General features: G+C 41.0%; 2 protein-coding genes and 1 long non-coding RNA gene across 4 annotated transcripts; 1 reads left to right on the top strand and 2 right to left on the bottom strand.

Annotated features, from left to right (window-relative positions):
* Positions 1-804: 804 nt before the first annotated feature.
* Positions 805-21,104, bottom strand: LOC105937230 (tubulin tyrosine ligase-like family, member 4). The gene is made up of 21 exons (XM_036130915.1): positions 20,832-21,104; positions 20,316-20,629; positions 18,643-19,591; positions 16,830-17,241; positions 15,906-16,008; positions 15,749-15,825; positions 15,318-15,381; positions 12,189-12,307; positions 11,999-12,109; positions 11,771-11,847; positions 11,500-11,694; positions 8,222-8,304; positions 8,012-8,140; positions 7,810-7,932; positions 6,515-6,613; positions 4,758-4,892; positions 4,545-4,682; positions 3,242-3,338; positions 2,821-3,031; positions 2,468-2,535; positions 805-920 (listed from the first exon to the last, which is right to left on the bottom strand). Exons 3-21 carry the CDS (start codon positions 19,159-19,161, stop codon positions 846-848), a joined length of 2,835 nt encoding a protein of 944 aa, XP_035986808.1. The 5' UTR covers positions 19,162-19,591; positions 20,316-20,629; positions 20,832-21,104; the 3' UTR covers positions 805-845.
* Positions 21,105-33,687: 12,583 nt separating this feature from the next.
* Positions 33,688-36,929, bottom strand: LOC110369514. The gene is made up of 3 exons (XR_002429138.2): positions 36,900-36,929; positions 34,655-34,821; positions 33,688-34,486 (listed from the first exon to the last, which is right to left on the bottom strand). It is a non-coding gene; the product is annotated as an uncharacterized LOC110369514 (long non-coding RNA).
* si:ch211-67e16.11 lies at positions 34,411-87,819 on the top strand. Of its 2 annotated transcripts, none has more exons than XM_036130918.1 (8): positions 34,411-34,492; positions 38,656-38,928; positions 61,958-62,182; positions 78,789-78,959; positions 80,467-80,598; positions 82,187-82,350; positions 84,497-84,769; positions 84,854-87,819. In XM_036130918.1, exons 1-8 carry the CDS (start codon positions 34,468-34,470, stop codon positions 85,028-85,030), a joined length of 1,440 nt encoding a protein of 479 aa, XP_035986811.1. In that variant the 5' UTR covers positions 34,411-34,467; the 3' UTR covers positions 85,031-87,819. The 2 variants fall into 2 exon arrangements, with proteins under 2 accessions (XP_035986811.1, XP_035986810.1); XM_036130917.1 differs by having other exon boundaries at positions 82,184-82,350.
* Positions 87,820-116,234: the final 28,415 nt, after the last annotated feature.

Genomic DNA, 116,234 nt, shown 5'->3' with positions numbered 1-116,234 from the left:
AATGATCTCAGGTTAACTAACATGGCTCTGTCAGGCTGCGTCATTTTAATTCTTTTCTTATTTGTTCAAGACCAAACTTGCTTCATGATAAATATTTACAGATTTTACCAAGAGAGAGTTTTTCCTGGCCTGCTGAGCACAGCAAATTACAGCTGCTCCTTTTCAAACCAGTGGACATGAATATTACCAGGAGGTCCTGTTAAACGGATTATTTTCATTGTTCCTTTACCTATCTGACAGCTACACTGATTTAAGTCCCACCTTAATTAGAATAGGTTATCATGAAAAAGTGTTCATTTATTCATTTTATAAGGGTTTCTTACACACAGAGGGATACATGTAGAGCATGCATCTGTGTTAAGTGGGAAAAAATGATGGTTTACAGGTAATGTAAGCCCAACAGAAACAAAGGTTGCTGCTAAAGAAGCCTTCTGTTTCAGCGAGTAATGTATCCAGGCACATTCCTGGAAAGGTTGAGTTTAAGGAAAAGAGATGTGAAAGCAACATGGATGACCACAGCCTTGAGATGCACCTAGGAGAGGTCTACCAGCTCGTTGTGTCCTCTGTGGGACACTAGAGGGCGCACAGTCAGCCTCGGTCAATGTAGGAAACTTGCTGCAAAAATGACCTCCCAGTAAAGCAAATGGGAAACTGTCACTAAGGGTCACAGAGGACAAATCAGTCAGGACAATAATTCTGCACCAAAAGAATAAATGTCCGTGTCATAATAACACTACTCATATTTCGACCAACCCAGTTTTTTATGCAAACAATATCTGCATTTTTTGGATTGCCGTTAACTTTCCGGAACAGAAAGGGAAGGACATTTACAACGTGGCACGAGTTTACCTGGATCCAGATGGACTCAATACACCGAGTCTCTGGACATCAGTCCTTGGCATGTAGCTACACTTGGACCACTGCAAAGAGTCAAAGACAGAGACAGGCATTCAACATTTTAGGTCTTTAGTTGTGTTTCTTCCTTCTGGGTCTCACCTTCTCAGTCTCTATTCTGATGCTTTAGCACCACTTGAAAGAAAGTGGTTTCAAAAAGTGTTTTAAGTCACATTTTATAGCAAAATGTTTTTTCTTTTCTAAGCCATGTTGAACTATTCAGCTGAACATGAAGCATTAATCAACAATAGGTGGTGACTCTGGTTTAGCCCCTATAGCCACTGTTGTTAAAACAATGACAAGAATGCTGTTCTGCACGGTGTTTCTGTGCATCTAAACAGAGCTGGGACATTATGAACACTGAAAATTAGCACCTGTGCATCTTGCTCCCTATACCTCTGATGTTGCCTCACTCAGTTGTGGAGTGCTGCAGGGTTCTATCTTGGGACCTATACTGTTTTCTTTGGATTTGCTGCCACTTGGGTCAATATTTAGTAGGCGTAACATTTCATTTCATCGTTTTGCAGATCTGCAAATTGATTTGCTTTCAAATTCAGGAAATTTGCAAATTCTGTTTGAATGTCTTATGGAAGTGAAGAACTGGATGGCACACAATTATCTAAAGCTAAATGACTAAAACTGAAACAGTTGTGTTTGGAAATCCATTTGATGTCACTGCCTTGGCCAAGTTGAGTAGCTAATTTGATAAGCAACTAAGGGCAGTTGTTATGTCTAGGTTTTTCCAGTTACATTATCTAAATCATGCTGCTCTAGAACGTCCCATTCATGTCTTAATTACATGTTGTTTGGACTACTGCAACTCTTTGTACTGTGGGCTCTATCAGGCCTCCATTCATCGCCTGCAGGTAGTTCAGAACGCTGCAGCTCATTTACTTACAGGCACGAAAAAGCAAGAGCTTATAACTCCTGGATTGGCTTCTGATCATTTTTCTAAGGGTCACCACAGTTGTTGTTGTACAGCCCTGTGATAGTTGGGTTAATCTATAAACTAAAGAACCAAAGCCTTCATTTCAGCTGCAGGGTGTGGACTGAGCGGCTTGGTGAAGGAACCCTGTGGAGCAGACGTCATCAGAACAAGGAGAACTGCTGGGGCAGCGGCTCTGCACTCGCTTCCAGTCAGCTATAGGATTCGTTACAAAACTTTGTTAGGGGTTTTTAAACGTTTGAATGATTTAGCTGCCCTCCATCTTTCCGGGCTTTTGTTGGTCCATGTTCCTGCTCGTTCAACAAGATCAGGAAGTCAACTGCCTTTGGTTGTGCCAAGATCACGGCTGAGAACTAGAGGGGACCAAATGCTGTGTACAGCACTTTGGACAGAGGCATCTGTATTAAACGTGCTATATAAATAAAGTTAACATTGACATGGACATCAGATAGAAGATCTGTGATTAAATGGCCCTCAAGCCATTTCATTTCTACTGACTATCAAACCTTTGTGATCAGTCTATTGGTGCCATGTTCCATTTCCATCTTCTTTATGAAAGCTGGTATATAGAAGCAGCCCAAATCAGATATGATGAGCTCTTAGGAGGACTGCCTCAGAGCTTCTCACCATGTGAGCAGGGTCCCTGGTTCCCACATGGATGCCCCTCTGACAGTAGACTCTCAGGACACTGATGCCTGTAATAAGACACAAACCTGCCACGTTAGGTCTCTCAGCAGCTTCAGGGACTTTAAGAGAATGACTTTTCCATTGAATCTATAAATACAATGCTCCCTGGGTGTGGGTTATTAGGATTTTACTTAAGAGTAGGTTGGAGGTTTTCACCTCTATCACAACAGATGCAACTAAAGGTAGCATCTAATTTTTCCTCACCATTTGGCACCAGGGTTTCTGCTAGATTACTAAAGATTTCTTGTAAACAAACAGAAGGCAGTAAGAACTCCTTGTGTGTGAGCACCCACATTTGCTGCGGTCATTGCAGTACTTCTGTTCCCACTGGTCCAGCAGCATGTTGAGGTATCTGGGACACTCAAAGAAGCGAAGGTAGCGCGAAGATGACGGCGATGGGAAAACACGCTCAAATTCTCCTCGGCGACTCAGTTCGTCCTCGCTCTCTGCCAGCACGCGGATGTCCTCTGGAGTCAAAATTTCCAACAGCGATGACAGGAAGTCCTTTACGGGGCAGGAGCAGAGAGACAGGTCAGTTTGCTCTAAGGTCATTCCTGGAAGCCTTTCAAGGATCTTCTTGAGAATAAAAAGGAGCCCGCTGTGCACTGAATTTCTTTGAAGCTGCTTTTGAGCAAAGCACCCAGTGAATGTAGATTATGGCATTTCACCAGACTCACCCTGCTGTGACACAGCTGGAAGCATGCGTGTGTTTACCTGGTCAGCATAGCGCTGTGTGACGTAGAAGGCTCGTTTTACTTTCTCGTCGGCAGAAAGTTCTGCTTTGCTCCGCTGCTTGTTCCCTCCATACAAACTACAAACAGAGGAAGCCATTTTAATCCAGGTTTACACAGAGTTACATGAATGGAAACAGTAAATCCCTTGGTTGACGTGGAAGGCAGAATCCCAGCGGTGGAAAACTTTCTCCTTTACGTGAATGCAAATCAGCCTGAGGTGACAGCAGTGCAGCTGGTCCTTTAAAATCTTGGGCTAATGTTTTGATAATGGTTTAAAGTTGATAGACAGGTCAGACCAGTCTAGCTTCTTCCATCTGAGGGTGGTCTACCTCACGGTGGTCTTTAGGGTGATCCCCTCTTTTGTTAGGTCTAGACTGGACTACAGCCACTCTGCTCTGGGACGGACAACTCTCCCCTCAGTGGTCTGCTGCTGGTCCAAAGCGCCGCTAAAAGACCATGTGAGCGTGTCCCATGTTGTCCTCCTCCCTGGCTACCTGTACCTTTTAGGATGCTTTTGATGATTTTACTTTTACTTTCTAAATACAGTGTTTCTGCTACATGTCATTGATCGAGGCGCACCACCATACCAAAATAAAAGCCGCCACACCTTCAGAATGAATAAAAACACATGTAAAGAATATATTTTAAATGAATTTAAATGTTAAAATTTACCTCTGAGTCCTGTCTGGCTCGCTGCAAGTGAATGAAGCTAAAGTGGCTAGTGAGTGCTACGCTGCTCTCGGTAGTGAAGGAAACCTAGAGCAGACAGTCCAGCGTTGCCAACATGGCGATTGCTATATCTGTGGACTTTTCTGACCACACTAGCAACAATTTCTCTACTTCAAAAAAGCAACTAGAATGAAATCTAGTGATGTTTCTCAGTGTTTTTGGTGATTTAACGACTTTCTAGCGTTATTGTCTCATGACAGCAGGTAGAGCAGCCAAGAATCCCTCAGCATTGTCTCCCAGGCAGAGGCAGCTGTCCCCGTCAGACCACCACCGTGGTTAAAAACAATCGTAGAGGAAACCCTGCTGAATGTTTAACGATCATCATTTATCAGAGCTGAACTCTGAGCGCAGATAACCTGCAGCTGTTTGATGTTCGTCTGGTGAGCTGAGGAGCCAGAGCGTTCCCTCTTGCTGCTCCACATCTTTGGACTGATCTTCCAGTCTCTGGAAGGATGGCCAATCAATACCTTGAAATGGTTTGAAATCTCTTTTAAAGACTGGTCCTTTTAACTCCAGTTAAGCCGGAGTATCGGCTGGTTGTCCTCATAGCTGACCTGCTGGTGGAGCTTGAGGCGCTGCTGCAGGAGGAGACCACTTCTTCTTTTGGAGGAATCCTGAAGCCGGCCAGGTTCAGGAGGTCTCTGATCATCTGCCCTTTAATGGAAACGTCCAGCGCTGAGTTGGAGTGGAGGCTGAACAGGAGAGGGCAGAGTTACAGGTGTGCTTTGACGGCCTTCTGATCAGAGGTGCATGCATTTGGGTCTCACCTGGGTGATATGTTGACCTCCAGGATCCAGGGCTTCAGGTTCTCGTCCAGCATGATGTCAAAGCCAAACAGCTCGTGGCAGCTGTGAGGCGTTTTGACGTGCATCTGCAGCAGGTTGTTCACGTAAGGCTCAGAGCTGAGAAACAAACACAGAAACATGGAAACTTTAGTGTTGCTTAGCTTTCAGAGCCAACAGAGTTTGGTCCCATTCAGTTTTCTCTGTGAACGTGTCTGACAGCTACAGACATTCACAGTCCTAACACATTTAGAAAACCAAGTTGGCAAAGACGTCAGCGATGTTATAACAGGGCTCTGTAACTACAGACCCATGGATGCATGGAGCATACCCAGAGCTGAAGCTGCACCTACACCTGACCAGCATCCTTTGTGCTTCTAGATTTCATTAAGGCAGTTCAGCAAATGTCCACAACCAAAACCAGATCACTGATGGCTACATCTAACAATCTCACACGTCCTACTGAGAAGAAGAGGCTGACAACCAGTCTGCCACACAGTGTGGATTTTGTTGGGTAGAATAAATGATGCCCACTCACACACGGCTTATTATGCAGGGAAACTAGTTTTTTCATAAACATTTTGTTTGTACATAACTGGAACAACACAAAATTATGTTATGAGCCCAATTATCCATGAATTACACCAAGAGAGTATGCATGCTAACGCTAAACAGGGACTTTACCAAACTGCTCCAGATCAAAACATCGTCAGCAGCCGTGAAATTTGAGTTTACGCCTCATTGGTGGATGAGTTGCTTTAGATCCGCTACTGAACCATTAAAGTTGATTTTTCTGCACTTTAGGACTAGTATATGGACTAGTAATCCCATACGACAGTCAGCATTACCTTATATGGCAGAACTAACACTTAAGATCCTTCTTTAAATCGTTTTTGAACAATGCAGTCAAACTAAATACAGCGCCGGCTTCATTCTGACAAAACTCATCTGGAGTTTTCTAAACTGAAAACACAAAGTTAAGGATGTGCTCTGTGTGTGGTGGCATTGGTTTTAGCTTGTGAGGGTAGTGCCCACCTGTTTTGTTGGTAAGAATGACTCAAAGTCTTCTTGAGGGGACTGCTGAGAGCACAAATGTGGGTCCTTTGGAAGTTCCTTTCTTCCAGCATCACTCTTTTTCCACCTCATTTTTTTTGTTGTGAAATTACAGCCAGCAGCGACACCGTTGTCTAAATTTATACCAGTCAAACTCAATCTGATGAAAAGCTGTTTGGGTAATGTTAACTTTCCTGTGTTAACTTTGCAGGTTCCAGTCCATCGGACCTAACAGCATCATCAACCCAGCATGCATTGCACAGGTGAAAAAAATGGCGACCTCAAATATAACAAAAAATATACAATTTGTGAATTAATTATGCATTTTTACGTATCACAAACAGCAATTTTTAAGTTAATAGGAAAATTACAACATATTTAAGCCAATATGTTCAACAAATCATGGATCCCTTAAAAGAAGTGAATCTGATCCCCATCTTGGTGCAGATTTAATGATGCAATTTGAAAACAAAACGTGCCGTTACTAGGTCAGCATGTTCTGACAGAAAAACCGCCTTAAAATAGCAACAGCTACTGGGAAAAGAGGCAAGTAGCACATAATCACTGATGCACCTCAATGGTGGAAGATTTACCTTTACAACATGAAGGCTATAGCATGCAAGGTGTTGCAGAGTAAACACCCTTAAGGCCTGCCAGCTGTACAGGTTGTCAGTAAGTGGAAAACTTACGCTATAATAGTTTTGATCACAATGTCTTTAATCTTCTCCCATATAAGGGTGGTGTTGATTCCTTTAGAGCCAAGGTAGTTCCACAAAGCCTTCAGAGCCCTGAAAAGACAAACAATGCAGCTTTGACTTTTACATTCCTAAAAGGGAGGAGAACCTGCTTTCTATTGGCTGAATGTCAACAGCAGGGCTACACCATATCAGCAAAACATGCAACTGCAATTACTAAATGATGTGCCAGTGATATCAGTCACAAATAGCCTGAATTTTCCAGACTTCTCCATCACAATGGACTCGACAACATCTCTGAGCTTTAGCATCGTGGCTACTTGCCTATCCTCCCTAAACCCCCACCCTGTCCCTACCCACACTCTTGTAAAGCGACCTTGGGTATTTTGAAAGGTGCTATATAAATTGAAGCTATTATTATTATTATTATTATTACTAAAACATTCACATGTGGACATCGAGGGCAGTGAAAATCTATCCAACAGCCTGAATATTTTATCTGCATGCGGAAACTGCAATATAGCCCTGTGACAGACGGGCGACCTGTCCAGGTGAACCCCGCCTCTCGCCAGGTGAACGCTGGAGATAGGCACCAGCACCCCCGCGACACATGAGGGATTAAGCGGCTCAGAAAACGGATGGATGGAAACTGCAATATAACATTCTACCAAATATTGCATTCAAGTGGTCCTCTGTCACCGTTAGGGCTGTGTTAAAAAACATTGATTTCCCAATTCTGAATCGATTCCCAAATTAAAAGCTAATGATCGAGTCATATAACCAAAGATTGATTGAACAAATAAAATAACTCACACTCCACTGTGGGAGTCATATTTTTAAAAAGCACCAGGTTAGGGTTCAAACAGCAGCTGTAGATATCTCTGGTGTCGTGTGTTGTCTAGCCAGGATCTGTCTGGGTTTGCTCCCCTCAACATTCAGTCCTTACAGCTGCCATTAACTACCATTACTTTATTGATTTGCTGTTCAATGTTAATATAATACTAGTATCAATATGTTGCATAACTACACTCATGTAATTCAGGTAACGGCTAAAAATGTGTTTTTAATGTCAGCAATCCAATTTGAGATTGGACTGGAAAGAATCAAGCCTAAATCTAGAGATTTGACCCAGTGCTAGTGACTGTGATGTTGCATAGTGCGGTACTGTGATGGTGACTACAATTCAACATATTCTGCAGCTCTAGTCAACAGTATACACACGTCCGTCTATGCAATGGATGTCTTGGTTCTCCACGCAGAAACCAAATCCCAAATCTCCCGCGGGTTACCATTTGTGTCCTTGGCAGGCTTTGTCGTCACTGTTTGTCTGGTACTCTGAGTTTTTCTTGTTTACGCTGTAGTTGGTCAGGTGCATGAACTTGTTGTTCAGAGTCTTCATGGAAGACGAATACCTGCAGGGAAACAGAACCTGTTCCTCAGTGGGCACCAGTTCCACTCCACATTACGTTAAAGGATGTCGCTTATTCTCACTTGCAGCTGGCAAATCGCACCAGTCCATCAGAAAACACGTAAATTCGGAGCGGGTCATAGGATGTCACGTAGACGTAGATCCGCAGGTCGAACTTGTTTCCCCCGATGAGGTAGGGCTTGTGAAGGTATCTGCAGACAAAGAAGCAGGAGAGAAATGTTTGTGTCCAGAAGCTAAAGCGTTCCTGGGCTGCTCGGCTCTGTGCTGCTTACTTCTGCACCAGCAGTGGCCTCTTACGGGGCAGCTGACTCCATTTGTGGATGACCTGGATCCCTATTCCTCTGGCTGATGCAGGCTGGGAGACAGAAGAACATTTTAAAAAGCAGAACTAGCTGCAAGAGAGACAGTCAGCACACTCCCAGCTTAGTGGATTTCTGACTACTGGCTAAACACCTCCAGAAAAGACAACAGCAGCCCAAAAAACTATTTGCATTGCTGGTCTGGCGTTCTGTTAACTGTGACATCATCCAGAGAAGACGGATCACCCGCTATTACCATCTAATGTAGAACAGATTACTGGATCAATGTGTGCTTCTGTGCTTTTTTGTCTCTCTTGTTGTGTCTCTGCTCTGTCTTCTGTAACCCCAGTCGGTCGAGGCAGATGACCGTTCATACTGAGCCCGGTTCTGCCGGAGGTTTTCCTTCCCGTTAATGGGGAATTTTTTTTCCCACTGTCGCTTCATGCTTGCTCAGTATGAGGGATTGCAGCAAAGCCATGTACAATGCAGACAACTCTCCCTGTGGCTCTACGGTTCCCCAGGAGTGAATGCTGCTTGTCGGGACTTTGAAGCAATCAACTGGTTCCCTTATATAGGACATTTTTGACCAATCTGTATAATATGATTGAATTTGACTTTGTAAAGTGCCTCGAGATGACATGTATCATGATTTGGCACTATATAAATAAAATTGAATGGAATGGCATTTAAAACAACTTATAAAGACAGATTGGGTGCACTGTGTGTCCTACAGCTTAACAACTGCATAACAGAACATTTTCCCCCAGAGGAAACAAGACATATGAGCTATTTCATCAAAAGAAGAACGACTGTCTAGAGATGTGGAACAGAAAGACAGAGTGGAAGCAGAGAAGCATGTTGTGCTAAATGGTTGGAAATTAACTTCAGTCAGGACACAACCATCTTGTCTGTCTGATGTAAAGATAAATCAGTACATGATTTTTAAGGCCGTCGCCAATACCAATTATTCTGACATCAGTCTAACCAATCCCCGATATGTGCTGCCGATTCTTGGGCCAATGTCGTTTGTTTCTTCTTACATTTACATGATAAAAATGACAACGATAACAAATGTTACACAAGTCTCAAAACCTGTGTTTAAGCCGGCTGATATTAAAATTCGGCTACAGACTGCAGTCTAAAAAGGTACAAAGAAAAAACAAACTCTTAAGGATGCACTTTGCTCCAATTTACAGAACATAGCACCTTAGCTACGTTTCCATGGACAAAAGTAATCGGAATAAACGGCCGATCATAATCTGATGATAGGAGCAAATGGAATGAAATTATATTCTGAATGAGAGGGGTGGTTTATGCCGATTGATAATCCCATCAATGTGCATATAAACACTTATCAGACTCAAATTATTCTGAATGTGGCAAACTGAGCCGAGTGCGCACGTGCACCCGATGTAAACAGCATGTTCTGATTTATTTCAGAGTTGGCGAGTGGCGAAAATAAAACAGGAATAATTGATTGTATTCCCATATTTAATCCAAATACATTTCTAATCCGATCATGTAGAAAAAGGAGTGAGAAAAGAGCTTATTTAGTTTGATGGGGAGACACTGCTGCAGTGTACGGACATTATTTTCAGTAAAGTTAGATGCTGTACGCGTGGTGATGGGTAATTATCTTTATGTGGATACATGATTCTACATGGGAACACACACACACACACAGCAGTGGCAGCTGGCCAGCTGGAGATCAGATACGGCTTTTCAGACACCGCTGTTCCCCCCACTGACACAGACAGATTTTAAAGGCCAGATACCGCTAAATTAGACACTTAAAACTACATTAAAAGTTAAAAACATATCCCAGTCTTACATTAGCAGTCGCTACATGCCAGGGAGGGAGCAGCGATGTATGCGCTTCACGTCAAGTCACACCACGGCTGCTGCATGCACTAATGGATCAGCACACGTATGCACAGATCGGCTGATACTGATACAGAAAAAAATAGAAAATATCAGCCGGCCGATGGATCGATTGACTTCTAGTCTGACGTGGTTAAACCGGCGCACCAAATTCATTGTGTGTGACAAGAATGTGGAAATCCTGGTGAAACCTGGAAAACAAGGATTTCTGACTCTGGATCTAAACACATTCATGGAAATCATCTGGATCTGGAACCAGATTCATTTCCAAGGACCTAAAGCTGGTACAGAGATGCTGGTGAACGTGCAAATGAAGATATATATAATATACCCAAGATGCATTTAAATTTTAATCTAATGATTCATATAATGTAGAAAATGCAATGGAGCAGCAAGTCACATGACAATCCCAATCTTTTTAATTTAATTACAACCATTAAAGTGTTTACTAGACAGCAGCTGATCCACAACGCTGCTGCCCTCACTAAGACTAAGAACGTAGAGAACATGGACCCGGTTCTGAAGTCCTTCCATGGCTCCCTGGATCTCAGAGAATAGACTTTAAAATCCTTCTGTTAGTCTATAAATCCCTGAATTAGCACCTAAATCCATCACAGACTTGTTATCAGGGCATCAACCCTCCAGACCACTCAGGTCTTCTGGCTCCAGCCTGCTCTGCAGAACCAGAACCAAACATGGAGAAGCAGCATTCAGTTCCTATGCTCCACTGATCTGGAACAAACTTCCAGAAAACTGTAAAAGTGCTGAAAGCTTGAGTTCATTTAAATCGAGATTAAAAACACATCTGTTCAGGATTTTAACTGTTCTAGTTAAACTGTTTTACTGAAACATCATTAGTTCAACTTTGTAGTCAAACTGTTTTAAAATCATTAATATTTGCTTTTAGTTTCCATTTTCCTATATTTTATTCCAAGTTTTTCTACTTGCCTTTATTCTGTTTTCCTGTGTTTTAATCATGTAAAGAACTTGTAGTGAAATGTGCTTTAGAAATCAACTTGCCTTGCCTACACTAGACAAGCTGGAAATAAAAGCCATTCAGGCCAGCAGGAACACAGTTTTACTGTCTGAGCTTGTTTTCTGTCCCCCAAACTCTAGATTATTACACTGAAAATCGTACAGAAGGTCTGTAAGTTTAAACAGTCATTAAAATATTTTAGAGGAATTAGGAACATTGAGACTGAATGGAATATAGTTGTATGCTGTCAACAGCTATAGAGTAAGGAAAGGGAACTTTGTTTTAATTAACCAGCAATATTTTTGAAAGCCAAATGTGCAATATGTCCAATTATCCCTACCCTGTGCAACGTTTAGAAGTATTTCACAAAACGTTAGAAAGATGCAGAACGTACAGGTTTGACAATCCACTTCTGCCTGGAGCTGCCGTCTTCCCAGGCCTTGCGGAGCGGCTTGATATCCTGAGGAAGGATGAATGTCCGTGGAAAAAAGTTGAACTCCTGCTTGCCGAAGCGAAGCTGCATCTTGGACAGATTCCTCCAAAGCCGGTCCTTCCTGCCGATTTGAAAGGTTCCTGGAAAATGGTTCAACTACAAGAAGACAACAGCTACATTAGGTTTTTGGGTCTGCTGGGACATCAGCTGGAGAGCTTCTGCTGAGACTCACCTTCTGGTGCTCTCCAATCGCCCGAAAGCCAGGAGACTTCATGTGGTGCCCCCAGCAGCCTAGCCAGTCAGAGCTTTCTGCATCAACAACACACGCGTCACTAGTAGACCCAAGTCTGCAGGTACATCTCAAAGCCTGGCTTAACTTTCCTAGTGCTAGAAACTGCTGGACCTGAAGTGATCCACTACACTGAGTACACCAGAGAAGAGCACCGAGTGTGAGACTCACTCTTGGTGACTTTGAAGTGAGACCTGGCGATGGTGTGCTTGACAATGTTGGGAGTAACGGAGCTCATCTTCCATTTGAGTAGCCGTCTTTGTTCAGCAGGCAGCAGCTCCACTGCAGGACACACAAGACAGGATGATGAGCTGGTGAAGAGCAGCTAGCCGGCTGAAACAACACAGGAGTCACTGCTGACCTTTCTCATTGGCTGTGCTGAAGTAGAGAGTGGGGGGGATGAGTGGAAACAAGCTGGGGACAAGGGCGGGTCGCTCTTCTCGATCGCCCTCTACCCCCAATATCATGGGCTCCTCGATGCTGAAGAGGAGGTGAGGAGTTTATCAGGTTAAGGGTTTACAGATTTGTTCTGGTTACTCCTCAGTATTCTCCAGAAAACACCGGACATTAGAAAGAGCCAGGATGGAAACTGCTCAATAAAAAGGATTGACCAGGAAAACAAAGAAGAAGAAGGACATTCTGATGGACATTCATGGCTTCACTACTCTGGCTTCACTACTCTGGCTTCACTACTCTGGCTTCACACTCACGTGAACCCAAGTCATCTCATTCTTGGTCTATACGCTCTGACCTTTTACAGCCGTAACAGTTTCCTCAGTCCCAGGACGCTTAGCCACAGGGTGGAGACTAGAGGGCCTCTATGGGATGTTTTTCACCATTCCTCTAGGAACACATTTGAGAGGTCCGACACAGATGATGGAAGAGAAGGCCCGGCCCACCGGCTGCACTCCCATTCACACGAGAGTCCTATCAGAGTGAGATGAGGAATCTGTGCAAAGCTACATCTACGTGGAGCTCGCTTTGTGTGCAGCACTGCTGGAAAGGGAACGGACCGTCACCAAACTGTTCCTACAGCACCAGGAACGTCACTTTGTCCAAATCAACCTGGCTTACTGTCTGTAGGCCGAGGTTCTGGATATTTACGCTGTGGAGGTGACTGGAACACCTGGATTCAAAGATCTGGATTGCTGACCCAGAACCCCTGAAAACATATCGTTAACAGACTGGAGTCTCCAGAGTTACTTTTAAACAATCTGCAACAGCGATCATGATCGCAGTTCTGTTTTCATCTCAAAGTACACCTGGGAATTGTTGCTTAAACTTTTGTGGAACATTATAGGACTCCTAGTTGGGAAAGAATAATAAACCAACCTGACGAGGAAACCGCTGAGCTTGCCTAAAATGTGACCAATTCCATTTATATGGTCTGTTTATTTGTAGATTTTCTGTCATGCAATGTAACTCCAACCAAATCTCTGATCACTAAACTAGGAGTTGACACTATTAAAAAAATATTTGAAAGTATATTAGACTGAACAGAACCTCCTTGCATTCAAAATATAAATCTCTAGAGTAGATCTATCAACAGGATCCCAGCAGCAGGGCTTGTAATTAGAAAAGCAAAGCAGAACCTGAGCGGATTACAGGTAACGCAGCACCAGGTGCCCTCAGTGACATTTAACTAACACTAGCTGGCATCAGGTCACCGATTCACTTTGTAACACAAGGTGCAATACATGGCTGGCAGGAAGGATTAGGTGTCAGACACCTTTCACACACCGAGGAACGGAGGACTAGCTGAAAGGCCATACTAATCCCACGCTTCAGATAGTCACTTAACGATGGCCAACACCAACTACAAAGGCTTATGAACACAGAGCAGCAGACTTTACCGTCATAAAAAGGTTAGGGCAACAGCTCCAACGTACTCACATGACCGTCATATAGGAGGCAGGAAAACGTCTTCCACCACTGACAGGCTCACTATGGAACCACACACAGATCTCTAGCCAGATGGACTATAGACAGGTGGAGCTTTTAGGTGGAGATGGGGAGAGTTCAGTTGGTGGTGGGGCGGGGTCAGTGCATGCAAAATAAGTTCAGAACAAAGCAGCTGGGGGTAAAAGGCAACAATAGTGCTCCTGATCTGGGCTGTTTTACAAGACAATCAGCTGTGAGTCTAACAGCACAACAATGTCCAGAGACAACACAGCAGAGCTTTCCACCACCATCCTCTGCTTTCACTCCCTTCCAACAATAAACGCACAGAGAATATATATATGTGTGAGAGAGAGAGAGACAGACAGAGACAGAGAGACAGAGAGAGAGACAGAGACAGACAGAGAGAGAGAGAGAGAGAGAGAGAGAGAGAGAGAGAGAGAGAGAGAAGCATGGAGGGGAGGAGCAATCAGAGGTTAGCTCACCTGCTGAATGACAGCAATGGACCTTATCGCATCGCCAAAAGCTTCTAATGAGAAGAATTTGGCTTTATCTTGGTAACAATAAATTTTAATTAGTCGTGATGTCTGAAACTGACAGGATTATTATTTTAGCCATTTTCTTTACTGTTGGTTTCTTCAGAGCATCGATAAGTTTCAATAAACTGAAAAATATACCATTACGGTATGCAGTATAGTGATAGAAATCACATTTGTTTATGTAACTTGTCCTGATGAAACATTTAGAACTTTGTTTTAATATCTGTTACATTACATTACATTTTAAAGGATAGTATTTTTATTTAGGGCACTAGAATTGACAAGATCACAGCCGCAAAATTCCCTAAAAAACCCTACAAGAAGCTAGTAATATTCTTTTATAATCACTTTATCATTATCACAATAGTTCCACAACACATGGTGATAAAATTTAAAGTCCATATCGCCCGTCCCTAGACAGCAAGATGTTGAATATTTAATCCTTTCTGAACATACTGCATCTGAAAAAAATCTTCCTACTTTTTAGATTTATTATCAAGGATCAGGTGCCTTTCAATGTGATTCCTTCCCTTTGAACTTTTTTGGATTGCTTTCTGAAATGTAACAATATCCTAAAGGGAACGGTGTGTGTGTGTGTGTGTGTACTTGTATGTCTATCGTGGTGTGGACACAAACGTGACAGACCAACGTTGTGTGGACAATTGGCATTTTAAAGACATTTTGCAAGGTCCACACAATGAAAATGTATTTTATGAAGCCAGGAGCTACTCCATCAGTACCGCGTCATACGAAGGGTTACCTGCACTGATCTTTGAACTACAAGATTATCTTTACATAATATAAATACACTTAATGCTTTTGTCATTTTTAAATCTGGGTAAATACAAGTATCAATAAAAAGGAAATTAAAAATATCATTTTAAATGCAGCTCATTGGAGTGTTTTGCTATTATTTTAAAACAGGCCTGAGGGCCCCACATGGGGTCATTGGGCCCCATGTTGGTGACCCCTGGTCTACACAGTGATGTACATACCAACGTGTGTGTGTGTGTGTGTGTGTGTGTGTGTGTGTGTGTGTGTGTGTGTGTTACCTAGAGAGGTTAGGGAGCGAAGCAGCAGAAGAAGATGCGATAATGGAATAACATTCAGAGTCATCTGAAAACAGAGATAACCAGTCAGAGACTCCTGAAGCGTTGTCTCCATACAATCCAACCAGAGTTCCAGGAGAGCACAGAAATCTGGATTTATTTTCTCTTTTCTGTCTGTACCTGTTGGAAATGCATTTGCTGGGATTTTCCCATTGGTGCAAACTAAAATAATGATTTAGATGACCAGGTGCTTGGATTCAATAACTAATAACTGGGAATCCATCGAGCAGCGGACGGTAGGAGCCTGCAGTGGTGGCTGTTACTCCATCCCATAGTGATTTTTGGATGCATGTTACTTTAATAACTTAGTCAACCTGACTAAAAGCTTTTAGGATCTGAGTGACTGAATAAAACGGCACTTTTAATCCGCTCACCGTCACCACTGCAGTCACCTTCCAGCTCATCAGGAAGCTCCTCCTCAACCCCATCCACCTGCATCACACACTCTGACCTGGAGAAACAAAGCAGGAGTGAAACAGTCCACATGAAATGATCCAAGGACAAGAAGACGAGCTAAAAGCATCAACTAACCTAGTCAGCTGCTCCTCTGTCACGGATGGAGATGAGGTGAGGGACTGGGCCGGTGTGAGGTGGATGGCTGAAATCTGGTTGGTCACTGAGCCCACCAAGGCTCCTGCAGGACACGGAGCCACATCAGTCATAGGGCAGAGTCAGGTAGGATTCATTACCAGGATGGCCACACATGACCAAAAACAATCCTTTTATGACTTTAACCTTTTAAAATCAGGTTTAAACTACTGTATTTTTCACACCATAAGGCGCAATAAATATTCTTCCTAAGTGTGTAATATCACCGCGCCCCTTCACGTACGCAGCTGTCTGTCCGTCTCCACCGGGAGGACTACACTTCCCAGCAGGCTCCCCCCGTCACTGAGAACAGAGAGGACCTGATGCTGTGCGTCCTTGTGACCGCCTGCTTGTAGCAGCTCAGTGCATCAAGCTCGGTGTCGCATAGAAAACAGGTCCATGTGAAGACTTCTTGCCTCTAAGAAGTCCTAAAAGTTAAGCTGTGCGCGTAGAACGTGGAGAATGTGGGGGTCTTTACATGAATTCATTTCTAGTTTTGACATTACAGTCAGGCAGTCTGGTAGACAGCTCAGGGGTCTGACCAGGTGGTGACACAGTGTACCGTAATGCTCTGAATATCAATGAGCCGAGCAGCTTGTTGCTTACTAAAGTCCGACTTTAGTAAGCACACGTTTTAACAGATTTGAGTGCACTGTACCACATAAAATAAAAACATTAAAAATAAAATGGGTCAGTAATCCCAATGGTAAGCATATATAAGGCACACCTTGAATTTTTGAGAAAATTTTAAGTGCGCCTTATAGTCCAAAGTGAGGTTAGGTGTTAATTGGGATCTGCAGATCCCACTGATTCTTCATGCTTGTGTCACATGCAAGAGGATTAGAAGATCAAACATAAACTGATCACCTTCTTTAGCGTGGAGCTGTGTGCGCTGCAGCTGCTGGCCGTCACCGTGCTCAGCCACCATGTGGACGCTGCATGAGGAAGCAGGTCCACTGCGGCTGGCCCGCCGGCTCCATGACCAACTCTGGGGCTTGCTGTTTGAGGCTGCTGCTAGAACAGCTGGAGGACCACCTTTAACCAGCAGCTGATTGGTTAAAGACGGCCGTGATGCTCGGCCGCTTTGCCACTGGCCGCATTTTGATGCCGTTTTGGCCGAATGGCTCCTCCGTGGCGCGTTCGTCTGCCTCTTTGTGCTCCGCGTTTCTAGTTTTGTCCCAGTGTGGCTGGAACTCCACAACTTTGTTCCCTGATGTTTGGAAAGCTTAAGGCAGGGCTGAGGCACTGGTGGGGAACAGAAACAGTCTGAAGCCTCAGGCTGAGGACATAAAACAGAAGAAGTGTCACCAGAAAATCAATTCACAAAAAAAGGTCACACAAAGGATTGATACCGCTTTGACTTTGTATTTCACTGAGATTTCAAGTGCTAGTCACCCTAGAAAGAATAGGATCTGTGGCTTTTTTTAATCTGAAAAATGTCGACCCAGCTAATCAGATCCAGCAGAATCAACTGCTTTCTAGTAACGCCTCATTACAGTCCAAGTGTGTCTGACTGCAGCTGTTCTGGTTCTAGACCCAGAGGTTCCTCAGAGAACCTCAGAGAACAAGCAGCATCACAGAGACCAAGGAACCCAGTGGACACGTCAGGAGGAAGCTGGGGTTGGGTTCTAAAAGAACAAACCAAGCTTTAATTTCACAGAGAAAGAACAACTATTAGTGATTCATGCCAGAAGTCTGCTTTAGAAAACATTGCCTAGGATCCATACTAAAGGTTTGCAAATGTCCAAAAGCCATAATCAGATGTTTTCCCTTCACAGATCCCAGCTGTAGCTGAGCGTTTGGTACCAGGTTCTGCCCTATGTTCTGCCCAGATTCTACTAGAAATGCTCAATGAAACCAACCTCATGAATGTTAATGTGTGTCACAATGAGCCAGGTGACTGCTGTCATTTCATGGTCACCAATGGCAACCTTGGAGAAAAGAGCAAACAGACTGTAGAAGATGTCCTAGAAAGGACATGCTGGCCCAAATGTTGGAACTTTCCTATTTAATTAAAAATTGCTGTTTGTGAAAAGTAAAAACTCATTACTTAAAAAATTTCAATATTCTCCGTCATATTTTTCACCCATGGAGGTCACCATTTTTTCACCAGCTCAATGCATGCTGGGTTGATGACGTGGTCAGGTCCTACTGGACTGGAACCCCTCAAGAAGACTTTGAGTCATTCTTACCAACAAAATTGCTAACAGGAGGGCGTTACCCTCACAAGCTAAAACCAATACGTGCCGACTATTTTTCTCCATTAGGGCGCCTAAACGGGCGTTACCGGAGCGAAGAGCGGAGCAAAGAGCGGAGCAAAGAGCGGAGCGATCAGATCCTGACACCACACACACAGAGTGCTACTTTGGCTTTACACGTATATGTGATCGTCTAATTCAAAGAATGCCAATAAAATCAAGCAAAGTTGCTGTTTCTGATGTGACAAAGAGTCGGAATGCTGTGCAGTGATTGGGTGATATTCACTGTTCTCACAAACGAGGTCAGAGCAGTCAGTGATTGTGACTTATTCCTGGATAATGAACCTGTCCAGTTCATGGCAGAAAGTCTGAGCAATGACCTGGAGAGAAACGTGTCTCAGAGGCAAAAAGCAAAGCACAGGGCCACCAGCGATATTTTTTACAACAAGCAGGAGGAAACGGGTCCCCGTATACGCGCTCACCATCAGCTGGGCGCTGCGCCGCCCTGCGGCGTGTCCTCTGACGAACAGCTCACAGCCTGATGGAGAGTCTGGGGGCGCGTCACCTGTTGAACGGGGAGCGCTCTGCAATGCTGACCCGCTTCCAGGCTGAGGACTGTGGGCTTGGGTGACCCCTCTCAGTGGGGCTTCCTTAAACGCACCGCTGCGGGCACTTTGCTTGGCTTTGGCTGGTGCCAGGTCCTGAGTTGGTCTCTGGGTTGCGTTCTGCTTTTCTAGCTGGCTTACCAACCGCTCTGTGGCAACATGGTGACTCCAGGACGTTGAACTGTGTCCACCCTCTTTCTCCCACACAGGAAAAGCAGATGAAGACACGGAGGAAACGACAGCAGACGCCAGAGGTGGGTCTCGCTTGTTGGCCTTGGGGAGCTCCGTGGGAGGGTTCTGGAAAGACACCTTAAAGGCAGCCGTGGGAGAATCACGTGCACTGGAACATCCCCTGACATTCCCTCCCCCCCAGGGCGATGACTGGTTGGTGGGCATGGTGCGGCGTTGCTGCAGAGGATAGAGAAAGACGGTGAAGACTCCCTGCTCAGAGTGCTTCTTCAGCAGGAAGGAATTAGAAACGTCAGCTCCAACTTGATGAAGAAGTTCTTGATGACCCCTGACCAACAGCGCTCATGGCTGCCCCCAAAAATGCCAAAGTGCAGATCTCCCCCCCTCCCCCGTGGAATCAGGACAGTGTGAGCTGATGATCCGAACCCTCTGGGGCCCACGCAGTCTGAATCAGGACAGATGTGCCATCACATGGGACGGTGACGATGGTGAGGTTGAAGCTGACGACAGAAGCACCAAGGCTCCTGGAAGGCTGTCAGGACCGGGGGACTGCAGACTGGGAGAGACCTGCTGGCTGCCGCTGGTTGCTGGGGGACTCCATGGAAGCAGAGAGGCACTTAACGGCACAGCTTCAGCCCTGAAACAGTCCAAAGTAAAGGAAAGTAGTTTGAAAGGGACCAGATGAAAGGCAGACAGGTGATGAGGGGAAGTGGTTACACAGCATGAAGAAAACAACAGACAATACAGGAAAGAGTTGATCTGGCAGGATCTGAGCCTCAGAGCACACGCTCTAACTGTCTAGCTGTGGAGGCAAAGTGTCCAGTCGTGTTTAGACTCCACGGGAACCCTGGTGACATCCTCCTTCACCTGGTCACCTGGTCAGGGAACGCTTTCTGCTCTCCGTCATTATTCATCATGCCAAACTGCGCCCGTCATCTATCATCTCTAACCATCCTTCCCCATAAAACTTTGGGACATCTCTCCGCGGCTCCAACGCCACGCCACGCCACGCCACGCCACGCCGCCTCCCCTCTCTCTTTTCTGATGCCCCCCCCATGTCCATCCGCTCCTCGTCCCCGCAGATCTCTCTCTTCCCACAGACTCGTGTCCAGGGAGGGAACACCTTCACGTGGGACCCCCCACCTCCAAACTAGCTGACAAACAACCGTTTAACGCGTGGAAATAACACTGCCACGCGTCAGAGAGGCTTTTATTGTCTTCTTGACTCGGGTCGGCGTCTCAACCACCGAGCACCGAGCCACGGTCCGTTACCGGAGCAGCCTCCGTACCTGCATGTGTTTACCGCTTCGCCGGGAGGTTAGCTTAGCAACAAGCTATCAGAGTCACGAGCTTCCACTCACCGCTCCTCATCTCCTGCCTTACTGACGTCATCTTCAGCGCTGCTCCGCTCCGCGCGTTTCCGTCACTTTCTCTGACAGCAGGAAGCTAGTTGGAGTTTACTAAACAAAAACAGCCGCGGAGCGAGAGCAGCACCGCGGTCGAAGATCGTCTATTCCGCGTAAACGCTCCTTCTTTTTCTGCTTCTTCTTCTTCTTCTTCTTCTTCTTCTTCTTCTTCTTCTTTTTTATGGCGGTTGGCAAGCAACTTTTAGATGTGCATTACCGCCATCTACTGGAATGGAGTGTGGATCGGGACGCTAACTTTAAACACCCCCCTCAAAGCAAAACAAAAACTTATATCTTTTCTATCAATTTTGTTTTCTTGAGATAATTAATTAAATAACTTATATCTTTAGAAGTAGAAATTTTTCCTAAAATATCTTGTAAATTTAACTGTATTTTATTTTCTTGTAACCGACTAACTAATTTCCTTCTCTCAACAGAATATTTTGTACAGAACAACAAAACATGTTTTACCGTCTCTTCTTGACCACAAAAATCACAACTTCCATTTCGATGTTTTCCTATTTTAAATAAATTACTGTTTAACCTTGTATGTCCAAAACGCAACCTAGATATAACTGTTTCCTCCTTTCTATTTCGTCCTGTTCTCCTCATTGCACCAACTTTTCTTTGAATACTGTACAGCCATCTACCAGTTCTATCTTCCTCCCACTGTCTCTGCCATCTTTCCTTAACCTTTTGTTTAATAATAGATTTGATTTCTTCTTTACTAACTGGAACTAATATATCAATAACACTATATTTTGAAGCTTGTTTTGCATATTTATCTGCCAACTCATTCCCTCTTATTCCTATATGTGACGGTATCCATGTAAATATAACTAATAAACCCATTTCTTGAATTCTATAAGTTATTAACAGAATTTCTAATAAAAGATCCGGTCTACTATAATAGCGTGATTATTTTTCAATGAATATAATGAAGAACTTGACTCAGAACAAACTATGCTTCTTAATGGACGGACTTCCTCAATCCATCCTAAAGCTAAAATGATTCCCATCATCTCTCCAGTATAAACTGATACTCCATCAGTAATTCTTTTACATTTTTTAACTCTGAATTCTGGAACAATGAAAGACACGCCATTACTGCTATTTGAGTTTTTAGATGCATCTGTAAAAACTTGGACATATCCATAGTACTTATTATCTAAATATGAATGAATCAAATATGGATCTGAAATGTTTTCTCCTTTCCTTTTCTCCAACAAAGTCAAATCAACAACATTATTATGAAATAGAGACGGGTAAACTGGCGAAAGAGGAACTGTTTGACTAATATTTATATCAGAAAAAACAAAATCTTTTATAATATTTTCTATCTCCCATCCAAAAGAATTTAATTTCTTCTTTTCTTTTTCCCAACTAGATTTCAAAATTCCTTGACATGGATGATTTCCATCATGGCCCTTTAAATTACACCAATAAGTGGTCTTTAACTGTAATCTTCTAAGATTAAGTGGCATCTCTCCCATTTCTATTAACAAGGCTGAAGTTGGAGTTGTTCTAACTGCTCCTGTACATAACCTCAAGGCTTGATACTGAATACTATCTAATTTTTTAAAAAGTGTTTCTGATGCTGATTCAAATACAATACTTCCATAATCAAATACAGACCTTATTAACCCAGTATATATTGATTTCAATGCCTTCCTCTCAGCACCCCATTCACTTCACACCAAACACCTCATTACATTTAAAACTCTCTTACACTTATTCATTACTTTTTGAATATGATTTTTCCAAGAAAGTTTTTCATCCAACCATAAACCCAAAAATTTAAATTCCCTAACCCTTTCTAATTTATCCATAAATCCTGATGAATCCAATCAATTACTTCGACTGCAGTCATGTCTTGATGACATCAAAAGCTGGATGACTTTAAATTTCCTGCATCTAAATTCTGACAAGACCGAAGTTTTAATCTTTGGGCCAGAGTCCTCAAAAAATAAACTTCTTAACCAATCACTTAATCTGGGTGGCATTAAACTGGCCTCTGGTAATAAAGTAAAAAATCTTGGTGTTATTTTTGACCAAGACATGTCATTTAAATCCCATATTAAACAGGTTTCCAGAGTTTCCTTTTTTCACCTCCGGAATATCGCCAAAATTAGAAACATTCTGTCCAGGAGTGATGCTGAAAAACTGGTCCATGCATTTGTTACTTCAAGGCTGGACTATTGTAATTCTTTACTATCAGGAAGTCCACAAAATGCAGTTCAAAGCCTTCAGCTGATCCAAAATGCTGCAGCAAGAGTTCTGATGAAAATCAACAAGAGGGATCATATTTCTCCAATTTTAGCTTCCCTTCATTGGCTTCCTGTTAAATCAAGAATAGAATTTAAAATTCTTCTTCTAACGTATAAAGCCCTTAATAATCAAGCTCCATCATATATCAGAGCTCTGATTACCCCGTATATTCCTAACAGAGCACTTCGCTCTCAGACTGCAGGTCTGCTGGTGGTTCCTAGAGTCTCTAAAAGTAGAATGGGAGGCAGATCCTTTAGCTATCAGGCTCCTCTCCTGTGGAACCAACTCCCAGTTTTGGTCCGTGAGGCAGACACCCTGTCTACTTTTAAGACTAGGCTTAAAACTTTTCTTTTTGACAAAAATTATAACTAGTGACTCATGTTACTCTCAGCCACCTTTATAGTTTTACTGCTATAGGCTTAGGTTACTGGAGTATATCAGGATCTAATTTTCTCACTATATTGAGTTCTACTGTTCTTCAATTATGCATTATGTGTTGTCATTTCTGCTTTAACTTTCTGTTCTCTCTCTTTTCTCTTCATAGTAGGTACACCTGGTCTGGCGTTCTGTTAACTGTGACATCATCCAGAGAAGACGGCTCACCCGCTACTACCATCTAATGTAGAACAGATTACTAGATCAATGTGTGCTTCTGTGCTTTTTTGTCTCTCTTGTTGTGTCTCTGTTCTGTCTTCTGTAACCCCAGTCGGTCGAGGCAGATGACCGTTCATACTGAGCCCGGTTCTGCTGGAGGTTTTCCTTCCCGTTAATGGGTGGTTTTTCTTCCCACTGTCGCTTCATGCTTGCTCAGTATGAGGGATTGCAGCAAAGCCATGTACAATGCAGATGACTCTTCCTGTGGCTCTACGGTTACCCAGGAGTGAATGCTGCTTGTCGGGACTTTGATGCAATCAACTGGTTTCCTTATATAGGACATTTTTGACCAATCTGTATAATCTGACCCAATCTGTATAATATGATTGAACTTGACTTTGTAAAGTGCCTTGAGATGACATGTTTCATGATTTGGCGCTATATAAATAAAATTGAATTGAATTGAATTGAATTAATTCATGATTATATATTTGCAGTTTTAAATCTTCAGTTACTTTCTTCCTTGTAAAAAATAAAGTCTTTGTTTTATCTATAGACATTTTAAACCCCCATTTAAATGACCAGTCTTCTATAATACTAATTGCTTCTTGTATCTTTTTAACAATGTACTTTAAATTTTTCCCCCTCTTCCATATTGCTCCATCATCAGCAAATAAAGAACACCCCATTCCACTCTCCAAATTGTCAAACATATCATTAATCATAATAGAAAAAAACAAAGGACTCACTATACTTCCCTGAGGTGTACCATTCTCCACAAAAAACCTTTCTGACAATTGCTGTCCTATTCTTACTTGTATTGATCTATCTTGTAAAAAATCTTTTATCCAATAAAACATTGATCCATTAATTCCCATTTTTTTCAATTTAATTAACAGTCCATCTTTCCACATCATATCATAAGCTTTCTCTATATCAAAGAAAACAGCCACTACACTCTCCTTGTTAACTTGCCCTTTTCTGATTTCATGTTCTAAACAAAGTAAAGGATCCATAGTGCTTCTCCCTTTTCTAAATCCACTTTGACATTTTGATAAATATCCCCTCTTTTCAACAAAGTAACTCAATCTTTCATTTACCATTCTCTCCATTATTTTACACATATGAGAAGTTAAAGCAATGGGTCTGTAACTTGCTGGATTTGACTGCTCTTTACCTGGCTTTAAGATTGGAACTATGATTGCTTCTTTCCAAGCTAGAGGTAAAATACCCACTTCCCATATCTTATTATAGAATTCCAATAAAACCTTCTTAGATGAATTGCTAAGCTTATTAACCATAATATAAGAAATATTATCTTTTCCTGGAGATTAATTTTTTTATTTTCCTAATGCATTGTTTAATTCAAACAGAGAAAAAGGACTATTCAATAAATCATTATTTCTTACATTTTCTTCTAATAAATTTATATTTTCATTAATTGTACAAGTTCTTCTGCGGTTTTCTTCTGCGCTTAAATTATTACAACTATGAACTTTAACAAATTTTTTAACTAACATATTTGCTTTCTCCTCCTCAGTCACAGCAATAACATTGCCATCTTTCAAAACTGGATATCCATATTCCCTTCTAATTCCATTCATTCTCTTTATCATTCCCCAGACTTTTGAAATCTTTGTTTCCCTACCTACAGAATCACAAAAATTACTCCAATAAACCTTTTTTGCATTTTTCACCGTTCTTTTAACCATACCTTGTGACCTTTTATATTCAATAAAATTCTGAAAATTCTGATTTCTCTTTAACAATCTAAAAGCTTTATTTCGAGATTTAATTGCGCTTCACATTCCTTCGTCCACCATGGTACAATTTTCTTCTTATATTTTCCTTTTTTCCTTTGGATTGTTTCCCGAGCGGCTCCTAAAATGGCATCACAAATAGAATAATTTACCATATCAACATGCAAATCTATATTAACTTTTTGCATCTCTTCATCATTTATTATTTTATATTTTTCCCAATCAACATTTCCAAATATCCATCTTTCTAAGGTCTCATTAACAATTTTTCCTATTTCTTTACCAATTTCAATAAATATAGGGTAGTGATCACTCTTTTTCTGCTTCTTCTTCTTCTTTCCTTTAATTCTTCTTCTTCTTTTTTATGGCGGTTGGCAAGCAACTTTTAGATGTGCATTACCGCCATCTACTAGAATGGAGTGTGTTTCCTTTAATTCTTCTTCTTCAGGTGTTTAATGGCGGTTGGCAACAAACTTTTAGCATCATTACCGCCACTTACTGGTATGGAGTGTGCTTCTTCATGGACTATATCTATCTATCTATCTATCTATCTATCTATCTATCTATCTATCTATCTATCTATCTATCTATCTATCTATCTATCTATCTATCTATCTATCTATCTATCTATCTATGTTAGTATTCTACTCATTTATATAATTCACACCTTCTATAATCAAATTATATTAAATTATTTAGTTTTCTTTAAATATTGAATAACTATTTGTATATGTTTACTGCCCAAATGCTTCCTCAAAATATCTAATCAATTTATCTTTTCCTTAATACATTTCAATTCAATTCAATTTTATTTATATGAAACATGTCATCTCAAGGCACTTTACAAAGTCAAATTCAATCATATTATACAGATTGGTCAAAAATGTCCTATATAAGGAAACCAGTTGATTGCATCAAAGTCCCGACAATCAGCATTCACTCCTGGAGAAGCGTAGAGCTACAGGGAGAGTCGTCTGCATTGTACATGGCTTTGCTGCAATCCCTCATACTGAGCAAGCATGAAGCGACAGTGGGAAGAAAAACTCCCCATTAACGGGAAGGAAAACCTCCGGCAGAACCGGGCTCAGTATGAACGGTCATCTGCCTCGACCCACTGGGGTTACAGAAGACAGAGCAGAGACACAACAAGAGAGACAAAAAAGCACAGAAGCACACATTGATCTAGTAATCTGTTCTACATTAGATGGTAGTAGTGGGTGAGCCGTCTTCTCTGGATGATGTCTCAGTTAACAGAACGCCAGACCAGGTGTACCTACTATGAAGATAAAAGACAGAGAGCAAACAGTTAAAAGCTGAAATGACAACACGTAATGCATAATTGAAGAACAGAGAAAATTAGATCCTGATATCATCCAGTAGCCTAAGCCTATAGCAGCATAACTATAGAGGTAGCTCAGGGTAACATGAGCCACTCTGACTAGAAGCTTTGTCAAAAAGGAAAGCTTTAAGATTAGTCTTAAAAGTAGACGGGGTGTCTGCCTCACGGACCAAAACTGGGAGTTGGTTCCACAGGAGAGGAGCCTGATAGCTAAAGGATCTGCCTCCCATTCTACTTTTAGAGACTCTAGGAACCACCAGCAGACCTGCAGTCTGAGAGCGAAGTGCTCTGTTAGGAACATACGGGGTAATCAGAGCTCTGATATATGATGGAGCTTGATTATTAAGGGCTTTATACGTTAGAAGGAGAATTTTAAATTCTATTCTTGATTTAACAGGAAGCCAATGAAGGGAAGCTAAAATTGGAGAAATGTGATCCCTCTGGTTGATTTTCATCAGAACTCTTGCTGCAGCATTTTGGATCAGCTGAAGGCTTTGAACTGCATTTTGTGGACTTCCTGATAGTAAAGAATTACAATAGTCCAGCCTTGAAGTAACAAATGCATGGACCAGTTTTTCAACATCACTCCTGGACAGAATGTTTCTAATGTTGGCGATATTCCTGAGGTGAAAAAAGGAAACTCTGGAAACCTGTTTAATATGGGATTTAAATGACATGTCTTGGTCGAAAATAACACCAAGATTTTTTACTTTATTACCAGAGGCCAAGTTAATGCCATCCATATTAAATTATTGATTAAGACGTTTATTTTTTGAGGACTCTGGTCCAAAGATTACAACTTCTGTCTTGTCAGAATTTAAGTGCAGGAAATTTAAAGTCATCCAGCTTTTGATGTCATCAAGACATGACTGCAGTCGAAGTAATTGATTGGATTCATCAGGATTTATGGATAAATATAGCTGAGTGTCATCAGCATAACAGTGGAAATTAATCCCATGCTGTCTGATAATTTTGCCAATCGGAAGCATATATATAGTAAATAGAATTGGTCCAAGGACTGAACCCTGTGGTATTTCACAGGTGACCCTAGAGTTTGAGGAAGATTTATTATTAACATGAACAAATGAACATACTGTAGGGATTAAGGGGAAAGCATTCGGCTGGTTTAAACCTTATCTGTCGGACAGATTCCAAAGTCTTTGTAGGAGAATATTGTGATCAACTGTATCAAATGCAGCACTGAGATCTAACAGGACAAGTACAGACACAAGTCCATTATCTGAGGCCATGAGAATATCATTAGTGACCTTCAACAGAGCTGTTTCAGTGCTATGATGAGCTCTGAAGCCTGACTGAAACTCCTCAAGTCATTACTTTGTAAATGTTCACAAAGTTGATTAGCAACTACTTTCTCAAGAATTTTAGATAAGAAAAGAAGGTTAGATATAGGTCTGTAGTTTACTAACTCATTTTGATCAAGAGAAGGTTTCTTAAGTAAAGGTTTAATAACAGCTACTTTAAAAACCTGTGGTACATATCCATTTACTAAGGATAGATTAATCATGTCTAAAATAGTGCCACTGATCAAAGGGAATACCTCCTTAAACAACTTGGTTGGGATTGGGTCTAACATTCAGGTAGAAGGTTTAGATGAAGCTAAGATTTTAGATAGCTCAGAAAGCTCTACTGCTTTTAAACAGTTCAGACACTGCGCAGGTTCTAAAGATTCCTCCAATGCTGCCTCACTTACTGAGGACGAGGTAATCATGTTTGGGAGGATGCCAATTATTTTATTTTTAATGGCATCAATTTTATTTTGAAGACTCCCATAAAATCATTACTGCTAAGAGCTAAGGGTATGGATGGATCAACAGAGCTGTGGCTCTGGGTAAGTTTGGCAACTGTACTAAAGAGAAATCTAGGATTATTTTTATTCTCTCCATTTAATGATGAAAAATATGCTGCTCTAACTCTGCGAAGGGTCTTGTTATACAACAATAGACTGTCCCTCCAGATTAAGTAGGATTCCTCTTGGTGTGTAGAGCGCCATTTTCTCTCCAATTTCCTAACATTGTGCTTCAAGGAACGCAGCTCTGAATTAAACCAGGGAGCCAGCTTCCTGTGAATAATCACCTTCTTTTTCAACGGAGCTACATTGTCTAATGCAGAATGCAATGAGGAAGTCACATTGTTAGCAAAGGTATCGATTTGTGAATGGGAAGAAACAGCATTGCTGCCATCTACAGGGCATTTCTGCAATACTGAGGATATTAAAAAGGGGACAGACTCTTTAAGTTTTGATACAGCATTATCCGATAAAGATCTACTATAATGGAACCCTCTTTTGGGGGTGGAGAACTCAGTTAGATTAAACTCAAATGTTATTAAAAAATTATCAGACAGGACAGGGTTGTGAGAGAATACTGTTAATTCTTCACAGTCAATGCTATATGTCAGCACAAGGTCTAAAGTATGGAGCCGAGAGTGCGTCGGTTTATGCACATTTTGAGCAAAACCAATTGAATCTAGGATAGTTTTAAAGGCTACACTAAGGTTATCGCATTCAGTGTCAACATGGATGTTAAAATCACCCACTATAATAACCTTATCAGTATTTAACACCAAATCAGATAACAAATCTGACAACTGATCCAAAAACTGAGTGTAAGGGCCTGGTGGACGATACAAAACAACAAACAGAAGAGGTTTTATTGCTTTGCAGTTTGGATGAGGGAAACTGAGGGTTAAATGTTCAAAAGAACTGTAATTATTAGTTGGCCTGGGACTAATCAATAAATCAGACTGAAAGATAGTTGCCACTCCTCCTCCTCTTCCCACAGATCTGGGAATGTGGAAATTTGAATAATTGGAGGGAGTTGACTCATTTATACTAACGTAGTCCTCTTGTAGCCAGGTTTCTGTGAGACAAAGCAAATCAATCTGATTATCAGAAATCAATTCATTAACTAACAAAGTCTTTGGAGGGAGAGACCTTATATTTAATAGACCACATTTAATTGTTTTATTTTTAGGTTCAAGGTGAACCATATTGATTTTTATTAGGTTTTTATGATTTGTTCCTTTTAGATCAGTTTTTGATCTGTTAAGTTTTGGCCGTGGGAAAGACACCGTCTCAATAGGATAATGGGTGGGTAACAGTACAGAAGCTGCAGAGAGGTGTGTTAAACTACGGCTCTGCTTCCTGGTCTGGACCCTGGGTTGTCAGCATTTAGGAGAACTAATAAATCCGGCCAGATTCCTAGAAAGAAGAGCAGCACCATCCAAAGTAGGATGGATGCCGTCTCTCCGGATCAGACCAGGTTTTCCCCAGAAAGTTTGCCAGTTATCAATATAGCCCACGTCGTTTTCTGGACACCACCTAGACAACCAGCGGTTGAATGACGACATGCGGCTAAACATGTCATCACTGGTCAGATCAGGCAGGGGACCAGAGAAAATTACAGAGTCCGACATTGTTTTAGCAAACTCACAAACCGAAGCAACACCAACTTTGGTGACCTCTGATCGGCGTGACCGGGTGTCATTACCGCCAGCGTGAATAACAATTTTGTGGTATTTACGCTTATCCTTAGCCAGTAGTTTTAGGTAGGATTCTATGTCGCCTGTTCTGGCCCCTGGTAGGCATTTAACTATGGTCCCTGGTTTCTTTAGTGCCACATTTCTCATTATGGAGCTGCCAATAATTAAGGTTGGCTCCTCAGCGAGACTGTCGCTGAGAGGGGAAAATTTATTAGAAACGCAGGCGGGTTGGTGGTGATCTGGGGTCTGTAATCTAGAGCTATGCTTCCTACGAACCGTCACCCAGCCAGCCTGGTTACCAGGCTGCTCGGGTGCTACTGCTTTAGGTTCGCTACGTGAAGTTACTCTATGCGGCTCCGCGCTAGCAAAGGAGCGGCTATCAGCTGGTTTTTCAACAGCACGGAGCCGGGTCTCCAATTCTGACACCCTCGCCTCCAAAGCTACAAAAACACTACATTTATTACATGTACCATGATCACTAAATGAGGCAGAGGAATAACTGAACATCTGACACAGAGAGCAGCAGATAGGAGACTTAGTCAGAGACGGAGAAGCCATTATGAGGCTAAGGCTTGGCTAGCGCTAGGCTAACGCTAGGCTAAAGCTAGGCTAACGCCCTTTTATCACGCCAAAGAACAAACCGTGTGAAACACGAGGAGTTCCCAAACGTGATGAGCAGCCACAGAAAATGTTTTAAAAGTGTGTATATTTGGAAACAGATGTTACAGCAAAGAGGTTTAAAGATAAAAAGCGAGAGAGCCTGGAGCAAAAATCCGTCGTTCACACAGCAACAACAGGAAGTGACACAATATGCCTTACCGCAAACAGGAAGTCAGCCAATCCACAAGACAGAAGCAGACTTCATTAACGGACCGATCCTTTTGTTTTTCTTATTTCTGCCACGTATTATCACAGATATTCCATAATCTCCGGCAAAAGGCCCAAGCTGATGCTGGGAACTGTCATGTCTGATAAACGTGTGGCCAGGGCCCAATCTGTATCACAGCGAAGTAATTTGGAGTTCCTCAGTACCAGAGTGTTCTGTGATACGTAGAGGAGGAGGATCTGAGGCTCTGAGGCCTTTGGAAAATCCTGGTTTATTCACAGCAGAATGGCTATGTGGAGAGGATGTCATCTGTAGGCCAATCTTAAATACTTTGTTCATGTTGTGAGAAAATTACAGAAAAGGAACCCTAACCCTAACCCTAGACAGGCGGCAAAGCGCCATGGGCGACCGCGTAGAGGACTAAAGGCCTCCTAATACGGTTCGCGCTAATGGCTCCGCCACGGGCGCGCCCGATTGGTCAATTTTTGATGTAACATCACTCTTTGCGTGCTTCACCCTGTTGATGAAGCGGTGGACGTGGTCTGTGCAAGGTTTGAATCAGCAGAACCACTGTCACCACAGAACAACTGTGCCATCTCCTGAAACTGTGGCCACAGTCAACCTTACTCCACATATGGGGTCTATATTATGGGCAGAAACATTAGTGTCCTATTGTTGCAAACCTCTATATAGATGTAGAAAAGAGAATACAGGACTCCAGCCAGCCATTGGGGGAAAGGAGGAAGGAGGACAAGTAGTCATCCTCCATGTTACAGGAGTTTCAGAGAAACTGAGATGTCTATTTTCCTGAATACATATCAGAACTCGTGTGATTTCAACCTTTTAAAGCCTTTGCCTTCTGTGCAAGAAGGGCCAGGGCCGCCTCCACCTCCTCAGGAGGCTGAGGTCCTTTGGTGTGAGCAGGCCCCAGTCATAGAAGTCAACCCTTCTATGACTCTGTGGTGGCCTCAGCCCTCCTCTACGCTGTCGTCTGCTGGGCTCCTGGCAGCACAGAGCGGGACAGAAAGAGGCTGAACAAGCTGGTGAGGACTTCTGTCCTGGGCTGCTCTCTGGACTCTGTGGAGGAAGTAGCTGAGAGGAGGGTGTTGTCCAAGTTCACATCCATCATGGACAACACCTTCCACCCCCTGCACCAGACTGTAGAGGAGCTGAGCAGCTCCTTTAGTGCCAGACTTAGACATCCTGTCTGTAAAAAGGAGCGCTACCGCAGGTCATTTATTCCTGCTGCTATCAGATTTTACAATGCTGCACTGTAACAGCAATAACCTGTGCAATAACCTGTAAATAAGTGACTTCTGCTGTTATAGTTATCTCACTACCTCACCGTTGTTCTTTACCTGGTAACACTTTAATGTACAACGTCAAATCCATATGTATACAAGTCACCTTGAATGTACATAAGTCATCTTAAATCCCTGCTTTATTTTTATTTATTTTTTGATCCACTGTATATATAAGGACACACTGTATATACCTTATGCACCTTTTCCTCCTTCTTGCACCTTCTTTTGATTATTGAGCCGATGTGACACGTGAATTCTCCAGTGTGAGATCAATAAAGTATCTTATCTTATCTGCTGGTGATGGTAACCACGCTCCAGTTAAGAACTGCTTTTCTGGGTTGTGTACTTCCTACATTTCACTACTAGAGGGCAGTGCTGAATGTGAAGCTTCTTCCCTTGAACGTTCCTGTTTTCCAGCTCTCCGTCTTCTCTTCCCACTATCTTAATGTTTTGTATTTGCTCTCCTTCCTCTTGTGTCCAGTTGTCATCCCCCGATCTCTTTCTGTACATTTTATCTCATTCCTTAACCTTCTCATAATCGTGGCTGCCTTTCACCCTTATCAATGTTTTACCTAACAGTGTTTTGACTTTACTAGTGAACCACTGTTGGCTATTAATGTCTTTTCCTGGCCATCTGCTAATCGTTCTTTCTCATCTGTTTTTCTGTCTGCCAGCCCCCCTGCTAAGCCTGAAAGTCTTCAGTCAGTGATGCCACTGGCCATATATTGATCAGAATTTTTGATATGCATTTATTTCAAATGTATTGGTTATCTATATTTGTTTTACAGTAAACGTGTATGTGGAATTGCATCTTTAATTTCCCCTGCAGGTTTTTCTTTCACAAATCCATGCATCATCTTCTGACTTCCACCTTGTTGATAGAAGGAAGCTGATGAAAGCTGGACTGTCAGACCGTTCTCTTAGTTCTTAATTGCAGAAATATTCTTACTGACCCTGTCCCTTGCCATCCTTTTTCATGCATTCCTTGGTCATTGTCATTAGTTTTTTAGTAATTTAGATGGTACTTTATTCTTGTCTATCAGTCTTTCTTTTCTTTCTCCTTTCCCTCAAGTTCATTATCTATCCATTAACTTAAAAACTTTAACTTTTAAAATTCATCTCAGCATTTTTACCCTCTTACCTGTCTTTGTACATCTTTTTCATTTTATTGAGGTTGAGGTAATTTAACACATGTTTTAACCTATTTTCCAGCCCTCTGTCTAACCTTTGCTCCTCCTTTCTCTTTCTCTCTCTGACTGTTTATTGTGTTCTCTCATCGTCCCTCCATTCCATCTTTGTCGCACGTCAAAGCTCACAGACTGAGTAGGGGAGAAGCTTGTGTGTGTGTGTGTGTGTGTGTGTGTGTGTGTGTGTGTGTGTGTGAGAGAGAGAGAGTAAAAGAGAGCAGCAGACTGTGGAGGAAGTGACTATTAGCAGCAGCAGCAGCAGCTTTAGTCCACTTAGCTGCGGACAGCATGCAGGACAGAGCAGCTCTCTACTCTAAAAGCCCCGGAGTTTCTGACTTCTTCTAACCCAGCTGGGATCCTGAAGCTCTTCCAAGTCCAAAGAGGAGTAAAGAAGACACACAGGACGAGACAAGCAACCAAACCAAAAAAAGTTTTCATTTTTGCATTTGCAGAAAACCTTTTTTCTTTCAAACATCAAGAAGAAAACAGGGCTAAAGGAAAAAGGGGGAAATAATTCAGTGCATATCTGACTAAATGGAGATTCTGGTGTTTGATTCGATTGTTCCGAACCAAAGAGAATAGAACTGACAGAAGAAATCTGGTCACGAACAGCAAAGGATTTCTTCTGAGAACCAATAAAAACAAAGGATAGAGGACTTAAATAAAGACCCAGCAGGAGGAGGACAGTCTCTGCAACCCAACCATGCTGCCGTTTATTTCACCTTCAGGTTCTGCTCTGGGCAAATAAAAAAAAAAAACGAGTGAAGGAAAGGAAGAATTTCAACTTGGCAAAAAAAACCTCAATTAATTTCACCTCTGAGATTTCTAGACCTTTTTTAAAATATAAACCAGAAGGAAATTCAAAGAATAAGTTGGACTTCAGACGCTAAAGCAACATAAATAAAGTGAAAACATAAAAAAAGAAGATTGGATCAGATGAGTCAAGAAAAAATTACCTCTGGAACTGAAATGTTTAAAATACAGAAATGATATCCCAAGAAGCAAATTAATAGTGGAAAAATAGAATCAAAATAAAGAAGAAAAAACCCATTGAGTTTTAATAAAGAAGAGAGAGTTCAACGTGAAGAGCAGGCAGCATCATCATGCAGCTCCTCATGTTTCTTGCTGCACTTTCCTCCATTATCCAGCCCATTCCCTCTGTGGCCCCAGGGGGCAGCGTGGCCCTCAGCCGGCTGGACCACTGGGTCCGCTCAGGACTCCAGGTGCTGCACTGGGACCAGCTGGACCGCTGCCTCCGCATGTCCTCCATGTCTGAGGCGGACTGCAGACGGCTCACCCTCCTGCCCCTGTCCTCTGTGGCCGTGTACATGGCGGAGCAGCACGCCACTGCAGGTAGGACCGCACGTCAGCACATCGCACTGCTCTGCGTACACTCACACAGCTGCCCGTCACATTCACAGTGTTGCAAAGTGATCAGGGGGTTTATTACAGACAAGATATGCTACATTTTAGTTTAAAAGTGTATTATTCAACAAACAGCTAGAACACGATTACCTTCTTTTCAGTACAGCTTGTTTTAGCCCGGGTGAAGCTGTGTGTCCAGCTGGCAGACCGGCTGACATCAAGCAGGGACCTCATTCTCTGCGTTAACAAGGGTTACCTCCAAAGAGAAGTTTGCTATCACTTTGTATCTAAATGGCCTCCCCTGCAAGTTACTGCAGCTGCAAAACAAACATAAAACATTAAGGTGAGAGAACTTTGCAAAGAAGCAAAGAAGAGAAGAAGGCTTTAGGATGCCCAAAGATGTCTGTTAAGTGGTAGAAGGAAGAAGTGGAAGAGAATGCTGGTGGGTGGGAGTGCGTTAGGTAAGATCTTTAGATGATTGTGTGACATGGAGGGCAGCAGAAAAGAAACTTCTATCCTAGTGTACAACAAAGACAGACAGCGATTCTGCAGGAGGGACAGACAGCAGAAAACTGATGTGTCTGACAAATCTGGCTTCGGCTTGTTTGGAGTGTCTGAAAAATAATCTTCAGACAGAAGAAAAGGCGAGAGCTGCCCTGAGTCCTTCATCATGGAAGCAGAGAAGCCCCGTGCTGTTTGGATGTCCGCCCTAATCTGTTCATAAACTCCGCTTTGAATAAAGAACAACACCCAGAAAATGCGCCTCCAACCATTTGGTGAAAATCTGTGGATTTTCCAGAACGATGGGTCACAAGGGAAAATCCTAATGAACTGGCTCATATCGCAATTTTAGGCCATGAGTCAGAAAACGTGAACAAGAAAAATAGAATAGCCAACAAAAAAGCACAAGCACAAAAAACAACATTCAAACACAGCGGCATCTTTTTATTATTATTATTCAGTTGGTTCTCAAAAAAGCAACTTTAACTAAATCTTGAAATTTCAAAGCCAAAACCTAAAAATGGCTAGGCATAAGGTTGAAGTTCCAGGAAGATAGATTTGTTTCAATACTAAAGCAATTAAACACGCAAACTGCTAACCTGGATGCACTTTATGTTGGCCAACGTATGCATGATTGTCATAAACCTTCAGCCAGACAAAAGGCTAAATAAAAGAAGGTTTATTTAAACAAAAGGTCGGGAGCAGGAAGCGGAATTTAACAAGCAGGCAGAAATGACGGGCAGGGCAAGACAAAGCTCGTAGTTGATAAATAGTCCCAGGTCGGTACACAGGCAGGCAGAATGAGGCTAAATGAGGTCAGGCTGGCTCGGTGGTCAGATAACAAATCCAGGTCGGTACACAGGCGGGCGGTAAAACAGGCACGGATCAGGCAAGAAGAGTCATAAACAGAAAATATTTAAGTTATTTATATGATAGTTTGCTTTTTATTTTTATCATATTCAGTAAGAAGATTTGTTCAGGCCATTGTATTGTGAAGTTTAGTTTTACTTTGAAAGGCTTGCTTCCTGTCGAGCCGTATATTGTATTAGAAAAAAACTATGGCTGGATTATCTAGACTACAGTTTTACCATGTAAACTGTGGATGACTTGGAAAAGGAAGATTTTTATTTTTTATGGATAAAGATTTTTTTTTTTATTAAAATTCCCAGTTTGCACGCATCCTTTACTTCCCGTGTCTAAGGAATGACACTGAAATTTGGATCTCTTGACATAACAAGTGGCTTTTTAAAATAAAGTATAATAATTAAAGGCTACCATTTTGTAGAATATTCTTGTATTTCACTTTTACTTGTCCTCATGTTCTAGTGGGTCCAGTGGAGGCTCTGATATAAAAGAACAAAGTAAATATGAAATTATTAAAATGCAAAAATTCATACTGTAGAAAGTGATATAAACATCTACCATGGACAGTATTTACGCATTAATTTGATTGCTGCTTTTTGCCAGCCCTCTCTCCTGGCTTTAACAGACTTTGAGGTGTTCCCTGTCGTTTTAATTAATAACTCAAATTCGGCATAACCTTCCATTAAAAGCTCGTGTTCTGCTGGGAGAAAAACTGTGGGCGTTTTTTGGCCATGCTGAACAGCCAATAGCAGCGTTGCTGATCAATGTTTCTACTATCGATACATTTCCCCTTTTAAACAAACCCACGCAGTTATCTTAGAAAACTCAATCCAGCCATACTAATCATAAACAACAGGTGTGTTGGAAGAACCCAGTTAGCCGGATCATATCTGGATGAAATCATCTTGGATGTCTCACTTGATCTCGGATGTTTTAAGCAACGTACGAAGAACGGGGCCCAGAAGTCAAAAAGCAAATTGGGTCGGTATCAACAGAGCAAGCAGAAGAGAATACGCTGGATAAGACTCACCACTAGGCTTGAATTGATCTGGCAGAGTGCAGGGGGCAGAGGCAGGTGAATGGAGTGAAACTAATCACCAGAATGGGTGCAGCTAATCAGGGGAAGGGAAGGGACTGGAAATAAAACTGAAGCTGATTGGATGGTGACTGGAGAAGGGGAGTGACATGGTGGTGACTAAGAGGTGAAAGAATGCTGGCAGGTGAACTGAATAAAGGCTGGTGACAGAAGTGATGGGAGCAGGCCAGAAAACTGATAACATAAAAAGTACAAAATCAAACCACAATAAAACCCAAACTATTCCATAAACCAAAACTAATACAGAACCTAAACCTAAGACTAAACAGAACACACAACCATAACAAAACCCAAATCAGGTCAACAATACTAGAACTAACTTTTTTGCTTCTAACTTTCTTTCTCTTTATTCTCCAAGAACGTTTCTGCTCTTTTTTACCGCATTTTAAGCACTAAGTTGTGAAAGAAAGAGAATTTAGTTCAGCTCAATCAATCAGTTGAATAAAAGTCTTACAGATTGGCACGTTCAGTCACAGGAAACAATTTGCACAGCTTCCAGCACTGGCAAAGAACCCTTCAGAGCGAGTGCAAAGTCTTTTTCTATTTCAGGGGTTCCCAAACTTTTCAGCCTGCCACCCCCGAAATAACAGTGCCTGAGCCTGGCAACCCCCTTTTGGGCGTAATTTTAGGAGAACTCTTACAACAAAGTCCCCCTGTGTTAAAATAAGGAATGTTGAGCATATTGTAAAGTTATATTTTGGTATTGGTCTTACAAATAAGAAAATACTAAATCTTTTTAGCACACCAGCATCAAATTATTATCAGGACTTTGAAATGATTGTGTGACATTATTCTCGTAATATTACAACTTTATTCTCATATTTCGACTTTGTTCTAGTAATATTATGACATTATTTTCATCATATTACCACTTTATTTTGGTTTAGTTATTCATTCTTGTACACCTAATATTGTGACTTTATCATCAGAATTTCCTCACAGGAAAAAAAGTCATATTATGGCCATCATAGATCAAAAAGAATGAATTATTGGCCAGGGGGAGTAAATTTTCAAATAACTTGTAAAACTCGATATTTTGAGATCAATGTCACATATTTTCAAGAAAAAACTGGGATGTTTCTGGTGATGAAAAGCTGTAAATAGAGAAAAAAGTATAAATTTCCACTATTAAAGGTATACATTTGCTATGTTAAAACTAGGATATTCTATAACATCTGATCTCATGACTTTTCATGTCTTCTGCTGGTGCCAAAAATGTAAATGAAAACTCACGGTCAGTTATTGATGTATGAACAGATTTTATTCTGGTCATAATCAAGTTTTATTCTTTTTGGTTCTGCATATTTATTATTACAGTTATCAGGGTGGGATTATGTGTGTGAAACAACAGCAGCGATCAGAACCAAAGCTGCATACTCTGATGGGATAATAACAGAGGTACTAAGAAATCAATCTAAATATATTCACTTCGTGTGAATATATTTATTCACATGCAATTTAATTCATTCTGGACAGTGGCAACATCATGCACAACAGTTCTGGTTTAAAGTAAGCCTCAACCTGTATATTTGTCTGCTGCATTGAAAGACTGGATGTCTTGGACTACATTTGGGTTTTTGTTTTCTTCTCAAAGTTCTTCCATGTAGCTCACGGAGCCTCACATGACCGGGTCCTTTTCAATAAGCCAGAGAACTCAGTAGCAACACTGTGCTCTTCCACACCCGTCCAGGTCCCTTGAACAAAGTCCTGGCCATCCTGCCAGACTTTTCCACTGGGATGCTGAGCTCCAAGCTGAGGGGAAGTTACAGCGCTGGGCGGCTGCTGAACAGAGCTGAGGGTCCCCACAGACATAACCAGCCGCTCTACAGTTCCTCTGCCCATGACGTTGTGCTGGTGTTGGATCCAAGCCCAGGAGAGAACTTTGGACACCCTGTGGTCCTCTTTTATGTGGACATGAATGTGACAAAGAAGAGATGTTCCCACCTTGATGGCATTTACCTTGGTGAGTGTTGGAAGTCATAATCTTCTTCCCAGACAATGAAATATCCCTTTGTGTTTGGTTTGTTGCACATTTAAGTGTGTGTGAACACACACACTACTCTGGAGTTAATTTCCATACTTAAATGTATTTTGGAGCAGCTTTAGTTGCCTTTTTGGAGCCTCTTAATGGTTTTCTTCCAGGATTGTCCTGCATTAATTCCATTAGTCTTCATCAACTCTGATCAGCTCCTTACAGAACAAATAAATCTCCATATCACTGTCTTTTGATGCTAATGTGCTTAGGTTAGATTTCCCCTTATGAATAGAATTTGGCCTGTAGGTCAGAATATAATATTTTGGTCTCATCTGACCAGAATAGAATCTTCCTCATTTTGTTGTGTCCCCTTCATGGCTTGTAGAGAACTGCAAACTGACCTACTTATGCTTTATTTTAACAATGGCTTTGTTCTTGCAACTCTTCCCAAAAATATTGTTCAAGGAAGGTTCAACGTAGAGGACATACAAAAAACGACAATTGTAAAAAAACTGCATTTTTAAATTTGGTTGAAAGGTGTTATTCACAATGTAGATAAACCTCACTTATAATGTAGAAAAAAATCGGTAACACTGAACATTTGTTTGAATAACAAAGCCATCAAGCTAATAACTAAAGCAGGGGTTAAAGCAAAAATATTCAATTTGACTGAAAAATTTTCTAGTCAGCCCATATATTCCTGGGCCGTAGACGTCATGCCACCTTAGTAACCTCATTTGCTTATTGTGCAAAGTCCTCTTTAACCAAATCTGGTAGTTCCATTGACCATTCCTGTATCTCTCCACCTTCCAGCTTCAGAGCCTTGGTGTCATCCTGGACAGCCTCTCCATAATCTCCTTCACTTTCCACATCCAGAACATCACCTGGTTACCTTTCATATTTACAGCATCAAGTTCTTCCTTCGCACTTTTGCCAAACTGGTCCACAGTCCACTCACCTTTCCACTTTACAATTTTACTTCCCTTTCCTCCCTGTCTCAAAGAAAACCCTCCTTAAACTGCAGCTAATTCAAAAGACAGCAGCTTGCATCATTACATCATCTTCTTCACACCTGTAAGGCAAGGCAAGGCAAGGCAAATTTATTTATATAGCACAATTCAGTACAGAGACAATGCAAAGTGCTTTACATGATTAAAATATTGGAATAAAAGCAAGTAGGGATAGAATGTAGAAACAATAAAGAACATTTGAAAACAGTAAAACATTTTAACTTAAACATTCAAAGGCAATTTTAAACAAATGTGTTTTTAATCTTGATTTAAAGGAACTCAGGCTTTCAGCACTTTTACAGTTTTCTGGAAGTTTGTTCCAGATAAGTGGAGCATAGGAACTAAATGCTGCTTCTCCATGTCTGGTTCTGGTTCTGGTTCTGGTTCTGGTTCTGGTTCTGCAGAGCAGGCTGGAGCCAGAAGACCTGAGTGGTCTGGAGGGTTGATGCCCTGATAACAAGTCTGTGATGGATTTAGGTGCTAATTCAGGGATTTATAGGCTAACAGAAGTATTTTAAAGTCTATTCTCTGAGATACAGGGAGCCAGTGTAAGGACTTTAGAACTGGGGTGATGTGCTCTACTTTCTTAGTCTTAGTGAGAACGCGGGCAGCAGCGTTCTGGATCAGCTGCAGCTGTCTGGTCCACTTTTTAGGCAGACCTGTGAAAACACCGTTGCAGTAATCAATTCTACTAAAAATAAACACATGGATTAGTTTTTCCAGATCCTGCTGAGACATTAGTCCTTTAATCCTGGAAATGTTCCTCAGGTGATAGAAAGCTGACCTTGTAATTGTCTTTAGATGCTTTTGGAGGTTCAGGTCTGAGTCCATCACTACACCCAGGTTTCGGGCCTGATTGGTGGTTTTTAGCTGAAGCAGCTGAAGCTGTTTGCTAACTTTTGATCTCTCCTCTATTGGTCCAAAAATTATTACTTCAGTTTTGTTTTTATTCAACTGAAGAAAATTTTGGCACATCCATGTATTGATTGTACATTAACTCCACTGTCACATTCAATATAAATCAATCCTATGATCATACAAGGCCAACAACAGCCATGGACAAAGAGGGACACAAAACCAACATTATCATGACATCATACATTTTAACTTGACACAGATCGCACATTACAACGATCAGTCTCTGCTTTGCCCGTTATTACGCACCAATTAATTATCACAACTCGTGAGTTTATAAAAAGGCATTAACTTTTTTCAAGTTTATAAAAACGGTTATATTTTAGCCCAGTGACCTGTCCAGGATGTACTCTCTGTCCCCACCTCTAACTCATTGACTGCTGGAGATGGTCACCAGCCCCTCCATCGTCCTGTGTTACATCAAACCGCGTTTTCCAATCAGATACGGCATGACGTAACACCTGTACGGAAAAGCAGGTATAGAAAATCCATGGATGGGAGGTTACATTTTTAAAAAGTCTAATTAAATTGCTTAAAGTTTATCAGAAAAAAGTTTATCAGAAAAAACTTGCTTTTAAAGATAAAAATTTTTCATTAATTCAATTCAATTCAATTCAATTTTATTTATATAGCGCCAAATCATGAAACATGTCATCTCAAGGCACTTTACAAAGTCAAGTTCAATCATATTATACAGATTGGGTCAGATTATACAGATTGGTCAAAAATGTCCTATATAAGGAAACCAGTTGATTGCATCAAAGTCCCGACAAGCAGCATTCACTCCTGGGGAAGCGTAGAGCCACAGGAAGAGTCATCTGCATTGTACATGGCTTTGCTGCAATCCCTCATACTGAGCAAGCATGAAGCGACAGTGGGAAGAAAAACCACCCATTAACGGGAAAAAAAAAAACCTCCGGCAGAACCGGGCTCAGTATGAACGGTCATCTGCCTCGACCGACTGGGGTTACAGAAGACAGAAGACAGAACAGAGACACAACAAGAGAGACAAAAAAGCACAGAAGCACACATTGATCTAGTAATCTGTTCTACATTAGATGGTAGTAGCGGGTGAGCCGTCTTCTCTGGATGATGTCACAGTTAACAGAACGCCAGACCAGGTGTACCTACTATGAAGAGAAAAGAGAGAGAACAGAAAGTTAAAGCAGAAATGACAACACATAATGCATAATTGAAGAACAGTAGAACTCAATATAGTGAGAAAATTAGATCCTGATATACTCCAGTAACCTAAGCCTATAGCAGTAAAACTATAAAGGTAGCTGAGAGTAACATGAGTCACTAGTTATAATTTTTGTCAAAAAGAAAAGTTTTAAGCCTAGTCTTAAAAGTAGACAGGGTGTCTGCCTCACGGACCAAAACTGGGAGTTGGTTCCACAGAAGAGGAGCCTGATAGCTAAAGGATCTGCCTCCCATTCTACTTTTAGAGACTCTAGGAACCACCAGCAGACCTGCGGTCTGAGAGCGAAGTGCTCTGTTAGGAACATACGGGGTAATCAGAGCTCTGATATATGATGGAGCTTGATTATTAAGGGCTTTATACGTTAGAAGAAGAATTTTAAATTCTATTCTTGATTTAACAGGAAGCCAATGAAGGGAAGCTAAAATTGGAGAAATATGATCCCTCTTGTTGATTTTCATCAGAACTCTTGCTGCAGCATTTTGGATCAGCTGAAGGCTTTGAACTGCATTTTGTGGACTTCCTGATAGTAAAGAATTACAATAGTCCAGCCTTGAAGTAACAAATGCATGGACCAGTTTTTCAGCATCACTCCTGGACAGAATGTTTCTAATTTTGGCGATATTCCGGAGGTGAAAAAAGGAAACTCTGGAAACCTGTTTAATATGGGATTTAAATGACATGTCTTGGTCAAAAATAACACCAAGATTTTTTACTTTATTACCAGAGGCCAGATTAATGCCACCCAGATTAAGTGATTGGTTAAGAAGTTTATTTTTTGAGGACTCTGGCCCAAAGATTAAAACTTCGGTCTTGTCAGAATTTAGATGCAGGAAATTTAAAGTCATCCAGCTTTTGATGTCATCAAGACATGACTGCAGTCGAAGTAATTGATTGGATTCATCAGGATTTATGGATAAATATAGCTGAGTATCATCAGCATAACAGTGGTAATTAATCCCATGCTGTCTGATAATTTTGCCTATCGGAAGCATATATATAGTAAAGAGAATTGGTCCAAGGACTGAACCCTGTGGTACTCCACAGGTGACCCTAGAGTTTGAGGAAGATTTATTATTAACATGAACAAATTGGAATCTGTCTGACAGATAAGATTTAAACCAGCCTAATGCTTTCCCCTTAATCCCTACAGTATGTTCAAGTCTTTGTAGGAGAATATTGTGATCAACTGTATCAAACGCAGCACTGAGATCTAACAGGACAAGTATAGACACAAGTCCATTATCTGAGGCCATGAGAATGTCATTAGTGACCTTCACCAGAGCTGTTTCAGTGCTATGATGAGCTCTGAAGCCTGACTGAAACTCCTCAAGTAGGTCATTACTTTGTAAATGTTCACAAAGTTGATTAGCAACTACTTTCTCAAGAATTTTAGATAAGAAAAGAAGATTAGATATAGGTCTGTAATTTACTAACTCATCTTGATCAAGAGAAGGTTTCTTAAGTAAAGGTTTAATAACAGCTACTTTCAAAACCTGTGGTACATATCCATTTACTAAGGATAGATTAATCATGTCTAAAATAGTGCCACTGATCAAAGGGAATATGTCCTTAAACAACTTGGTTGGGATTGGGTCTAACATACAGGTAGAAGGTTTAGATGAAGCTAAAATTTTAGATAGCTCAGAAAGCTCTACTGCTTCTAAACAGTTCAAACACTGCACAGATTCTAAAGATTCCTCCAATGCTGCCTCACTTACTGAGGACGAGGTAATCATGTTTGGGAGGATGCCAATTATTTTATTTTTAATGGCATCAATTTTATTTATGAAGAATCCCATAAAATCATTACTACTAAGAGCTAAGGGAATGGATGGATCAACAGAGCTGTGGCTCTGGGTAAGTTTGGCAACTGTACTAAAGAGAAATCTAGGATTATTTTTATTCTCTTCAATTAATGATGAAAAGTATGCTGCTCTAACTCTGTGAAGGGTCTTGTTATACAACAATAGACTGTCCCTCCAGATTAGCTAGGATTCCTCTTGGTGTGTAGAGCGCCATTTTCTCTCCAATTTCCTAACATTGTGCTTCAAGGAACGCAGCTCTGAATTAAACCAAGGAGCCAGCTTCCTGTGAATAATCACCTTCTTTTTCAAGGGAGCTACATTGTCTAATGCAGAACGCAATGAGGAAGTCACATTGTTAGCAAAGGTATCGATTTGTGAATGGGAAGAAACAGCAATGCTGCCATCTACAGGGCATTTCTGCAATACTGAGGATATTAAAAAGGGGACAGACTCTTTAAGTTTTGATACAGCATTATCCGATAAAAATCTACTATAATGGAACCCTCTTTTGGGGGTGGAGAATTCAGTTAGATTAAACTCAAATGTTATTAAAAAATTATCAGACAGGACAGGGTTGTGAGAGAATACTGTTAATTCTTCACAATCAATGCCATATGTCAGCACAAGGTCTAAAGTATGGAGCCAAGAGTGCGTCGGTTCATGCACATTTTGAGCAAAACCAATTGAATCTAGGATAGTTTTAAAGGCTACACTAAGGTTATCACATTCAGTGTCAACATGGATGTTAAAATCACCCACTATAATAACCTTATCAGTATTTAACACCAAATCAGATAAGAAATCTGACAACTCATCCAAAAACTGAGTGTAAGGGCCTGGTGGACGATACAAAACAACAAACAGAAGAGGTTTTATTGCTTTGCAGTTTGGATGAGGGAAACTGAGGGTTAAATGTTCAAAAGAACTGTAATTATTAGTTGGCCTGGGACTAATTAATAAATCAGACTGAAAGATAGTTGCCACTCCTCCTCCTCTTCCCACAGATCTGGGAATGTGGAAATTTGAATAACTGGAGGGGGTTGACTCATTTATACTAACGTAGTCCTCTTGTAGCCAGGTTTCTGTGAGACAAAACAAATCAATCTGATTATCAGAAATCAATTCATTAACTAACAAAGTCTTTGGAGGGAGAGACCTTATATTTAATAGACCACATTTTATTATTTTATTTTTAGGTTCAAGGTGAACCATATTGATTTTTATTAGGTTTTTATGATTTGTTCCTTTTAGATCAGTTTTTGATCTGTTAAGTTTTGGCCGTGGGAAAGACACCGTCTCAATAGGATAATGGGTGGGTAACAGTACAGAAGCTGCAGAGAGGTGTGTTAAACTACGGCTCTGCTTCCTGGTCTGGACCCTGGGTTGTCAGCATTTAGGAGAACTAATAAATCCGGCCAGATTCCTAGAAAGAAGAGCAGCACCCTCCAAAGTAGGATGGATGCCGTCTCTCCTGATCAGACCAGGTTTTCCCCAGAAAGTTTGCCAGTTATCAATATAGCCTACGTCGTTTTCAGGACACCACCTAGACAACCAGCGGTTTAATGACGACATGCGGCTAAACATGTCATCACTGGTCAGATCAGGCAGGGGACCAGAGAAAATTACAGAGTCCGACATTGTTTTAGCAAACTCACAAACCGAAGCAACACCAACTTTGGTGACCTCTGATCGGCGTGACCGGGTGTCATTACCGCCAGCGTGAATAACAATTTTGCGGTATTTACGCTTATCCTTAGCCAGTAGTTTTAGGTAGGATTCTATGTCGCCTGTTCTGGCCCCTGGTAGGAAAAATGTTATTCAACTTCTGTGTTAAGTTAAATATTGTTTAAGGTAATCTTGGCTGGTTTAGCTTGTCTGTCTGGCAGGTGTTTTTGGGTTGGAGTAAAATGAGTCCATAGTTTGCTTCTACAGTGTCGCTTCACATCGCGCTCCACATCCGTGTAAAAATAACAAATAACTACAAAAACTCTCTGAGAATCGCCTTTCTCTGGTCTCACACAGTTAGAACCCGTTCTCCAGTCCATGTTGTAGCTGCAGTTTACTTTTTCATTTATTGACATAGTTTCCTTAATAATCTGTATGCATCAAAATCCTTGTCATTTTATTTAACGAGTGTCCTGGTTCAGCGGCTCATGAGGAGGACACTGCTGCATATTGACAGACAGCCGCTCTGACTGCAGCTCTGCCTTCTTTACAGAAAAGTGCAAGTGGAATAATATTTATGATTTTTTTTTTTTTTTACTTTTTCCAAATCAGACCCAGTCAAACCGGGACATCTTTTCACATTCCGACCCTTCTTCTTTTAAAAAAAAATAAAGCGCGTCATGCTAGAGCTAGAGCGTTACTCTTTGAGTTTTAAATAAAGCATAGCAGTGAATCATGAGGAGATCCCTGGTTGGTCACTGCGTTTATCAGCTAAATTACTGGAAGCGAAGGAATAATCACTGACAGGTGACATGGCCACAGGTGGAAATAATTCATTAATTAACTGCAGGAGCAGCGACAGACTGCTTACCCAGGGAAGTTGTTGTCAGCTGGTCAATCCGCTCCACTTCCTGACCTGCTGGTTTGCATAAACCCAAAGAAAACCTTTGATCACCGCTACTTTCATTCATGCATCTGTGTCAGTTTGAGATGTTCTTCCGAAAGTTAAACTGATTGAGATAAGCTCAAACCTCAGACGGGCAGATGTCCGCTTTGCAAAGACCCGCCCTACTCTCTTTCTGATTGGCTAATGTTCTGGCTCTGCCAGATTTCATTGGTTGAGCGCTGCTTCTGTTTAAAATCTTGAATAAAAAGTCTACACGGAACATTTTGCGCTCATTTTCCAAATGAGGGAAATCCGTCGCAGCGACAGAGAACTTTAACCCCTGAACTAAGAACATCTTGACAACCTCCCTCTGAAGATGATATTTAATAGTGGCTGAGAAGTGAAAGGAGAAAAGCCATCCATTGTGTGAATGGGTGTCCGGTATTTTCAAGGACCTAAACAGCAATCATACACTGAAAGTAGCTTATCATCCAATCAGGCAGATCCAGGTGTTGCTACCAAAATTCTCAAGTCAAAGGAACTTGAGGGCCAAAAAATTAACACAATTTCTTTGTAAACCAAAACCGTTATGTTAACTTTATACCTCCTCCACAAAATATGATAATTTTAGATAAATAAATTAGTCAGATTTTTTGATGGAAATGAATGTGTAAATCATTGTAGATCTACAATTAAAAAAGGGTTTGGCTCATTTGTTTTATTCATCCAGTTTGCAAATTATTTACAATGATTTAATTTGACTCTTTAAGAATCATAAACTTTACTCTTTTTGGTCTAATAATATAGGAACACCATTTGGCTCAGTTGTTCTTTGAAAAGACTCGCTGTAATTAGCCAATTTTAATAATTGAATTGAATTGAATTCAGATTTTAATGCAACAAAGGCTGCATTTAAGTAATTAAACGTCATTGGATAGATGTTACTATCAAATGAAAGAGAATGTCAAAAAAGTGTTCATTAAATGATGAATACTTTATGTTGTACTTAACATATTCAATTGTAGGATTTTAACTTTTCTGTAATAATTTTGCCCTAATTAAAAACAAAATTCTTCCATCTACATCAGCCACCTGTGCTGGTGGACCGAATCTTTCTTGAAATACAGCTGGGGGCACACAAAATCAGTACAAGGGCCACAAATGGCCTCCGGTCCGCCCTTTGGACAGGCCTGGCTTAGACTGTTTCAGTGTGGTCATTTATTTGTTGCTGATTTAGCAAAATTACAATTTTTGTGTATTTAGTATGAATACACAAAAATTGTGTAAAATTAGGACAGCTTTGCATCCTAATTCCTAATTAGGATGCAAAGCTGTGATTCGGTCACAAAGAAAAGAAGGTAAAAGTTAAATGTAGATTGTTTCCCAGGGAAATGTAAGAAATGAAACAAAAATAACAGAAGAAGACAAACTCCAGATTCATTCCAGTAGAAGATATCTGAAGGGACACAGAAGTGTGTGAAAGTTTCTGAGCTCCAGCTGTGAACGAAGTTGGGGCCAGATGTTAAGATAACTTCCTTCCAGTGTCACACGAACACACTTCTGTCAATTATTCATATCTGCTCATGCAGCAAAGTGCGTCCTGCTAGGCTGGCTGCGGTAAATGGGTTTGCACAACTTTCTCACAACTTGAAAGAAAACCACATAATTCACTCATATTTTTAAAAAGTGTATGTTGATTCAGTACCACTGAAATTTTTTAAATTTTATTTTACAAGCACAAAAATATTTTAGAATGCAGCTTTATGTATTTTACAAATAAAAATCTGAAAGCTGTGCAATGCATATGGATGCATCTCAGATTCCTTACTTTCATATTCTTCTTAAAGCAGCACTGTGAAAGTTTTGATCCAAGTATTATCTTAAGTTGAGATCTAGTAAATTATTTTTCAGGTCAATTCACAGCACTTGGTATGTATGGATGCTGTGTGCAGGCTGAAACTCGCCTATGTATCTTGAGAGGTGCGGATCCGGCTCTGAATGGGGCATGTGACCTAAAATGCTGCTTTAAGGCAGTCTGAGCTAACATACATGCTTCTACCTTTCTCATTCTTGAATCAAAGTTTGTCATGGCCATGGGTATTATTACAAAAATACAGTAAATATAGTTCACAAACCTGCATGTCAGCTCTTTTCCTCTGTTAAGGTCCTGCAGCCTTTCATAATCAGGTGATAGAGCCTGTTGCCTCCCCTGTCCTTCTCTTCCATGGCTCCTCCTCCCTCTCCCCCTTCCCCTGGCTCTGCCTCATCCTCTCCCTCTCTGTTTCAATGGGAGACACTGAGTATAATCTATAGCAGGGTTTCCCAAAGTGTGGCGTGCGCACCCCTGGGGCTGCGCGAGCTGCCACTAGGGGGTGCGTGAGGCGAAAACTGTAATGGCGTCTGACCGTGTTTTTTCCCCCCCACACAATAAAGATGTGTAAATAAGCATTTCTTTTGTAAAGCTCAAAAAACTGTTAATTTAGTCAATAAATAAAAATGTATTATAATGATCCTTATTAGACGTTATTGCTAAATGCTGTTGCACACTTACTGTTCCTTTAAATCAGATTACTTTGGGGTCATACTGGAAGAAATGTGTGGCTTCCGGGGAGAGGAGTCATGATTCGGGGGACCGGCGGAGTGAAAGCTGTCCCGCCCTGTTCGTCCTAAAATAAAGTGTTAGCAGCAAAACTGCGTCTGGTGCTTGGGTCTCATAACAGAACGATACATTATTAACACAAAAATGTTAATAAACTGTATTTATTTAGAAGAAATCTTCTTCTACACTTCATTTTAAGATGAAAAATGCACAGTGCTGTATATGCGCATATGGCTTGTGGTCTCTGCTTCAATAGTTCTCGCAAATATGCTCAATAGGTTGAAATCAGGGGAACAGGTGAGACATTTAAGGTGAAAGTTAGTCATTAAAGAGGAGAGGAAGAGAGTGAGAGAGAAATTGGAGGCAACAGAGGAGAAAATCACAACACATCCGGGAGAAGAAACCGAGCGAGAATCAGAAAATGCCTCTTCCTCTCTCCTGGCTAATGTCGTTTACGTCAGCAGAGGAAACGTTGAGATTAAATTGAGTGACTCGGTCTCTTTGGAACGCGCTGCGCCTACAAACAGCGCTGCTGCTCATGGTGCCGCGACTTTGAACCGGTGACAAGCTCTGACGTGCAGGACACGCACACCGCTGTCGTTACCGCTGGTCCTAGGGGGAAAAAAAACGCTGCTCCTGGGGGGATTTCTTGACTATGCTCAGGCATAGATGTGTAATACTTCCCGTTGCGATTCAGACAGGCGCTGACTGCACCGTGCAGTTCATTTTAAAGAGGCAGTTTTAGCGCATATTCAGACAGAAACGGGCTGGGGGCAGCCGAGGTGTGTTGCTGTGGGCGTGTTTACCTGCTGAAGGTAACCGCTGTGAAACATTCAGAAAGATTTATCTGATTAATAACATCTTTATGGAGCGCTAGAGTCATTGTTACTCTGTGCTGCTCGTCATCGGACAAAAATCAAACTGCTTCGTGTTTGTATTTTGCAGTAAATTGTGCGCCAGACTCAGATTTAGAAGCTTTGTTACCACGTTTGAGTTGTAACTGCAACCGTTTTATATATATATATATATATATATATATATATATATATATATATATATATATATATATATATATATATATATAGTGGCTGCACAGTGGCGCAGTGGGTAGCGCTGTTGCCTTGCATGTTCTCCCTGTGCATGCGTGGGTTCTCTCCGGGTACTCCGGCTTTCTCCCACAGTCCAAAAACATGACTGTTAGGTTAATTGGCTTCTCCAAATTGTCCTTAGGTGTGAGTGTGTGCATGAATGGTTGTTTGTCCTGTTTGTCTCTCTGTGTTGCCCTGCGACAGACTGGCGACCTGTCCAGGGTGATCCCCGCCTCTCGCCCAGTGAACGCCGCGACCCCATGAGGGATAAAGCGGTTCGGAAAATGGATGGATGGATGGATGGATATATATATATATATTAGGGCTGGGCAAGTTAACGCGTTAATTTCGCGTTAATTCATTAGACTATTAACGGCGATATTTATTTTATCGCGCATTAACGCATGTTGCTCAAATGCTTTCAGTCAGTGTCAGTCAGCAGGCGCGCTGACTGCAGCGCGCTGTCAAGGCAGCACTCTCCCGCTCCCCCTCCCCTCTCGTAAATGGCTCAGCAGCGCCAGCCAATCAGCACGCAGGCTCAGCCTGGCCCGCCCACTCAGCTCTCACACAAACTTAACACACAAACAGCTGAGAGAGACCGCAGCAGCGGAAAAACATGAACAGAGGAAGTAGCACCGTTTGGCTTTATTTTAATACCGTAAATGAAATCAAGCTGTATGTTTTGTAAAAAGCCGGTTCATTTCAGTGGAACACAACAAATTTATCTAAGCACGTGAAAAAACATGAAAACGTCGAGCCACAGAAACGGAGAGAGGAGACGAAACTTCTCTCACTGCCCCGACAGACCCACAGACTGACGTCTCTGACTGAGGCGTTTCAGTCCTCCAGGGAACACCCAGGTAGATCAGTGTTCATCTTCAGCAGCAGTTCATGTTAACTTTCAAAGTAGATATTATCTATCATATGTTACTGGAGCCCACACAGAAAATGTAATTAAGACCTTGAAAGAACCCAGTACATATATTAAAAAGTGTTATTTAAGATAAGATAATATTAGCTAATCCTTTTTTTATCCCACAACGGGGAAATTTATAGGATTAAAGCAACAGGCAGGTGCACACAACACAGACAAAATTACATAAGGATTGAAATATATAAGAGGTGGATTAGCGAAAAAACACTGAACATAACATTATTGTTATTATTATTATTATTATTTAATTGTAATAATAAAATAAAAACCACAAAACCCAAAAGGTCAACAGTTTCATGATACATCAAGCTTAGGGACTGGCTAATATACAGCAGGTCAAAAAAGGCCATATTTTGGCTGCAGTGCTTGCTGTTCTCTTATGAAGAAAAGATCAACTAGTGCACTAAATTCAATAGATGGGTTGAAAATATCCAGTATAAAATAAGATAAATGCTACAAATGTTACAACACTTTTGTTCATATGGCAGCAGAACATTAAAATAAAAGTACTCTTTACACTACTTTTGAATTCATTCTTGGAGTTTGCGCATACAATGCGATTAATCATGATTAATCGGGCAAATTATGCGATTAATCGCGATTAAAAATTTTAATCGTTGCCCAGCCCTAATATATATATATATATATATATATATATATATATATATATATATATATATATATATATATATATATATATATATATCAATCTTGGGAGTGTGTCAACCCGGCTGGGACATGGAAGGGGGTGCGCGGCTAAAAAAGTTTGGGAAGCCCTGATCTATAGAATTGGCCTTTGAATGTGGCATTTTCTTTACAAGTAACTCTATTACTTCTCCATCAGCTGGTCTAAAGTTTTCTGCTCAGATTCCAAAACACGGAGACTGTTTAATTTTGCAACAGTGTAGTGTCTCATGTGGCCTTCAGTGGCGCTAAACCTGAAAGTCTTAGCCCCTTAGTGGCTAAAAATGACACAGTGCTGCTTTAACAAAAAGAGAAATGACAGAAGCTCGCCTTGAGGAGAGTCCACACAGGTCTTTTTACTGGCAGCAAGGTGTTTCAACAGCCCACTGACAACTAAATTGTAGATTTTCTTGCAGTTTAACCCCCATCGACAGTAAGTTTGAAAGTTGGCCTAATATTGGATAATAATTTCAGGGGACATTTTGAAAACATTACAGCAAATCGTTTATAATTCTTTGCCACCAAACAGGAAGCAACCAGTGTCCAAAGTAATCAACATTTCACACTGGAGCACATATAAGGCTACATTTAAACTGCAGGGAAATGCGACCCAAAGCCGATCTTTTTGCCCATATGCGGCCCATATCTGTCTTTTTCATGCCAGTGTGAACGGCCCAATTCTGATCTTTTCACCCCCCAAAAAGTCTGACCGTGCCACTTCCAAATGTGGTACTTTTGGATGCCTTTTTCTAGCCTTGCTGTAGGCCAGCCTGTCTCCTGATTGGGATGCTGCATCCCATGCATTCAGCTGGGATTGTACTGTGCTGTCTACCCATGATTTCTGGTTAGGAAACATTCTGATTGTCTTTGTGGGTAGGGCAGCATCAGTGCATAAATGAATATAGGACAGTCCAGGTGATGTGTGTTCCTCCAGATCAGCGCCCTCTTTAAACACCCTCCAGTTTGTGTGTTTGTAGTACTCCTGAAAAGCTGAACAGGCCTCTTTTGTTCAAATCTGAATCATTTTGACAAGAGGTCTGGTTCTGCAGATCAGTGGTTTATAGGCAGGGATCATGTCCACAAAGAAGTGATCTGATGATCCAAAGTAAGGAGCTGCTGCAGCCTCATAGGTTCCTGGGATGTTGCAGTAGACCTGGTCAAATATATCGTTGTCTCAGGTCAAAAACTTTATGAATTTGGGGAGCACAGCTTTTAATTTAACATTATTAAAGTTTCCAGCTACTATCACAGCTGCCTCTGGATTACTGTTCATTTTGCTGTTGACAAAACAACAGAGATCATCTGGGGCTAATTTACTGTCAGATAAAAAAAAAGAGTAGCCTGCCAGCTCGACTGCAGCTTCTGGGATGTTTTCATCCAGGTCGTTTCACCAAGATTGTTAAACAACTGTGAATCTTACATGAGGCGATTGTCAGCTGGATTTCGTCCAGTTTGTTGGTGAGTGATCTCCAGCGATTGAAGCACAGTTATATTGTAATAAATTAGTTTGCAGCATACCACGGTGTGCAATATTTTGGCTCAAGCAGCTGTTGTGAAGTGTTGTTGGTGGAGGTAAATCCAGCTGTTTAGAGATCAATCTGGGAGTCTGACCATATGGCTCCTTCCTTGTCACAGAGGGGGTCGGCGAGGAGCTGACAGCGGAGAGAGTCCGCATTTCCAGGTTTTAAGATTGATATCTTTAAAACAGATATGCACAAAAGGTCTTTGTCTGGACATACATATTCTCACCTAAGCTTCCTCAGGAAGTACAGTCCACTCTATCACTTCTTGTACACGGCTTCACAGTTGTGTCTCCAGTCCAGTCTGTTGTCCAGGTGAACACAGAGGTATTTATACTCCTCCAACACCTCCACTTCTTCTCCCATGATTCTCCTAAAATCTACAGTCATCCTTGTTTTATTCACATTTAGGATGAGATGATTGTTTTCACACCATGCCACAAAGAGGCCCACCAGCTCCCTGGACTCAGTTTCCTGTCCATCTCTGATTCACCCAACAACTGCAGAATCATGTACAGAGTGAAAAGGAACAGTGAGAATACAGTTCCCTGTGGTGCTCCTGTGCTGCTGACCACCTGGTTACACACACAACCCTTCAATCTCACAAACTGTGGTCTGTTTGTCAGGTAGTTTTTGATTGGTGAGGCCTTTATTTGAGTCTTAAAGAGATTTTGACAAAGCAAATCAGGTTCTGTTGTGTTAAATGCACTGGAGGAACCATAGAACATGATCCTCACAGTGCTGCCTGTGTGGTCTAAATGACAGTGGGTTTGTTGCAGAAGGTGTATGATGGCATCTTCAACTCCAACTTTGTGGTGATAAGCAAGCAGCAGGGGGTCCTGATAGCTGCTTGTTTGCTTATCCAGGTGAACCAAAAGGAGTCTCTCTAGGAGCTTCATGATGTGGCATGTCGGAGCAACAGGTCTATAGTCATTGACGACAGATGGGTGAGTTTTCATTGATACCGGGACAATGCAGGAGGAAATGTCTCCTGGATCTGGCTAAAGTTGAGGAGATTCTCACAGAGCTGCTCTACACAGGCCTTGAGGATTCTGGGGCAGACACCCTCTGTACCTGCAGCGTTATTCTGGTTCTGTCTCTCTAGCTGCCTCTTCACTTGACTTCTAGAGACAGAAAATGGGAAGCAGGAGGCAAAGGGAGCAGCATCATCTTAAGATTTGGTTGACAACAAACACATAGAAGCAGAAGGGTCCATGGCAGAGGTGGAAGATACAGTTGAGGTGTGAGAGAGAATTTTTAGCTCAAGTGATGGTGGGGTGTCTGTTTGGCTTTAGGCAGGAGAGAAGGATGATGAGCTTGTTCCTGAACTGAACCTGGAGAATGTGTTCAGTTCATTTGCTCTGTCCAGACTGTCACTCTTTACAAAATGACTCCAGGTGAAGCATGTGTTTTCTGCAACACTTTTCCATGAATAATTTCAGCTCCACTCAGCTCTACTTTGCTCAATCTGTTTTCTACTCCACACAGAGGCAGTTGCATTTCCACTGAGCCACTGATGGCTGGAGCCGTGGCTTTAAGCCACATCTGCAGATGTCAGTGCTGTGCACTCTGCTGCTGCTGCTGCTGCTAAGTGTTCATGGGTTACATTGACACTTAACCCGAGAAATTGAAAATAATAAAAAACTAAATGAATAATTTAAAATAAAGCAAATAAACAATACAAGTAATGTTTGTATTATTGTTGGCAATTATGCAAGAATATCTTGAATATTTGTAAGCAAAAATAATCCACTGGAATAAATATCTGGATCACAGATCAGCCTGAACTAATAAATAAACACAGCTTCTTTCTACCGCCACAGGTGTAGTGGTTGTGGCAGAAGCCGAGAGGGAAGACAAGACTGTCTGATCTATGAGCTATTTTAGACACAGGCAAAGCTGTGGCAAGCCGGGCAAGAGGAAGTAGATGAAGAGAAAAAGTGCAGAGAAGGCGTGCACTGCTGGAAGAAGCACCGTGAATTGGTGAAAAAAAGTGAAATGGCGTGCTCAAAAATGAGGAACATAGACAGAAAACAGATCTTTCAAGTAAGAATGGACTGACCCGTACCTGTTCGTCTTGCCAGGTGGGAGCACAAAACCAGTCGGTCTCATTTGTTCTGAAACAGTCACTCTCTTCAAAAGCAGCAACATTAAGTGGCACTACAAAATGAAGCACAGCACATTTTCCCAAACATATCTGCTTGCTTTAGCCATACGTACACAGAAAAGAGCAGATTTAAAGGCACAATATGATCGGTCCTCCAGAATTATGGTCCATATATTCACTCCTCAACAACATGAGGATATTGGGACAGCATAAAACGTCATCCAGAGATGCAATGGTGCTCAAAGAATGCATGACTGCTGTTGCTATGGCATTGCTTGATGGAAAGCAAAAAGAACAGCTTTGCCAAAAAATACAGCAAATCCCTTTGTCAGCAACATCAACCATAAGCAAAACAGAAATCGTGACACATGATGTACTGCCACTGTTTGGCTGTAGACGAGTCCGTTGATATAACTGACAATGCCCAGCTTGTAGTTTTTGTGAGATTTTTTAACAAAGAAAAGAAGAAAATGCTTGAAGACCTGTAAGGTGTAGCATCTCTGGAGAGCAAAACAAGAGGGAAGGAGATCTACCAAGCAATAAATGAAAGCAATGAAGGGAAAGAGATGTGAGAAAAGACAAGGTGATAGAAACAATTCCATAATGTTAGGTGGCTGAGTAAGGGCAACGTTTTGGAGGGCTTTTGTCCGTCTATCCGTCCGTCCGTTGTCTTCCGCTTATCCGGGGTCGGGTCGCGGGGGCAGCAGCTTCAGTAGGGAGGCCCAGACGTCCCTCTCCCCAGCCACTTGGGCCAGCTCCTCAGGAGGAATCCCAAGGCGTTCCCAGGCCAGCCGGGAGACATAGTCCCTCCAGCGTGTCCTGGGTCTTCCCCTGGGCCTCCTCCCGGTGGGACGTGCCCGGAACACCTCACCAGGGAGGCGTCCAGGAGGCATCCTGACCAGATGCCCGAGCCACCTCAACTGGCTCCTCTGGAAGTGGAGGAGCAGCGGCTCTACTCTGAGTCCTTCCCGGATGACCGAGCTCCTCACCCTATCTCTAAGGGAGAGCCCAGACACACTACGGAGAAAACTCATTTCAGCCGCTTGTATCCGGGATCTCGTTCTTTCGGTCACGACCCAAAGCTCGTGACCATAGATGAGGGTAGGAACGTAGATCGACCGGTAAATCGAGAGCTTCGCCTTTTGGCTCAGCTCTCTCTTCACCACAACGGATCGGTACAGCGCCCGCTTCCCAGCAGACGCTGCACCAATCCGCCTGTCGATCTCCCGCTCCATCTTCCCCTCATTCGTGAACAAGACCCCAAGATACTTGAACTCCTCCACTAGGGGCAGGACATTCTCCCCAACCAGGAGAAGGCACTCTACCCTTTTCCGGTTCAAGACCATGGTCTCGGATTTGGAGGCACTGATTTTCATCCCGGCCGCTTCCCACTCGGCTGCGAACCGCTCCAGTGAGAGCTGTAGATCACGCCCTGATGAAGCCAATAGGACCACGTCATCCGCGAATAGCAGAGACGCAATCCTAAGGCCACCAAAGCGGATCCCCTCAACACCTTGGCTGCGCCTAGAAATTCTGTCCATAAAAGTTATGAACAGAATCGGTGACAAAGGGCAGCCTTGGCGGAGTCCAACTCTCACCGGAAACGAGTCCGACTTACTGCCGGCAATGCGGACCAGACTCTGACACCGGTCGTACAGAGACCTGACAGCCCTTATTAAAGGGTCCGGTACTCCATACTCCCGGAGTACCCCCCACAGGATCCCCCGGGGGACACGGTCGAATGCCCTCTCCAGATCCACAAAACACATGTAGACTGGTTGGGCAAACTCCCATGCCCCCTCCAGAATCCTGCTGAGGGTATAGAGCTGGTCCAGTGTTCCACGGCCAGGACGAAAACCACACTGCTCTTCCTGAATCCGAGATTCGACTATCCGACGGACCCTCCTTTCCAGAACCCCTGAATAGACCTTACCAGGGAGGCTTAAGAGTGTGATTCCTCTGTAGTTGGAACACACCCTCCGGTCCCCCTTTTTAAATAGGGGGACCACCACCCCAGTCTGCCAATCCAGGGGAACTGCTCCCGATGTCCACGCAATGTTGCAGAGCCGCGTTAACCAACACAGCCCCACAACATCCAGAGCCCTAAGGTACTCAGGGCGAATCTCATCCACCCCCGGAGCCTTGCCACCGAGGAGCTTTTTAACAACCTCGGCAACCTCAGCACCAGAGATGGGAGAACCCGACCCAGAGTCCCCAGGCTCTGCTTCCTCAATGGAAGACGTGTTGGTGGGATTAAGGAGGTCTTCGAAGTATTCCGCCCACCGACGCACGACGTCCCGAGTCGAGGTCAGCAGCACACCACCCCCACTGTAAACAGTGTTGGTGCTGCACTGCTTCCCCCTCCTGTGACGCCGGATGGTGGACCAGAATCGCTTCGAAGCCGTACGGAAGTCTTTCTCCATGGCCTCTCCGAACTCTTCCCACGCCCGAGTTTTTGCCTCGGCGACCAGCCGAGCCGCCTGCCGCTTCGACTGCCGGTACACATCAGCTGCTTCCGGAGTCCCACAGGCCAAAAAAGCCCGGTAGGACTCCTTCTTCAGCTTGACGGCTTCCCTCACCGCTGGTGTCCACCAGCGGGTTCGAGGGTGGCCGCCACGACATGCACCTACAACCTTGCGGCCACAGCTCCGACTAGCCGCCTCAGCAATAGAGGCGTGGAACATGGTCCATTCAGACTCAATGTCCCCCGCCTCCCTCTGGACGTGTTTAAAGTTCTCCCGGAGGTGGGAGTTAAAGCTCCGCCTCACAGGGGACTCCGCCAGACGTTCCCAGCAAACCCTCACAGTGCGTTTGGGCCTGCCCGGTCGGACCGGCTTCCTCCCCCGCCATCGGAGCCAACTCACCACCAGGTAGTGGTCGGTGGAGAGCTCCGCCCCTCTCTTCACCCGAGTGTCCAAGACATGCGGCCGCAGGTCAGATGAAACGACAACAAAGTCGATCATTGAACTGCGACCTAGGGTGTCCTGGTGCCAAGAGCACATATGGACACCCTTATGCTTGAACATGGTGTTTGTGATGGACAATCCATGACGAGCACAGAAGTCCAACAACAAAACACCACTCGAGTTCAGATCAGGTGGGCCATTCCTCCCAACCACGCCCCTCCAGGTCCCACTGTCATTGCCCACGTGAGCGTTGAAGTCCCCCAGCAAAACGAGGGAGTCCCCAGGAGGGGCACTCTCCAGTACCCCTTCCAAGGACTCCAAAAAGGGTGGGTAATCTGAACTGCTGTTTGGCGCATAAGCGCAAACAACAGTCAGAACCCGTCCCCCCACACGAATGCGGAGGGAGGCCACCCTCTCGTTCACCGGGGAAAACCCCAACGTGCAGGCACCGAGATGGGGGGCAACAAGTATGCCAACCCCAGCTCGGCGCCTCTCACCATGGGCAACTCCAGAGTGGAAGAATGTCCAGCCCCTCTCAAGGAGACTGGTTCCGGAGCCAGAGCGGTGCGTCGAGGTGAGTCCGACTATCTCTAGTCGGAACCTCTGAACCTCGCGCACAAGCTCAGGCTCCTTCCCCACCAGAGAGGTGACATTCCACGTCCCAAGAGCCAGCTTCTGCAGCCGAGGATCGGAACGCCAAGGTCCCCGCCCTCCACTGCTACCCGTTACACATTGCACCCGACCCCTTTGGCCCCTCCGACAGGTGGTGAGCCCATCGGAAGGGGGACCCATGTCGCCTCTTCGGGCTGAGCCCGGCCGGGCTCCATGGGCAAAAGCCCGGCCACCAGACGCTCGCCAACGTGCCCCACCTCCAGGCCTGGCTCCAGAGTGGGGCCCCGGTGACCCGCGTCCGGGCGAGGGAACACGAGGTCCAATAATTGTATTCATCATAAGGGGCATTTTGGGCTGCACTTTGTCTGGTCCCTCACCTAGGACCTGTCTGCCTTGGGTGACCCTACTAGGGGCTTAAAGCCCCTGACAGCATAGCTCCTAGGATCATTGGGACACTCAAACCCCTCCACCACAGTAAGGTGGCAGCCCAGGGGAGGGGCTTTTGGTCCATTTAAAAAGAAATTCAAACTTTCTTGAAAATACTGAAGTGTTTCATTTCTAACATAGAAAGTACTCCTGGGTCAATGTGAGCTTCTGTGCTTTCTGTGTCTCTGCTCTGTCTTCTCTAAGCCCCAGTGGGTGGAGGCAGATGAGCGTTCACCATGCAGTAAGGACTCAAATCCAGGCAGATAATATGCACCAGCAAGTCAGTAATCTTGGTAACAGGGTGAGGTAGATGGAAACTTATACATTGTGTTGTCCAGACTCATTTGCTTCGGGTCTACATGTTACTGTTGCATCTTTGGCGCTGCTGGCTTATCAGCGTGGTGCCTATGGAGGTGAGTCTGCAAGTTGGTCGTGTCTCAGAATAGCGTACTGCACCATTATAATACCTGCATATTGAATTTGTTTTGTCCATTCCTTGGCTCTTTCATTGGCTTTAAAACCAAAATGTGTCCAAACATCTGATTTTAAGGACAAAGGCCCTTCTAGAATCCTGTCGGCCATTTTGCAAATATATCTCACTTGCACTCCCTCGCTGTGAATAGGAATGCCTCGCTGTAATAACGCCCCCTAATCGTTGGGAGCTATATTGACATTGAAAGCCAGAATATCAATGAAATCATTTTTTAAAACATCAATATTAATACTTGCATTGACTTTTATGCGCAGCCCTATCATTAGTCCACCCTTCTTTCACCAAGAATAGATCTGTAGAGTGCTTTAATTTTATTGCCAACAAATTCTCATACCTAAGCTATGAATCACTGTAGCCCCTGTTCATTGTCCGTCCGTCCGTCCGTCTTCTTCCGCTTATCCGGGGTCGGGTCGCGGGGTAGCAGCTTCAGTAGGGAGGCCCAGACGTCCCTCTCCCCAGCCACTTGGGGCAGCTCCTCAGGAGGAATCCCAAGGTGTTCCCAGGCCAGCCGGGAGACATAGTCCCTCCAGCGTGTCCTGGGTCTTCCCCTGGGCCTCCTCCCGGTGGGACGTGCCCGGAACACCTCACCAGGGAGGCGTCCAAGAGGCATCCTGACCAGATGCCCGAGCCACCTCAACTGGCTCCTCTGGACGTGGAGGAGCAGCGGCTCTACTCTGAGTCCTCCCCGGATGACTGAGCTCCTCACCCTATCTCTAAGGGAGAGCCCAGACACACTATGGAGAAAACTCATTTCAGCCGCTTGTATCCAGGATCTCGTTCTTTCGGTCACGACCCAAAGCTCGTGACCATAGATGAGGGTAGGAACGTAGATCGACCGGTAAATGGAGAGCTTCGCCTTTTGGCTCAGCTCTCTCTTCACCACAACGGATCGGTACAGCGCCCGCTTCACAGCAGACGCTGCACCAATCCGCCTGTCGATCTCCCGCTCCATCTTCCCCTCATTCGTGAACAAGACCCCAAGATACTTGAACTCCTCCACTAGGGGCAGCACATCCTTCCCAACCCGGAGAAGGCACTCTACCCTTTTCCGGTTCAAGACAATGGTCTCGGATTTGGAGGCACTGATTCTCATCCCGGCCACTTCGCACTCTGCTGTGAACCGCTCTAGTGAGAGCTGTAGATCACGCCCTGATGAAGCCAATAGAACCACGTCATCCGCGAATAGCAGAGACGCAATCCTAAGGCCACCAAAACGGATCCCCTCAACACCTTGGCTGCGCCTAGAAATTCTGTCCATAAAAGTTATGAACAGAATCGGTGACAAAGGGCAACCTTGGCAGAGTCCAACTCTCACCGGAAACAAGTCCCTGTTCATTGTTTTCCTTAAAAAAGGCTTTTCTTGTCTTGCCTGTCAGTTTCAATGGACAGCCATAGCTTGCAATTGTGCCATACCATATTCTTATTCAGATGATGGATTAAACAATCAAAACTGGGATGCTGTCTTAAATTTCTCCGTGAACTGTCTGCAGATTTCTTTCATCCTCATGATGCTGTTTGTTCACTGATGTTCTCTAACAAACCTTTGGCCTTCAGAAAATAGACACATTTATGATGAGATTAAAATATACACAAGTGGACTCTATTGAATTTACTGTAGTGAATGTACCAACTGCGTGACTTCTGGAGGCAAATGGTTGGATTGGACTCTATTTTGGGAAATCAAATTAAAGGGAGCTGAGTACAAATGTAAGTACAAAATAAGTTAGGGGTATGAGAGTAAAAGGACAATGGCAGAACATAATTATTTATTTGTAAAAATGTTAACATGCATAATTTTTCATTCCCCTTGACAATTGTGCTTTGCATAAAATCCCAATAAAATACATCAAAGCTTGTGGCTGTAACACCGGATGTTGAAAATGTTTAGCGGGTATGAACTCATAACTATCATTAAAAGACCTTTATACCTTGAACAGAAAACATCAGTCTACAGTGGTGTTGTAAGTCAAAACAGGCATACAGTATTTCCAGAATTGAATTCCAAACTGATTAAAAAATTGTGAATCCAAACAGTCTTCACAGAAGGCCAATATGTAACAAAGATTTTATCACTCCAATCTTTGGAGGGTACAAATCACATGATGGAAAGAGTAAGCAATAAGTCATTATGGAGCTGCTGTGTCTTGTTTCTCCTATCTGTAGGAGAGGACTGTTTGACACTGGCTTTGAGGGGTCGCTGCCAGAACCAGCTGAAGCGTCGCCAGACCGGTCCACAGAGGCTTTTTGGTACCAGACGGGGGGCAGTTGGGACCCTACGTGGGAGTCGCCTGCTGGAACGAGCCATTGGAGGTTTCTGTGAGGTCCACTTTCTACCACTGGTCGTTGCCATTGGAGACAGTAGCTGGACACAGAGACTCAAATGTGTTGGTATGTCTGATGTCTGCCATAACTAATGCAACATTTCAAAAGTTTTTTTTTTGTTGCTTAGTTTATCTGTTCCTTGTTGTGTTATGTTTGTTTGAAGACATGACCATATGAGTATTTGTGTTTTCCCTTTCTTATTCACCTTAGTCTGAGCTCATGAGATACAGTGTGCGAATTCTGTTAGTAAATTTCCATCTGGCATTTTCACATGTAAGCAAACTCTCTCTCATAGCACAAATACAGGAAAACAAGCATGTGAGAACATCAACCGTGACACTGTAACTAGGTTAATATAACAGTCTCTTCATCTTTTAAATAAGAAATAACCTCTTAATACATATGCCATATATCTTTTCCATGGCTGTAGATCACTTAGAGGTAGGGCTGGACTGGCCATAGGGCATGTCTGCTCAGCTGACACACATCCTTGGCAGTTATAATTTAATCAAAAAACAAATGTATACATTATTTAATTTATGAATATTAAACAATCATTTGAATTAATGTATGAATAAATTAAGTTCTAATACATTTTATTGACTGAAACCAGGGCCGTTTTTATGCTTTCCTGCCGGCGCAGACAAGACAGACGGCCGAACCATTGTGCTCCCCTCCATGTGAAGTAAAAAAAAAAATAGCTCTCTGAGAATAACCTTGCTCTGGCCTCACCCAGTTAGAAACCGTTACCCAGTGTTTGTAGCAGCATTTTACTTTGAAGTCATTTCCTTAATGTTCTGTACGCACCATAATCCTTTATTAGCATCCTGTCGTGCAGCTGCTCATGAGGTGGGACGTTGATGGACTTTTTCATTAACGGCCAACACAGATCTCATTGATGATGACTGCAGCTCGGCATTCTTTATTATAGAAAGGAAAGTGTTGAATCTGAACCAGTCAATGCGGGGCGTTGTTCCAGTTTGTGAGACACTGGTACATGGTTTTGTTTTCCATGGCAACCCAGAAGCAACAAACACGGAGACAGGTTACGGTTAAGGATGTTCTTTAAATAATATCAAACAGAGGTGTTATGGAGGTGAAAGTAATAGTGGCCGACTGGGAAGGCTCTGGTCCCAGTCTGTGAGGAAGATAGAGAGAAAGGATGAGCATTGGCAACAGACAGACTGGAATAACGAGAGGAGAGGCTGACTTACGGATGATGGCAGAGAGTAGAATGGGGGAGAGTTTGTCAGGCAGTGGCAGGCTGAGATGCAGTTCCAGGCTCGGTCGATGTTTCCTTGATGGAGGGTGGACTTGCCAGTAGCACAGCAGGACGCCAGTGGGTAGAGGAACCTAAGGTCAACTGGAGCTCCAGAAAGGCTCAGGGGATTCGGAACTGTAAGCAGACTGGAGTGAAGATGACCACAGAGAGACTGAACTGGAGGAGCAGAAGCAAGGCAGGATCCGAGCAGGTAAGACAAGGAGCATTAGCAGGAATGGAGACAAGGAACCAGGAAGGACAGGGAAGAAGACACAGGTCAGGTACCGCTCAGGTGAGCTACTGTTCTAAAGCCTTGCTTCTGCTTCTGCTTCTATTGTGTTTTCTGGCAGTTTACATCCTGTGTGCATTACCGCCATCAACTGGACGGAGATGTAATTTAGAAATATATTTTCCTATACATCTTTAACTCTTAATGAAACTAAATTATATCTATACTTACACACTCACACACACTAAATCCTCCCAGCTAATTCTGTATCTTTTAATTATATTTTATCTGATTGATGCTTCCCTAATAAATCAGCCATCTTTACTGAACTCCCCAATACCCTTTCCAGTTCTTTCCTCTCGTTTATATATTTTCTACAATAAATCAAAACATGTTCTACTCCTTTGATATCTCCACAATAAGAACAATTACCTGTTGGATGTTTCCCTATTATGTTTAAACCAGTATTTAAATTAGTATACCCTATTCTCAACCTGTTTATCCATATTTCCTCTCTTCTATTCATTATACTATTATATCTTATGATTGTCAGGTACTGGTTACTGAGCCTGAATTCAGCCACACACAGAGCTTCGTTTCAGAGTTTTATTGAAGGTGATGAGTGGTGGAACAGGAAACCAGCAGACTGTACCAGATGGCAGCGGAGTGATGTTGACGGTGGCTGGAGCAGAAGGACGTAGAGGGAACGCAGGCAGGGAGGCAGAGACGAGGGAAGGCTGGTAGGCAGACACAGGGCTGGCTGGAGACGGGTACACGATGTGGGACGAAGGACGCTGGGAGACGTGAGGCATGAGCAGACATGGGAAGGACGTTGACGAACCAGCAGCGAAAGCAGAAATGAGAGGAGTTTATGTGGAGGTAGGACAGGTGGAATGAGTCCAGACTTGATTATTGCAGCAGGTGAAACTGATCCAGCATGGAGTGAAGGAGGGGAGAGGAGGTAGTGGAAGGCTCTGGAACTGTCCATGGTGCAGCAGGAAGAACTGCATCCTGACAATGATAATATCTTTCTGTATTTTATATAAATGTCTTCCTTTTTCTTCTAAATTCCATCTCTCCCGCCATATATTATTTACTTTATCTTTAATAATTACTTTTATTTCTGTTCTACCTAGTGGGACATCATATTCAATTTCTCTTGCCTTAACTGCTTCTTTAGCTAACTTATCTACTTTTTCATTACCTAAAATTCCTTTATGTGCTGGAAGCCATGTGAATTGAATACTTATTTTTTGTTGCTTTATACCATATATTAAATAACTGACTTCATCTAGAAGATCTTGACAGCTTTCAGAATTTCCACTTTTAAAACTAGTCAGGCAAGACCTTGGATCTGAACAGATAACTACATTTCTAGGCTTCACCTCCAGCACCCATTGTAATGCCAAAATAATTGCCAACATCTCTGCTGAAAAAATGTATAAATTATCCGCTGTTCTTCTTTTTATAGAAATATTTTCTTTTGGAATATATACTGCTACTCCTGTTTTACCATTTTCCTCTTTTGATGCATGTGTATATATTTGTGTCATAATTTCATACCTTATAACTAAATACTGATGAATAATTTTATACAAACCTCTACAGGACTGTTTTATTGTTTTGGTTTCTAAATTTACTGCAATTTTAGCTATATTATTTATCCCAGAATACTCTGCATAAAATTTCCTTCCCATCCAAAACTCCTAATGTTGTAGCCATATTCCCAACATTCTCTGAATATGTGTTTAGTAGGGTGATTTTCCTCATGCCCTTGTAAATTTAACCAGTAATTTATTGACAGTTTCATCCTCCTTAAGTCCAGTGGCATTTCTCCAGTAATCACCTGAAGAGCAGGAATTGGAGATGTTCTAAAAGCACCACAACATATTCTAAGCGCTTTGGCTTGGATTCTATCTAAATCTAATAACAAAGAATTTGCAGCTGATTTATAAACGATACGTCCATAGTCCAACACAGATCGAATTAAAACATCATATATTCTTTTTAAAGATGTACTAGTTGCCCCCCAGTCATTCCCTGACAAACATTTCAAAATATTAATACCTTTTTTACATTTATCAATGATCTTCTGTATATGTATCTTAAATGAAAGTTTCTCATCAAACCATACGCCGAGGTACCTTACGATATTTACCTGCTTCAGTTTATGCCCATATAATCTAAGATCTACTGTTGGATTAACCCTTTTCCTTGAAAAACATATTACTTGTGTCTTCTCAACAGACAAATGAAACCCCCATTCATGTGACCATCTTTCAACCGTTTTAATTGCTGATTGCATTCTATTTTTTAAATCACTAATATTTCCTCCTCTCACCCATAATGCCCCATCATCTGCATATAATGCTTTACTAATTCTAAAATCTATATTATCAAAAATATCATTAATCATTATATTAAAAAGCAATGGACTACATACACTACCTTGAGGAGTTCCATTTTGTATAGCATAAATATTTGAATAATTTACAGCAACTCTTACTCTTAATCCAATTAAACATTTTTCCTTTAATTCACATTTTATCCATCTTAATTAATAAACCCTCCTTCCAAAGCATATACGCTTTTTCAATATCAAAATATGTAGCCAAGAGTTTAACACACCTCTCTGCAGCTTCTGTACTGTTACCCACCCATTATCCTATTGAGACGGTGTCTTTCCCACGGCCAAAACTTAACAGATCAAAAACTGATCTAAAAGGAACAAATCATAAAAACCTAATAAAAATCAATACGGTTCACCTTGAACCTAAAAATAAAATAATAAAATGTGGTCTATTAAATATAAGGTCTCTCCCTCCAAAGACTTTGTTAGTTAATGAATTGATTTCTGATAATCAGATTGATTTGTTTTGTCTCACAGAAACCTGGCTACAAGAGGACTACGTTAGTATAAATGAGTCAACCCCCTCCAGTTATTCAAATTTCCACATTCCCAGATCTGTGGGAAGAGGAGGAGGAGTGGCAACTATCTTTCAGTCTGATTTATTAATTAGTCCCAGGCCAACTAATAATTACAGTTCTTTTGAACATTTAACCCTCAGTTTCCCTCATCCAAACTGCAAAGCAATAAAACCTCTTCTGTTTGTTGTTTTGTATCGTCCACCAGGCCCTTACACTCAGTTTTTGGATGAGTTGTCAGATTTCTTATCTGATTTGGTGTTAAATACTGATAAGGTTATTATAGTGGGTGATTTTAACATCCATGTTGACACTGAATGTGATAACCTTAGTGTAGCCTTTAAAACTATCCTAGATTCAATTGGTTTTGCTCAAAATGTGCATAAACCGACGCACTCTCGGCTCCATACTTTAGACCTTGTTCTGACATATGGCATTGATTGTGAAGAATTAACAGTATTCTCTCACAACCCTGTCCTGTCTGATCATTTTTTAATAACATTTGAGTTTAATCTAACTGAATTCTCCACCCCCAAAAGAGGGTTCCATTATAGTAGATTTTTATCGGATAATGCTGTATCAAAACTTAAAGAGTCTGTCCCCTTTTTAATATCCTCAGTATTGCAGAAATGCCCTGTAGATGGCAGCATTGCTGTTTCTTCCCATTCACAAATCGATACCTTTGCTAGCAATGTGACTTCCTCATTGCGTTCTGCATTAGACAATGTAGCTCCCTTGAAAAAGAAGGTGATTATTCACAGGAAGCTGGCTCCTTGGTTTAATTCAGAGCTGCGTTCCTTGAAGCACAATGTTAGGAAATTGGAGAGAAAATGGCGCTCTACACACCAAGAGGAATCCTACTTAATCTGGAGGGACAGACTATTGTTGTATAACAAGACCCTCCGCAGAGTTAGAGCAGCATATTTTTCATCATTAATTGAAGAGAATAAAAATAATCCTAGATTTCTCTTTAGTACAGTTGCCAAACTTACCCAGAGCCACAGCTCTGTTGATCCATCCATTCCCTTAGCTCTCAGTAGTAATGATTTTATGGGATTCTTCATAAATAAAATTGATGCCATTAAAAATAAAATAATTGGCATCCTCCCAAACATGATTACCTCGTCCTCAGTAAGTGAGGCAGCATTGGAGGAATCTTTAGAATCTGCGCAGTGTTTGAACTGTTTAGAAGCAGTAGAGCTTTCTGAGCTATCTAAAATTTTAGCTTCATCTAAACCTTCTACCTGTATGTTAGACCCAATCCCAACCAAGTTGTTTAAGGACATATTCCCTTTGATCAGTGGCACTATTTTAGACATGATTAATCTATCCTTAGTAAATGGATATGTACCACAGGTTTTGAAAGTAGCTGTTATTAAACCTTTACTTAAGAAACCTTCTCTTGATCAAAATGAGTTAGTAAATTACAGACCTATATCTAATCTTCTTTTCTTATCTAAAATTCTTGAGAAAGTAGTTGCTAATCAACTTTGTGAACATTTACAAAGTAATGACCTACTTGAGGAGTTTCAGTCAGGATTCAGAGCTCATCATAGCACTGAAACAGCTCTGGTGAAGGTCACTAATGATATTCTCATGGCCTCAGATAATGGACTTGTGTCTATACTTGTCCTGTTAGATCTCAGTGCTGCGTTTGATACAGTTGATCACAATATTCTCCTACAAAGACTTGAACATACTGTAGGGATTAAGGGGAAAGCATTAGGCTGGTTTAAATCTTATCTGTCAGACAGATTCCAATTTGTTCATGTTAATAATAAATCTTCCTCAAACTCTAGGGTCACCTGTGGAGTACCACAGGGTTCAGTCCTTGGACCAATTCTCTTTACTATATATATGCTTCCGATAGGCAAAATTATCAGACAGCATGGGATTAATTTCCACTGTTATGCTGATGATACTCAGCTATATTTATCCATAAATCCTGATGAATCCAATCAATTACTTCGACTGCAGTCATGTCTTGATGACATCAAAAGCTGGATGACTTTAAATTTCCTGCATCTAAATTCTGACAAGACCGAAGCTTTAATCTTTGGGCCAGAGTCCTCAAAAAATAAACTTCTTAACCAATCACTTAATCTGGGTGGCATTAACCTGGCCTCTGGTAATAAAGTAAAAAATCTTGGTGTTATTTTTGACCAAGACATGTCATTTAAATCCCATATTAAACAGGTTTCCAGAGTTTCCTTTTTTCACCTCCGGAATATCGCCAAAATTAGAAACATTCTGTCCAGGAGTGATGCTGAAAAACTGGTCCATGCATTTGTTACTTCAAGGCTGGACTATTGTAATTCTTTACTATCAGGAATTCCACAAAATGCAGTTCAAAGCCTTCAGCTGATCCAAAATGCTGCAGCAAGAGTTCTGATGAAAATCAACAAGAGGGATCATATTTCTCCAATTTTAGCTTCCCTTCATTGGCTTCCTGTTAAATCAAGAATAGAATTTAAAATTCTCCTTCTAACGTATAAAGCCCTTAATAATCAAGCTCCATCATATATCAGAGCTCTGATTACCCCGTATGTTCCTAACAGAGCACTTCGCTCTCAGACCGCAGGTCTGCTGGTGGTTCCTAGAGTCTCTAAAAGTAGAATGGGAGGCAGATCCTTTAGCTATCAGGCTCCTCTCCTGTGGAACCAACTCCCAGTTTTGGTCCGTGAGGCAGACACCCCGTCTACTTTTAAGACTAGGCTTAAAACTTTTCTTTTTGACAAAAATTATAACTAGTGACTCATGTTACTCTCAGCTACCTTTATAGTTTTACTGCTATAGGCTTAGGTTACTGGAGTATATCAGGATCTAATTTTCTCACTATATTGAGTTCTACTGTTCTTCAATTATGCATTATGTGTTGTCATTTCTGCTTTAACTTTATGTTCTCTCTCTTTTCTCTTCATAGTAGGTACACCTGGTCTGGCGTTCTGTTAACTGTGACATCATCCAGAGAAGACGGCTCACCCGCTATTACCATCTAATGTAGAACAGATTACTAGATCAATGTGTGCTTCTGTGCTTTTTTGTTTCTCTTGTTGTGTCTCTGTTCTGTCTTCTGTAACCCCAGTCGGTCGAGGCAGATGACCGTTCATACTGAGCCCGGTTCTGCCGGAGGTTTTTTTTCCCGTTAATGGGTGGTTTTTCTTCCCACTGTCGCTTCATGCTTGCTCAGTATGAGGGATTGCAGCAAAGCCATGTACAATGCAGATGACTCTTCCTGTGGCTCTACGGTTCCCCAGGAGTGAATGCTGCTTGTCGGGACTTTGATGCAATCAACTGGTTTCCTTATATAGGACATTTTTGACCAATCTGTATAATCTGACCCAATCTGTATAATATGATTGAACTTGACTTTGTAAAGTGCCTTGAGATGACATGTTTCATGATTTGGCGCTATATAAATAAAATTGAATTGAATTGAATTGAATTGAATTGAAAGAGCATTTCTTTATTTACCTGAGCCTTTCTTATTTAATTTTCTAAACAAACAGTTGGATCTACTGTTGTCCGTCCACTTCGAAAACCACTCTGATAAGGAGATAAAAGACCTCTTTTTTCTATTTCATACATTAATCTCCTAGTTATCATTCTCTCCATCAATTTACATAAATTAGAAGTAAGAGCTATGGGCCTAAAACTTTTTACCTCTCCTTTATCCTTACCTGGCTTTACTATTGGTACAACTATTGAATGCTTCCAGCTTGAGGGCAATTCACCTTGTTCCCATACTTTATTGTATAACTTTAAAACTATTCCTTTAGCAGCATCTGATTACTGTTCTATCATCCTATAGCATATGCCATCTTTACCTGGAGATGTATTTTTAACTCCAATCAACGCTCTATTCATTTCAAACAATGTAAAATCTTTATCTAAAACACATCCATCAATCTCTTTCCTATTTAAAATTTCTCTATTATATTCAATCATTTCCAATCTCCATGATAATTCTTCATTTGATACATTTTTAGAACTATGCACTTTCACAAAGGACCTTGGAAACATCTCTGCTTTTTCCTTGTTTGTTATAGCTTCACACTGATTATCTTTAATTATAGGTAAAGAAAACTCCCTTCTAATTCCTCCCATCTTTCTAATCATTCCCCAGATCTCATTTACTTTAAGGTCTGTTCCAATTGTACTACAAAAACTTCTCCAATAATTATTTTTTGATAATTTAACTAGTCTCTTAACTTTAGACTGTGCTTTTTTGTAGAATATTAAATTATCAAATGAATGATTAAATTTTAACCTTTTAAATGCTTTATTCCTAACTTTAATAGCTTCTTTATATTAATTGTTCAACCAAAGAACCATTTTCTTTTTCTTTAATCCAGTAGATTTGCCAATGGCCTTTTTTGCAGATTCACATATTATATTTGTAATCATTGAATTTAATTATTCAATACTGTTACTTAAATTTTGGCATAATCTCCATAAGTTTGTCACTTGCTATCTTCTTATACTTTGCCCAACTAGCTTCCCTCATTCTCCATTTAGGATACCAATTTTCTTCAACTACTACTTTAAAATTATTCAATTTAACCAGAATAGGTTAATGCTCACTTCCAAGGGGGGTTATCATTAATTACTTCCCGGTGACTAATTCCTGCTATCTGATCTAACACTATAGTAAGATAAATTGCAGATTCTGCTCCATGCCCTACATCAAATCTAGTACCCCTTTATTTAGACAAGTTAAATTATAATCATCCATAAATTCCTCAATTATGTTTCCATTTTTATCATTCCTTTTACTTCCCAATAAGGTATTATGAGCATTAAAATCTCCACATAAAATATTCCTTACATTTTCCTTCACATAATACTATCAAGTATTTCTCTACTTATTTTTTACAAGGGTTATAATAATTTATTATATTAAATTTTGATTTACTAATCCATACCTCAATCCCTATGACTTCTATTTCTTCATTTATATCCAAAACTTTATAACTAATTCCCTGCTGAACAAATATAGCAACACCTCCTCCTACATTTGGATTTCTATCTTTACGTATTGCTATATATCCATTAAGAATAAAATCAAGTGATGGTTTTAACCAGTTTTCTTGAATATATACTATATTTGGTTTAACATTCTGTCTTTCAATAAAATATTTTAACTCTTGGCCATTAGCAATTAAGCTTCTTGCATTCCACTGTAATATGGATAAAACCATAAAATTTCACCATTACTGGACTGTTGACTTTCATTTATCCCTGTTTTTCAAACTGCACTGATTGACTCAAAAGACAAGTCTTCCATCTCAAGGTATTTTTCTGCTGCTTTGATTATTATTTTAATTCGCTCTGTTCTACTCTCTGTCTGTGCTGAACAATTTATTACTTCCACAATAAATGCAACAAATTTCTTTTCCTCCACAATCATTGTATTTCCTAAGGTACTCTGGCTCTGCATTTGCTCTGTTGTTTGAGATGGAGTGCGAGGCACAGAAACACTTTTAGCATTAACATTTAAATTACTTACCCTTTTAATTTCATCTGCATAGGTAACTTTTTCTTTGACACGTATATTTTGTACCTGCACTGCTCTTTTATGAGCTTCACATCCTTTAAATGCAGCACTATGTTCTCCACCACAATTACAGCACTTTAACTTAGTTCCTTCAGAACATTTCCCATACTTGTGCTCTCCTCCACACTTGGCACACCTGGCCTTAGCTCTGCAAGCAGCAGCAATATGTCCGAACCTCTGACATTTGTAACATCTGGTTGGTGGAGGAATGTATTGCCATACTGTATAACTAACATACCCAATCATCACTTTTTCAGGTAATCTGTCCTCTTCTAGTACTAACATAACTGATTTACTAGGACTTTTAACTCCTTCTCTTGTAACAAACGTTTCACTTTAATCACCGAGCTCCTTCTACATTACCTTTAATCTCTTCCTAGGCTAGGCTGCTGGAGGACATCAGGGTCTAATTTTCTCACTCTACTGATTTCTACTGTTCTTCAGTCTAGTGTTCTCCAGTTTTGCATTGTATTACATTGAAATGACTGTCATCATTTCAGCTTTTAACTTTTGCTCTCTCTCTTTTCTCTTCATAGTAGGTACACCTGGTCTGGCGTTCTGTTAACTGTGACATCATCCAGAGAAGACGGCTCATCCGCTACTACCATCTAATGTAGAACAGATTACTAGATCAATGTGTGCTTCTGTGCTTTTTTGTCTCTCTTGTTGTGTCTCTGTTCTGTCTTCTGTAACCCCAGTCGGTCGAGGCAGATGACCGTTCATACTGAGCCCGGTTCTGCCGGAGGTTTTCCTTCCTGTTAATGGGGAGTTTTTCTTCCCACTGTCGCTTCATACTTGCTCAGTATGAGGGATTGCTGCAAAGCCATGTACAATGCAGACGACTCTTCCTGTGGCTCTACGCTTCCCCAGGAGTGAATGCTGCTTGTCGGGACTTTGATGCAATCAACTGGTTTCCTTATATAGGACATTTTTGACCAATCTGTATAATCTGACCCAATCTGTATAATATGATTGAACTTGACTTTGTAAAGTGCCTTGAAATGACATGTTTCATGATTTGGCGCTATATAAATAAAATTGAATTGAATTGAATTCCTCCGTCAGATCAGTTGATACTCCATATATTACTCCCATTACTTTTCCTCTTTCCTACCATATTTGTGGCTTGATTATTTTTCCCAACAACGTCTTGCATCTCATTAGTCCCCACACCTGATCTCTATCTCTGCATAACACCAATAGATTACCATCTCTTAGCGTTTTGACTGCTTTCACATCACCTACTATTTCATATATTGCCTCACTTATCTTTAAAGGATTCAAGGCACATGGGTTCTGGAATCTAAGAATCACTTTCATTTAATTTCTTTTATCTTCCTCTCTTTTTTCTTCATCAGATTCAAATCCTTTCCTTTTCTTATTTCCTCGACTCACTGTTTGCCAGTCTCCTGTTTTTTCCACAGTAGCATCACTACTCATGCTACAATTATCTGAATCATCTAATTCTTTGCATTCTTCCATCGTACTTCCTTGTTTAAAGTTATCTACAATTAACTCCAAATTACACCTCCGTCACTTTAACTTTAACCAACAACCGTTTCACTCGCTGCCAACGGCGCCTTGAGCCAGTCCACAACCCTGAAGCCTTGCTTCCAAATCTGTCATCCTGATAATCAGGTTGCTGATGGGAAACACCTGCTGCTGGCGTCTGCCTGTCGCACCCTGGTGGAGACAGGTAAGGACAACCACACCACAGCAGCCCTGAACCACATACCTGACACCCGCACAAATCAGGACATCTGGTCACATATATCATCTGTATATTACCCACAATGTGGAAAGGAAAGATAAACCAGGCCAAACAAAAGCTTTTTTCACCTTCCATAACTGAGCACAGACAGCTATGAGCTAGCTACTGCTCTACCCACAGTAAACTCTTAGTAAGCCCACAGTGTGCTTAATATACAAATTCCAGCAAATTCAAGTTGTTGGAAATAACTCGATTTTAGCATACATGCTTGACCACCTAAACTCCAGAACTTAGTAAAAAGTACTATTTTTATTTAGTTGATCTTGAATCCCTTTTTCTTAGTTAAAGGTTTACTCCCCAGGTGGTAAACTGTTAGTCTTATTTGGAGTACATGTAACACCAAGCATAATTTAAACTTTAACTCAATATAGTGTTAGCAGGAACACTTGAAATATATTTAATTCAACTCTTTGGTAGAGTTAACATTTTAATATTTATCTTTCATGCAGAGAGAAAACATCCTGCTGCACAGTGTAGCGTTTACAAAAATATGATTTATTTAAAAACATTTACATATAATTGGACATTTAATTGAAATCTCATTGGAAAATTGTATTCTGTATAAGAGTCATGTTGACCAACTCAGTACCATACTGCATAAGATTAGCTGAAATCTTTTTCAGAAACATCAAATAATACAACCTTCTAATACTACATAAAGCTTGGAATTGTGAATATCCATAATACATTTGGATATTCTCAAACTTTCTTAGCTGCTTTCTACAACTAAGATCTTCCTTGGTTTAGGTTCACTTAATTGGAAAGCATGGAAATGATAATGGGAAAAGTGTCATACTCAAAACAAAAAGATGAAACTTTAGCCTTGTGTAAAAGGATGGAGGCTATTTTGCTGAATAGTGATTTCTCCTCAGTGCCTGTGCATACAAACAGTCCAACATGGTGTTCAATCCCAAAAGAGTTTACCTACTTTGTTAGGTTTAGAGGCTTGTGGACAGTGTTGAAAGATATCCCTCATCTTCAGCAAGACTAATGATGGGTTGTGTGGTGGAGAGATATGGCTTTCATAGAGTCATCTGTGGTTTGCTGGTTACCTGTGGCAACTAGGCTGCTTCTTTTGGATGTGGGACCTCCTCACTTTCTTCGGAGACATCTAGGTTTGTTTGGACTGATGTTGCACAGTCTTTAAACGCCACTCACGAAAGCAACCTACACAGCAAAAATGCCAGTGTTAATTCAACACCCACAGTGTTAACTTTAACACCAAAAAAGTGTCTATATGTGTCCACACTAGCTAGTGTTATATGTGTCCACACTAGCTAGTGTTATATGTGTCCACACTAGCTAGTGTTAAAATAACATTTCATCCCTGGATGAAAGTGTTAATAGACTAACACCCAATTTTTGTTAAATTTACACCAGCCATTGTTGATTATCCAACACTACTGGGTGTGTTATTAACATTACAATAGTGTTGGTGTTGAAATATAATGTTAAAATTAACACTATTGTGGTGTCAATACCAAAACCAAATTTTTTTTTTTTTTTAAATAGTAAAGAATGGACTACTAACTAAGCATCTCAATACAAAGTATAATGGGAAAAACCCCTAAATATTAAAAAAACAACAGAAATTCAAAGTTTAACCCTTTTATTAAACAGTTCTTTTTCAAAGACCTCAAACAATGCGCAGCTCATAAAACAGCAGCGGGGCACAATATACGTTTTTTCATTATTATCAGCTGAAAACTGTCTGTCATAAGGCTGATAATATATCAGGTCAGACACACAAATAACAGCAAACACATCCTCCACAATGTCAATTTTGAAAGCACTCAGGTGCTCATCAAAAAACTCTGTAGTGACTTTAGTAGTCAAAAGAAATGCTTCATCATTGTTGACAATGATGTTGACAATTTTTTGAAAAACAGGCATTTCATTTTCAGTACTTGTGCAAACAAACATTCCAATGCGGTACTGTGTTCCAAAGTTTTTCACCCATGAAGTCGTGGACACACACTGCACATTCAATCTGGGACAAGACCTTAAAACCTCCGTGCAATTTAGTTCATTTGTTGGATAATCTTTAAGAGGGCCAAACTGAAACCTTTGAAAGTAAAACTTTTCCCAATGAAAAGCCAGCTGCCTTTGGTGCTTTTTCACCAAGGTTTTAGTAACGTTCTTAAAGTTCTTCACAGATTTCTTAAAAAAATTGTGTTTCCCTTCAAATCTCATACACCACACATGGATGAGTGGTCCTATTTTTCTGATACATCTCGGATAATGTATCATTAGGTGATGTTTTGAATCAGCTTCTTATCTGTAAATACAGATTTAAAGAGTTTATGATGGTCAAAAATCAGATGCTTTAAAAAATAAGTCATACCATCTGTAATTACTGGTGAGCACACAATATTGACAATTTGAATCAAAAGAAGAATTACTCTCCAGTAACTGTTGTCCCTGTCGATTAGGTCTCCAAACATCAAAGGTGTGTTGCGTAAGAGGCACCACGACTGAATAGCATTGAGGCCAAGGTCATTGCCACCATCAATTCTGATTGCACTAGGTCTGTTGTTTCTCTCAAGGTAGCCATAGTTAAAGCTCTGTATCCTTTCTGAAAGGGTGTTTAAATCTATATTAGTCCTAACCATGTACTGAAAAAGAAGCTGAACTTCATATTGCACAACACCTTCTAAAAGGTCGTGCATAATATCAACTGCATAGTTGTTTGAACAATGAAAATACTGCAGTGCATTAAGAGGGCACTCTCTTTTTACACCAAAAGAGTGGATTAGTGTGGGATTTTGTGTCATGTTGTTGCAATGTTCGGAATAAAGCTCTTTTGTGCGCAAAATAATGTTTGGGTCATCCTCACTGAATACTGACTGTAACTTTGTTTTATCAGTTAAACAAAATCGACAACAATAGGTTGCACTAAATGATTCCACCATGCCAAATAGTCCATGTAATGCCAAATTATCACCAGTAACTTGAACAATTGAACCCTTTAATGGTGTGTCAGAAAATGGCACCTTAATACCTTCTGTCTCAAGACATTTTAAATCATTAAGAAGCGGCTGTAAGACTGGACCAAAACCATACTTCTTTAAGTCCTCGACATGGAATAGAGACACCAGATGAACGTTCATCAAAACTGAATTTAGCTTAGTTGGCAAATTTCTTAAAATAAAGTAAATGCAGCCAAGTTTGTGTGAACCCCTTTTGGGTCCCAAAGGATTTGCTGTCTCAAAATCATCATAATACAGCTATATTTGGAGTGCATTTCTTGCTCTGAAAATAAAGAATGACTTCTGAGATAAGAACCATCATTGATGTCTCTATATATCCCATCTTCATGACTCTTCCCTTGCTGAAAGCAGCTACTGAGTTCTTGGTTGGTGAACAATGACTCAAGAGTTCCTAAAATAGGTACATACATAAATTTGTCATTGACAGGAACCTGACTGTATGTACCTGTGGTTTTATCAACGCGTGTATCATAACGTACACCAAGAACATACTCTATTGGTTCAACAATTTTCCATTTTTTTTCAAAATATCTTTGTCTCTTTGTTTCTGTATTAAGGTGCACAAACGGATTTTCTAAGTTCTCAAAACACTTTTTGACTTTGTTTAAGGTCTGTTCATTTACCTCTGATGAAAGACATTGAAGAACAGCATCCTGTGCTTGAACATGAACATCATTAACAACTTCCTCCATTGAACAAGTTAAAGACTGGACAATACTTTCTGAAACTCCTGCTGCTTGAACTTGAGCAATAACAGAGCTGCATATGTCCATTAACTGTCTTTTTTTGGGAAGATTTTGTTGACCAACAGGAGAGTTATTCAATGGATCATTAGCACAAACATTAGCTGTCTCAACCCCATCAATAACTTGTCCACATTAAGGACTTCGGTGGCTAGTGTGTCTCCATGTGCTTTTACCAAGTGTTTCTTGAACCCAGAATATGTGTAAAAAACAGATGAACAACAATGTTCCCCACATCTCAAACGTAGTTTTCTCCCTGGATACAAAGCATGACTAAACTTTAAATGCTGGAAGAGGCCTGAACAATTTCTGAGCTGAACTTTACAAACATAACAGGTTAACATTAAATGTTGTTAATCCTCACTCTGATTTCTTTGACTCTGGGGCTCTCCTTTGCCGTGGCCACGTCAATGCCATAAACCGTTGTTTGGATGAATGTGTAGAAGTTGAGGAGGGTTGCATCGTAAGACACAGCAAACACAAAGTGTGCCTTAAACAGTTCATCGACTATTTCTTTTTTCTTGCCATCAAGATCTCTGCCAGCTGGCGCCAGAAAACGCTATCATTGGGCTTTCTTCGCCTGGAAACAGATGCATACAAACATCTTACGGGCGCAGCCATGATGACGTGGTAAACTCGCTCAGCTGACAATACAGCGATCTGATTGGCTGAGCAGCAAAAATCGAATCACGTGACCTCTTGGACCGGAGCGCAACAGTTTAGATTTTTTATCGCCTATAACTTATTAATGTGCAAGTGAAAACGTGGGAACATTGGTGTTTTGAGATCACTGCTATGTGTAGCAACTTTTCCCGGTGGAAGAAAGTTGCCCCCTGACAGTTCATACGAAACTTCTTAAGGAGACGTCCTACAGATTCTGGCCCACGGCCTACAGAGAGACATAGTCCCTCCAGCGTGTGCTGGGTCTCCCCCTGGGCCTCATATATATATATATGCTGTAAATTATCTGGGTGATTTCTGGTTGGGGTTCCAAAGTATTAATTCAGATTTTTCATTAAGATTTCCATATTCATAATTAAATTCATAATCTCACAACAATAGCAAAAAAGGTTTGGAGTCAAGCACACTAAGACTGGTCTGACCTGACGTCAGAACACGGTGAGCCCAGCTGTTTTCACGTGTGACTTTTGTGTAATGGCTCTCCAGTTCTGAGCTGTTTCCTTCTCCTTCAACAGACAACACAGAGTTTGCCAGGTGTCCTCAGCAGCTGCCCATGAACTCTCCCAGTGTGCCCGTCTCAAGCTGTGAGCTGAATAAAAACACCAGGCGCTGCTACCAGCAGCCTCTGGCCACACACCTGTCCTGCCGCCTCTATCAGACGTGTGACCATGCCGTGCTCATCTCAGGTTGGATCCTTGATGTTTTTTTCTTGTTTTAGGAATCACTGTCACTTTGACAACTGAAACATTACAGTACATTAACAATTAGTAACACACACAAAAAAAAAACAAGTTAGTGTCTCAGTTATCTAGACGTTGATTTGCGCCACAATCTTGGTTAGCAGGTGACAACTGTAAGTGCAATTATTATTTAAAAATAGAAAAATGACCATCAGTCACCCTCGGCCTTATGTTCCATGATAAATCTCGCCTTTTGTGATGAGGATGATGAGTAGGGTGGCAGATCAGTATGAAGTAACACAGAGGAAGCTTGGGACTGGGACTGCATTCACCAAAAACAATGTTTGTAATACAACACTTTAATGCTCTAAAACCATCTTAGGTTTCTCAGTGATCATCTAAACAGAACCAGATATGTTTGTGGAAAGATGTTATGTTCAGACCAAAATTGAACGTGTTGAAATGAAATAAATTGGGTATAAAATAGAATAGAGGAATAGAAACATGTGACCTAAAAAACACAATCCCTCAGTCAGAAACAGGAGTTGTAAAAAAAGGGGATAGAACAACATGCACCATAACATTTTTGGAAAGTCTTTAAAGCAGAACACTGAAGATGGGTTGTAGATGAGTCTTCCTGTCATGATGAGGTGACTGAAGATGATTTATTTAAATCAAAGTAATAACACAAGCAAGGCAAAGAGTAGACCAGACAATAGGGGTCTCATCAACAAACACAGGAACCTGAATATGATGCTGGAGTGAGAAACATGACAGTTCAGGTGATGTAGGTAGTGAGGATGATGATGATGAGGAAGATGACAACTGAGCCAGGAATGTAGAGTGCATTGAAGATGGTGATTTACTCCGGGATGAGGCTGATGAAGAAGAGGAAGATGATGGTAAGATTGAGGATGTTGACAGAGCCAGGACTGTAGAAGATGATGTTGGTGGTACCGAGTCAGCTCTGCAGGAATACTAAAATAAGGGAACAAAATGGAAGGAACAGAATCTGCAAACTCATCAACATACTAAAAAGGTGAAAAAAAGACATAATGCACGATCTCCAGGAACCTAAAAACCTGCAGATTGTGACACTTCCAGTAAGACAGTGACTGTACAAAATATACTGCTGAGGCAACACAGGCTTGGTTAAAAAAGAAACATATACTACAAGGAAACTCCTACCACTGCACTCCAAATTATTGTCTTTCCTTCTTTGGGGATTTGTTTTGTATGAAAGCATTAAAAGAATTTCTTTCGTTGAAAATAAAGTCAGGATACATTGAAAATTGTCTGGAGTTTTGTTTGTTTGGTTGTTTTATAACCAAAGGCAAATAATTATGATTTCCTCATAATGAACCAAATAAAAAAAATATCAGCAAATAATGTAATAGCTTTATAAATGTGTAATTTACTGAAGTGATGGAAATCTAAACGTGTGTGTGTGTGTGTGTGTGTGTGTGTGTGTGTGTGTGTGTGTGTGTGTGTGTGTGTGTGTGTGTGTGTACAGGCGGCTGGCAGCCTCAAATGACGTTTCAGCATCATGCTCAGAATCTTCAGAGGTTCTACAAAATGCTCAGAAATAATGGCTTCCATAAAGATCACATCAAGACTTTCTTCGCCAGCAGTGGACAGCTTCTTGGTAGGCAGTTAACAATCATTTGAACTTTGGAAAAATAATGTCAAATACTTTCTGGGACCCAGATCCCACTACATAAATGTTTTGACTGAAAACCCCTTCAGGAGTTACAGTCCGTTATTCAGCATAAAACAAGGAAAGCAGTAGATTACTATATGACTAAATAATTAAACAATATATAATGTACAGTAATAATCTGTGAAAACAAACATTCGCCTCTTCTGGCAAGCAGCAATGAACGATATTAAAATCAATCATGAGTTCATCACTTGTTAGGTTTTCAGAAAGTTCTTCCAGAGCTTTGCATCACAGAGACTAAATGCTGTGACTCTTGGTAAATTCTCATCCAGTGAGTAACAAGTAAACATTCCCACATAACCTGAAGCACATTGATCATTACTAGCATAGATCCAAGCATTATAGATCCATGACAAAGTTTTAAAACCCACTTTTTACTATAATGGTTCATCATGGTTGAAGTTTGTTCTATGATGGGTTATCCTGTTGGTCCGGACTCTGGCAGCTCCATGCGCTGCAGCTGCTTCATTGAATCTACTTTTTTGCCTTGCAATAATCCAACGGAGCATAAAAATATGCTGCAGGATTATTGTGGCCCTGTTTTAAAGAGAACACCTATTATTTTCTAGCACAAAATTAAGATGATTAAGCAATGATTTCTGAAATGTTCTTTGGTTTGGTCCTAAAATGCAACTTCAGATACCAGGATCCAACTACACTCAGCAAGATCAGACCTCAGAGGTTTCTGGATTAGGCTGGTGGAAGTTCTGGTCCACTCATTCGATTGTTAAAGATTATGAGATTCCAGAGACTGGACTGCAAAATTGGTTACCATGGAAATTACAGATAAACAAACTACTTAGATTGGACAGAATGACTGATTAGGGGGAGATGTGTCAGCTAGGACACGTCTGCATTATAGCATGATCCTCTCCACCAATGTGATGAACAGAACCCTGATGTCATACTGCCCCCCCCCCCCCCGAAGGGGTGTACACAATGGGTCCTACTTAATGTCTGTGCGTTGTGGTGTGTGTGAGCCCAGTACTGAAGCAGTAAAAGTCCATCTGCCTTTTAGATTAAATATGGTAGAATATAGTAACGGTTTCAAGAGTTTATTACCACAGAAGTCTAGAACGCCACATTATTCAGAAAAAGAACCTGGGGTGACCGCAATAGGTCAGATTATTTAACACATTCATTCATATTAAAGTCACAGAAAAAGAAAATACATCAAATTTACTTCAGGATTTTGTTTATTTTTGTATATATTTTGAGGTTGGATTTAAATAACTAACTAAAACTTGTAAAGGCTGCATCTTTTAAATAAAACATGCTAGAACTGACTTCCTTTTTATCCTGTCTGGATGGACATAGGAAACATCTCCGAATAAAATTCTTATACATAAAGTAAATAACAACAATTCCCAAAATACTTCTACTAATCAGACCAAGGAAAGCTGCCTGAGTAGACTGAACCGTCTTTTGTTGCAAAGTAAGCAGGAAAGCCATGACCAGATTCACAAGAGCTGATTTAACACATCTTCTTTGCGTTCCCCTATGTGCACAGAAGATGTAGAGGGTGTGTACTCGGCAACCGAGAAAGCAGTGATCCGTAACCACGTGTCATACATCTGCCGGAAGCAGCACTGTGCCGATACTCTGGTTCTGTATCTGAACTCACCAACTCGCACCGACGGAACCATGCTGCTATGGGACGCTAACCTGAATGGCATCGTAAGGGAGACACTCAAATAGAAGCTCACACACACACACACACACACACACACACACACACACACACACACACACACACACACACACACACACACACACACACGGATCAGCATTGTAAGGGAAGACTGTGTGCAGCCAATGCTTGTTTAAATAGGAAAAAAACGTCATTAGAGAATGAGACATTATTGAGTATGAATTGTATTATAGGGATGTTGTAGGGATGTGTTTCACCTTTTATAGCTTTAAATACGATATAGAGCTGTGTCACAGTGTTAAACACAGGAGCAGGTGTCATTACAGAAGACTGAAAACACAGGATGCTGGACTTGAAACATCCATCCATCCATTTTCTAACACGTCTATCCCTCGTGGGGCGGCGAGGGGGCGAGAGGCGGGGTACACCCTGGACAGGTCGCCAGTCTATCGCAGGGCAGACTTGAAACATGATATCCAATATTTAAAAAAAAAAACATTACATCTGAACACTTAATAATTTTTAGTAACATTTTAGAAGATATTCTTTGTGACCAACACAGAGGCAATGATAAGATAAGATAAGATATGGTAGGACTTTATAAATCTCACAATGGAGAAATCTATCAGTTACATCAGTTCTTGTAACAAATAGTTAGAAACAGATCAAAATTGAGAAAAAAAACTGTATAGATAAGATAAAACAAATCAACAACCAAAAACAAGTGAATATGTGTACGATGACACATACAGACATCTGTGTAGGTGCACATGTACATGAGGCGGCCATCATGACTGACAATCATTGTGAGTATGCAGAAGGTAGAATTGAACAATCTAACAGCAGTGGGTTGCACAGAGGAGCTGATAAGCTTCCTCTACAGTCCAGATGTGAGCCTGGCTACCATCCTCCTCTCCTCCACCACCTACACAGAGTCCAGTTCATTAACTTCATGCTGCAGATCCACTTTACTTTAGCTCTAGTTTGCCTAAACTTATTTCCCCCTAAACCTCTGCCAATAATGTCACAAAGTTAAGAAAACTTATTGGGGAAGACTGTTTAGAATTATAAAAATGCTCATCGGCTTTTCCACACATATAAACTGCGTGGAATCCAGTCTTAATCAGCAGAAAATGTTTGTCAACCCTTTGCAGCTCTAATAGCTTCATCCGTTCTGGAAAAGTGTTCCACAGGGTTTAGGAGCGTATCTACAGGAATTTCTGACTATTCTTACAGAAGCACATTTTTTGAATCAGACCCTGATGTTGGACAAGAATGACTGGGTCATATCCACTGCTCTAATTCATCCCAAAAGTTTTCTATCTAGTTGAGGTGGATTCTGTGCCGATCGAGGCTACATGACTTTTGGAGATCTGTAGCTAGCAACTCTGTAAATTTATTGCCATTGTTTGTAGTCAATTTATAGTTTGAATTTGTAATGTAGGAAAAAGATCATGTGTAAGAATGATCTCATATTACTAAATCAGAAAATGTCGATTTATGTATAGGATTCCTTCTTATTCTCGGTATTTCACTGCACTCTCTGAAGATTCTGCCCTTAAGAGTCATAATGCTCTGCCTGATCTCGAAATATATTTTGCCAGACTCATCAATAATGAGAGCAGTACAATATCTGAGACTTGTGTGAATTATATATTTTAGATTCTGATAAATCTCAGACAGGTAAAACAAATTACACAGTAATGATGTATGTTACAGCAGGTCAGTTCTATTTCTGTTATAATTATGACCTATTTTTAGTAAGCCTCTCTGTACTATTGCATTTACGTTGCTGCTTATACTAGAGCCTGACTTTTTCCACTGAGGGTCAAACCAAGAATTATTGTATTCACCTTAAAACAGCAATCCTGAAAATGTTCCCTTCAGTTGACAGGCTATCTTGTTTTGTATCCAGGGGTTGCATTCATGCTGACCCTAAACAAAAATGATCTCTTTATTCAAATAAGAGCTCTGGCTGAGATGCGAACATTTCCTCTGTGGAGGAACTCTATGACAGAAACCCCATATTTAACTTTATGCTTTGTTATTTTTGATTTGATTAAAATGACAACACGATGCTACGGAAAGTAGCATCAGGCATTACAGTGCAGGAGTTACAGTTGATTACCTGAAAGTTGCATTGAATAATCTAATTGTCCTCTTCCTGAGCAGGCCGATCTGAAGGAGCGGTACTCGGTGAGCGAGATGCTGGCCGATCTAGCTGGCTGCAGGGCGACTCGTGTTCTCCTGTTTGTGGATCAGAGCTACAGTGGGGTCCTGGCCAAGAGGCTAAGAAGTTCCCAGAAACACCATAATGTGGTTCCAATTCAGCGTCAGTACCGACAGAGCCAGACTTACCAGAACCACGGGCTTTTCCCAGGCTGGGAAGATAACAGCTGGTCCTCTATAAGTGCTTCCACTTGCCTATTGGACCACCTGGAGAGGGCAAGTTTTCATGCACTTGTTTTCCTCCTTGGTCTTCTGAACATTTTCTCTGCTCTGCTCTTATACCAGTTGTTTTTCCCCCAGGTTGATGGAATGTCTCGCCTCTTGGAGCCATGGGCTGGCCTCCTAAATGTGACATTGGCAGGGGCACCATGTAATGTCACCCCTCCTCTTACAGACAGTGAGATGCGGCGAGAATATCAGGGTTGCCAGAACCTGCCGACTGCTCTGTGGTATCAGAAGCATGGGAGGACCAACTGAGGGAGAGCAGCAAAGACTTAACCAAATAGGACAGGCATAGACATTTTAACTCAAGTGTATATTTGGCACTCGTGTGTGCATCAGTGTGTGTGTGTGTGTGTGTGTGTGTGTGTGTGTGTGTGTGTGTGTGTTCACAAGTTCAGCAAAAGGACAGCCTATCTCAAGGGCCAGCACTATCGTACATTATGGTCAAAGTGTGTGTCTGGGTTTATGTACAACACATCTCCTGGGCACTTTAACATTTTAGATCCAATCATTGGTCTACTTTTATCCTAACAACAGTGTCCTTTCATGATCTTATTTTAATCTGTCCTGAGGCCAATGCTTTTTTTATTTTCACTCTTTTCACACTCACTCCCTATTTTCCTCTTCTGAATGGCATTAATATATTTGTTATTTGCCTTTAAATTATTGTGCTACCTGCCACCATGCTTTTCTACCGATTGCCCAACATTTTTTCTGTTATCTCTGTTTGAAGATGAACAGACACAATTTTTCCATTCACACTGTGAATGGGGTTAATTTATCAACAACAACAAAAAAACATTAAAAGTTGTACATTCTAGAAACCATTTAAGATTCTTTCCAGAGGGTTTAAAGCATTATCCTTGTCATTTTACCATCCTATATATAGGTATTCATAGCAACAGATCCAGCTTTCACACCATAATATCCACATCTTGAATGAAATGTTATTTAGTGTGAGTTCAGTGAAATGAGTATGTAGAAGTCACAGGCATTTATTGGCTTGGATAGCATTGATAATACAATAAACAATCAATAACAGTGGTGTGATCTGGGCTGCAGACTGGACACACACATTTTTAAACAAAATCACATGTTTAGCAACTCTAACATTTACCAACAAGAACGTTTAAACAAGACACTAAGACTCACTGTTGTCCTAGGTCAGCAGATTGGTTTGTGGTGGTGGGGGAGGCAGGTTGGAGGTGTGTCGTCATGAACAATAGGATAGAGAATGTAATGCCATTCAGTTTTTCACACATCCAGCGTCTTTTACTAAAACCTTCTTGAAGGAATTGAAAGACCCTTAAAGGTTTTAAAGGTCAACCTTTTGCACCAACATTTGAGTTGATTTCCCATGTGAATCAGGATTTCTGCATTATCTGCAGCTGATGACTGTTTACTTCGGGTCCTGCTTTGGTTATAAAATTAAAGGGATAAATTACAACATTTTATATATTTTCAATGTATTTTTTCTAGATGTCATGAGGGATGTAAGTAGCCTGGTGTTCTCCTCTTAATAGTCCTGCACCAATAACCGCTGTTCAAAACAATCCCTAACAGACCGTGGCTGAAGTCTTCATTAAAAGTTACTAGATGATGTAATGTGTTAATTGTAATTTAAGTGATACTATTTTAATCTTTCCTCTCACTACTACTTACACCAGTTTGCCTTTATTATACTCTGACAGAATTTGTCTGAAACGCCTACTAAGGTTGCTGTCATCTCCATATGTGTATGTTTCGTGTGTGAGACGGTAAAACATTTAAAACCTGTAAAATATGACAGGTTTCATCAACCATGCTTATCAATCTGTTCCCTTTGACATGTTCAACCTACTGCAATCTTCTGAGATCCTAATTTCTCCACAAGTGTTCCCTGAAACAAAAACCAAAAAATCTCATGGACATTGATTAAAAGAGAAATCTGGTACAACAATACATCAGCATTACATTACCAAAGTTGCTAAGTTGTGTTTTTTAGCTGCTTTTTAGCAGTAGATTTTAACGGGTTCCAGCAACATGGCTGAGATTTCCCCCCCCACTCAAGGTGTACCTTGGACTGGTGACCAGTCCATCACAGAGAACCACAGTAAAAATACCAATGCTCACTCTCACAACAAAGAGACAGGAAGAGTGATCTGTTTGGACTGTTGGGGGAGTATCAGGAAAGATCCCAACGCGTGTCCATGGAGAACATGCAAACTCCATTAACAACAGCCGTAGCTGAAATGTTAAACAATACCAACAATATTAAGTCAGATTGTCAGCTTTGGGTATAGAAGAAAGTACTCTTAGACTAATATTTTCCAACCTTTCTTAAGTTCTAAAAACTCTAGCTTCTAACAACAAATTGCAGGTTACAGCAAAGCAGGGAGAAGAAAACAATGCATTTTCTAGTCCTTATGGTTCACTTGTTCTCTATTGGGCCTAATTTCTCAGATAATGTCTGCCAGGAATCTCTAACAGAGTCATCTATACAGCATATGAACTATATGAACTGAATGTAAACTAAAGGTTAAAGAATGGGGGGAAGTGTCACACCACACATTGTGTGGAGTCGAACGGTCCAAGATGAACAGAGGTAGTAACAAATAGTTGGCTCTGACTATAATTAGGAAATGAAGTGTCATGACAGTCCCTCCTGCAAAACAAAGTGACTATTGAATTTAATCAGTTCAGAAAAACTCAAGTGCTAAATCTCATAATTTAAAAACATGAACCTGTTCTTTACACTAATATGATATATAATGTTCTGTCCTGTGACGTTTGTCTAAATGAAAATAGTAATCCCATAAAGCACATCCTGTTATTATATTTTCTACTGCTGTGTTGCACAGATGTGTTGTAGAAATGTAACACTTGATGTTTGTTCTACTGAAAGATAAAAGTTGACTAAAGAAGAACTTCTGAGAGCAGAACCAAGATGCTGAGGTGCAGATTTGGGTTGTTTGTGTAATGATCAGTACAGTGTGATGTGTATTTTAGCTGAAGTGTTTCCAGCTGCATGCAATGAATAAAGTAAAACTCAATAAAGTACTTAAAAGGAAGAGTTCTGGTCTTCTTTGCATCTTTAAACAACCAACCTAATATGACCATTTTATACATGGCATCCCAACAGCTAACACTTTCATGCTCTGTGAGCACATACAGAGTGCAGTGCCTTGCTTTGGGGCAGCTAGTCATAAAGGGGGCTTTGGATTAAAACTGCAGACCTTCTTCTGCTTGACCACCTCAACAATTCCCTATCAACAGAAGCCCCCATCAGTGTAAAGACACAATCAGACACCTTCATGTCCCGTCCTGCCCACGCCCCCCCCCCCCCCCATCTGTCTCTCAAGTACCGGAGGTATCATATTATCTGTTGGTTGTCCCACGTGTCAATCATTCTGACGCGCTCACATAACGGCAAAAAGACTGCGTTGTCACGGGCCCTAGCAAAGCTGGCCTGCGTGCCATAAACAGAGTAAAGGTCATCTGCATACAACCAGTAAGCTCTGACATCATAGCAGGGTATAGACTGCATTTCTAAAGTATTGTGTTACCCTTCCATATGATTGAATTCAGGTGTTCCAATAACTTCCACAGCCTCAGGTGGATAAAATCCATCTCCTAGGCAAGCGGAGTGCTTCTATAAACAGAGGCCGCTTTTAGGAGCTCAGTCAATTCCAGAGTAGAACAGAATCAAGAATATTTGTTTATCACCCCATTACCAGTTCACATTGCACATAATGAACGCAAAAACTGACAAACAGGCAATGAACAAGGGTTACACTTTTTTTTTAGCATTAATGAAAGTCACAGATAGCAGATAATGAGGTAGTAGGGTGTACAATGATGATTTGAGGCTTTGTTTACAGTAATAGGATAGCAACCATACAATAAGTGAGGTGGTGAAAAATTCCTCATGACAAAATACTCCCCATTCAAATATTAGTGTATAACAAAGATGAAGCATTTAGGAACAACAGCAACTCGGCCCTGAAGTGGCTGGGCAGGTAAAATCACAGTGCATGGTCAGTAGATGATGAGGCACAGTGTGCGCAGAGGTCAACAACTTTCTACACAGACAATAGAGACTTCACAAATTTAGATGGCCACCAGATTATCTCAATACAGTGTGTAGAGAGCTCAATGGAAAGGTTTTCCATGATCAAACAGCTGCATCCACGTTTTACATTACCAAATGTAGTGCAGTGGCGTACTGCAGTGGTATAAAGCCTGGCACCACTGGACTCTAGAGATTTGGAGATGTGGTTTCTGGAGAGATGAATGATTTTTCTTTGTCTGAGAATCAAATGAATGACTCTAGGTTCAGTAGTTGGCAAGACAGCAGCACTGCATGGTGTCTAGTGTAAATTTTGGTGCAGAGGGTATTATGATTTGGACAGCTTTTCAGGAGCTTGTCTTAGCCCACCAGTTTAAGAATTTATAATACTTTAGCATACCAAGGCATCTTGGAAACCTTCATGCTTCATACTTTGAATGAACAATTTGGGGACGGTCCAGTCCACAAAGCTAGGCCAATAAAGACATGGATGAGCAAATTTAGAGGGGGCGATGTTGACTGGCCTGCAGAGTCGTGACCTCACCCAACAAAATACCTTTGAGATGAATTACAGCGGAAATGTGGGCAAAGCATCCTTGTTCATCAACAGTGTTTTATCTCTTAAAGGTTTTCATGAAAGAATGATGAGAAATTCCCATTATCATAGTTCTAAATCTTGTAGAAAGCCTTCTGGGGAGAGTTAAACTGCCATAGCTGTAAAGGAAGGGCTTACTTCTTATTAAACCCTGTGGATCAAGAATAAGATGATAATTAAGTTCATGTGTGTGTGTGAAGGCAGATGAACACATACTTTTAGCAATCAGGTGCTAAAAGTATGTGTTCAAGTATATAAAAGTATATATTGTTTCTTCACTCAGAATAGATTAATATTTGTTGCACTTTCAAGCTACAACTGACAACTAATGTTATTACTCATTAGCACTCTTATAAAATACTACAATAAAACATATCTTTAAAAATAAAATAAAACACACAGTTGTTTTTATTACACAAATGTAAATGTTTTCGTTCTTTAAAAACAACCTTTACCCACAGGTAGAATTTTTATTGGTATTGTGACTTATTACTCATCAAACAATCATTTCATCTGTCATTGCTGCACCCTCAGGCCACTTAAATAGATTTACTCCAAACAGTCACCTTTGACCCCAGCCCTTTTAGTTTATCTGGGGTGTTTTTCCCAAAACAACCATCATTATCAATCAGCATGGCCTATGAAGTTGGGGGAAGGATGTTCAAACTGTTCAATTCAATTCAATTTGTTAATAATTCATTCATTTATAATGTATCGAATTATTAACTTACCAATCCACAATCAATGTCATCTCAAGGTATTTATAAACAGGCCCAATTTGTATCCAGTTATATAATCAAATACGTTCAGTCTAACCCAGTGGTTTTCAATAGGTGAGGCGCAAAGAAATATAAGACAGCGCTGCCGCTCAACTGTGTGAAAGCGGTCATCAGTGCGCATCTGAACGGGCTGCGTGATCAGTTCAGAGTATTTTGGAGAGGAGCCAGTGGAAAACCAGTGGGTCAGAAACCCCTTCTCTTTTCCACCCACAGTCCGCGATGAACTGAGCATCCAAGAGGAGGAGGCTCTTGTTGAGCTCAGCTCAAATGTGGACTTAAAACAGAGACTGGTGGAAATGCCGATTACGTGATTCTGGTTGAGTGTCGAGAGCGAGTTTCCCCATGTGCCAAAGCCATGAGAGTCCTGATCTCCTTCACCTCCACTTACCTGTGTGAATGTGGGTTTTCCACTCTCACCCTGATCAAAAACAAATACCGATAAAGGCTACAAGTGCAGGATGACTTGTGGCTGTTTCTTTCTTCTGTACAACCCCCCCCCCCCCATCAAACAGTTTTGCGCATCAAAGGCACATCCTCATTGTTCACATTGAGAATGCTTGAGAACATGGTTGTTAAAATAGCAACAGGTCTAAATTGTGTATAATTAGCCTAAAAAGTAAATCGGAATATGGAACGTGTTGATGTCTGTTAAATCCAGGTTATCTTTTTTATTACTATTATTTCAGTTGACGTCTCCTGTTGACGTGAGTTCAGTTTATCATTGGCGTCTCTTTAGTTCAGTTTGTCTGCTGTTGAAAACAATCGTTTATGAATTTGCTCTAATGACAGTTCAATTTTAAAACTAAGCCCTCTGTCTGTGATGTTTCAGTAAAAGTAGCCTATTAGATGGAAATATTTGGATGGATATTCTATGAATAGGCCTTTTTTATGAATGTACTTTGTTAAAATTAATACAATAAAAACAAAACATCTATTGGGTCGTCAGTTGTTTTTGAAACACAGCATTCCAAGAACACAAAATAAAGATGCATTTACTGCAGGCACTTGTGTGGGGAAGTTTTGTGGTTGCTGCTCACAACAGCCTCAACAGTGTTTATAACCTGCTAACAGTTGCACAGGGACTGATCCAATCATGGATTGTTTACAGTCTCTCAAATATCAAGGTACACTTGCACAGGCCTTAGCTACTCTGAGACATTGCTATACTATCATGCATATTGCATACAATCTCACATTGTTATGTAAATCTGTTTCTACACTGTTTTTTCCACTGTTTAACTTGAATACTCCAACTTTTTCTTCCTGAGTATGCCACATTAATGAATAATTGATTCTAGCTGCGGCTGCCTGAGAGATCTGGCTTATCTGAAGCATCCTAACACTTATGTTAGGATGATATTTTTGTACTTCTGCTCAGCCTTTAACACAGTTCTCCCATACATGCTATCTCTGAAGGTCCACAGTCTGGGATTATCTCCATCGCTCTGCTCCTGGACCAGTTACTTCCTCACTAACAGGCCCCAGGTGGTGAGGATAGGGAAAAGCACACCGGCTCCACTGATCCTCAACACCGGAATGCTGCAGGGCTGTGTCCTCAACCCTGCACTCTTCATCCTCCTCACCCATGACTGTTGTGCCGTCCACCCCACAAACACAATAGGTACGTTTGTTAACCACACCACTGTGGTGGGTCTCATCTCCAACAACAATGAGACCCACTACAAAGATGATGTCCACAATCACAGTGGTGCTCCAGGAAACACCTGATCCTGAACACTAGCAAGACCAAGGAGGACATAGTGGACTACAGGAGGTCCAGGAAGAATGAACACGCTCCTCTTTGCATACAGGGGTAGGTGGTGGAGTGTGTGGACAGCATTAGGTTCCTGGGCATCCACATCTCCTCTGACCTCGCCAGGACTATAAACACCTCCCACCTAGTTAAGAGTGCCCAACAACGGCTCTTCTTCCTCAGAAAACTGAAATGGACTGGACTTTCCACTAAGCAGCTTAAAATTTCCAGGTGATTCATGTCTTACACTTTGCTTTCATCTGAGGCAGGAGCTTAATATCCTTGAAAGAGAAGCGTTTTTGCAAAGCTTCCTGCATGTGCTGACACTGTAACTCCAGTACTTCATTTGGAAATATGATCCAGCCTTATTTTATCAAATACAGAGACAACAAATTAATAAGAATTAAAGTGTTAGGTTTCTGCAATATTATCAATGCGTAAAAACTCATTTTCAGAATCTCAGCCCAAAATTGGGATCTGCACCACATAAGCTACTTTCAGCAGTTATTGGCAGCCGTAAACTGCATGAAATATGGGCAAAATTGCTCCCTCTACCTCCACTCCCATCAGCTCCCATGTCAGCCTAGAGTAAAGAAGACCCAGCCAATATGGGGGCGATACAGGATGCGCTCCAGCAGGTAATGAGGCGTCTAGTATATTTTTTCTGTGTGAACACGGAGAGGCGGAGGGATATTTCGGCCAGTACTGTGTCATTAGCTTGGCAGTGCAAGCGGTTCTCTACCGTGTTTATTGTCAATTATTTTAGTGCCCAGATAAGTGACTTCACTTTCAAAAATAAGCCCAAAAAAACCCAACCCTCAACTCACGAAATTTACAAGCGACAAGCCCAAAGTCGCTTATAATAAGCAGACTTGGCAAAACTGTTACTGAAGAGTGCTATTTAAATTAATTTGCCTTGCCTTAAGAATAAGCAACTCAGTTTTTGGATGAGTTGTCAGATTTCTTATCTGATTTGGTGTTAAATACTGATAAGGCTATTATAGTGGGTGATTTTAACATCCATGTTGACACAGAATGTGATAACCTTAGTGTAGCCTTTAAAACTATCCTAGATTCAATTGGTTTTGCTCAAAATGTGCATAAACCGACGCACTCTTGGCTCCATACTTTAGACCTTGTGCTGACATATGGCATTGATTGTGAAGAATTAACAGTATTTCCTCAAATCCCTGTCCTATCTGATCATTTTTTTTATAACATTTGAGCTTAATCTAACTGAGTTCTCCACCCCCAAAAGAGGGTTCCATTATAGTAGATCTTTATCGGATAATGCTGTATCAAAACTTAAAGAGTCTGTCCCCTTTTTAATATCCTCCGTATTGCAGAAATGCCCTGTAGATGGCAGCAATGTTGTTTCTTCCAATTCACAAATAGATGTCTTTGTAAACGGTATGACTTCGTCATTGCGTTCTGCATTAGACAATGTAGCTCCCTTGAAAAAGAAGGTGATTATTCACAGGAAGCTGGCTCCTTGGTTTAATTCAGAGCTGCGTTCCTTGAAGCACAATGTTAGGAAATTGGAGAGAAAATGGCCCTCTACACACCAAGAGGAATCCTACCTAATCTGGAAGAACAGTCTATTGTTGTATAACAAGACCCTTCGCAGAGTTAGAGCAGCATAATTTTAATCATTAATTGAGGAGAATAAGAATAATCCTAGATTTCTCTTCAGTACAGTCGCCAAACTTACCCAGAGCCACAGCGCTGTTGATCCATCCATTCCTTTAGCTCTTAGCAGTAATGATTTTATGGGATTCTTCATAAATAAAATTGATTCCATTAAAAATAAAATAATTGGCATCCTCCCAAACATGATTACCTCGTCCTCAGTAAGTGAGGCAGCTTTGGAGGAATCCTTAGAACCTGCGCAGTGTCTGAACTGTTTAAAAGCAGTAGAGCTTTCTGAGCTATCTAAAATTTTAGCTTCATCTAAACCTTCTACCTGTATGTCAGACCCAATCCCAACCAAGTTGTTTAAGAAGGTATTCCCTCTGATCAGTGGTCCTATTTTAGACATGATTAATCTATCCTTGGTAAATGGATATGTACCACAGGCTTTTAAAGTAGCTGTTATTAAACCTTTACTTAAGAAACCATCTCTTGATCAAGATGAGTTAGTAAATTACAGACCTATATCTAATCTTCTTTTCTTATCTAAAATTCTTGAGAAAGTAGTTGCTAATCAACTATGTGAACATTTACAAAGTAATGACCTACTTGAGGAGTTTCAGTCAGGCTTCAGAGCTCATCATAGCACTGAAACAGCTCTGGTGAAGGTCACCAATGATATTCTCATGGCCTCAGATAATGGACTTGTGTCTATACTTGTCCTGTTAGATCTCAGTGCTGCATTTGATACAGTTGATCACAATATTCTCCTACAAAGACTTGAGCATACTGTAGGGATTAAGGGAAAAGCATTAGGCTGGTTTAAATCTTATCTGTCGGACAGATTCCAGTTTGTTCATGTTATTAATAAATCTTCCTCAAACTCTAGGGTCACTTGTGGAGTACCACAGGGTTCAGTCCTTGGACCAATTCTATTTACTATATATATGCTTCCGATAGGCAAAATTATCAGACAGCATGGGATTAATTTCCACTGTTATGCTGATGACACTCAGCTATATTTATCCATAAATCCTGATGAATCCAATCAGTTACTTCGACTGCAGTCATGTCTTGATGACATAAAAAGCTGGATGACTTTAAATTTCCTGCATTTAAATTCTGACAAGACAGAAGTTGTAATCTTTGGGCCAGAGTCTTCAAAAAATAAAGTTCTTAATCAATCACTTAATCTGGATGGCATTAACTTGGCCTCTGGTAATAAAGTTAAAAATCTTGGTGTTGTTTTCGACCAAGACATGTCATTTAAATCCCATATTAAACAGATTTCCAGAGTTTCCTTTTTTCACCTCCGGAATATCGCCAAAATTAGAAACATTCTGTCCAGGAGTGATGCTGAAAAACTAGTCCATGCATTTGTTACTTCAAGGCTGGACTATTGTAATTCTTTACTATCAGGAAGTCCACAAAATGCAGTTCAAAGTCTTCAGCTGATCCAAAATGCTGCAGCAAGAGTTCTGATGAAAATCAACAAGAGGGATCATATTTCTCCAATTTTAGCTTCCCTTCATTGGCTTCCTGTTAAATCAAGAATAGAATTTAAAATTCTCCTTCTAACGTATAAAGCCCTTAATAATCAAGCTCCATCATATATCAGAGCTCTGATTACCCCGTATGTTCCTAACAGAGCACTTCGCTCTCAGACTGCAGGTCTGCTGGTGGTTCCTAGAGTCTCTAAAAGTAGAATGGGAGGCAGATCCTTTAGCTATCAGGCTCCTCTCCTGTGGAACCAACTCCCAGTTTTGGTCCGTGAGGCAGACACCCTATCTATTTTTAAGACTAGTGTTAAAACTTTCCTTTTTGACAAAGCTTATAGTTACAGTGGCTCATACCCTGAGCTATCTCTATAGTTGTGCTGTGATAGGCCTAGGCTGCTGGAGGACATCAGGGTCTAATTTTCTCACTCTACTGATTTCTACTGTTCTTCAGTCTACTGTTCTCCAGTTTTGCATTGTATTACATTGAAATGACTGTCGTCATTTCAGCTTTTAACTTTTTGCTCTCTCTCTTTTTCTTCATAGTAGGTACACCTGGTCTGGCGTTCTGTTAACTGTGACATCATCCAGAGAAGACAGATCACCCGCTACTACCATCTAATGTAGAACAGATTACTAGATCAATGTGTGCTTCTGTGTTTTTTTGTCTCTCTTGTTGTGTCTCTGCTCTGTCTTCCGTAACCCCAGTCGGTCGAGGCAGATGACCGTTCATACTGAGCCCGGTTCAGCCGGAGATTTTCCTTCCCGTTAACGGGGAGTTTTTCTTCCCACTGTCGCTTCATGCTTGCTCAGTATGAGGGATTGCAGCAAAGCCATGTACAATGCAGACGACTCTCCCTGTGGCTCTACGGTTCCCCAGGAGTGAATGCTGCTTGTCGGGACTTTGATGCAATCTACTGGTTTCCTTATATAGGACATTTTTTGACCAATCTGTATAATCTGACCCAATCTGTATAATATGATTGAACTTGATTTTGTAAAGTGCCTTGAGATGACATGTTTCATGATTTGGCGCTATATAAATAAAATTGAATTGAATTGAATTGAATTTAATCTATTGAACGGTGCCAATGCTCTGAAAATATCTTTTATGATTGTTGGAATGGTTTAATTGTTTGACTTGTAACATTTCTGATGTGTGCTGCAGACTTTCTGCAGGTCCCCATGCAAAGAGCTCTATATCTCAATAGGGTTTTAACCAGAAACACAACCAAAATCAACTTTATTTGGCAAGTACAAACAAGGAAGTACACGTTGTGTAAGAAACAGGTAGACAAGCAAAACAGCAAACAATATATACCATAAAACATTTTACAAGGACATGTATGAGCAGGAGCAATATGTAAAAGGCTGGTTTTTTTATACATACTGCACATATCTGTAAGTGCGTGTGCATGTGTGTATAGATAGTTAGGAGAGTAGCTGGCTGTAGGTATTCATCACAGACACAACCTGGGGACATAAACTTCTGAAACAGTGTCTGTCTGCAGGAAAAGACTTTTGTGCTGTTTCCTCCACAGATCATTCTCTTTCAGTAGCTCAACATGGATGGGAAGAACAGAGAAACAAGACAAACATATCAAAACAGTTGCTCCATGACCTTGTATGCTATTATACACTGTTTCCCTGAAAATCCTGCACTCCAGACAATCCCTGTATAGGCCTTTAATCATTATTAATATTAACTCAACAATAAAGTGTCATTATTTATAACTAGCTAAAACAACATTTAAAAGATAGGTAGGTTGGGGAGTCGATAGGTCACTCATAATGGTTTATGACACTGGTGCTACTTTAAGAACAAAGTTGAGCTGTATAAAATCCTGCCTGCAGACTTGAGCCAACTTTAGTATGAATTAATAAAAGCACAAGCGTGTTACTGTCTGGAGTGCCAGACAGAAGGAGCTAGAGAGGGTCAGAAATAGAGGCTACAGACAGGGAGGGCAGGAAGCAGAACAGGTTAGTGCAAAAGCGACAGATGGAGAAAACAGAGAGATGGTGAGGAGAGAGGGGAGAGTGCACTGAAAACAGGGAAGGAGGGGAAATAAAGAGGGGGCCAAGAGGTGAAGAGCAGAGAAGTTGTCCAGGGGTTGCTCTAAATTATGTGTGATCACTTAAGGTCTATAAATACTTCTACAGCAATGTAAGCATACATGGATTTCCCTTCCCCTTTGAAAGTCATTGAAGAAATGGATCAGATTATATTTTATAGTGAGATCATTAAAGTACAGTGCACACAACCATGTTAAAGTTTTAATTCTGAGTGATCTATAGTGTGAGACCACGATAAATAAATTCAAAACTTCTTTCCATATATAATGGAAACATATTCAGTACATTTTAAATAAAAAACAAAAAATCTGTTATAAAGTAAAAAAGAAATAAATGGAAAGTGTGCAAACCCTTTAAACTACTGCCTCAGAAATGCAAAGTTTGAATTTATTTCAGCAGTCTTTGTAATGAATCAGAGGCAGGGGACCCAGAATTAAGCCAGACCAGCAGAGGTTCACATCAGGTTCTTTTATTAGCAAAAAGCAAAACAGGGAAAAAAAACAAAAAGGACCAAGCAAAACAGGGAAAAAAAACAAAGGACCGTCAATCCAAAAGACGGCACAGAAGCGGACAGATTCTCGGGGCAGACCAGGTTGAAACAGACAGAACGGGATGGCACAGATTTCTGGAGACAAGGTGGTTCAAAATCCAAAAGCAAAACATAACAACTTGCAAGAGGAGAACTCACCTACACTCAACATAAAGACCTGGCACTGATGTCTGGTCTCGACTGTTTGATCAAAACAAGAAATGAATTCAAACCAAACCTAAAAAGCAGACAGGACAAGTGAACAGAAACTACACCAAACTTACTAAGAAACAGAATCACTCTAAAGAAAAAACCTAAAACAGAAAATAAAGCTTAGACTAAAACAGATGACAAAACCAGATAAACTAACAGTAAATAAAAACCCAGACAGGACAAAAACTCAAAGCAAGCAGAGAACCTAAAGCAGGAGAGTAAAATGACTCAAAAATAAAACCATAACAGAAACCAGAATATTACAGTCTTTTTTGGTAACGTGTCTGTGATCATCCAAAATTTTGATTTGCCATGTCAAAATACTTGCTGACCCTTCCTTGCAAAAGTTCCTCAAATCTACCATACAGTGAGGGCATCTCCTTTCCAGAGCCTTCTTCAGGTGACTCCAGAGACTTTGGCATGGCTATTCCTTCATTCATTCAATTTTGTCACATAAAGTCATTGTCTTTTTGACTGAAGGTGTGCTTGTATGCTTTTTTTCAGCATCACTGTTATGCTGAAAAAAAGTCTTCCTTTTTAGCAGACAGCTGAAGATTATTGTTTAAAACTAACTGGTATTTGGAATTTTCCTTATTTTTATCCACTTCGACTTAAACTATTTAATTTGAAGAAAAGTAACCTAGACGAGTGCATGATTCAAATGAGTATCAACACAAAATAAAATTTTTGTTGTAAAAAAAAAAAATTCACTTTCACATTTCCTCATATCTCGAACAACTCAGAATTGGGATGCATAAAAGTTCACTCATAAACAGATGAATAAAAATGTATTTACTCTTTGTTTTAGTTAACTAAACAAAAACCGAGGATTGGATGTGGCCTGGTCTTGTCTCTGCTCCATTATATTGTCCCACACTAAGTGCTGGAAACTGTGTTTGTTCTGACACTGGAGGTTTAATAGCTTGGGCTTGTGTTTACATCAGTGTGAATCCGACGATGAATGGTCATTGGTCAGTCTTCAGTGCACATGCCTGCAGGGCAAACACATTTCTGCCATGTGCACTGCAAAAACGGAACTTAAAATAAGTAAAATGTTCTTAAAATGTGTGTATTTGTCCTTGATCTGAGCAGGTAAATAAGATGATTTGCCAATGGAACAAGATTTTTGCACTTAAAATAGGAACAACTCATCTCCATCGTCTTATTTCAAGTGCAGGATGTCTAATTATCTTATTTTAGGGGTCAAAATACTCATTCCATTGGCAGATAATATTATTTACCTGCTCAAATCAAGGGCAAATACACTAACTTTAAGGACATTTTACTTATTTCTAGATCAGTTTTTGCAGTGTGGGAGGGAATGACAGGGACATTTCTGATCAAATCATCACTTGTGTGCTATTATCAATACCATGATATTATGTTTTCTTAGAGTGCATTATGTGAGAGAGGACGTTTTCATACCTAACTCCTATATCAAAGAACTGTATGCCTCAATAGCTAATCGGCAGCTCACAGTGCAAGTGTTATTTGTGTGTGGGTGTCTGTGTGTGTGCGCATGCATGTGTGTACAAGAACCTCTGGCTCCATGAGAGATACTAAAAGGACCACTCAACAAGACCCTCTGGGGTTCTGATCTTAAGATATCTAATTTGCAAGCATTTATGACAAACACATTCATTCAGGTTTTACACAAACACACACACTGCTTGCTTCCCTCTCTCTACAATGAGTTCCTTGTGAAGCACATGGAACTGGTCTGCACCAACAATTACTCCTGCTGAATATTCACTGTACTTCGGACATTAACACAAACAAAACATGATGAAGCTAAAAAAAACTGAGCAGTATTGGATGTATGCACAAGGAAATTTTTGGGACTACATGTCCCAGCAGGAATTGCAGCCGGTACCCAAGACTGTGCCTATATCGCCCAACAGTCTTAGCTACCACCATGGAGTACAAAAAGAGAGTGCGGACTTAACTGCATTGCTCTTACTCTGTGAAGTACATTGTGTGTTACTCTGAGAGCCCAATTAACAGGGTTGTGAGAAACTTGTCGGCAAGCCCCCTTTCACCCGTTTCATTCCTTCGAAGTAGAAAGCTCACTGCAACTTTGAAATCCAACTGTATCTAACCAGCTGATTTCCAACTCAGAGTAATTGAGATCCCAGTGGCAGAAAATCTAACGGAGATGGTCCTAAGGAGACAAAGACCTCCTTGTATTTTTCCAGTTGACTAACTACGGTTTCCTGAAATGAAGTAAAGCTGTACCCCCTGGAGAACCAGACACACTGCTGTCACAATTCCAGGGGATTGTGCAGTTTGTCGATTTTTTAAACCCTTTTAGTATCGTTTATAATCTGTGGATTCTGTTCTTTGTTTCTTGCTCCTTTCATTTTTTAGTATTCTGCTCTTTATGGATTTAGTTAGTTTATTCTTGTTTCTGTTAGATCTTCTTTCCTCTCTGTCTTCTGTTCAGTTAGTGAATTAATCTTGTCATAGTCTGGGTATTCTTTGTAATGTTTAGATCATTTATAGGTTCTGTTTTCTGCTTTGTCTCCTGCCATTTCATTGCTCTCCCTCTCTTTAAGCTCATTACCATATTACATTCACCTGTGCTAATCCCTCTCACCTGCCTTTCCATTTGTTTCCTCTCACCTAGTCCAATCCTCTGTTATGCTTCACTGTGTCTGGTCTGCCTCTTGTTTTAGTTCCTGGTCCTTGTCTTCACCAACCCGCTTTGTTATTTTGTTAAATAAACCTTTCACTCCAGTATGTGACTCTGTGGTCTGAATGCTAAACAATAACTGACTCCTTAGAGTTATTGAATAAGGAAACGGCGGAGGGATGAAGTTCCAGCAAACAGAGCAGAGATCACATGGATGGAAAGTAATCGCACCCCACGGTCCCGCTGCAGTCTGCGTCTGCCTGTCTCTGCCCCTCCTCACTTTTGGCTCTCCCAAATACTCCATAGTGACCTTGCATGAGACAAAACAAAGACAGTCTATCCTAGACATTCATCATCCCGCACAGTAGCTACGCAGCATTTGGCCTTGCAATCAGCGGGCCTGTGCTCAAATGTGCGAGTGATGTAAGGCCATAGTGACTTCAGAATAATATTCCCATAACAGACTTTCAAGCTCTTGTCAATGTTTCAGTCCAGCTGCAACTTCGACAAACCTGACTTCTGTGATTCCAAAAATCCAAACCCAGAAGTCCAACCCCAGCTGGCAGAAGACGCTAACAAGCACCTTTGTTTTGTTACTTTTCTTCCAAGCTTCGGCAGGATAAATTAGGTTTCAGAAGTAGAACGATACAGGACCAACACTGCATGCTCAAAGTATTGAACTGTTGCCTTACACTACAAGCGCAATGTCAAGATATGTTACTTGGAATGGATGGAAGTGCAGACAGGCAGGCAGGAATGGGCACAAATATATCAAAATGTATTTCCAAATAAAATACAAAATACCCACCTTAAAAATGTATCAAAATAAACTACAAAATACAGCAGCCAAAATGTATCAAAATAAAAAACTGTATTTTTGTATTTTCAAAATACTACAAATACTTCATTCTAAGTGCCTTTTTCTTCCATCCCTTCACTTGTACACTATCTGGAAAAACATATGCTGACCCCTCATGTTAGACACCACAATATAAACGTCTGCCCTGAGAAATGTTCAGTAACCCAAGAATCCCTCCCTTAAGTATACTTATTTACTCTATTGGTGGAATAGATTGCCCACTATGAATCAGTGACAATAACTCAAAGACAAACAATCCAAATAGTCTGTGGGCCATGATCTGTAGGATGTCTCCTTAAGAAGTTTTGTATGAACTGTCAGGGGGCAACTTTCTTCCACCGGGATAAGTTGCTACACATAGCAGTGATCTCAAAATACCAATGTTCCCACTATTTCACTTGCACATTAATAAGTTTAAGCCGGCAAGAGCTGCTATAGATGGTGATTTGCCGCCATTGACCGGTTACTTTTGACTGCCCTGCTCATTCGTGAACAAGACCCCAAGATACTTGAACTCCTCCGCTAGGGGCAGTACATCCTCCCCAACCCGGCGGAGGAACTCTACCCTTTTTCGGTTAAAGACCATGGACTCGGATTTGGAGGCGCTGATTTTCATCCCGGCCGCTTGGCACTCAGCTGCGAACCGCTCCAGTAAGAGCTGTAGATCACGCCCTGATGAAGCCAATAGGACCACGTCATCTGCAAATAGCAGAGACGCAATCCTAAGGCCACCAAAACGGATCCCCTCAACACCTTGGCTGCGCCTAGAAATTCTGTCCATAAAAGTTATGAACAGAATCAGTGACAAATGGCAACCTTGGTGGAGTCCGACTTACTGCCGGCAATGCGGACCAGATCCAAACCTGCGCGTTTTTGGCAGGGGCCAGGTGGCCGAAACGTGGACCGGCCGTACAGGGCCCATACGTTTCATTACCTGTACGTTTCATTGCCTCCGTCCGGCATTTGTCTATACTTTATATGTACGTCACCTACCGCGATATGTACACTTTATTTGTACGTCAGCTACCGCGATATGTACACTTTATATGTACGTCACCTACCGCGATATGTACACTTTATATGTACGTCAGCTACCGCGACATGTACACTTTATATGTATGTCAGCTACCGCAATATGTACACTTTATATGTACATCAGCTACTGCGATATGTACACTTTATATGTACGTCACCTACCGCGATATGTACACTTTATATGTACGTCAGCTACCGCGACATGTACACTTTATATGTATGTCAGCTACCGCAATATGTACACTTTATAAGTACATCAGCTATCGCGATATGTACACTTTATATGTACGTCAGCTACCGTGATATGTACACTTTATATGTACGCCAGCTACCGTGATATGTACACGTTATATGTACGTCAGCTACCGTGATATGTACACTTTATATGTACGTCACCTACCGCGATATGTACACTTTATATGTACGTCAGCTACCGCGATATGTACACTTTATATGTATGTCAGCTACCGCGATATGTACACTTTATATGTACATCAGCTACCGCGATATGTACACTTTATATGTACGTCAGCTACCGTGATATGTACACTTTATTAGTACGTCACCTACCGCGATATGTACACTTTATATGTACGTCAGCTACCGTGACATGTACACTTTATATGTATGTCAGCAACCGCGATATGTACACTTTATATGTACGTCACCTACCGCGATATGTACACTTTATATGTACGTCAGCTACCGTGATATGTACACTTTATTAGTACGTCACCTACCGCGATATGTACTTTTTATATGTACGGCAGCTACTGCGATATGTACACTTTATATGTACGCCAGCTACCGCGATATGTACACTATACATGTACGGCAGCTACTGCGATATGTACACTTTATATGTACGTCAGCTACCGCGATATGTACACTTTATATGTACGACAGCTACCGCGATATGTACACTATACATGTACGGCAGCTACTGCGATATGTAGACTTTATATGTACGTCACCTACCGCGATATGTACATTTTGTATGTATGTCAGCTACCGCAATATGTACACTTTATATGTACATCAGCTACTGCGATATGTACACTTTATATGTACGTCACCTACCGCGATATGTACACTTTATATGTACGTCAGCTACCGCGACATGTACACTTTATATGTATGTCAGCTACCGCAATATGTACACTTTATAAGTACATCAGCTATCGCGATATGTACACTTTATATGTACGTCAGCTACCGTGATATGTACACTTTATATGTACGCCAGCTACCGTGATATGTACACGTTATATGTACGTCAGCTACCGTGATATGTACACTTTATATGTACGTCACCTACCGCGATATGTACACTTTATATGTACGTCAGCTACCGTGACATGTACACTTTATATGTATGTCAGCTACCGCGATATGTACACTTTATATGTACATCAGCTACCGCGATATGTACACTTTATATGTACGTCAGCTACCGTGATATGTACACTTTATTAGTACGTCACCTACCGCGATATGTACACTTTATATGTACGTCAGCTACCGTGACATGTACACTTTATATGTATGTCAGCAACCGCGATATGTACACTTTATATGTACGTCACCTACCGCGATATGTACACTTTATATGTACGTCAGCTACCGTGATATGTACACTTTATTAGTACGTCACCTACCGCGATATGTACTTTTTATATGTACGGCAGCTACTGCGATATGTACACTTTATATGTACGCCAGCTACCGCGATATGTACACTATACATGTACGGCAGCTACTGCGATATGTACACTTTATATGTACGTCAGCTACCGCGATATGTACACTTTATATGTACGACAGCTACCGCGATATGTACACTATACATGTACGGCAGCTACTGCGATATGTAGACTTTATATGTACGTCACCTACCGCGATATGTACATTTTGTATGTACGTCAGCTACCGTGATATGTACACTTTATATGTACATCACCTACTGCGATATGTACACTATATATGTACGTCAGCTACCGCGATATGTACACTTTATATGTACGCCAGCTACCGCGATATGTACACTTTATATGTACGTCAGCTACCGCGACATGTACACTTTATATGTATGTCAGCTACCGCAATATGTACACTTTATATGTACATCAGCTACCGCGATATGTACACTTTATATGTACGTCAGCTACCGCAATATGTACACTTTATATGTACATCAGCTACCGCGATATGTACACTTTATATGTACGTCAGCTACCGCGATATGTACACTTTATATGTACGTCACCTACCGCGATATGTACTTTTTGTATGTACGTCAGCTACCGTGATATGTACACTTTATATGTACATCACCTACTGCGATATGTACACTTTATATGTACGTCACCTACCGCGATATGTACACTTTATATGTATGTCAGCTACCGCAATATGTACACTTTATATGTACATCACCTACTGCGATATGTACACTTTATATGTACGTCACCTACCGCGATATGTACACTTTATATGTATGTCAGCTACCGCAATATGTACACTTTATATGTACGCCAGCTACCGCGATATGTACACTTTATATTAACGTCAGCTACCGCGACATGTACACTTTATATGTATGTCAGCTACCGCAATATGTACACTTTATATGTACATCAGCTACCGCGATATGTACACTTTATATGTACGTCAGCTACCGCGATATGTACACTTTATATGTACGTCAGCTACCGTGATATGTACACTTTATATGTACGTCAGCTACCGTGATATGTACACTTTATATGTACGTCACCTACTGCGATATGTACACTTTATATGTACGTCACCTACCGCGATATGTACTTTTTATATGTACAGCAGCTACTGCGATATGTACACTTTATATGTACGCCAGCTACCGCGATATGTACACTATACATGTACGGCAGCTACTGCGATATGTACACTTTATATGTACGTCACCTACCGCGATATGTACACTTTATATGTACGCCAGCTACCGCGATATGTACACTATACATGTACGCCAGCTACCGCGATATGTACACTATACATGTACGGCAGCTACCGCGATATGTACACTTTATATGTACGTCACCTACCGCGATATGTACATTTTGTATGTACGTCAGCTACCGTGATATGTACACTTTCTATGTACGTCAGCTACCGTGATATGTACACTTTATATGTACATCACCTACTGCGATATGTACACTTTATATGTACGTCACCTACCGCGATATGTACACTTTATATGTACGTCAGCTACCGCGATATGTACACTTTATATGTACGCCAGCTACCGCGATATGTACACTTTACATGTACGGCAGCTACTGCGATATGTACATTTTGTATGTATGTCACCTACCGCGATTTGTACACTTTATATGTACGTCACCTACCGCGATATGTACACTTTATATGTACGTCACCTACCGCGATATGTACATTTTGTATGTATGTCAGCTACCGTGATATGTACACTTTATATGTACGTCAGCTACCGTGATATGTACACTTTATATGTACATCACCTACTGCGATATGTACACTTTATATGTACGTCAGCTACCGCGATATGTACACTTTATATGTACGCCAGCTACCGCGATATGTACACTTTACATGTACGGCAGCTACTGCGATATGTTGTTATGGGAGTTTTGGGTGGAATATTAAACAATAGTAACTGAGTTCCCATCTTTACTAAATGACGAGACGGTGGTATAACGTTCCAGCACTTTTATTGAGAAACAGAGCAGAGATTCACATAGATGGAAAGTAATCGCACCCCACGGTTCCGCTGCAGTCTGCGTCTGCCCTGTCTCTGTCTGTGTCACTTTTCGGGCTTCCCCTAATACTGCACCGTGGCCTTCCCATGAGACAAAACAAAGACAATCTATCGTAAACAATCAGTATCCCTCAGCAGCTGCAGCATTTGGCCTTGCAATCAGAAAACAGTGGATCTTATACACAGACATCAGGTCTCCAGGCCTCCTCTGTCCGAGTGGTGTGAGGCCATAGTGACTTCAGAATAATAATTCTTATAACACTTAATAATTGAATAATTCTTATGTACACTTTATATGTACGTCACCTACTGCGATATGTACATTTTGTATGTATGTCACCTACCGCGATTTGTACACTTTATATGTACGTCAGCTACCGCGATATGTACACCTTATATGTACGTCACCTACCGCGATATGTACACTTTATATGTACGTCAGCTACCGCGATATGTACATTTAGGACCCAAAAAAATGCCACGTTTTAAAAGATAATGTTCAAATTATTATTAAATCTGTTTCCAAATTTCTCTTCCAGAGTCCTATTAAAAAATTAGAAAAATATTTTGAAGTCCCAGATGTTTATTTACTTTAATGTTGTAAATGAGAATGTGATGACTCAGGTGGGTTTTGAACCCTGCTCCTCTAGGTGAAAGCAATGTTGTTATCCACTCTGCTACACCCCTTAGCCCCTATATATAGGGGGCAGATAGCCATTTTATACTTCCATGTGGCCCGTACAGCCTCCCTCCTTCCGTACACCTTGGCCCCTCCTAAACACGCATAATTACATAAGCTACAGTCCGTAGTTGTGGTCGTGTAGTGCAGTTTCACACACTTTGGCACTATGCTGGGTGGGCAAATAAGCCATTAACCAATGGAAAACAGGCCTGTACACCATCCCTCCTTCTGTACGCCTAATTTTTTCCACAGTAAGGTCAAAAAACAGATACTGCAGGACATAGGAGGGGGCTACGCATTCTAAAGTGGGCTTGTTTTGATCCTCTTAATTTAAACTTTGGTTTTGTACCAAGTTTGTGAGCCTGTGCCGCTCCTATGCCAAACAGTGGCAAAAAACACACTTCTTTATAGGAGGCCCTCATTAAGGCCTCATTAAGGTCAAAAACGAGTGGGCTTGTTTCAATCGTCTCCATTTACTCTTTCGTTTGGTACCAAGTTTGTGAGGCTACGTTGCTCCTATGCCGAACGGTGGCACAAAACACTGCTTTCTAGGCGGCTCCGATTAAGGCCTCATTAAGGTGAAAAAAACAGCTGCTGGGAGACAAAGGAAAGAGCTACATGGGCTCAAGTGGGCTTGTTTCGATCGTCTCGATTTACTCTTTCGTTTGGTACCAAGTTTGTTACCCTACGTTGCTCCTATGCCGAACAGTGGCACAAAACACTTGATGTTATCAGCTGGCCAACAGTTCAGTAAGCATCCGCAGGTGTCAGCGGGTGAGGGGGTAGCAGAGTACAGTTCTGAGCTCTCTCGCCATAACATTCCAGGAGTAGAGATAGGGAGGGCACACCAATATGTTATTTGTTATGAGACAAGCTGCACTGACTTTCCTGTCAGCTTTAAGTCTTTTGCCGGCTCCAAATGGAGCATCAACATACTGGACAATGGCCTCTGGTGAGTGTTCATGGAAATATAAACACTTTTACCCAAAGAGATACACATAACTGATGCTCATATAAACTGATGAACTTACATGCGACTAGTCTCAAATGTTTACTTTCTGCTATATGTGTCTTGTCTTATTTGTGCTTTTGTGCAAGAAGTTGTTGATATCTCAAACTGTATCCTGTTATAGGACAAAGTATGAGTTATGTTTTTTTCCCTCCCACCTTCCTTTTTTTGTGGCCTCTATCTTTTCACAGAGTAATGGCAGCACCATGTGGGCACCTTGTAAGGCGGTTCCTTGGCAGCAAGGCCTCAGTAAATTGTCTCCCTCTGAAATGTTTGTGATGTTTGTTTGTTTATGTTATGGTGACAACAATTTCCCTCTGGGATTATTAAAGTATTTCTGATTCTGATTCTGAACGGCTTACTGGATGGAGCTTGGCAGGCGAAGAAATGAGCAAGTGACAGCAACTTGAGGGTTATCCAGGAAACAGTCCAGGATCATACACAGAAGAGCAGAGGCAGGCGGAGGTACCTGAGGGAAATCCCAGGGACTTTGTCCAGAAACAGTCCAAGGTCTTGATCCACAAACATGCACCCACAGGCAGAGATAACAAGGTGATAGGCAGAGAGGCTCTGTCAGAATACTTGCAAGGTTCAATGTCCACAATCGGAAACCTAAACAAGAGAGTCCGACAGGGGCACTGTGAACAGTCAGGAATCCAAACAGCAATCTGAGTCACACATGGGAAGGCAGTCGAGGAATGCTGGAAGGTCTACTAACACACATGGCTTTCGAGAATACGGCGCTTACACACTGGGAGAGCCGGGACTATATAGAGTTCCTACCAGGTGCAGCAGCTCTCAGTAATTATAGCTGCCACAGGTGTAAAGACTAATTGCTAGTTCAGCAGAGGGAGCAGGGAGTGACATCATCCACAGAGCAGCAGAGCAACCAAAACAAAGAGCCTACAGCTGTAACATTATAGATAACCTCCATACATACATAAATATTACTTAGCACGTGGTTTATAATAGTTCTTAACATGGATTTGGAAAAATCCATAACACAGTCATGAATAGAACTTGAACAAATGCTTTAAGGAAATCTGCATGTCAAATAATGTATTTATCATCCCTTTCAAGCAGCATAGCTGTTAGCATAGAAATCAGCATATCTTTGTAATATAAAATTAAAATGTAAAGTTATACACGTGCCATTACGCATGGTTTTAAATTATTTAATGTTTATTAAATAACTCTCGGTCTGTTCCAGTATTGTCTGGTGAATATCAGCCCAAACAGCTGATATTAGGACAATAGTTGGATGGGTGATTTGATCACTGGCAATCTCTTAACAGCAAACTCTGCATATGTGTAGAATAAATGAGTGACAACTTCTCTTCAAGTTAGACAATTTATTAAAAGAAATAAATGAATATCCAGAGAACAACACTACAGAATGTTGTTTGTCTGAATTAACACTGTATTTCAATCAACAAATCTTCTCTACTAGGCTCGTGAAACTTAACTAAACTACTAAGCAAAATTAAGATAAAAAGAAACCGAGGCACACACAAAAATAGTACAAATAAAATAGTTGAAAACCATCATCAGAATGATTCAGCGAATCCTGGTTCACTACAGATCTAAGAGAACCAAAGTTAATCTTAAAGAATATTGAATGAGGTTAAAACATTTTAAAGAATGCTTTGCTCAGTATAAATCTATTAAATAAGGACACTTGATTTCATTATTTCTCCAGGAAGATATAGGGCGCTGTAGAGATCAGTAATTAGCTTGTTGGCTCAATCCTAAAGTTACACAAAAACAACATTAAATTGTGATTAATCTTCCCTATTAATGATGTACTAACACTCGTAGCACTATCGAACGATGGTGGAGCGAAACAAAAACAAGCATTATGTTTAAAATGAACTGTAGTTACATCTAGTAAGTTGGTAGCACTAATGTTACCCGGGGAGCTGATAGTGCTAATGCTAGCGGACATTCCACGTTAATTTAAAAAGACATTTAAAGGGCTATTTGGTTGTAATGAGCGGTCCGGGCAACACAAAAATCAATGTTCCATTGGGGTATAAAAGCCTTATGGAAATAAAGTTTGTTATAATTGCAAAACACATCAGCATAGCACGGTTACAAGGAAGCTAGCCTCTAAGCTCGGCATAACTCAGTCTACCCAGGAAACACATTATGAAGGACCCAATTTAAACTTTCCATGCAAAACTCTGCCAAACATCTGTTTTTGTCTGGTTATGGCAAAGGGGCAACTGGTTGCAGTGAATAACTCCAGAGGGAAACTGGTTCTTTGGTCAGGGGGCATACCTCTCAACTTTTAAGGAAAGCTGAGAACAGATGGATGCAGGAAAAGCAGATTCGGTCAACTCAGTTTAATTTTTAACCGGCTAGACATGGAAGTAGAGATGTTTCACATTTGTTAAAAAGTGAAAGAGCAAAGTCAGCACTTTATTGTTCAGTTAGTGGGTTAAACAGAAAAACAAAAACACACAACTGTTCTCCTGTGAGTGTTTCTACATTCCGAGACTACCTAATTCAGCGGGTTTGAACAGTAACAGCACAGTTGGCATTTTAAAATAATGAATAAATGGACTAATTTAATAAATAGTTTTTTAAGAAAATGAACAGATACTGTCCCTTAAATCATTTTCCCAAACAACATAAGTTACTGTGTGTATGTGTGTGTGTGTGTCAGATTATGAAACGGTATCAAGCAAAGACCAAATAAAAGTGTATACAAATTATCTTCTTGAAAGCTTTAATAACACAAGATCCTGACAAGTCAACAAAGCTATCACTTAAGAATATCTCCACGATTAAGTCAAGTTCAGTATTACGTTGTCTTGTATTCATTATCTATTTCAGGTGGAAGCTGAAATGCCCAGGACTAGATGGCAGCAAACATCCCAAATGAAACAGATCCAGTCCTTGATGTACTCCCCAACAATGCAGAGGTATTTTTATGTTTAAAATTCATCTAAATTATGTCAGTCAGCCAAGCTGTTCAATTTCAATGTGTCTGTGTGTGCACCTGGGTGTCATGGGGTTCATATGGACGTTGGTTTGTAAGGACAGTCTCAGATGATGGCTTTCAAATGGAAAATGGAGTGTATGCGTGTGTTTTAGGTCACCTGCCCCAAGCAAGCAGGAACAAATTTGGAGAATAGGGATTTAAATTTCCTCAAAGTTAAAGGAAAATATGAGGATTTTAGATTATTTTGTCTACAACTTAACAAGGAAGTTAGACTAATTTTGCAGTTTGAAGGTTTTCAGAAACAGTCTTTTGGAACCTTTTAGGAGAAACAAATTACTTTGATTAACTATTTTTTTTTTTACATTTTCATTTCCTATAGTGTCAAAAACATCACATGGTGTGCACAACTGTATCACCTTTAGAGAAGTGTACTCAGTGTTTTGAACCCTGTTCTTCAATGAAGTGGATTGGTTACTAATGCAAAGTTGAGATATTTACGTAATCAGTACCATTAATTGTAAAGTGCCGGGAGAGGACAGGGGGCAGGAGGGGGCGCGAGAAAAGAAAGGGAATTGAATTGGAAGGAAAAAAAAATATTAAGAGAAGGGGGGGGGTTAAGGGGGGAGGGAGAGAGAGAGACACACAGAGACAGAGAGAGAGAGAGATATAGAGAGAGAGAGAGAGAGAGAGATAGAGAGACACATATACAGAGAAGAGACACACACACAGAGAGAGATAGAGAGACACACACAGAGATAGAGAGAGAGATAGAGAGACACACACACACAGAGAGATAGATAGAGAGAGAGAGAGAGAGAGAGATATAGAGAGAGAGAGGAGATAGAGAGAGAGAGATATAGACACATATATACATACACACACACATAGACATAGATATAGAGATATACACATACATACAGACATACATATACCATAGATATAGATAGTATAGAGAGTAGATATATATATATATCTACATATACATATATCTATATATATAATATATATATATCTATATATATATATACACATATATATTATAAATAAAAGAAAAACTTACCGAAAATCCTTGCTCTCATGTCATCGTGAAGACATTGTTCTTTGGAAATGTTGCTACCGATTATGTGATTTTTTTCCTCTGGTCAGAAGTTTGATGGCAAAACCTCTCTTCAAGTAGGCAATCCAACAAAGAGCTGGTTGTTGATCATGAATTGGAAAGGTGAAAAAATGTTTTTTTTCACTTTTACCCGATGTATTGGAACATTCAACTGGCCATGCACATGGACATTGTTGCTTTAACAATAGCTCTCGCGAATTTCCACGCGAATTTCCAAATCCAAAATAATTGTTGTTGATCGCAGCTGTGTACAACAGCTCCTATTGAATTAGCTTGTGAAGCGCAGTGCCTTACCGCAATATTACGTCACAGGATGTGATGTCAGGCGGCAATTATTGCGAATATTTGGGCAATAATGGCCGCCCCCCATACACAGTGATCGAGACAACAATTTATGCTTTTATTTTCCGATTGATTAACGCTAAATTCATTAAATTACCATGGGCGTATTAGTTTTAGGTATAGCCAATGATCCACTGATTTTTCCTTGTTGACTGGACTTCTCCTTTAAGTGTCCATGATTACATACATTATGTTTACCACCATTTCAGGCCAAAGAGCTTTTTAAATTTTCATATGATGACCTCTCATCAGATAAGGACAGCACAATACCTTCAAAACAAAGTGATATGTCAGATGATGACCATATGTCTGATAAGGACAACATACCAAATTAAGAACCTGCAGAATCTGATGAAGACTCAGATGTTAGCATTCCTCTTCAGTCCATCAAGTCTCAAGTTGGACAACATCAAGGAAATCCAACAATACCTGATCTCACTTTATTCTTGCCAGACTCAAGTTATGTGGTTGTACCTAGCACATCAAAGTGCTCGCCTCCTCTTCACACAGATAACGTGGGTGGTTATCATGGCACACTTAAAACATCCAGCCAATCTAAGTCTATCAAAGACTCAAAGGAAAAACTAAAATGTCAAAAGGAGCTTCACAAACAGGAATCCTCACAGCAGATTATGTGTGTTAAAACTACTGCTTTGTATGTGGTAAACCACAAAGCAAAATTTCACGCCATTTAAACACACAAACCAAATGCTCAAATTGCTTATGCTTTTTCCCCTTCCGGAAGACTCAAAAGAATGCAAAGTTCTTTCAGAAAACAATGAGAAACAAAGGCAACTTCAAACATAACTGAGGTTTTACAAAGTGGGAAAGGATCATTAAATGTTAAGAGAAAACCTAAAGTAAAGACTGAAATATTTATTCACTGTATGTACTGTCAAAGTATGTCCCTTCGAAAGGAACTATGGAGACATGTTCGCAGATGCCCCTGCAAGCCACAAAATTAAGACTTGAACCAAGGACCTGGAAGAACCAAAGTACTGGGCTTTGCTATAGCTCAAGAGTCTACATTCTGTTGGGAGATTTCAAGTGGGGTTTGGAAGCTCCTCGGTCTCATGAAGCAGGATGAAGCAGCCACAGCTATGAGAAATGACCTGTCCATTATTCAGTTTGCCCAGTCTCTCTATAATAGACATGGATAAGACCCTACCAAGTATGAGTACATCCGACAGAAACTTTGTGAAATTAATATGTCTACGCACAGAATTTTCTGTACATAACCTGGAGGAAGCTGTGAAACCTGCTAACTTCCAAAGAGTTGTCCAGGCAGTAAAGATTGTTGCAGGTTTTGATTATGAAAAACATTCTTACCAAACATCTAGCCTTGTGCTAAAACCGGGACATACACTACACAAAATCTGACATTATCCATTGTCGAGCACTAATGGGAGAAGATGAAGAACTGATCAAGTCTACTGACACTTTCAAAAAGCTGTACACATCCAAGTGGTCTGAGTTGGTATCACATACTGCCTTGAACACTGAGTCATGCCAAATATAATAAGCCATTAACCTTACCATTCACAGAAGATGTTCAGCTTCTTCAACAGTACCTTGAGAAATCTGGAGAAAATGCATTTTGCAACTTGAAAGACAAGGTCAGCCCCCAGAATTATGCAGAACTTGCAAAAGTTACTCTTGCATGTGTTCAATCAAAGACGAGCTTGGGAAGTTTCAAAGATGCGCCTTAAAGGTTTCCAGCAGAGAGATGACACCAAGCTCCATGAAGATGTTGCCTCTGGGTTATCCAAAGTTGAACAGACATTTCAGCCATGTTGAAATCATCAGGAAAAGAGGTCGAAAGGTTGTAGTTTTACTCTCAGATGTGGTGGATGCCCTGTTGCTGTTGGTCAGTAAAGAGGTGACTGTATGTTTGTCTCACAAACATCTTCCTCTTTGGAAGACTAAAATCACAGAGCCACTACAGAGGCCAAGACTGTTTGCGTATTGATGCAGGCCAATGTGGAGCAAAGCACTCAGAGTTCCTCAGGTCAACACAACTCCGGAAACATGTCACCCTTTCTCAAGTCCTCAATTTGAAACACAATGAACTTGACCAAGTTGCAGATTTCTTGGGTTATGACATTCACAGGGAAAACTACAGATTGCCAGTTCCCACCATACAACTAGCCAAGATATCCAAGCTGCTTTTGTCAATGTAAAACGGACATATTTCTGGACTGCAAGGGAAATCTCTTGATGAAATTGAAATCAAAGGTTATTATTGAAATTGTCTTTGTTTCTTCGTCTGATTTCAGTTATCAGGACTTGTCTGACATAACGAACATTTGTTAAACTGATTATTATGATAAAAAAATACAGTAGTACAGTAGGGATATTCTGGATTAGAAAGTAAATCGGTGTAATTGCCCTTGGGATAAATACATTTGTGATCTCTTTAATTCCATTCACTATGATATTTTACTCAAATACTAAGGTCTTTTAAGCCTTGTTTTAGTAGTGCTTGGACAAAATGTGTAGTATTCATTTGCGTTCTAATAATACCTTTTAGATGAAATTGCAATCAGTGATGCTGAAACAAAGGAAGAAGGGAGTGAGTCAGATGAGTGTGATGCAGAAGAATTGGTACATGAATGTGGAAACACTATGCCTGTGGAAACTTTGGAACCAGACCCTGAAAGAACTGCCAACAACACAGATGACTTATGTAAATTGCCTAAATCCAAAGATATAACTTTTTGTCAAGCCTTTTTTTTTTTTTTACTTTTGTCTCATGTCTTAGTGGGAGCAGTGTCATCATCCACAGCAGATGAAACTGTCCCTTCTTTTGAAGGCAAGTGAATTTTCTTTATATGTTGTCTTTTGATCCAGACTCCCGACTACCTTTGGCTAAAGCATGATTCCTGTGACCTGACCATGTTTGATCAGCTCTAGTTTAAAAATGACTAAACTTGGACATTAATATATTGTAGGCACAACTTCTTACTTCTCAGAGATCAGTTCTCTCTGTGTCAGTTGTCCAACTGTCTGACGAAACAAGAGAAATAACCCATTTTTAAAATACAAAAAAGGAAATGATGCTGTCATGAGGAATAGTGACATGTGGCCCTTCTTCACAATCATATTTGTGACTGAAGTAGCACTCCCAACCTGTTGCACATTAAGTTGACCATTAGCAGAGTTCTCTCTCTCAAACACCTTGCACAGAGCTCTGTCAAAATTGTTCAAACCAAGCCTGGTTGATCTAGAAGTGGAGGCAAAGAACTCTCCACGAACAAAATAAGGCAATTATCACATCTGTGTCAATGAGAGCCAATATTGCCTCTTTGGTTGAGGTATGTGGGAGCCTCAAAGTTTGCCCATGAACATTTTAAACATGATTGTGTTTGCAAGTTGTATTTTTTATTTTCATTATTTGGTCTGATGAGACTAAACTTGAACTCTTTGAGCATAGGTATGTTTGCATTGTTAAAGATAGTGGTGGGGAGCATCAGGTCGTGGGGCTGTTTTGCTGCCTCAGGCACTTGGGACCCGCGTTCATTTTCATGGCATAATCAATGAAAAGAGCTGTATGTTGGCATTTGAAGAGTAATTTATAGATAGAATTCAACTCTATTGTCATTTGCACTGTCACAAGTACAAGCAATGAAATGTGGCATCTCTGCTTAAACCCATCCCCTTGGGGAAGCAGTGGGCTGCCACTGTGCGGCGCCCGGGGAGCAATCTGGGGTTAAGGTCTGCTCAGGGACCCAGAGTGCAGGCACTGGGGATCGAACCCGGGTGTACTTGCATCCTTCTCTCAGTGCAAGTGCGCTGCTCTAACCACCGGCCACGCACCTCTCCTTTAAGGAGATCTGCAAGTCTCGCTCTAGGCCACTGCTTGGTCTTTTTAACAATATATTGACTCAAATAGTACTTTAAAGTTGGTCACAAACATTTTGAGGGACTGAAAATCTGGATT

Source organism: Fundulus heteroclitus, unplaced genomic scaffold (genome assembly GCF_011125445.2).
Source record: "Fundulus heteroclitus isolate FHET01 unplaced genomic scaffold, MU-UCD_Fhet_4.1 scaffold_391, whole genome shotgun sequence".
Taxonomy (NCBI): Eukaryota; Metazoa; Chordata; class Actinopteri; order Cyprinodontiformes; family Fundulidae; genus Fundulus; species Fundulus heteroclitus.
The sequence above is the reverse complement of the archived record's forward strand: the minus strand, read 5'-3'. Positions and strand labels throughout refer to the sequence as shown.

What these genes read in the sequence shown, in the direction of transcription:
- LOC105937230 (XM_036130915.1), bottom strand. Translation starts at nt 19,161, where the DNA reads ATGCCCACCAACCAGTCATCGCCCTGGGGGGGAGGGAATGTCAGGGGA. An exon ending in AGGCCACTGCTGGTGCAGAA is followed by an intron (nt 8,141 to 8,221) that starts GTAAGCAGCACA and finishes CTTTGTCTGCAG; the next exon opens with ATACCTTCACAAGCCCTACC. An exon ending in CCAGGGACCCTGCTCACATG is followed by an intron (nt 921 to 2,467) that starts GTGAGAAGCTCT and finishes GACTCTTTGCAG; the next exon opens with TGGTCCAAGTGTAGCTACAT.
- si:ch211-67e16.11 (XM_036130917.1), top strand. Translation starts at nt 34,468, where the DNA reads ATGGCGGAGCAGCACGCCACTGCAG. An exon ending in GGAGCAGCACGCCACTGCAG is followed by an intron (nt 34,493 to 38,655) that starts GTAGGACCGCAC and finishes ACACCCGTCCAG; the next exon opens with GTCCCTTGAACAAAGTCCTG. An exon ending in CCATGCCGTGCTCATCTCAG is followed by an intron (nt 78,960 to 80,466) that starts GTTGGATCCTTG and finishes GTGTGTGTACAG; the next exon opens with GCGGCTGGCAGCCTCAAATG.